Source organism: Thunnus albacares, chromosome 15 (genome assembly GCF_914725855.1).
Source record: "Thunnus albacares chromosome 15, fThuAlb1.1, whole genome shotgun sequence".
NCBI classification, from domain to species: Eukaryota; Metazoa; Chordata; class Actinopteri; order Scombriformes; family Scombridae; genus Thunnus; species Thunnus albacares.
The window spans coordinates 24818512-24962690 of NC_058120.1; the positions used below are offsets into that span (position 1 = coordinate 24818512).

Sequence of the window (144179 nt, forward strand, 5' to 3'; positions counted from 1 at the left end):
GATCAGGGGAGGGAAACGGCCTCTCAGCAGATGGAATATTTATCACGTCTGGCTCTGGATTCGCTACCCAGTCACAGCTGAGAAGCAGTGAGACGGCTGGGACAGATCTGGGCTGCACAACACACACCGAGCGGATTGGGACGTGCCGCAACTCGGGCTTTCTGTGCCCATGATGGTGATGAAGGCCTTGTCACCAACCTGTCACTCCCCAGCCGCACAGCCCAGCCCGACTGCCAGCCAGAGACTACACAAAATGACCCACTAATGAATACAAGACAACGCTTAGTGCTGTACTGGCTGCCGGGTACAAGTTGTTTTGGGTTTTTTTTTGCTTTGTTTTTTTTACAGATACACATTGCCCATATAGGAACCTATGGGCATTGCTACCAGTCTCTCTTGCTGCCTGTCAGCTAGTTTTAAGCTTTTTAGCGTGTTGTCGGTTGACAGCCAAAGCAAGAAAAACGTCAACGTTGACTCGTTTGATATCAAGACAACAAAAATGACCCACTATAGTGAACGAACAGGCAAAACATCCCACCAATAGTACGTCAAGATTATGTGACAAAGCTGCAAGATGTGGAAGTTTCCATTTTTCTTACAGGTGGATTTCCTCAGCACTGCCACCAGTATCTTGAGCTTTTGCACTGTAAAATGTAAAAATGTATGAAAACTTTTAATGTCACAATCTTTGAGAAGGTGACAATAATAAAAACCTCCCTATGTTATTGTTGACGCTTGCATTGTGACATTGACATTTGCATTGTGGAGCCTCTTAAAGATGGAGGTTATAACCTCAAGGCTGACCCCGTTGACACCGCTCACTGAAGCTTTTTCGAAGCATTGTTAGTCGACTTTCTTATTGAATAGATGAGGCTCTGGTTGAAAAACTGTCTGTCCATACTGACTCAGAGAGATGTGCGACCTCCTTCGAGATGATTTTTCTCTTTTGCACCAATTTTCAACCCTGTAATCACATAAATCACCTTCTTTCTATACATCCTGAACATCCACAAAGATTACTCAAGACCCACATTTTACCATAAGTACATAAGACGACTTTGATGGTTGGATGGGGGAAAAAAACTGTATTTTTCACAGGTTTTAGTATTTCTGAAAATATTCTGAAGGCTTAAGCCTTTGTCTGTAGATAGGTGAGACAATTCTAGTGAAAATTAGTGCAGTCTATGTGCTACTTTCAGCCCTTTTATCTTGGTGTCCCGGGGTCAGATCAGAGTCACAATGCCACAATGCTCTCATTGCCACTTGGGGCGCCAAAGCCAGAAATGTTACAATCCAACACATAGGGGCTTTAAGAGTCATTTGCCATCAGTGGTTTTTGTGATGAATCCAGCCTGCTGAAGACTGTTTGGCTCACGGCTGTTCTTTCAGTGTACAGCTCAACTCAGCTGCTGAAAAGAGATAAGGAAGTTTACCAGCTAATTTAAAGGTACCCTGTGGAGTTTTTGAGCACTAGTAGCGCTATGGAGCAATGTTTTTTACAAGTGGATCCCAATTTCATTTTTATTGTGCACGTATACAATGACATAGGTGGGGAGCACAAAGCAGTTTAGCTGCTAGAAAGCAAACATGGATGTACACAATGCACAATTTAGAATATTTTAAAAATCAGCTTTGCAGATGCTTTGAGGAAGGAAGTGCCTTGAACGTTTTTGGTAGACCTCAAGGATACACACTTTGCATTTCGGTGAGAAACACTGAATGTAAAAATAACTTGTAGCTACAGTGAAGTTCAGTCACCTAACTCCTTGGTTTACTTCTAAATAACAGGCAAACTCTATATCTGTAACAGGTAAAGTTGTAGCTGCCATAACTTTAGATTGAAGCGTGAAATCAAACATATAAAGCACTGTGTATATTTTGTTTTTACTGATACTTTACTTCTAGTCTAAACTTCAGATCACATCCGTCACAGAGTTTACAATGTTCCATCGACAATCAATAAAAATAACTTATTTTCTGTAGCTGTCTTGCAATAATGACATAGCAGCGATTTGTGTTTTACTGACTGTCTGATGTCAGTTTTAGACTAAAGTAGAGAATTTTAGAGACAGAAGGCTTGTCCAGATATCTGTGGACTTCTGAATAATATCCCCACTAGTGTCTGTTGACGCCTGTCAGCTTTATAGTTAGTAGTTCTTATCATTTTACAGTCTGTTGGCAGCAGAGACAGCAAAATACATAAAACTCGACATAGCTTCCATTGCAGCAGCCAAATAAAAATACAAAATGTGTTTAGACTTGACCTGAGGAAAAGTATTAAAACTGTTCAAACTCACTTCTCTGGACAAAATGTACAGAACCTACCTGATTTTTTTTTTTTACTGCAACATCACTGCAGTGTTTATTGCTTGGACCAGAGCTTCTATTATAGCACAGAATTGGCAATTTTGTTTGACATCACAGACTTTGTGCTAAAAGGGCCTCACAGTCATAACAACATTATTGTGAAACAAGATGTGACATTTCTCACACTTAGTATTTCAGCACCAGAAAAAAGTTACATTTTAACACTTTGTCACCACATTATGATCTTTCACCTTTGCTAAACAGGGAAATCAAATGTCCAGAAGAGAGATAACGTCTATGTCACTTTAGGACTTGTAGTCCGTGTAAAGGAAAATCAGAGATTTCTTTTGAAACACATTACACATGTTAGAAAATAATTGCTGAAAACATGAAAAGACTGTGAACTATGTAGTACTGAAACTGCTGTTAAACTGTTTTTCACCATTTCTGTGTTCAGGATTTTTTGGGCAGGCCTGAAACCACTAGCATGACCCTTCCCCTTACACTATATTAGAACTAGAGCACCTTAGCATCAGCTGGGTGTTGTTTGCTAATGGCAGCATGCAGTACTTTCATCGCAAGCTTAGCATTAGCATCTAGAGGGATGTATGCTGCAGTCACAACAGTAGATGTAAACTCTCTGGGCAGATAGAGAGGTCTACAGTTAATTATGAGGTATTCTAGCTTAGCAGAGCAGTTCCTCTTGATAATGGCACCATCCGTGCACCAAGCTTTGTTAACATAAATGCACCGGAGTTATTAGCTGTTGTATCCACACTGATGATGTAGCACCCCGGTAGCTCAGTGAGGCTATCAGGGACACAGTTGTTAATCCATGTTTCCATATAAACAATGACGTTGCAGTTCATAACCCTTTATGAGTGGTGATCAGCAGTCACAGTTTATCTATGTTGTTTACTTGAGACCATACATTGGCGAGGAAAATGCTGGGTAGGAATAGCCAATGAAGAGTTAGCCTTAGCTTAGCCCTTGGCCCTCCTCTCTTCCACCATTGGTTTACCCAATTTGTGAGCTGGGTTGATAGCCTCAGGCGTCATGGTATTGCTGTTACTGGTGAATGGGGCCATTTCCTGTCAATGGTAGCGCTCAAGGAGTTAGTACAAACCCAGCTGAAGCGTCCGTTGATGGGTAGAGTCGGTTCACCCAGAGGATATATCCATGTCCTTCTTCTGGTGCAGCATTTCAGATGCTACTCTGGTGTCTTCACTGTCACCACAGATATATTCCTACATCCAGCCCTTTGCCAGAGCTTTTCAACAAAAGTTGAACAAAGTGAGTAACATTACACTGAACTTCATTGAAAAAAATGACAATTTAATATAACAATGATTTGTGATGGATCGCTTGTTAACTAGTCATTTAAGTTACATGTTTACTGAAGTTAGTCCACATTTACCTACAAAATATGTGCTGAATTAAACAGTGGCTCCTAGCGTGAAATATCATCCGTGTTTCTTGTCTTACACCTACAAACAAGGCCTATTTTAAATAGTATATTTTTTTAAGGGAGTTCGGCATGAACGTTGTTAAGTTCAGAGGTTCAGAGGCTGTACAGTTGGGGTGGGGTGTCAGCGCCTTCAGCATTTCTGAGCTCAGATTTTGAAACCTAATTTTATCATCATCAATCATTCAAATTTGGCTAGGTGGTTAATAGCACATTTTTCTGTGGTGTGAAAAACTCAGAATACATTTACTACGGACTTTAAGGATAAAGCTGCACCATTCTTGAGACACATTCCTCATGTAGTGAATTCCTCCTCCAGAATCCGATTAAAACAAAAGAGTTTAGTGATCCATTTCCTGGTGTTAAGATAAGAAGAGCAGTTAAACAGGTTGGCAAACGGCTCTTGTAACTAGAGCTCATCTGCAGCCAGACAGCATCTCCTGCTCCTCCCTTCCCTCCATACTCTCCACCTCCTCCTTTTTCTTCCTCGCTGCCTTTCTTCTCATTCCTCCAGGGCTGCAGGCTGGCAGAGGCTGCGATGGTCAGCCAAATCAGTCCAATTAGAAGGGCTCATTTGAGGCTGTTGAAGGAGCTCAGGTGCTCTACTGGGGTGGTAAATCTCTGTTAAACCTGGACCTTACTGTTCTCCTCTTCACATTAATATCCTCTGTTCTCAGCCCCTACTGTTATCAAGATGATCACATCCAGGGCTTCCCTTTTTTGCTTCTGTTCCCTCTCATCCCTCCCCAACTGAAGCTATTTCCCGCAGAAATAGGGCATCGCTGTGCCGGCAGTCTACCTCCACTCGGAGGCGAGGAGCACTGGTTAGTGAACTGAGTCTGGGCCAGCCCGTGTATGTGGATTATCCATCATCCTGTCACTGTTTTTAATTCAACCCAATGCAGACGCCTTTAAGGGGACTTGACCTGAATAAGTTGTTTTGTATTATGATGTAAAGCTCAGTCCATTTACTAATGATGCATTGAGGGAATGTGATTGGTGCTAGCCTGGCTGTCCGGGGGGTTCAGAGGGCAGGTGTGCTCTGGAAGGGTGCCCTGCTTTCAGACAGCTGGGTTTAGCCAAACAGAAGAACAACAGAGCAGCAACCTGGTGCTCTTAAAACACGTATCTGTTTGGTGCAGCGTAAAGAACAGCGGGACCTGAAAGTGTGACTCCTTACAGTGATTTAACACTTTAAAATCAATACTTTAATCGAAACAAAAGAGCATCCAGCATTCATCTTGAGCACAAGATGAAAATAATGAGAACAGAATATAATATGAACATGTATGTGCATGCTTGTGCACATATGCACGTACTGTATGTTGTACTTGTGTGTGCTTTTGTGCATACGCAGTATGCATGAACATAAATCAGATCCTCTATATGCTGTGTGCATCAGTATATGTGTGTTTTCATGAATATTTTAATTGCTTTCATGATCGTGTGTGTAAGTAAGAATCCAAGGATTCCTATGTGCCTCCTGTGTAACGGCAGGCAAGATGAGCTAGTCTGATGGGACGGAAATTACAATGGAGGAGCTGAGGCGTCAGGTACAGCTAACAAGGCCAGTGCTACTAGATACGCAGAACGTGCACCATTACTCCTCCTCTGCAGGGAAGCTGCCCTTCTCACTATAAAACAACTGCAGAATGTTTAAAGCAGACAGACGGTCTATTATACCTGTAGCCATTTTCTCAAATGAACTCCAAAAAATGTCAGGTCGAGACATTGTCCGGAGTTACCCTTTCTCAGATGTCCTCTTGTCGTTCCTTTCATTTGTCTGACGGTTTCGTGTGTTGTGTTTTCATGTAAATTACTCTTCTTCTTCACCCTTGGATGTTTGTATTGTTCTGGTTTCGAGCCAGTTACATGATAGAAATGTCATCAACACGCCCCCTCGCTTTGCTGTGAATTCTCTGGACAATGACCTGCTCTCTTCACACATGGGCTCAATCGGACATTACACGGACTTTGTAGTAGGGAGCTGGCAGGTCCATCTAATGTCTGGTCCAACTGATTCAGACAGCTCCCTAGTACAAAGTCACACATTCAGCAGTGTATGTGTGAAAGAGACTTATGACAGACATCTTTTTCCCACACCTGTAGGCTCTCTGGCACAGTAGTTCAGGATTCAGTGTAATTCCAGTGACGGGAATTACAAGGTAGTCTTGTTTCTTGTGACTAAAACATATAAATGTATACTTTTCTATAAGCAAGGCTTCCAATTTTCACCAAAAAATATTTGGATTCCACATTAAAACTGCAAAATGTTTGTGCTGCAAATGGTATTGTTATAGACTTTTACCTGAACTTTTGCATCCATTTTTTTAAACAATATTTTAGTCCTGAAACATTCCTGGGCTGAAAACTAAAAAAATGTTACAGTATTTTACTGTAACAGTAACATAGATTAAATTTGAAAAACTTAATCTGTTACAGAATTTACAGATTACAGCTGTCATTATCAACCAGCTGTCACATATCTACATCATTGTGGAATCTTCCGCACAAGCAGTAAATTGATGAGAGTATTAAGATTGTCAATTTGAATATAAAATATCGTTTAGACCCCCCGTGATTAAGCCACACACTGACATCTACCATCTAAGTCGTGTGTGTGCTTCTGTCTCAAGCATATCTTCTGTACACGTTTTGGCAAGTCTCTGAAGTAGAAGATAACACCGAACAGGACTGTGCTAATCTAATTACAGAACAGGGGATATTCATCAAAACTGCAACCAACCTTTGCATTCTAACAAACTAAAAGTACTTCACATTGATGCAATTGCAAACAGTTTTATTTGTTGGAATATTTAGTTACATATATGACAGAAAACTTGCTTTATAATTTTTCTTGTAATAGTTCAGCTCTGCACAGTACACTGTTTTATAGCTACTCATACCCTACTGATTCATTTGCACTCTTCTCATTCACTAGAACCTTGAATACCGTGAAGTGTAGCAGTGAGTAATCTCACCTGAGGCTTTTCTCTTCATTCTTGTCTCACCACCTACTGTACAGACAAACCAAAAAAACATACTGTAAATAGTTATCAAAATGGGCATCTAAAGGTTTTCTGATTGTACTGTGGAAGCCTTGGCGTTCTTTACAGTTACTCTGCAGCATGATTGCATACAAAGTGCTTCATAAAGGTACAGAGACCAGTGGAAAAAGTTTAGAGACTAGAGTTTCTGGTGATTTCCGAGTTCAGACACTGACGCATTCCCACAGACATGTTAGCTTGTTAGCTAGCTTGCAGTTTAAGTACAGTTGGTACATGTACAGTTGGCTGTATGGGGTTAAAGGTGAATATTTGCTTCAGTTTCTGTCTGAACACACCTTTAGAGAGTATAAGATTTACACAGAAGACTACAGTACACCAAATCGTGCTGTATTCTGCAGAAAAATCTATCCTGGCTATTGAGTTTTTCCATTAACTTTTAATGCTACTGATATCCAACAGTTTCAGGTATAGGTTGAGAGTTTTGTTCTATATGATCCTCAGCCTTGATAATGCATCACAAAAGTTCAATATACACCTGTCAATGGTAAAATCCACCTTTTCTCTTGAGCTGTCTTTTAAGCAAGACAATGTAGCAATATCTTCCTTAATATTGGGTTCTTGTTCAGCATGTTCATGCAAGAGGTCCATACCAGTAACCCACTGCTGTGACATTCACAGGTTTTTGTGGTAACTGGAAATTTCCTGATGGCTCTGATTGAAAAGGTGTGATGTCAGGTGATGCTTTTAAAAATGGCAGACCCCATAAAGTTTTTCACCCTTTTTTGTCTGCTCTTTTCTTGTTTTCTAGAAGATTTTTTCAATTTTGGTTGTTCGTTGCTTAGTAACAGTCATGAGTTTAACCATGTTAACTCAAATCCTATTGTGTACCTGATGTGATATTTTTCCCGCTAGGACAGCAGTAAAAAAGGCAGTGGGGCCTCCTTCCATTACACTGATTTCCTGATGCCTGCTCTCCAGGAATTTGCTCTAATATACACTTCTTCCTTGTGTGATTTCGAATAAAGACAAGTAAAGAAATTGGGCTTGACTGTCATTTTGAGGCTTTGCTACTAGCAGGCATGCATTCTTAGTTGCATTTGCCAATAAGGGGCACACAGACATACTGTAGAAAACCAAGTCACATTTGTCTAGTATATCTGTTTGTATTGCTTTGATTGAAATCCAAGAAAAGAAAAAAGCCTCTTTCATTCTTTACATCCCATGTTGAAAATTTCCTTAAAAGGCAGCTTGCCACTTAGTGGGTTAGGGTTAGGGTTGGCCCTAGCAATCATGGCTAGGCTATATGCTAACCAACATCTTTCACTGCTTATAAGCTATAGTACATGGACCTGCACACTTTTGTTAATTTTATGTTGGCACATTTATTTTTTGACATCACATGTTGTCAGGAAGCTACAGTTTAAGGTAATGATTGCCTGATGGTACGATCCGTGCCTATCGTGACACCTGATTGGTCCAACGCACATAGTCTCCTGCATCAACAACATCATCACCTGAAAACTTTCCAGTCTGTGTGCAAAACACAGTTATGCAGGGTTTTCCCTAATTACAAAACTTAAGTGCAGCGCCTAAGTCGAATGAACAGAAAAAAACTATGCTGAGAGTTCTCTACCACATGTTTTAATGTCAATTATGGCCGTGCTAGCTTCTCTGTCCTCTCCTCTTCTCCCTGTGTTTGACCAAGCACAGGTCACACAAACACACACACACACACACACACACACAGAGCGGACAGCAGAGAGCTTGGCACAGTGAGCTAGGTGAAGTAAAGATAACGTGTAACTCAAGTTGACGATAACTCAACACTCGTTACTGTCAGTGCAATAAAACCTTTGCGAGTAAAAAGCCAATAAGTACTTAATTTCATCTGCTTTGCTTGCAGACTCCCATCCACCACTGGAATGTTTTATACAACCACAGCACACTGGTTACACTAATATTTAATTGTTATGAACAAGCTAAAACAAAAGCTATCTGTATGTAGCCAGATTGTTCAGTTTGTAACATAGCGTTATTATTATTAAAGTCAAATTCTTGTAAACTGAGCTACTGTCTGAAACAAACCAGCCTCCTCCTCCCTCTACCAGCGGTACCTGCAGGCAGTGAATCACATCAGCAGCAGAGGGAGGAGAACAGAGGACAGGAGGAATGTTCTTCATTCTTTTTAAACTTCACTGAGTATTTTGATGTCAGGAATGTTATTTATTATTATCTTTTGATGGTTTCAGTAATTGAGAGGTTACACTGTGATGTTTTTTTAAATAGAAACATACTACACACTGGTGTGAAAGTGTAGTTAAATTTCCATTTCTATCGAATCTTTTCATAGACTTAAAGGTCACATATTATGCAAAATGCACTTTTCATGTCTTTTCAACAGAAATATGTGTCCTGGTGTGTCTAGAGACCCCTAAACTATGAGAAAAGTCCATCCTCTCTCTCTTTTTCCCCTGCTCCATCTTTCAGCAAATGTGTGTGGAAAAATACCATTTTCACTAACAAAGACCACGCCGTTTGAACGGTATAAAAAGTAGTTTTATTTGGATTGTCGGGAGGGTTCAGGATTGGATGAAGGATAGTGTATGGTGGGCTGACTGGAGGTCAAGGAGAGGAATGAAGGGGGGTCAAATTGCCGGGGGATGAACGGGAGCCGAAGGTTTGTCCGGGTCGTGTACGGTGGGATGATGGGGTCGAGGAGAGGGATGAAGGGGGTCAATGGCATGGGGATGACCAAGGACCAAACGGAATCACAATGAGGCTGGAGCGTCTAGGAACCCAGGGGTCGAGAGTCAGGGTGGGGGGCATGTCTCGATGAGCTTTCAGCTTCGTCATCCCCCTGTGGTTCCTAAAATAGGACAAGAGGAATTACCTCTGCAGAAGTATTAACCCTAAAAAGCATGTCTTTGATGGTGGGAGGAAACCGGAGCACCCGGCGGAAACCTACACACACTCCACATAGAAACAACCTGGGATGCCCAGGACCCTCTTGCTGCGAGGCATAAGTGCTAACCACTGAGCCACCATGACGCCCATTTAGAGGGGAGAGAGGAGGAAAAAGGGGGTTTGGGGGGGGGGGGCTGTGACGAACGGGAGAGAAAGGGGTTAGACACCTATATAGGTATGCACAGGTGATTGAATTAGTGAGAGAAAGGGGCGTGGTCTTGTTCCTGAACCTTACTTATAATAATAACTTCATTAAATTTAATTCCTCTTATGACATCATGAAGGGATCTGTTGAACATAAGACCTCCAAACCCTAACCCTAACCCTAACCTTTGAGCAGCCCTTCAGTAGGCTGAATGTTGCTGCCTACTGAAACCTACTGAATCAAATTTAGAACTGAATCAAAGCTGTCTTTATGTCCCATCATATGAAGAAGTGAAGACCTGTTGGATTCACTATATTTTTGATGGAAATGTTCCCACAACGACTATGTATGCATGTGTGATGGATCAATACCGGCTGTCGGTGACCCGATCTCAACTTGGCAGCTGTAAGTTTTGTTATGATTTATACTGTTTTACTGTTTATTTGTGGACCTCAGAGACTTTAAACTAGTTGAAAAGTAGTATAATATATCATCTTTAAAGAAAGGAAGTTTTTTTTTTTAACTCAAATTCTGGCCTCACAAGTCGGGTCAGGCGTTCAGGCTCCACTGAGGTTAAACATAGCGGTGAATCGATGTTTCTAAGCGATCTCTTTTTTTTTCTGTATGTGATGATGCACTCCAGCTTATTTGGGATTATCATGATACCGTTGGAAAAGCAAGGACAATTAACACGGTCATAAAGAAAAGGACGAGCCATTCAATGCTTTTTTTATCTCACCGCAGCACTTAGGCACACTGGAGGGGATTAATGCACTGTGAGCCTTATTTTAAGGGTGTGATTACATTTTCAAGGGCGAAAATCACATTATGAGGAGTGACTCAGGGAAAAGCCTTGTCCCCGATGTACCAGGCGATGGTGCGGTGGAACTCGGTGAAAATTTCTGAGGCCTTTGGCTGTGTGGAGATTTGTAATGTTTTGTCAGGAAAACAGTTTATCGACAGCGAAACACCCGGCTGATCACACATCTTCCTGCCCGCTGGAATTGTATTTTTATCTCTTTCTGAGATCCTGCAGTGAAAAGCCCCTGTTATGTAAAGTGCAACCGTCCAGATCTATCCTGTGCCCACTCACCATCCATCTCCTATCCACACACCTACCCAGCCATGCCCATTTATCTACCCATCTGTCCATCCATCCATTTTACTCTCTCTTGGCTCGTCTGATCTGCTGCCCAGTCATAATCAGCCAGCCCTCAAAGGCAAGGCAGTCTTTTATCTCAATCAACCATTCTCCACTTCTCTATCACCAATAGCATCTCCGGACCTCCTCCGTAAAATTTGATACGGTATCTTTTCACCCCCCCTGCCTATGCAACCACCCGCCGACCCAAATTCAGACCCATCAGTCTCATCCACACCTTCGCTTTCAGCCACTGGGGCTTTGATGAGGACGCATACCTGTATTTGAAAACAACATGCAATTTCCTGGTTAGTCAAGGCAGAAGACGTTTCACGGCGTCCTGCTGAGTGAGTACTCATGCATTTTGACTTTGAGCCTTCAGGGTAATCACTGCATGGCTCGATGGTCCGGTTCAAGACACTTTCCAAAGTGAAAGGACACAGTTCATGTGTAAAATAAGTGCCTTCTTGGTTTTTTTGGCAGCGCATCCCACTCACGGAGATGTGAGAATTAATGGGTTTGAGGTCAGGTCACTGCAAGTGTATGCTGGCTGTATGTGTCTGTATTTATCTGTGTGTGTGTGTGTGTGTGTGTCCTTGTTGTACTATCCTCGTGAGAACAGATACTGTATGTCTTAGACCTCCAGAGAGAGGGTGTGTTAGCAGAGTGAGTAAATTGTACTGGTAATTACATCTTTGGAAAAGGACTTGAATTTAGGGTTAAAAGTAGAAAATTTAGTTAAGAAAGGGTTAATACGAAGGGAGGGCTGCGTTTGAGATGATTAATATTAGCATATTTATATGAAACAGGCAGCAATGTGTTAAAAGATGTGTCCCTGTGTGTTATAATAAAATGGCATAGCATTTAATGTCTGGCTCCTTATCTCACATTGCCACTGTTGGTATCCAGCTGTCTAGCAAGAGTAAAATGTCATGAGGAGGTAACCAGGTAACTTAAATGCAAACTTGTAATTTTCGGAGGTATCTTCAGCTAGAAAAGGAGAGACCTTCTTGATCAACATTTCCAAATAACGGAGTATGGATCTCCAATCAGAGTAAATCAGACAGTTTTAACGTTACTTCATCATACACATGAAATTTATCAACCAGTGAAAAATAATCAACCAGTTATGGTTAACATTAGCCTGTAATTTGAGGATAAGAGAACAGAAATTGGTGATGTATTATAAGATGTATTTAGCAGAAATAATAAAAGAAGGGGCTAATAATAATCCAGATCTGTCAAAGGTGCTTTCAAACTACTCCCTAACAAATGTAGATAAAGAAAGAGACATTGTGGTTTAATGAGCAATTAGCATGTTAGAGTACTGTATATATGTACTGTATTTATGTGTGTACACACGCTCAGCCTGTCTGTATCTGTATGTCTGTGTCTAATCCGAGGCTGTGGGAGAGCGACAGGGACACTGTACCTCTGAGAGTTTCAGGGAGATAATTGGGACCTTTTCCCAGGTGATTACCATTCAGAGGGAGTTAGGATCAAAGCGAGGATGCCCTGGCAGCCGAGGAGAGAGGGCATGGCTGCCTTCAGTAATCTTTTCAGATAAAACGCTCTCCCTGCCTGCCTTCCCGCAGGGCTCCGACCGTCCCATTCCTTACCTGACTGTTCCTTGCTGTCACCGAGAGGCAGACCTTGGTTACACTTGCCAATTCGATTAGATTTCGAAGATTAGATAAGAATCGCTTGATATGCGACCAAATTTAGGCTTGAATCTGAAACAATTATTGGCCAAGAACAATAAATGCAGTGCAGGGATTTTTTTTTTTCAGGGACGGGAGTTTTTCATGGGTACAGAGACATATCAGCTCATTACTGACCACAGTTACATGTACAAAAAAAACCCAGTTGTCATGAAATGAGTACAGTAGTGCAAGTAAGACTGAACTTATTAGGGTAAGTAATCACTAAGAAATGGTTTAAATATATGAAAAAAAATTAAATTTGGTGACTTTCATTGCTTATGAAAACCTTTAAAACAGTTAAAGTCAAAAACACATTTTCATCAAGCTCATAACTTTGCTTTTTTCTCAGTTCTATAAAAGCAGATTTTTTCTAGATACAAGATTTCCACCTGGCAGAGACACTGGATTTAGCACTGTAATTAAAGTCACATTAGCGGAGACTGGTAATAACATCGATACATGTTCATCACATCCCTATAAGCGAGATCAAGTTGTGAATGTGTTGCTGATGACTGAGATGTTGTCAGGGGCACCTCATAAAGACTGAACCTGCTATAATCACATAACATAACGAGATTATTAAGAGCGGTGGGATTTATAAAATCACTTAAGTGCTTAACCACGTTATCGTCTTAGTCATACAGCACTGTTTGCAATATTTTAAATATAATTGACATGTAAAAGTTTCCAACTACAGCTCTAATGGTGACCTGATTAAAAGGGATGCAGAAACAGCAGGATGTAAAGTGCGAGGAGACATTATGCTACAAAATATAATACATGAAAATATAATATTCTTATACAATAATTTGAATGAAATTTTCACCAGGGTTAAAATGTGCCACTGACAAATTAGTGTTTTGCTTTAAGTCAACTTCAAAGGACGTCAGATTTCATCTAGGTAAAACCAGCCCAATGCACTTTAACTTATGTTTAGTGAGATGATTGCTTCTGGGAGACCTAAAATTACTTAAAGGTCACAAACCCCTTTTCCACGAGTTAACACAGTTCCCCGGGGTCTTAATAAAATGTCTCTCCTGGTGCTCACCTCACCCCCCCTCTTCCACGGGATGTGCCAATGCGAGTGCGGCTTCACGCTACCGCGGCAACTGTTGAACGCGAACCCTGGAAGAAACATGGCTGCCAGAGAAAACACAGCGGTGCAACCAGTTTGAAGCAGCATCAGACCCTGAGCAAGAAGAGGCTCCCGAACAAGTTCAAGCATCAAGGATACAACAGTACGTTTCTGACTGGTCAGTTATTAACTTTATGTCACTTTTTTCTTTATGTCAACGTTTCTTTTTGTATGTGGGTACGTTGGCTAAAGTCATGCAGTGTTGCTGGCTGTGGTGCCAGTGACTCTGTTTATAAAGGATGTTTATGTACCAGTACTTGGTATAAAAGGACGCCAGGTTTAGAGGATTGTGGAACAATGAAGATGAGGCCCTACACGCTATCTATAATCAATGTTTATTCATCAAAAGCTAGGTTTCTGGCATGTAAATAAATGCAAGTAACGTAAACGCCATTAAGTTATTCATTACACTAAAGCTCAACTTCAAACGTTGTAGGTAAGAGCCAGCAATGATTTCTCAACAACAGTACCTGCCAATTGGCCAAGCAGGGGGTGTCGGATTGTCTGCCAACTCCTCATAACTCATAGTGTTGTATGTTTACCAGTTATTAGTGTTTAAACAGTATGCACTTATTAACATTAACAACGTTATTACATTTTTGTATTTGGCAACCTGTGTCCTTAATACTAACAAAACATTCAAATAAACTACACCTGCAATGTTGTCACTTTTTTAATCTCTTTCCTGGCACAGGTGTATTTGTAGGAATTGTGCAACAGTGCTTACATACACCAAGAATGTCTGCTGCAGGGAGACACCACAGGTAGTATGAATGCTTTCATTATCTTTTCTAAATTGCATGTCAGTTACCCTTTCAAATTCACTCGGTTACAAGAAGACTACAGCAGCTTCTGAACCAACCATCATGCATGGTGGATCATCCTGACCTCAAACCTGTGTGTTTGAATGTGTTCACACTACAGAATGTATTCGACATTGTGTCTAAAGGGGAATAAAGCAGTAAGTGTCTTTATGCATATAAATTGTCAGTTATTATTGTAATACAAATATGAGCAAGGTAGAAAATAGAATAAATTACTGTTTCCTCCATCTTACATTGCTTGCTGTTCATCTTTCATGTTTGTCACTTAACATGTTTCATATCAAACGCTGAAAGCACACAACACAGTTTATATAGAATTAACAACTTTTATCGTCATAAAGATTGTTACAGCAAATGCCACACAACTTTTGAAACAAGGTTATTCAGTGTACCACTTGGTACGCCAGTCCTGATTTTGTTTTTTAAATAAGAAAAAATTATTGTTTACAAAAAGAACAAAAATTGTGTCGTCAGTTAGGTTTCACAGAAGCCATACTAGAATAAAAACAAAGATGGACACACTGTAAATGGGTGTCACCATTTACCTGACTATCACATACACAATGCATAGCCATTACAGATACTTGGCCTACAGAGGCTTTGTTGAGGCTTTCTGTGTGGTATTGTCGCCTGCCTGCCTGCCTACCTGTCTGCCTGCCTGCCTGCCTGCCTGCCTGCCTGCCTGTGTGGTGCTACGGATACGGACAGTAGTTCCCTGACACTCAAGGGAGGTATGTGGGGTTCAGACCTGTCCTTGACTGAACCTCGACAAGTAGCTGTCTATCACTTCCAAACTGGGAAGAGAGATCCTCAGGGATGGGGATCTTCAGCACCTCATCCACATATGGGGCAGAGTCCTGAAAAACCTTCTCAAACATGAGGTCTAACAGTTCATCCACGTAATCTGTAATACAAAAAAGAAAAAGATTATGTATGCCTTTTTGAAACTGTCCAATAGCCCTGTTGCAGTGCTGCACATCTATTTTTTACTTGGTTTTCAGTATTTATATCATTTCATTATTAGATTTATTTATTATGAAAAACATTTATAAACTATGTTATTTATTTTTCACTTGTTGTATAATGGCTGGGATTTTCAATAAAAGCTTGTAAAATTTATTCTGCTTTCACTGGCTTTGCTGTGCGTTCTCTCTTCTTGGACTTTGGGAAATTGACCTTAAATAGCAGCTAACCAGTTTTTTGAATGCGGTGCCCTTCCTATCATACCAACTCAAATACCAGCCCATCAGTGGCTTGAGTCCCTAAAATAATTTAGATTGCTGCTTTTTATCCTTTTACTATGAATTAGTTTGACATTGGTGACTTATATTTAATTTATATTTAATTGTTTTAGCTGGATCACAAAAAAGGGGAAAATTGAGCATAAAACAGAATTTAAAAAAACCCTGGAAAAGACCAAAAATCATCTTCCAAAGATGTGTGTTACTGTTATTGTTCTTGTTGTTCTCTTGTATGTTTGACATAGTGATACTTGACATTCTGACAAGCTCACTAGCAGCACAGACAAAAATAATTTGGGAGGTTTTGGATGTAGATCATGAAATCCTGGCTCTGCCTTAGGCTAAGTTTTCCCGCAGGCTGTTTCCTCTCCTGTCCCTGTTATGTCTTCATGCACAACTCTACGCCCACACGTTTGTGAACGGGACAACTGTAACTTAAACTGCAGACTCGCTACTAGTGATGCACGGGTCAGGGTTTTTTAATACCCCCCACCAACCCAACCTGTTATGAGAGCCATATCTGCACCACCCAACCCTCAAAAATATGCATCAATCAGCCACCCGAACCTGACCCGACCTGCAAACTGCCAATTTTATGCATTATAGCAGCACAATTGTCAGGACTGAGCACCACAGCGCTCTCCAAGGTGCTGATCCGGCTGCAGAGTGCTCTCTTTCTCCCCCGCCTACAATAGTGGGAAGATCTAGGCTAAATAAACAGACGAATTGTTCCTTCATTATAGACATAAACTCTCTCTCTCTCTCTCTCTCTCTCTCTGTCTCTCTCTCTCTCTCTCTCTGTCACACACACACACACATACACACACACACACACACACATACACACACATACACACAAACAAACAAATGAAGCATCCTTCACATCTTAACAATGAACTTTTATTAAAATAGTAAACTGATGTGTAGATCTGTACTGTCTTTTTTAGCCTAGTGTTTGGCTGCACTATGTAGGACAAGAGTCCACAGTTCCAGGATTTAACCTATTTTGACGCACTTCCAGCACATGACCAGCTGAGCTGAAAGCATGCTCACTGGATGTGTTTGATGCTGGAATGCACAGCACCGCTCTAGCCAGCATGGAGAGGAGAGGGTGTGTGTAATGGTGATCCCTCCAAAAGACAAGGACATCCTCCTGGCACTCGTCAACAGTGAAGTGAGTCTGCAGATAACACTGTACTTCATCCGGCTTGATTACGTCCGGGGTGTCTTCCCACTCCATGAACAATCTCCATCTTTTCAATGAATGCTCTGGCATAAAAATGAATGAGTGGCGATCATCGCAAAGTCACTTAACTCATTGCCTTTTATGTCATTATCAACAATATGTAAGTTCAGTATGTGTACCTGGGGATGATTGATGCACTCGTCTCCCCCATTAGTGTTATAAAAGGTTACTCAAAATCAATTAGCATCTTGTATGTGCATAATTATTATATCTCAATTAGACCAACATCTCGCTCTTGTTTGCGAGAAAAAAATGGCGTACCTCCGGAAAGGTAGTTCTCTAGCCGTGGGTGGAGATACTCAGATGGGGTGAGGGTACAATTATAATGAGTCCCCACTTGACGTAGGAGGAGGGGGCAAATCTGAATGGCTTCTTGAATGTTTTCTTACTTATGCAGTCCACAAAAAACTGAACACTGTTTGCCTAATTTCACAGTTTGTGTGTTATTACGACATCAGAGACACAAATATATGTGCACAAGCACTGAAAAAGTTTTTCATAATATGGGACCTATAATAATTATTCTCAAAAATAATGATTACAATGAAAAATTTAATTATATTTAGTGATGAATGCCACATCGTTTTCCACTTAGGGTAATACTGACAAACTGCTGAAAAGTGATCTAATTGATTCTGTTGGTAGCTCTCAGTCTCCCCTTTAGCTGCTGAGTTACATTAGGTAACACTGTCTAATGTTATTAGTTTCACAGACGGACTGGACAAGCTGCTGTTAAGCCTTGAATGTCTAGAGTTTCTGATTAAGGTGACTAAAATATTGATGTGATATGTTTAAAAGTGTATCCGAGAATGATATCTACTAGAATTAGTTGTTACTACAATGTGCAGAGCTGGGAAATAATGTGCACAGTCAGTAAATTCTATCATTTATCAACTGACAGATTCATCGCTCTGTTGGTGTTTTTAATCAGCAAACAGATGCAATCTGCTAACTTACAGTATAGAGGCAATAGAAAGTGATATTTTCCTCTCCAATAATCCATCTTGTTCGAGCATACAGACACCAGCTTTTGATGTATGGTTACTAGATGTCAGCCAAAGGTTTTGTTTTATAATTTAGTTAACTCATCAAATTAACAAATAATTGGCTACAGCTTATAAAATCTCATTAAATGAGAAGTCTGCTTACAGCATTGATCCTGCCCTTGATTTTATTGGTGACAATTGGGCACAGGGAGGTTGTAGTGAAGTTGAGGTCAGTAGCTTTAGGGTCACTTGATATACTGTCAGAGTCCTAGGAGCTAAATGAGGTGATGTAGTGTTTTTTTAATATTTAGAAATGTTTATGAGATTCTAAGACAACCATAAAAACTTTCAAATATATTCTATCTCTTATATTTTTCTACTAGGAACTACAGTTTTGCAATAAAGTGATTTGAATTTTGAAAATCAAGTCAGTGACACTGCAAACAAATCTACTTTTCTCCTCCTGTCACATAACACTTAATTCTCTAATTTTCCATCTGGGCTCAAATGACTACAAGTGGTAACCAAGTGACAGATTTAAGCAGGATATTCATAGCAATGACCCAGAATTCAGTAATTAATCACAACCTCAACAGAGACAAGGACAAGCATCACTTCCTTAGCCTATTCCTGCACAGATGTCACAGATGGAAATAAAAGCAAAACGCGGCCCTGCCTCAAAGGCACTTTGTCCTTTTTCCTTTCAAAGATGAGTTGAGGGTTTTTTTTCACTAGCTGGTTACACAGAAGATAAGATGCATCCTGAACAAATAGCATCCCCATGGATGGCTCCCGGCAGCCCAGCTTAGCAATGAGCACAGTTTGCTTAGAAACGTAGTGATAGATCTGTGTGAAATGAAGATCCGATAAAGGCAAGCATGAGCAGTTCCTGAAATGTGTCGAGTGCCCTTGACGAGGTGAAGATTCCCCTTGTGAAGGACTGAACGTGAGATCTTACACATAGATAGTGTGCCAACAAATAACTTTTCCCATAAAGATTCTTACAGGGAGTGAAAAGCTTTTATTTTCATTACCACAAAACAAAACAACATAAAGACAAACAGATAGTGATTTATATTAATATTCATCATGTTATTTTTAGTGCGTGGAAAGATAGGCAGATATAGATTTTCAATTATGGCATTGTAACGCCAATAATGGCACAAGAAAACAGAAACCTGGCACAAGCTAAAGGAATGCATGCAAAATACAGTTGTGTGCTAAAATATTCTCTTATTATGTTATCAAGAGAGCTTAAAACAAATTTAAGCAGTAATAATTCCCCAAAACAAGATTTTAGAGTGTATTGCTACAGATCCCTAAGTTTTGAATGCAAGTTTTGTCAGCATGACAGATGTTTTGAGCCCGCAAGATGTTTTGTGTCATGAGATTTGAGCAAGCAGTCGGGCTATGAATGCAAACCTCAAGTGAAATTACAGTAAAATCCATTTGATTTGACCCAGAAGTGAAGTGACCCCAACTGCCAGAAATGTGCATATCCTGTTGGGACTCTATTCTTCAGCAGAAAATACTCTTGTCGCAATGAGAACTGGAAGGTCTGTGGGTTTCACGCACTATGATCAACTGGGATCAAGATACATGTGCAGTAACCCACTTTCATTAGTGTTTGAGGTGGCAAATGTTGCGGAGGCAGATGTCTCAAAATGTGGGTAAATAAAGCTGAAATTATCAGTGTGGTTAGAAACCACTAGAGATAATGGGGAAAAATAGGTTTGCTATTTGTTATTTTGTAATTTGGGTGAACCAACTCTTTAAAGCTTAACCTCTTTTTTTGCCTGCTCCCACTAGCAGAATAAAGCAACTGTGGTAGTCTGCAAGCCACTTAGTGAGTAACAAAGTGTGGGTTTAGTGAGCTTAAGCAAGTGAATGACCAAGCGAGTTAGTAAGTGAATGAATGAGATACTGCATGAACTGAGTCAGTGAGTGGGTGACTGAATGAGTGAGATACAGTAGTAAGTCAGCTACAAAGATATGTAGAAAGCCTTAAGAAGTGTTTCCTCTCTTTATATTCCTCCCAGCAGCGAGGCCACTGAGCCTCCAGGCTCTCGCCCTGGGCCAGGATATCCTGCTGCAGCGCGGCCCTCTGGGAGATGAGGGCAGCAGCTACAATCCTGATGTGAATGCAGAGCCAGGGCTTTAGTCAATAAATCACCAGCCGTGACTGATGTGCTTGAACATTGAACCTAAGTGTTTGAAAACGTGGCACAATTTCTATAGAGCCACATTCAGACAGTTCTGTCAGCGCTGATGGACTCAGAGACACACAGAGGCAGGGATATGAGGGGAGTGCGCACTTTAGGCCACACATTTTTAGAATATCATTGAAACAAATCTCAGCGTATTACGTATGGTTTTGATTGCCACTATCACATATAAAGACAAACACCTTGTAAACCCATTGTAGAGTGCTAATATGTGCTGTCACACAGGATTAGATCAACTGATTTGCCAGTGAACAGATATTGGATAGTGGCCAGACATGTCATCCACCAAAAATATGATTACCATATTAGACACAGTCTGCTACACCAGCAAAAAATATGTTTGCTGTTCATTTCACCCATTGATTAATTGTTCAATTATACTTTCTGCAAATTAATTCCTAATCAAAATACAGTAATGTATTCCAGAGTTTCTCTACCATTAAATACTCGAGGTAAGGTGGGTTACTCTGCCTTAAGGAGTTGCTACTTGTAAAATAATTTCTGGGTTTCAGTGATAGGTTTTATGTTCCCTGCTGCTGTTACAGAAGCTGTTACAAAAGCTTTTCCACCCCTATCATCAAATTTTATGCCAACACATTGGATATCTGCACAACATACAACCCTTAATCTCAGTTCTGACCAGAGGATCAACAATGTAACGCTACTTGACTTCCGGGTTCAATCATTCTCGAGTAAGACGGGAGTCACGTTGTTCACACAGTCGAATTTGATGAAGTTCGTCTGAAACAAAGTATCCCAGCCAATAATTAATGTAAGACCTAAAATAACTTCTTACACGACACGGTAAACGACCTCGTAAAGTTACTGAAGTGGGCCCAGTTACCTCCAACTGCCCTGAGGACGACCCAGATGGAAACGCCCAAGACCTTGGAAACAGCACAGTTCTGGAGGCTATTGCTTCCCTCCATACTTCATTTTGGAGATTGCTCCCTATTTCACTGATTATTAGGACTAACACAAATAAAATAATATTCCTTCCTGCTGCTGTACCTCTTCCAGTGCCTCCCCGTGTTCCTTACCAAATCCTTCTGTAGACATTTAGATTCTGTTACAGTCTCTTATATTTGGGGTCATAGAATTAAAAAAGCTTACCTCTGCAAACCAAAACAAGTTGGTGGGTTTCCTCTCCCTGACTTTTGTCTCTTATTATTGAGCTTCTGATATCAAAATAATTTCAATATGGTTAGATAACTCAGCCAAACCCCCTCATTAGCTGCAGCTGGAATGGGAGCAATGCCGCCCATATAATTTAGAAGCAGTGATCCTGTCTCCAGTGGCTTTAGATAAATCTGTTTACCATGGAAGCATCATTATAGTATGATCAGAATCTGGAAACAAATTAAGACGTATTTCGAGATTAGTTCGCTCTTTTTCCTGCTCACCATAGCTGGGAATCCTTCATTCCCACCATCCCAACTTGATAATGGATTCTCACAGTGGAGAGACTTGGGTACTCATACGATTGGTGACTTTTACCTGAGTGGAAAATGTACCTTGTTTGCTCAGTTGCAAGAAAAGTATGAACTTCCTAGGAGTAATTTTTTCAGGTTTGTGCAAATCAGAAACTGTGTGCACACCTACTTACCTTCTTTTGAAAGTGCTTCCCCCTCATTTCTAGATAGGTGCCTTTTACAAAATGTGGGTCCTGACAGAAAGGTGTCACACTTTTACAATTCATTACAATCTCTCAGTCTTCCCTCTACAGCAATCAAAACTGCATGGGGAAAATGAGCCGGGGATGCAGATTACCTACGAGACCTGGGAAGAGTGCCTTAATGAGATTAATGCTTGCTCTATCAATTCTAGGTATTGTCTCATTCAGTTTCAGTTTATCCACAGACTCCGCTATTAAAAACCCAGAGCTTCACAAGATGTTTCCAGACATCTCCTCACAGTGTGACAAATGCAATATAGCACAGGCAAATCTCTATAGCTTCGCTCTCTGTCCCAGGATAGAGAGATACTGGACAAAAATTTTTAAAACATTCTCTGATATTCTTAATATCCACATTCAACCTGATCCTGTCTTAATTGTACTGGGAATTTCAGATCCCACATCTGTATTAAAAAAAAAAGAGCACAGCACCAACTTCTTTCCTATGGTCTGATTTAAGCTTTAAAAAAAAAATCATTCTGACATTCTGGAAAAAAGAAGGAAGTCCCAACTTTTAAGCTGTGGCTCAATGAAATGACCAATACCCTTCACCTTGAAAAAATAAAGTTCTCTCTGAAGAATAGAGAGTCACAATTCAATAAGATTTGGCTGCCCCTCGTCTGTTACCTAAGGAACAACCCATAGTGGACACTCCTCATGTAGTCGACTGTCCATTATTACTCTTCACCTTTTGTTTTTTATTATTTTCCATCGCAACCTTTATTGTCATATACTACATACTGAGCAGAAAGGGAGGGAGGGAGGGAGGATGTCTCAAGAGTATTTTTGGTATTTATTTATGTTGGATATTATCTGTTGTGTTCTCTTCCTTTGTTTTTCTTAAATGAACATGTAGACTGCGTTCTTATGTCTTACATCTTGAAACCCTTCTTTAATAAAACATATTTGACAATGCATTGCTACCAAGCATGAATGGACACAACATGTGTTGTATGTTACATCTCCCATCTCAACATCTAGCTAACACTGACTTACAGCAATGTATCTGAGTAATATATGAGGCTCTTTTAATATTTAATCTACGTATTCATCAGCGCGTATGTTCAGCATGTGTCCAGATGTCTTGTGTGTGTCCACAGAATATAAACTCTCCCTCTTCAGTGTGTCTACAAAAAGATATGATCACATCAACCAAAAGAATACAGAATGTGAAAATCATGTGAGGGGGGGGAAAGGATTTGAATTGCAAAGAGGAAGGAATTTTAAATAAGAAGTGACAGTGACACTGACTGGGAATGGCTTGAATGCTGAAACTTTTGGATTTGTAATTACATCCTCTTTGCAATTCAAATCATTATTTCTTGCACAGCGTATGACTTTGTGCAACCTTTTGAGTGTGGAGACCCATTAATGGCTTTTTCTGGACTCTTTCTCCTGGCTGTTTGCCCCATTTTGGGTTCAGTGGAGTGAAGTCTAATATACTTCAACACTTTGAACTTATTGATTTATAACAACTACTAGCAACAAATTGAAACAGACCCAGCACTGCCTGCTAGTGCTAATTCCTCTCCCACTCACCTGAACTTGATTTTGACTGGAGCTCGGAGGAAAGTAGGTTGAGCACCAGAGTTGTCAGGCGGACCGAAAGATCTCAAGTTCAGTCTGCAACTGCCAGTGTAAAGAGTACAAAGCCGTAGGCCCAATATGACCCTCAGTATGCAGGCTATTACACAGTTTTTACGTTCAATATCTTTTTATATTAACAGTCTATCAAATTGCTACGTGTAACATGAAAAGAGGTTTCTTATTGCAAGAGAATTCACATCCAACTCTGCAGCTCTGTCATTGTTTTAGATTTACTATCCGCAAACTTGCTGTACGGTTCAGCAGCAGGTGACTGTTTTCAGCAAAAAGTTTGGATAAACCAACTCTACACTACCTGCACAGCACCTCCACATGACAACAGCATGACAGACGAAGATATAGCAACTAACTGTGAGGAAAGTCCAACACTTAGCAAGCTAAAAAAGCTACATTTTTCTCAGGAAGAGTTAATATTAAACCTCATCGAATATTGATTCATGAGGTGTCCAGAAACACAAATGATTGAAAATGATGTTTCGTGTCTGCTGGATGAGTAAATTACCTTTTTTACACTGAGGCCATAAGAATTTTGTAAAGAGTTAATATGTCTGGTTTGTTTTTTTAGTTTGTGAGTTTGTCTCCCTCCAATTTGCCAAAAATCAAGTAGCTTTAAAGCTGCACTTTTTTTTCAACATGAACAAATGACCATGTTTAATGTGAAAGATGTCGCCCGTAGTGACAAACCTTTTAGAAATACAGAATCTGCAGTGTCCCTCAGCTCTATGGAGCTTTTTAGCATCTTTCAGTCATTGTTTTGGTTTCACTGCCAGTAATTTCACAGTTTGGTTCAATGCCAATGCTGCTCCATGTCTGCTTGTTGGCTCTTTTGCCATAACAACTTTATAAAGGTGATAATATGTCAAAGCTCTGTTTATTACTTGTTCTGCTGACCCCAAGTGGCTAGAAAATCTATTAATGCAACTTTAACGAATAAACTTGTTTACAAGAATGCATAAAATTTTTTGGGCCATCACCCCTTGGCCCTCTCTTAGCCCTTTTAGCCCTCTATTATGCTGGGTGAGCACCGAAAGGCTCAATCTTCACTGAAGAACTTCCACAAATTCACTCTTGAGTAAGGAATTTAACTCACAGCTTTATGAGTTGTGATTGCAGCACCTGAGGCTTCAGCGTGTGCAGCTGTGTGAATATGAAGCAGGCTGTTGCAGATGAGCATGCTCAGCAAACTTGCCCTGGTAGAAAATAAAAAGATTGAACATTTTCAAAAAATAAATGGTTTACCCAGTTTTAGTCAGAAGCTGAGGATAATATATGACGGCACATGATGCCATTTATCATTGTTTACAAGACATGTCCTCCCCCCAAATCAAGATCTGATAAGTCGGTCCTGACCTGCAGAATACTTCATCACAGCCACTCGAGCTGGTTGATGTTTATGATGATACATGCCTGTGGGTATTTCTTATTCCTCATCATTACACTGGCTTTACAAGCCATCATTTATGAGATATTACCCTGTTTAAGCTGTAAGAAGCTGCCTGTAGTTGTGAGCCGGTGAAAGCCAACTCTCTGAATTCCTCTACATGCAATTTAAAACAGCTCACAAAGGCAGAACTTACTCATAATGACAGCGTGAGTAAGGAGCTGCATGTATTATAAACATACTGACATGGTACCTACATGCACACACACACACACACACACACACACACACACACACACACACACACATACTGTGCACCTACAAAAATTCACACATGTATAATCAACCAAACGGTAATCACAAACCCAAACACATGCATACAAAAGACCTTTCAGGCATTGTAATATACACACAGAAGGACAAATGCACCAATAAAAATGTTGACATGCAGACTCCAACACACATCTCACACACTAAAACACAAACAACGTATAAGTTTTACTTATTATAAATAAAGTAAACAGTAGTATACAGTATAAAAGTATTAGCAGTCAGTGATGAAGTAGTCAGGAAGGTAATCAATTAGTGGAGTGACAGAAATGTAAACGTCATCATTTTGATAATATAGTAGCCATTTATCAAGCAAAAATGCCAAACAATTAATAATACCAGCTTCTGCAAGAATTTGCTGTTTTTCCTGTTTTATATCAATATCCACTGAATATTTAATACAGTATAAGATGACGCTGTCAGCTTGGGCATTTGGTAAATTATGAGTAAAGTATTTCTTTATTATTTTTTTGAAATTGTATAAACTAAATGATTAATCAATTAATTGAAAATGAGATTCCTTGATTTTGTCATCTAGATTACAGTGCTTTCAGATGTGTTGAAAAATGTAAACAAGCAAATAAGGAATTACAAAAGGAAAGAAACAAGGGAGGGCAGAAGAAATGAAGTGAGAAAAATGAAATTAGGACAGAAAGAACGAAGGAAGAAGATGAGGAAAATAATCAGAGAAAGGAATAAAGACTAATCAGAGAACAATACAGAAAGAGAAGTAAAAGGATCAAGCAAATAAAAAATGAAAGAATAGAGGAAATACATTAGCAACGCCTATTGTGTTCATTTTACAGTATGTTGAATATAAAATCTGTGAAGTAACCAATAACTACAGCCAGATAAATACCAATACCTCAGTACCAGCACCTCAATTTGACCAAACGCACTTTGTTACCTTCCACCCTCAGAAACCTGCACATTCACGCACAAAAACACCCCAAATTTTCTCCCACAGACATTTCTCTTGTCCACACTCACACATTAGCTTCTATACACACACTTGCGTCTCTCTCCCTCTCTCTCTCTCTCTCTCTCACACACACACATACACACACGCTGTCACCCCGCAGCCGCCTGTGTCACTGTCATCATTGCAGCCCATGACAGGGCCACTTCACTGTGTGATGAGTATAAATCCTGCATCAGCACTGACTCCTCTTGCGGGCCTGCTGCTGCTGGCACACTGTGTCACTCCTCATCATCTCCTCATCATCTCCTCCAGACCAACAGCTCGCCACTTCTCCTCATCCCACCGCTCATCACCGACCTCCTGGCTGCTTCTAGGATGACCTCACTTTGTCGGTTTCCGGGGAAAGCGGCAAGTAACTAGCTCTAATTACTCTACTGGAATCACTTTTGTCTGCACGTTAATCCTCCTTGCCCACCTACACGAAACCACGCGTTTGACCTCATTCGTGTGGTATGGGAACAGACAAAACGACTTGATGGGTAAAAACAGCAATTTGAACATATTCATACTGATTTCAGGTCATTAGATACTGCTCAGCATCAAAATAGCATTGTTAATTTATGGAACTCAGAGAATCAACACTTTGACATTGCTTATGACTTATGGATTCACACCCATCTCAGTCAATTTAACACTTTTAGATAGTTTTGAATGTTCGCCCCAGAGCTGTATCAGTGGACAAACAACTCTCCAATCAACACCTGTCAACTCCAAATGATTTTCTCACCAAAACAAAACAACACTTGCTAACGCTGGAAAGTTTGCTGTGCGTCACTGTCATATTCTGCAAACTTTGGGTACTCATGATGGCATTCACTGAGTAAAAATGCATGTATACCATGCTGCAGTGTCAAGTTTTGTACAGACATTTATAGCCCACAGAAGATGAAGCCTGCTGACTTTGGTGAACCCCTTACTCTTCAACTAGCACCACCAGCATGTCAAATTGTCTTATAACCAGTGAAATATCAAGACGACAGGCACAAATTTTGTACACACTATGGTTCCCAGATCATGTATCTTAATGGCTTTGATGATCTTGTAACTTTTTTAGCATTTTTGTTGACAGCGGTTTGGTTTACCGTGAAATATTTTGACAACTATCGGATGGATTGTCACAAAATATGGTACAGACATCCATGTCTCCTTCAGGATGAATTGTAATAACTTTGGTGATGCATTAACTTTTTATCTAGCGCCATCATCATATGTCCTCAAAAGTAATAAAATTGATATCAGCCTCAATAGTACTTTATGCTCGATGCTAATTAGCAATTATTAGCATGCTAACCTGTTGAATTTAAGATCGTGGACATGGTAAACATTACCTGCTAATAAAAAACTGAGGGAAAACACTCTAGTGAAGTCCTGGCTTGTAGGCAGACATCAAAAAAATGGAAAAGCTGCAAATTCATAACTCTGATGCATTTATTTCAACAAATGAGGTTCAACGTTTCCGCTAACTGATTCTTAAGGATCAGAAGGCGGTTTGCCGAAATGTTGATGCAAAGCTTCTAACATTATTCATCTTATATGTTCATTTCGATATGAAGATTTCATTAGATGAAAATGCCGCTTGACTTTTTGTTGGTGATGATGCAGGAAGCTTTTATCCTCCATCTTTTCTATTCAACCTAAATGCAACATTAGTATCCACGATTACAGTAGGCGTAAATGCTCTTATTATTGTACACAGGCCATTTTGTTTTTATGTCTTTACATGTTTCATTACCTTTCCTGCCTCAGCTGCTGCTGTCTTAGCTTCCTCCTTCAGTCCATTCCCCAAAAGAGTCATCATGCAAACCATCTTTGTTTTATTGTGAGCTGATCGACTAAGATGGCGTCGATGCTCGGATGTTTTATGGAAACCAGGTCGCTGAATTCTCTATGGAATACGTTCACACACAGAGAGTTTGGGGGAGTCTATTTTAGTGAGAAATCATCAAGCACCTATTTTTAGTGCAGGACAGTCACTTGATTGGAACCAAACCTGTTCTGGTGGTGCTGAATACCAGCTGCCAACTCTGAATCTCAACAGATGGATTCCTTTATCATCATTTCAAAGCAGTTTTGTGAGCTGCTTTCAAAAGGTAATCCATAATTACACATGATTTATTACTGATTACTTCATTATCACAATAATCAGTAGTAATCCAGGATTGTAGTCTAGCTTCCCAGAATCATTGTAATATGAAGCTGAGCTAACATCAGTGTTTTTCAATTGTTTTTAGTTACAAATGAATGTAGTTTTCCTATCAGAACGTCACAGTGTAATCATACACAGCCATTCCACTTAAATAACACTGTTTTATTAAAAGGGTGTTTTTTCTGTTAACTGTGACATTTATTCAGTTTAATCACAGTTTTATAATGGCACAGTTGGGTCATAATTTCCTTTTCCTGTGTTTACAGGCACCTACATTGCTTAGGGACAGATGGATGATTGTTGCTCTGATGTGTACGATTCAATGCTATAACATAAATGTTACCACAATTTAGTGCAGGTGACGTGTCTCCAGTACATATCTCTTTGTTGTCATATTAGCAAAACCAATAACCTGTTAATTTATAGCTACAGCACAGCTAATATTATCCAGTTCTATATTTCTGTGTTGTATATACATATCTTTAATGGTTCGTCATGAGATACAGGGACCTGCATGATGTTCAGAATGATTCGTCCAACAAACGTGTCTCAGATGTTCCCATGGTTTGTTTAACTCCCCTTCTGATGGTGGGTTTGATCCCAATCGGGGCCTTTTTGTGTGGAGTTTCCTTGTTCTCTCTGTGTCTGCTTAGGTTTCCTCCAGTTGCTCCAGTTTCCTCCCACCTTCCAAAGACACTTTCAGGTCAGATGTACAGGAAACTCCCTAGAATGTTTGCCTGTTTTAGCTCTGTGATTATTCTGCCCTCACTATGCATGTAATTGTACAGCTATGCAGGGAGTTAGACACACAGACACACACACAGTTCCTATAGAAAGCTAAAGTGAAACCGAAACAAGGATCTGTTAGAAGAGAGTGTTGGTGAACATCATGGATATGGAAGAAACCAGGATAAGAAGTATGCACGTTTGCTGTGCTGGTAAATTTTCATGGAAACTGTAGTTTGTTTGTTTTTTAGCCTAATAAATGCCATTTAATTTAACTTTGTTTGTTCAGCCTGACATTGTATACATCTTAGCCATTTTTTGTTGGAGGGAGGAGTTTTTCTGTTTTGTTTTGCCTTAAAAATGTAAAAAAGTAAAAACAACTGACGGGACATATACGTCCCCTTGCTCCTGATTGACAACACAGAAGTAGTAGTAACAGTTGCTAGGAGCAGTTAACAAAGAAATAGGTTATAAAAGGGCCAGAACTCCCCATGCACAGCCCGTATTTTCAGACAGGTGCTGGTCGGTCGCAGGATCACATAAGGTGAAAATCAAAATATACCACCGCATACTGTAATGACTTTACTGTGACTTTATTAAGAGCGACCTAGAAAGAAATAGGTTAATTTAAGAGTTATCCAAAAGAGTCAAGAACAACTGGACTTGTTATAGATTCTAGAAGATGTCAATTTAAGAGTTTCTGTATGTACAACAACATGTACAGTTCCATTTGTACCATTTCTGGGCAAAAAAAAAATGTCAGTGGGCACAATATCAGGTGTATTAAAGTCCCTTAATGAATCTGAGATGTGGGAGGCAATTTATAGTTGTGGAACCAGGCTATAGTTTGATCGTATGCCAACAAATTAAATAAACCAAAATAATTGAAATCACAGAGGTTTCTACTTCTAATAACATCTAGCCCAGAGGCAACATCAGGACTTTAGCTCTCTATGGGAAGTCCAACCCAGTGATTAATGTGGTAAACATATAGTTTCCAAGAGTAAATAAAATACACCAACAATTAGCTCATCAGTTATACATATAATGTTGTGATGGAACAATAACAGTTAAACTACCATGGGACTTTACCAGTAGGGGTTGCCAATAGCAACAAAATGAAACCAACTGCTGGTGACAGAAGAGTGACAGACCTCTAAGGTGTTTTCTCGCCTTTCAGCTCATGACCCCAAACTAAATAAGCAGGTTTATACACTCAGCGGCCACTTCATTAGGTACACCTGTGCAATCTAATGCAATCCAATACAACAGCTCTGCCATGAATTCTACATTTATGAAGCTTATGCATTTTCAAGTTTTTGTTGACATTGTCAGAAAGGTGATAAATCTACTTTATGTTTATTATTGAGGTCGTAGTAGGTGGTGGTGCTATACTAGGGTGCATTATATTGAATGATGTTCCTGATATTTTGTTCACTCCATTAACATACATGAGGGGGGGCAAAATATTAAGAATACTTTTCAATATAATGCACTCCAGTACACCACCACCCACTATGACCTCAATAATAAACATAAAATAGAATTATAGCTTCATAAATGTAGAATTTATGGCAGAGCTGTTGTATTGGATCGCATTAGATTGCACAGGTGCACCTAATGAAGTGGCCGGTGAGTATATAATGAGTAAAAGGATGGAGGAGCCTCCTGTTCAGTGATTGTTTAGCACAATGAAAAGAGGAGCAAGCCTGCTATATGCTTCCACTTTCACCAATTAGATCACCTGTTGATTATCGTATCGTCACATACAATTTCTTAACAGACCAGGAAGTGGGCTTTAAAACCAGAATTTTCAGTACCCTAGAGCAGTGACTAATTGTGTCATTAGTTTTTATTTTGTAGATATATTATGAGCATCAAGTAAAAGTGAGTAAAACCTTTTTTGATTTACTTTATTTGATATTCCCACTGAGTTGAATTACACTAGGAAGGAAATGGCATAACAGCTTGCAACTGACTGTAACAACAAACAACAATGCAAAAGCAGCATGTTTGGTCTGCAACACCCTCTTATTGCACCATTGACCCAACTCTTCTCATGCTAAATCCCACTGATATGTACAAGGAAGCATTGATTACATTTCTTTTTTTTTTCATCTAATCCCACCGAGCACATGAGCCGTTAATGTTTAAATCAAAATCAATACATAACTTAATCATTCAAACTCGTCTCTAATTTGTGTGTCACAATCGATTGCCTTGGCCTGAGCATGCTGTCTGCCTTTCTCCCCGTCTATTAAGGTGTGATGTGAGCAGGCTGTAACTGCCAAAGAGGAGGGAGTGGAGGAGTTTATGACCAGCCCTGCTGACATTATGATCTATCAAATGTTATGACCTTGGGGATATTAGGTAGAACTAATATGGAGGCAATAGTTGAAATGAAACGACTGGAATGATTTCTCATTCCACACACAGTTGTGCATGTTCAGGGAGATGTAATTAGAGCATGGATATTGCTCATTTACACTGGTATCACTCATTTGTACATGAATATTATATACTTTAACATATTATCCCACATAGGCTTTCTGAACAGTACAGCAGCTGCTATAAATCCTGATTCTCACATACAGTATGTGCATTCTGTATGGGGGCATAACTGTAGATAGACTTAATCTGCTTTAATATAAAATGGAATGGCAATTTCTGAAATGCTTTAAACCTTTTATAAGAGCAATATTGAAACCATTGTTCAATAGTTTGAAGTCAAGAATGTTTTCATTTAATATCATTTCGCAGGAACATTTTGAAATCAGGTTGAGGAACTTGTTTTTGAAATCCCATTACATTTTAGGCATTTAATTTGCCCTTCAGTGAAGAGGAGCTTACAATGAGTGAATCTTTGTATAAGCCTCAATTCTTAGATTACCAGCATTATAAGCAGCCAACATTTAAGATCAAATAACTCAAAGCCACAGCATCTTGACAGTAGATTAAAAAAATATTATACAATAACAGCACGACTCTTCATACAAAAATCTATTTTTGTTATTGACAGCACAGATCCTTTCATCTTTGCTGTTCCCACATGAAAATCCTGTGTCAGCAGTGGCAAAGCAATGAGAACCTCAGGCAGTAATTATGGTTCACATAAAGCCATGGCATAAAACAACTTTTTTTTTCATACTCTACTGTATACATTGGCGCAATACTACCCGGAGGACACAGCAGTGGATTCTCATGCCACACACTTGCAACATCTAGAATAAGTCCTCGCTCAAGCCCATACTCATTTCAGACTCATCTCTTATTAGTCCCTTTGAAACAAATTAAATGGAAACCTGCCTACGCTGTTGAGATTTACAGGTATGGAGGTAGTCTCTCTTAACAGCCTGGGTAGTGAAAAGCCTTACGCAGTCTCAGTGTTTTTGAAGGCTTTAATGGATTTAAGTGTTCAGTTCTGAGCTGCTGTGGCAGAAACAAAGAGCCCATAGCTCAACGAGTGTGTCCAGTGGTGATTTTTGCTAGGAGATGGTTTGCAATCATACTAACAAATATGTTGTCATCATGGGACAACCATGCAACTCCAATTTAGGAGATTTTTGTGTTTTAATTGAAGGATTACGTTGTCTTCTACCATTTAAGAGAAGGCTACTACCCTTTGAGGTTATAAAAATCCATTTCAAAAGGCCCTGGATAAACCCAGAAATGCACTGTGGTCAACCTGAAAACAATGCTCTAGTTTAAAAAGCTGACATTACTGAGATTCAAGGTTATCACCCAACAGTGATGACATATACTACCCGTTGCACTCTGACCCCATAGCCCCCAACTTCATTTACCCTTCTACCAAATTCAAAGGCATGTAAAGGTCTCTTTGCCTACTGGGTGGAAATAATTTGCTTGAAATGTGGTCATAAATCCAGCCAAAGTGTTGAAGCTTTATTAGAACTGTTGGGTTTATCCGTTTAAGTCAAGAGTGATCTCTGTCTTTTATCTAGACTCCCACAATGCAGGCACAGCGCACTGTGATGGGGCTGATTGTGTTGGGACTCACTGTAAATTTAGTAGTGATAAAGGCGTTATCATCAGTGTGAAACCAGTAAAAATGTAATCTCAGAGCATTGCAGTTGATGATTTGTTACTTACCAACATTACTACCCACTGAGATCTGAGACCATGACGCCAACTGTGAACTTATAGGACCCAGACTTTGTTTAACCTGATGAAAAATTCATGTATCTTAAGCCTCTTTGATATACCTGTCTCCACGGAATTATCTGCATGAAAAAATAGTTATATCTTCTTATAGTACTATGTCAACTTAATACATTGGGTATAAAAGTACGGATGGGTGCATAAAATCCTGAGAATCATATTCTTTGAAGCAGGTGAAGAAATAATTTCCAAATGGTAATATCTTTTTGAAGGAAATCTTAAAGTATATTTACAAGGTTAGTACATTTTTTAACTGGTTTTGTCATACAAGGATTTCCTAATAAGCACCAGCTCTCTATGTCGAGAGTTCTTCTCATAGGATTGAATCACATCTCTGCTGTTATAAAAAGCATAGAAATATAAAGTGTGGCTGTATTTGTATGCTATTTTTCTTTTTATCTGCAACTACTGTAAAACAAAAGGCCTTAATGAAACATACCTCATTTTGCATTTTTAAGTCTATAACTACAAGCTGAGTTTACATCACCGGTGACCATTTCCATAGTATTCTATAGTTTTATAACTTATTTAAAATGAGTGTGCAAAACATACACACGTCTTTCTTGTCCAGGTACTAAATCCAAAGAACAGCAATGTTAGACATACCTGTGAAATATCTATTGTATGATTTGAAAAGTCAGTTTCAAACCCAAATTGGCACTTCATCAATTACATAGTTATCATTATATCGTACTGCAGTTGTGAGCAAGAACTGTCCTTGGCCATGTATTCAAGAATTCTTCAACATCTAAATATTGATTGTAAGTTGCCAATAAGAATTACATTCACAAGCTGTGCAAAAAAAAAAGGATGACTTGACTTCGGTTGTTTCTCAGTACATCAGATGACCGAGTGTTCTTGAACATACCAGAGTTTTCAAAAAAAAAAAAAATCCCAGCTTGCAACCGCATTACTTCATAGCAGGAGAGCAATAAACTGGATAGATCAGCATGAATAGATAATGTCTAGGTAATATACTGAAAGGTGCAGCCAACAGTTAGTTATTGACTCTTCTTTATGATGAAGAAAGTGAATGTATGAATCTAACAAAAAAAACGATCCACTCACAAGGTTACATCCACTACAGCATTGGAGACAAATCTTCTCAAGGGCTTTTACACTGATGTGTATTGCTCAGACCTTTACAGATGAAACATTTAGTCTCTCACTTTTCACTTCTAACAACCGCCCGTGCCCATCTGCATTCAGGAGGTGATGAAGAGATATGGCGAGTGAAGTTAGGAGAGGGCTGGCAGGGGGAATGTGCAGCACCCTTCGTCTTTGAGTGGAATCGATTGCTTGTACAAGTCGAGGGAAATGAGAGAGATCTGACCACCCTTGGATTGGCTGGAATCACTCACGGATGGAAACATAACAAGTGGGAGAGCTTACTGCCAGAGTGAGCGTTTGTTTGATTGGCGGGGGGAGCAGATGTACATGCGTGATAGTAATAGCCTTTTTGTATGTTTACAAAGTCTGTCTGTAGAGATGAAAATTACACATCATTCTTCTGGTCTGAGTCATTTAGCCTGTTTCAGTACAAACCTTTTTTTTTATCTGTGCATCTTTATTTGAGCCAAACAACTTCATCACAATTACAAGTCAGTGATCACTGCCTTTGACTATTAAGATAGTCCCTCACCAGAAAAATAAAAGCATTGGTGATTTATTCAAATGCATGAAACAACCTTAACCTTAACGTTATTTAAACAAGCCTGTGCACAGTCGTAGGTAATGTGATATGAAGTCATATAGCAATGCAAGGATGCCTTAAACTAGGCCTATATAGGCATTGTTGAAAAGGTTAATGGCTTTCTGAGTCACCTCTCCATATTCTGTTTTCATTATCAAGTAATGGTTGATTCTCTGGCTTTTACTGTCTTTCAGTAGGCTTTTAAACAGAGGGTAACATACTGTACATTATTGTTCAACTGACAGTTGGCAGGTCAGTAACACACACACCATTCTGCTTGTGATCTTGGTGCTGAAGACTCCTTTGTTCATGTACTTAACATCTGTATTATTTGCTCTTGACACTCTGCATGTTGCATACAACCGCTACACAGAAAACAGCTCTGCAGAAGAGTTTTAAAAATGCAGCCAGACGATCCTGCAGGTTCTGTGTGTCATCAGCAGTGAAAAGGAAGCTGCGGATGGTTGCAAAGATAGACTGTAATCTTCACTGGAGAGGGCAAAGCAATTGAATTGCACCTCTCTGAGTATTGAATTACTACCTGCAGGTGGATGAGTTACACAACGAAAGTCTCCGATTTTTCATTTTTAATGATGAGTGGAAAACTTAGAACGGTCGCAAGTGGTAGTTCGAACTAATTCTGAGTATCATTCAAACACAGCTAATGCTTGCAGAGCTCAATTTAAGGAACTATCAGAGCTGAAAGGACTTCCATCCCTGACCGGGTTAGTAAAGGGGCCAGAGATTTAACAGGAAGAGACGGAGGTGGGGGTAGAGGGGGCTGCTGGGGTGGCTTCACTGGAAATGGAGGCCATAGATCTGTTTGTTTGGGGATTAGGCCGGGATTAGGCCTCTAATTCCCTTCCCTCGTGTGCATAATTGAAAAATGTGTCTGCCCATCGAAGGAAGATGAGAGGCTGCAGAGCCTGAGCCCCTCGCAGCGCTCGATTTTTAGGCTGACGAGCTCCAGGGCAGAGAGAGGAGGAGGAACTTTTAAGAATGAGTTCAGTCGAACCAAAGGCGACAACTGAATTCTGCTCAGCTGCGCAGACGGTCTGTCCCTCCGTCTGTCCCTCCGTCTGTGTCTGTGAGGGATGGGCTCTCTGACTGCAGCAACACAATGACAGACAGCTGCATCCAACCGGCTTTTTGTTCCTCGGACGTGAGGAGAAAGTGCCTGTGTCCTTGGATTGTTTGTGTCTCTCCCCGCAATCCTGTGTGCTTCCCTCTTATTCCCTGCTGGCCTCCTCAAGACTAAGCACAGTTATCTGCTCGAAATTTCCACTATGTTTTTCCGATGCATGATACCTCACAACAAGGTATAGCCGTGTAATTATATTGCTAATGCAGAGATCTACATAAATCCAAGACCCTGAGTCCACTTGAGGTGTCGAAAATCCATTGTAATTGTATTTTATATCCCTCTGCTCTTTGCATACATCTGTCGCTGAATGATGACATCGCAGGGTGGATGATGAAGCAGCCAGAGGTGTATTACTATAAATCAGATCAGATAGTGTCGTAGAGCTGCATGAGACTTCAGTAGAAAGGGTATCTTTTATTTGTCAAACGCACATGTAAAGATCTCTCTGCATACTAGATGGGGGTAATATGTTTGAAATGCGGCCATAAATCCAACCAAACTGTCCAGACTTCTGTGAGAAATGTTGGGTTTATCCACGATTTCTCTCCTTTTATGTCAGTCCATGTCAAATGCGTCCTGGAATCATTTCTGTCTTTTATCTTAACTCTTGACAATACACGCTGAGCGCTTTGATGAGGCCCGGTCGTGTCGGAGCTCGCCACAGATTGAGCCGTCACATTTTATAGGCCGCTGAAAGCTCAGTGTAGTCTGATAACAGATACGATTACACTTTGACTCTGACATTAAAATGCTTCTCATCTCAGGGCCAAATAGACTCACTCATCTTTAGTCTGCCAAAGGAAAACTGAGGATGAGGGATAAACCACGAATTTATTCTTTGCAAATCTCTAGTTTTTAGAGTCATTTCACCAAGGCAAGAACCTGGAGTTCCTGGGAATATGTGTTTAATTTTGAAAATACTTGAGTTTAATAGTCAGCAGTATTTTAAAAGACAGAAAAATCTGTCTCGGTTAAATAATTAACGCTTTCCTCTCCTTCAACAACTATTTTCATGGTGCCTGTGAGCTGGCACTGCTTGGTGGCCAACAGTAAAAGCCTTTTTCAGCTCCCTGTTACGAATTTATGGCATGAAACTATATGAATATAAAGTAGCTTGTTGATGAAAAGAGTATGTCTGCCCGGCAAACTTTCCATGGATGAATAAAGATTAAAAAACACCTGAACAGAATCTGACTTGAACAGAATTAAAATGATCTTTCAATACTTTTGGAAATCCCAGAGAAAGAAGCAGTATTGATCTTATCATCTCCCCACTGGGGCAGCCGAGATAAGGAAGGTGTCGGTAAGACATTTGATCTCTTCTACAGTTAATTGTAAGTTAGGCTATTAAATTTTTGAATTTGTATTCACTCAGGCCTAATTAATTACATGCATTTGTCCACTGAACTGCAGGCATTTAATTGAAATGCAGATTTGTAAAAGTGAGTTTATCAGAATGGCAGGAATGTTTTCACCTTTTGAAAGAGTCTGAAAGGTTTGTGATTAGATGAGAGCGAGTGATGACCTTTTTTGAGTTCCCCCCATACACCCTAATTAAAATTCATCCTCCGAGGCCAAAAGACTTCTCTCATTTGGGTGATGTATTCACTTGACGCAAAGGCCGATTAAATGTGACCAATGCTACATTTAGCAAATGAACAGTGGGTGCTGTTTTACTTGGCTGGGGCTGTATGAAAGCCTGTGTGAACAGATTGAGAGTTATCAGGGAACTCAGACTGGTCAGGTTAGATACCAAGAACACAACTAAGTGAAACTGCAAAGAGTCCAGTTTTTATTTAATTTGTTTTAGAGAGGTGTTGATTCATTTCATGGTCATTTCGGAGGAAGCTCGTTTGTGCTGTTGAACTGTAGTTCTATACTTGACCCTGTAGTCAATGTTTAACCATTTTATTTGAAATTTTATCTACTTAATTGACTCTATTTTGTAATCACAATTTATAAGTGGGACTCATGATGCTTACCTCTAACTTTTTTCATAAAAAAGTGATGAAATGAAAAGCCAAGCAGTGCACAACTGGAGGCTAACGTGTAGATGTTTATTAGGTGTTCCTGGTGTTAGTCTGCTGTTAATCTGATTGTACAGGGTTGTTGCTCAGAACTATGGGTTCTCTGATAAAATGTCCCCATAGGAACATTGCACTTTAAACCATAAAAAAGGCTATTAACCTGGTCTATCTGCAGTCTCCTCCAGCTTGGGGCTTTGTCCGTCATTACAGCCATTTCCTCTCACCCGCTACTTCTCTTGATTGCCAGCGTGATAGTGAAACAGATAGTGTGACACACCACAGGAAGATTTTCTCCAGCCTCCACTTTTCCTCAACATTGTTTTTGTACAAAATTCTTCAGAGTTCAGTGTTTTCAATTTTAGATATTTCTACCATTTCTATATTACGCTTTATTTCCCAAACACTTTTAGCTATCTTTCTCCCAGCAGGGTGGTATATGGTGATGTTTCCACTTTTTTTTTAGTACTATTGATCAATTAGTCATGAAATTACTAGAGAAATATGAAATGCAATGAATGAATTACAACCATCCTTTCATTTCACATACTACAATATTCAAAGGATAAGTCTGGTGATATTCTGTATTTCTCATACAGTCAAAAACTCCCGGACCAAAACCAACAATGAGTTGTTGTGCTATAGAGCTCCATTGTTCAAAACCTAACACATCAGTGAGTCACACTGTTGCATTGGGTGACATGTTCCTTCATTACAATGAACACAAGCACTGTCGATTATCTTGACTTAATCCCACACACCATCCGTCTGCCGGATTTACTCTCTATTTGCTAGTGCCCATTCGGTTTAGAAAACTACTGAACCTTTTTTAATAATGAAATTATACATTTGTGACCTGTTGTTACTGATTTCTCTCTTCAGTAAGAACCAATGAGCTTGAGGCTGAGTGCCACAGACAGGGTGGGGAAGTTATTGAGAGACAGACTAACACATTGTTAGTTTTGGTCTTTTCATTGGATCCATTGACAATAACAGAAATATACAATACCAGCCTTATTATTTAATTTCAAAAAAGGTTGAACCTCCATTCCAGTATGGAATATCACATTCCATACAGTTTCAACCTAATTTTCAAAACACTGTATACCAAAATCTCACCCGTCTCTAAGAAAAACAAATGTAATCCACATAATTTAAAAACCTTAAAGGCTTTAAGTGCCAAATTTAGAAATCCTAAATGCCTCCCTTTCTAAGAAGCAGCTTATCTAAATCTTTCCTCTCTTTGATAAAGACAATTTTTCAATTCCTACATATTAAAGGGAACAGACTGAATGTTTAATTTACATAGAATGTGGAAAAAGTACTGATTTGTAACGCAGCTCTTCACATTAGATGAGAATGCAATAGTTGTGTGTGTGACTGTATGTATCCTATACTCCTGTCCACCCTGCAGCGTAGCTGCAGGTTTACACTGTGCACATTATGGGCTTATCAAGCCGATGACAATAGACACACTGCATGAAGGTGGCTGCAGGGCTGCTGTAATTGGAATGGACAAGGTCAAGTGCAGCACTCCCAGTTTTGAAGAGACCAGAGTGTGCTTTTCTCCTGCCCTAACTATGATGCCTACACAATCTGACATCTGTTGATATAACACTGGGGCCATGCTGCCAGGCAAGTATTGGGCGATAGCGGGTCAGTGGTGTATGAATCTTCACTCACCAAAAAATTAATCGGACTTGTTTACGTAGCAGGAAACTGAGGGGAAGTGTGAAGTGTCTTAGGTGAGAAAACATGTTTACCAGTGGTGGGAAATCAGGAGAGCATATTTCATCAGAGATCATAACTTTGTAAACATGTTTACTCAACAGAAGTGTTTGTGCTGGACTGATAAGGGTTTGTCCTGAAACATAATGGAAGGTATCAGGGACCCTGGGCGTGTTGGCAAGTTGGCATCAGAGGCCCCTTAGTGGCATTTTCAGAGCGCTGAGGGTGATGTGAAATTCACATAAACAGTTCATGTTTGCAGCCGTATGTTGCGCTGGGGTTAAGATAACAGTTCACACGAGACTCACAGGGATCTAATATTTCACTGTCAGGATGATTAGTATTCTAAGAAAAGGTAGTGTGACGCATAGGCTTAATGAATTTGCATTATTCATTAGGACTCTTCAAACTTGCTGTGGGAAGCCCCTGTGTTTGTTTGCAGCCCATGGGAAAGGCCTCCTGAGGAGTTCCTGTTGAGCGGTACTTGGAAAACTTTTTTGCTTGCAACCCCTAAAAACAAAGTGCTGTCTCTTCAAAACTCATCCAACATGGATGCACTTGTCTAAAATGGTGAATTTAAATGACGGCCAGTAGATCAGAGAGCCTGTCACATTACTAAAAGGTCAAAGAATTCCTGGAGCAAAATACCAAATCATCTACCTGCATGTCGCCATGAATAATAGCCTCACCTAATAATAAGAACGTCATTTTTCTTTTTCCAGCTATAACACTGTATTAATTAGGCTACACTGTATGTATTACCTGAGGAAAAACATTTCTTATGAATGTGGCAGCATCAAAAATGTTATCTTATGCATTTCATTAGACTTTTTCCCATTATTTAAAGCTGCATTCTATAACTTTCAAGCAAAGATGTATCTTGAGTGTTTGTAGAGCGAATTACATCAACATTTTCAACTGGACAAGAGTAACCCAACAAATCTGATTGATCTTCCTCAATTGGAGCTGGATGATAGCTGATGTGACTGTATATTTTGTATTTTAGACAGTAAATACAGAAGAATGCCTCTCCACCTGCTCAAAACAGCAGCATCCTGGTAAATACGCTATTTTTGTTTTGGCAGACTTGGTCTATTTAATCTGTTTAAATGAATTAGCATGCTGAAGTAGCAACACAACAAAACAAGGTGGTATCTCACCTCCAACATGAACTGTGTGGGGAAATATCTGTTTATATTTGTAATCTATTTATATTTAACTCAATGTCCACTTATGAGCTTCCCTCACCTCTTTTAAATACATCTCACAGCTCTCACCAGCGGATGAGTTTTGCTGATGAAGACTGTTAGATGCATTAGAAAAAAAGCTACAGTTGTAAATAAACCTTGTGTCATGTTTTTTTTTTTGTTTGTTTTTGTTTTCTTTTTTTATCAAACTACTACCTCATGAGTTCAAGAATGAACTTTCACACTCTATTATCTTTTCTAGTCATTAAAGCAATTTGAGATTGTATGTATGCAAAACCTGTTTCCTGCAGCAGTAGACAGTTGTTTTAAGTTAAAAAAAAAAAAAAAAAAAAAGCTCTAAAAATACTCTGGACTCTACCTGCCCTGCACCAACAAAGTTAGCAACCAGCTGATGAACACAGTGGAGCATTTAGCAGCTAGGAGAGAGAATAATGAACTTAAATTAATTAGTGACTGCTAATGTTGCTCTGTTTCTGTTAGATGTGTAGATAGAGAACAGTTTGCTAATACCTTCACCATAACAACCTTAAAGGGTGATAACATTTCAGTGTCGTGTTTGCAGTCATTCCGCATGCCCAAAAAAACAATTAACGCTACCTTAATTTTGAGAAAACATTTCAGGTTTAAATCTTACCCACCATTACTAACCACTTCCCCGGTGGTCCAAATCTCTAGCCTGACAACATGTCTAAACAATTGTCTGCTTTGTGAACAGACTGTAGGGCTACACATGTCATAATTTCATTAATACTGGGAGGAACACTAAGCACCAGATAGCTGTACCTACCCACCAAACTGTGTTCATTTATTGTGCAGTGAATGCATGATATAGGCCTACACTATTTCATGTCAGTGGTGATACAATTCCAACCTGAATCACAAAATCCTTCCGCTGTGCCTTATGATGCATTAAATCTGTACATTTCTGGAGGGTAAGATTTGGGCTCCTTTTTTGTCTGATTCTCCCGGATTGTGACTCAGTGGATCACGATGTGCTGGATACCATTGCAGAACACAATCTTCTCATTGTCATATCGTAAACAAATGGGAAAAGGGAATGAAACATGACAAGGCATCAATAAGCACAAAACAGCCTATTTTAGTCTTGCATTCCCGTGTCTCTGCTTGGTCCCCGCATTGCAGGACTCCATTGTGCTTTGGATGGGTAGAAATAAACAAGCAGGACCACGGTTCTTTATAATGACTTTTCTCTTAGGAGATTATGAATGGCGACACTCCACTGTGGTGCTATGTTAAGAAAAGATTTTCTACTGGAGAATTGGATATGCCTCTGTTGTTTTTTTTTTTAACCAAGGGGTATTAAAAGTAATTATACCAGCAAGATAAACATAATTAGCCCAGCATGAAACTCCACATTTTTTCCTGTGAATTTTCCATTACCAATTATCTTGGTATGGTTCAACAGTCTGTTGGCCCATTCTCAATAAAGATCCATGCGTTTGCGGTTATTGTCTATCTATTTCACTTAGTGATTCATTATTTACACTTAACACCTCCATCAGTTATCCCTGAGCTAACGTACCCTGAGAAAAATAGCCACAAGAAGGCCATTTAACTTTATCATTTATTCATTCGAGTGTGCATCAAAGTTTACTGCCAGTGACAAACTCTTTAGCCCTGAATCTTTGCTTATATTTTCTTCTCACCGCAGTGTCCCTGGATGCTGCAGGGATTTAAAGTAGCAGTGGACCTGAGATTGTTTTGTTGCTGCCTCTTAGGCTTTAGATAGTTATAGAAACTGTGTGGCTGGTTTCCAAACTTCCCTCTCTGGCTGCCTTCGGTGGTGACAGCCAACAATGTTCCTGCATGTTGGTGACTACCTCACAGAGTCGAGTCGAGTCAAATCTATTTATAAAGTGCTTTTAACAACCAGGTTTGTCACAAAGTGCATCACAGAGGGAGGGAAAACGACAGAGACTAAAAAAATGACAAGAAAAAGTACAAGTGCATCACAAAGAGGATGATCGGGCAAAAGGAGACGGTGGGTGATTGAGGGTGGCGCATGGTGACATCAACAAACATCGTCTTTTATATGTCTGTGTGTGTGTGTGTCGATCACTAGCAGAATGAGGGATAAAGTGACTGAAGGAAAGTCAGTATGGTGCATACAGAGGTTTTGCAGGTGCGTCACAAATCTCTTAGCAACCGCAGATGTCTCCATCTTGGAGGTCCATGGGGAAAGAAATTCAACATCATCCTCACCTGCAGCTCTGGTTGACTGCTGTTTATTTCTGTGCTTTGCAGATTAGCAGACGCAAGCAAACCAAACTGTACGATTCCTATTGTGAAATATTCTGAATCCATGAGAGTTCAGATTTTATATATTTATTATACCACACTGCACTATCCTGCACCAGCTTAGTACAGTGCAGACATTTTCTTTTAAATCAGGGGAATTTTCAAGCATAGCAAAAGTCAGTGACCTTTTCTTATTTTAATGATGACAATGCCAGAAAAAACACTGCAGCATTAAAAGTAGTATAAGAGATACAATCAGTTTACAATAGAGACAAAAATCCATTCACTGCCCTTGTTCCAAGCTTTCCTGTAAGTCTGTGAGATCAAACCAGCAGCTTTACATTCACCAAATGGTGAAAACAAATGAGTAGTATGTGAGTGTAATTTCTCTGAGACAGGGTTGTTTAGAGGGTTCATAGCGAAGCAGGCTTTCAACAGATGTTTTCACTGCCTACATTCAAACTATGAATGTGTGTTTTTATAATAATGTGGTGTTATATAAGGACACATATTTGTATTCTTGGATACAGGGGAATGGACACTGCAAGATGCAGACTCTTCCAGGGTCTTCCAAGACCTTCTCTTTTCTGCACCGCATTCATTTCAACAGCAGCTTTTACACTTACTGAACTCATTGTGAATACAGCTTCTAGTACAGATGAACCTCCCCAATCTTCCGAAGTGTGAAAATGCTCTGAACAAAATTGATACCAAGGCTTATATATTTGCCTTTTTGCCATTGTTTTTATATATTTTATGATTTTTGTCAAAAGCTCATGGCCCATCTTAGGCAAAGCTTAAAATTCTAATAATACCTGTGAGGAAAATTAATGGAAAAAGGGACTTTGGGTACTGAGGAGTAGTGAAACAAGAGAGAGAGGAGTGCAGGGGTTGTGCAGTACATGCTGACATCACCAACTAACAGCCTCTTCATTTGCTGGGGCTCACAGGCAGCCTGGGAGAATGAAAACAGGGGGACAGAAGAAGAAAAGGTGCAGTGGCGCCCCAGTGCTGTGATGCTGCTGCCTCAGCCCTGTGTGTCACTCTGAGTGTCAGCTTGATTAAAGAGCCCCTGGCTCCCATGAGTCCCTCTCACAGGGACAACACAGATCAATACACAATGAAAGCTCGCTCCGGAGCACCCTTTTCACGGCTGCTGTAGGTTTGTTGGAGATGTCAAGTGATTGAAACGTTCAAACAATAGTTCGGTGTTATTACAAAGGCTCATGCGTACTGTAAGCACCTTGAGACAGTCTAGAGTTGAAACAGCAATTTCTGCATCTTGAGAGTCAGCAGACATATGTTGTGGATTGTTTGACATGAAACACACTGCAATACTTCAGTACATGCTTTTAAACTGAAGTGCCCTACGGCACAAGCTCAGTCTGTTCTCAAGAAAATTTTGTGAGCTCCTGAAAAGCATATCAGCGTGTGATTCAGCCCCTTTACTCTTACTGTCTCACTGCATGTTTTTAATGAACTTTTTCTGCTGTTAGTGTTCATACCCACCCACCCCCCATGTAGAGACAAACCATCAATGGTTTTAATTGCTTGGCAGGAGCATAAGTCTGTCTCCTGCTCAGATTTGGGACCAGTCAGGGTCGATAGCTCATGGTCGATATTGCTTTGTGTCAAGGAGAGAATGGGGGGTGACGATGTCGGTATTTATGAGCCCATATTGGATAAAGGATTTTAAACGGCAGAAGGATTGTTGATATTGAACATCCGTGCATTCTAAATGGGGCAATTTTATTCCAGCTATTTCAGGGACAGAAAGCGATGCCAGTTGACTTCCTGCTTGCTGTAAAAGCCTGTTTGGCTGCTGACTATGGTCAACGGAATCTCCCAGCATTTATTTTGAGCCTTTCTACAAACCCACAGGAGTGAAACTGATCACATTTTCGGCATACAGTTCACCGACTATTATTAACTGTGCCATGCTCATACGAATTCAGGACACTTGCCTCAATCTTTTCCCCTAAAATTTGCAGAGTGACAAAAAAGACTTAAGGTTCTGAACTGTGAACCCTCAGGTATTTGAAATCATCATGAAACTCAAGCAGGCTGAAAATGTATCAGCTCAAGACGTCCCTGCCCGTATTTGTTCTTGTCTTGAAAAAATAAATCCATAGCCCTTATTTTGATTTCTTTTCCCAGCTCTTCTTCTCTCGGCAGCTGTATTTTAAGGCTGCTTACAGATGGTTGATGGAAACTTTGATCGTGTAGGAAGTGAAACCTATTCTTTTTTCAAAGTCACTTTAAGCCACGCAAACTGCATGTTTTCATTAACAATGTTTGTTTATCAACAGCTATAAATTTGAATGCTTGTCCTGCTTAGAGTTAATTAAGAGAAGAAAATAGATTACACAATATTCCCGTGATGCCATTGTGTATAAATTGATTAAAACCCTAAAAGGGACATGTTGACATGAGCCACATTGTACTAGTGTACTACAAAAACAGGGTGCCGGCACTGTTTCTGCTTCATTTTTGTGTTTGTTGAATCACTGTAGCTGTTACTATAATGCCTTTGTTCTAATCTTGATGCCTGTGGATAATTATTATTGTCAGCAGTTGTACTGTAGTAGCTGTTTAAGGCCCTGAAAATCTCTCAACAATAAGCGATGGGGTCTTACATGAAAACGACATTTTCTGCCAAAGCTTGAACATTTTTGCTTATTCCACTTGAAAGATTTCACTTTTCTCACTGGTTTGAAGTGAGCAGGGCCCAGTTGGGATGGGACTCAGTTGATATCACGTATTTATGAGCATCAATCAGAGTAAAGTAATATTTGAAAAAGAATCTGTTGACGGTTGTGGGGTCGTTTGCTTATGATACCAGTCCTGTCAATCAGTTATGACCAGACCAAACCCACACTGTCCTGATGAAGCTGAGTTTTTGATCGTTAAACTCTTAATTTTTTTGTACTTTATTTAGTCATTAATATTTAATTATCATACTGAGGATTTGAAGGCACGTTTCCAGAGGCTTTAAAGGTGATTACACTTAATGAATTCAAGTCATTTGCAAATTAAGAGCACTCTCAGCCAATGTTGTTTTGTTTTTTTTTATTTATTTAGAATAAAGTGAATTTAAATACCTGTGTCGACTGGATAATCTGTCTCATAATCTGTATGCTCTTTAGTGTAGTGTGTGACTGTTGATTTTGTCTGTATTGTATTTGTTTTATGCTGCCTTCTTGACAATATCTCTCTTTAAAATAGACGTTTTAATATAAACGAGACATTTAAACCTGCACTAAAATATTTTTTATATTGACAATGTATCAAAATCTGTGTAAAGTGAAAGGAACGCTTGTACTGACAAACCCACTGACTCTGTAGTTCTCCTCTTAAACTGCTTTAACTGATTTCATAGGGTTTCAAGGGAAAACAAGAAGAATAGTAGTAGTACAGTAGTACAATAGTTATAATAGTAGTAGTAATTGTTGTATTGTGTAACTTTTAAAAGAACTTTACAAAGTACAATCGAATTCATACGAGCAAATTAAAACTAAATTATAAGCATCTTACATATAAAAGGAGAAGAGTAAAAGGTAAAAACAATGTCTTCAGTCTTTCTAACTGTCCCTAATTGCATGTCACTGAACAATGAACATTACCTAAGGTGTTCTGAAAGTCTTGAGGATAATTTGAAGAAATAAGGCATGACTCCAGAACATTCCGTTCTACTTTTCCCTAAGTGAAAAAGCACAAAGTTATTTAAAAATGTCTCTCTCTATTACAAATTGCACAGACAGTTACAGCCAAACAAAACTGTACTGACAGAGAGTCCCCGGCGGCAATGAGCACGCATGACCCAATCATCTGGAATGGAAGCCTCCCTGACACAGACACCGACACACAAACCTGGCTGAAATTCCCCAACCTTGTCAATATTTCAACACTCGATTTATAATTATTCCAACTGCCTCACAGAATGCTACAGCAGTGCAGCTCATCCTTATTACAAGCACATTACATCATATATGACTTTGTATGAGTTGAATGCATATGTCAATTTAGGAGCTGTGATCACACACACACTCACACACATGCTTTTCAGTTCAGCGCTATCTGACCACAAAGTTTTCCTTTGCCCACTTACATCAAAGTTACATATCCCTGAATTATATAATCCTCTTGCTTGCCCCTGGGACGCCCTTGAATGAGCCCATGGCAAGGCCTCATAGTAAAAAATATTAACTTTCAGCTTTATCCAGGTCAACGGCACACAACATCCTTTTTTCAGGCTGGGGGTGAAGTATATAATGAAATAACCATGAAGCACATTTAAGAGCTTATTTCCGTAAAGTCTTTTGGGAATATTTTATCAAACTTCTCTACTAACTCTTCTAAATTGAGTGCATTAAATCGGTTATTTTCCTTTGGAGCTAAAAGTGCAAAGGTTCTAATATTCTTAGGAGAGAAAAAAAAGCATTATGTGCAGGCGTAAAGCCTTTTGTCTCCTCTTTTCCCCAGAAAGTTTGCCTCTGTTATTACGGAAAATGTTTTGTCAGCCTCAGAGATAAGCTTTTATGAAGAACCTCTGTTCTTCATATATTTCTTACAATAAATTGAGAACATTTGTCACACAGAACAGTCCAATATAGTAAAATCTTGATTTCACTTTCATGAAACACAACCAAATTCTAACACAACAGCTCACTTAGGCCTCAGTGTAGCAAGATAACAGTTCCCAGGAACCTTCTCAGTATGTTTTTATGCCTCCATGGGCGGCGGCATTATGTTTTTGGATTGTCTGTCTGTCCCATTTATTTCTTCAGTGTCGAGGTCACTATGACCTCACAAAGCACATTTTTGGGCATAACACATAACAAAGTTTCACAAAAATGTCTAATAGGATAAAATGATGAAGTGATGACATTTTATATCCAAAAGGTCAAAGGTCAACTTTTACCGTTACATCATAATGTTCTACAAAAACACTTTTCTGGCCATTATTCAGCACTGCAACTCAAGAACAGAAGGAGTGATTGTGACTATATTTCACATTTAGTCCGATTTGGTGTGAAGCATCCACGTTTTAGAATTTGTAGCTTCTTTGCAGCAACATCCATGTCTGAAGCTTTGTCTACTGTCATGGCTACAAGTTTGTGTTCTATCAGAATCAGTTTTATTGTCCAAACATGTGAACACATACAAGAAAAATACACTTAATACATCTTATTAAATCTCTTCAAAGTCTTCAATACAAATATGAGTCTGAACAGACATGGATGTAAACTGCAACTTGGCTGGTTGGCAGAAGCATACAAACGTGAGGCAGTATTTCTAGTTTATGTATGTATTAGGGATGTAACAAGATATGAATACATTATTTGGATTTTAACAGATAAAGCCCTCTGAACAAACGTGAACAACACCAGAATTTCAGCATATTTGTTTTTTTCCTCTAATTGACACAATTTGCATCACACCCTCTCTTCTCACAGTCATAATTCAGTAAAATCAGAACACGCCAGTGGACGCTGGTCCATAGAGGCAGAGGAGGTTGATCCTCCTCTATTTTTTGAGAGGCAAGAGGGAGATCAAAATATAAAAAAGAATATTTGGTTGAAAAAAAACAATTACCAAATCTCAGTATTATTTATAAAATATTTATTTCTCTCTTCTTTGGAAAAAATCCATTATTGAAATTCTGTTTAAAATGCTTCGATAGCGACACCTGCAGGGCAGGAGGAGAAAGAGCAGTCTGTGTGAAGTGTTGGTGGGGGGCAGTGGAAGGGGAGTGGGGGACAGAGGAGGATGTATTATTATACATCCATGATCCATGGTGCCTGCTGTCCCCCGCAGGGCAGGATCTCTTCCATCGATTTAATGTACTTCATTTTTTTTCATGCGAATCTATGATTGGCCAAGACACGTAAAATGACGCTCCAAGGGAGGACGTCCTTCCTAACCAATCAACAACCAGAATACAATATTGACATTGCGTTGGTCCAATGACAATAATGACTAGTAGATAGCTCCTTGCGTTAGCCAGTGCAACAGTTAGCTTGTAGCAGCCTGAAGGACTGTTTATACATCCATGGAAGGACTGTTAAGGACTGTTGTTAATCAAACGAGAGAATGGATCTGGACTATGCGGTGCAGCAGCAGCAGGACTGAGAGAGAGGCAACCAGAGAAACAACCAGGAGAGTTAGCTTGTTTATCATTGTTGCTAATGATATGAGACTGGTTAAGCAGCAGCCACAAAGTTCTGTTAACTAACAAACAAGATGACCAACAGCCACAAATGGGCATTATGACATGGATACTTTATCTCCATGATAGAAAGAAGAAGACATAGGATAACGTGAGTCAGATACAGCTTCTCACTCTTGGTCTCTTTGGACACTAATTTCATCTCTGATGGTTAAATGTCTCTGTGGTTGTTGTGTGAATTTATCTCCTCAACAAGAATGCAGCAGAGATCATATAATGTGCTGTAGGTAGTTTGCTCGTTGAAGTTACAGTGAGCTGTCTGGACTCACTCATTCATTTGGAATTGATCCAGTTTTTAATTGAGTGGTTGTTTAGTCACCTGTTGATGTTGTGTGATTAGTGAATGAGAACAATCCGTGACTCAAATCCATGATACGATCCGAACCGTGAGTTTTATGATCCGTTTCACCCCTAGTGTTAACATGTCAGCTTTGTAGACTATATTTTGTATGTCGTGCACATAGTAAGAATGTGTAAGTCATGTATTTGATACATGCATTAATACTTTCTGATGTGAACCTACACTTTTAGATCTGTGAATGTTTTTAGTGTTCAGTCTTTCTTGTATTCAGCACTGATCTGTACCTGTATCAGATTATAAGCTTTGTGGTACTTTATATATTTCTGTATACTAAGAAAATACATAGGAAACATGTGTAAATCATATGTTTTCTGTTTTTGATGAGAACATAAATTTGTTGTCACAATAAAACAATACTATAAATTTAAATTTCACTTTGTTGGTAAAATGAGACATTCTGAACCACTCCATGGCTAAAATGAGCACTTCTTTGTGTTCAGTGTGTTAAATCCATAAAAACCTGTCATTTTCTGAATCCATACTGACTTTGGTGATCTCATGACTTTTTCTCTAGTGACACCAGCAGATTGACATTTCTGGTATAGAGCAAAATGTCTCGACAACTCTCCATATAAAGCAGTATCATCTGATCGACTTTTCTTTTGTCCAATACTTTGGTTTATGACCTGCAAACTAATGTCATTCCCATCAGCCTCAGATGTACTCAGTGTCTAGTGCTAATAAGCAAATGTCAGATGCAAAATGTTAGTATGTTAATACGCTAAATTGAGAGGATAAATATGGTAAACATTCTACCTGCTAAACATCAGCATGCTAGTAATATCATTATGAGCACATTTGCATGCTGACATTAGCATTTCGCTTAGCATGGCAGTATTGAAGTCTTGTACCTTGAAAGTGTTGCATGACTTGACAGCAGACAGAAAGTGACTGAAGTTAAGGACTGTCTAAAAAAAATACATATATTTTTTGTCAATAGATATACAGATAGATAGATATGTCTATCTAAATAGACATATAGATAGACATACAGATTATATTACACCCATAGCATCTGTCCTTTACATAATATCTGATGCCATAAATCAATAAATGCAGAGAATGGAGGACAGATAAAGATCTTGGATGTTTACATCCCAACTGAACATGTATAACTATAGTAAAAACATCCAAATGCTGCAAGACTCTACAGAACTACAGAGTTTGTTGAATCAGATTAACACCTCATACAATCACAGCTTGACTCTTTGGGATTTGATCTCCTCGTGTCTCCTCTCCCTGCTACCACATGCAGAACACAAAGGAATAAGTGTAGAAAAGGGTAAGCAGGGTTCAATTTTCTTGCTTCATCTAACAACATGTTCAACAGGTGCTCGAATCAATCTCTAATTCCCAAAGGAACTTTGGCATTGTAATTCACCTTTTGGTCAAAATTGGCCTCTCAGTGTAATATGTCTTCTAAAACAGGCTCTTATTAGGCCAGAAATTTGAAATTTAAAGCCCTATTTTTTTTTCCTAGTTTTGTTTTCATGATTTGCTTCTGTTATTTGTTTCACCCCATGAAATAGTGATATTAAAAGCCAGGGTATATTTTCTTTTTGGGTTGAGTGGTTAGCCTTCTGTGGCTGTTGGCAAAAAACTAGCAAAAAGAAGCCCAGGTTGAAAATGACCAGTTATGAAAAAACGTGCACATTCAAAACTATTTTTTCCACTCTTGATAAGGGCAAAACTACTCTGCATGCAGATGGGATCTCATGGTTCCAAACTCATGAACTGGTTCCATGAGGCATCTGCATACATAAACTACACAATTATTAGGCAAATTGTATTCCTCAGGATTAATTTGTATTTTTGAACAAATACAGTGCTCTCAGTCAATCCAAAATGTTATTGAACCTCAAGCCTGAATGTTTAACAAAGGAAAAGTGATTTTTGTCTTTCTCAGGGGAATATATAAGCGTGCACAGTTAGGCAAATCAATTACAAAAATAATTTTTTCCCACTCACTTGTTTATTCTCAATTCTTAGAGTAAGCGTAACAAACTAGTAACACAAAATGACAATTAAATAACATTTTTGGCGTTTCAAAAATATTTAGTGACCAATATAGTCACTCTTCTTTTCAATAACTGCCAGGAGCCTTCCATCCATGGAATCTGGCAACTTTCGCTGAAGCAGCAACCACAGCCTCCCAAATGCTGTTCAAAGAGGTGTACTGTCTTCCCTCACTGTAAATCTCACATTTGAGAAGGTCTCATAAATAAAACGTTTGTCTGGTAGTTTAGCTTTTTCAGGAGTGTTGAATCCATCGGAAAGGCATTTTACAATTTTTGACTTTTCAGTATCAGTTAAATTTCTTTTTTGGCCCATTTTATCTGAGGTAATGAAGCTGCCAAATAATTATGCACACCTTAATATAAAGTGTTAATCACTTTAATGAAATGATTAAAACCAATAAGCATTCAAGTTTATATGGTTTGGTAGGGCATTTGCAGCCTTAGATGAATGTGAAAATCAGATGTGAATCAGAAAGAGTGAAAAGCAGACCCTGTGTTCCTGTGTAAATCTAGCCCAAATTGGTTATTTCATTACAGCCTTTTCCAGCCACCCTCAGCCAACAAATAACAGGTGTTTTCTCTTTTACCATTTGTCCAATTGCTTCCCATCTGTGCTGTATAGAGGGAATGTTTTGGTAAAAGGATTCTTGTCATCTCCACTTCAGCTCCAGTGCAATGTAGACACTAGGGCAGGGTATCGAACGTCAGTATTTTATATGCCAACCAAAATGTGTCCAATCCAATCACATATTGGAACATGTCTAGTATTGACAGTTCGTATCAAATGCAGATTCTTAGTTCTTGATTTGATATTTCCTAATCTATGTCAGGAAATGAGAACATCTTATACTTTTTTGAACCTTTTTGCACCTGTAAGAACAGAACAGTTTTCATCTTTGTCATTGGGTCCATCATTATTAATTGCACTTGGCCTCTGCCAATCCTCATCTAGGTTTGTGTAATCAGTACTTAATGAAAACAGGGTGCGCCATTGATAGCAAAGGATCAAGTGGTAATTAACGATTATCAGAGATCTGGACTGGATGAATCTGATGACTTTACCCTTAAGACGAAATCAAAATAGACTTGCAACTTGACTTTGACTTGACACCAGTGACTTGTGACTTCATTAGATCTTTAGCCTTTTAACTTTGAATGACTTGATACCCTCCTCAAGTCCAAAGATAATTAATACCGTATATGTTAATGTTGAACAAAACTCGATGACAGACAAAGGATGAAACCTTGGAATATCACATTCAGATGTAAAGACTGTGCATTGGTCAGCAGGTAATATGCAAAACATTCACCTCAAAGATTGCAAATGATGGTAATTGTGTCACAAGGCATATCTGATTATTTGTCTTTTACTGTACATTTACAAAGTTTATGTTAAAGGAAGAGGCATTATTTATTATGTGTAGAAAATAAGTTTAAGTTTTGTTAAGGTTGCATAATGACTTGATTAAGACTTGAAACACAAGTTCAGGGCTTGAATTTGACTTGAGACTTGGCATGGAACATGAATCTTATAGCCAAGACTTGTAACTTCCAGTGACTTTGTCTCACTTTTGATGATTATTGTTATAATATGTCCAAGCAAATTTGTTCTTCAGCTGCATGATAGATAGCTTTATGATTTTCTGTGTATCTCTGATTGTTGTAGAGCATGTGGTCTGCTGCCAACTGAAGTTTTGCTGCCTAAGTCAACCCTGAGCGCTCCAGCGTACATAATGAGCACGGTCAATCTGAGTACACAGAGTTTGGTGACCTCACATAACTCCCTGAATAACTAACTTCAACTTGAGCAGACGCTTAATCAGCCAGAACTTGAGAACACCTAAGTGGCTTTGCAGGACCTTTTAAATGAAAGCATAAAGACTCTGTAATGTGCAATCAACAGCTAGGTGGTAATTGGTTGATTAAAAGTGCTTCTTAGGTGAATGAAACAACACTTTGCATCAAGTGGATCAATGACTCAACCAGATCCTGACAAACACCAAACTTCAGACAGAGGAGTTGGGTGCGTCAATTACAGTGAAACCCATTTATGCACAGCTGCTGTATTTATTGTTTCTCAAGATCACTCTGTCTGGAGTGTTTCAGATCAACGTCATTAAAACAAATGAGAACAAAGTTTGTACCAATTTCACTGAACTTTAACACTAAGAGGACATGAGAGTACCACATTCCTAATTGTTACTGCTCCAAGATGATTCTGTTCAAGGTACTCTTGTGGCGAGCACCGTTTAGAAAATATGTTAATAGATGGAAAAGAAAGAGACAAACTGGTCATTTTACGCTGGATTCCCTGAAATGAAGTACCATCTAAGTTTGCACTTAGATGGTATTTCTACACTCCAGCTTTCACCCTGATTTTTGTGTCATGAATTTTTTAAAACCATTTATACGCTACTTCTACTGGGGTGTGCTGTTATCATGTTTATATGGTACACTTACTCTGGCCAAAAATATCAAGATATTCATCAATCTTTCCTGAAATACTACTATCAATGCCATGTTTTCCCTTTTGGATTTTATTAAACACTGTAGAATATATATACACCTACAGATGATAGTGTTATTCCAAGTTGATATACTTTGATATTGAAATTTTTTTTAAATAGTCAACTTTCATATGAAATGCAATTTTAATAGGGCTTTTTTTCCTAGCAGTTAGTTAAAAGTACTTCAGCATAACTTTTGCTGCTTTTTCTAAGAGTACAGATTGATTTTGAAACAAGGCTTCTCATACACACTCAGTAGCAGCAGCAGTAAGGTGGCACTGTGTGCTCTGCCCTTCCTGGCTTCAGCTGCAGCAGCAGCGGCTCTGCACCGCCTACACACTCACATCCACGCCAAGAGAGTACTCACTTCCAATTCCTCTCCTGTGCTGTGTGTCGAGTGAGTGTGGACTGGTTTTCCTCCTGCTAGTGGATAGTTAGAGTACGCCTCTCAGTCCAGTAGAGCTGTCACCTCGCCTGACAGAGTTTCATCATTATTGGATCCGTAAGAGTTTTTTTTTTTTTTTTTTTTTGCCACAACAGCCACGGCAAATGCTGCTTCAGTGAATATCGTTAGCATTGCTTTCAGTTTAGAGTCTCACTGTCATGTAGTTTCACAGTTGCTTTAGAAAATTTGGTTTGTTATTGCAGCAGATTTTAAAGTGCCATCACACTTGCAATCTAATTTCCTTCAGGCTACACTTTTTGAAGCCATAATTGAAAAGTTAACTTCTTTAAAAATCACACAAAGTGACAATTATATTTTTTAATGGGACGAAGCAGGTTCCTGGTAAAGTGTCATCCCGGTCAGTTTTAGTTTTTGGTTTAAATAAATCTGATTGCAGTTCCTGTACTGTAAATTGAGCAAACTATGATCGACCTGTCTGCACCTCTGATGTGATTTATCATTCCAGTTAAGAGCATAAAAAGTGGTACCTATTTTTGGTTAGTTACAATACCCGCTGGTTGTTGTTCTTCATACTCATTAGACTTTGCTTGTGGGGATCATTTTCTGAATTTGGGTTAATTTCTCAACCCTGACGGCTTGTGTGCCGATAACAAGCTAGACAATTTGATATTCAGTAATACCTGACTATGAAATGACACTGTATTACATATTTAATGACAAACTTGACATCAGTTACACATCTCCGGGATCTGATTATAAAAATGAAACACCTTGTCATAATGATGAAAAGTCCAACTGGTTTGAAGGTAAAAAGTGCTTTCCCTATTAATCTTAGACCAGTGCAGAGTAGTCTGCATGGGGTTGTAATTGTGATTACTGTCATATAATAACATATAACTGGCAGTGGTGAAAGTATTATTGAAAACCTTTACTTAAGTGAAAGCAACAATACTACTCAACAATACTACAATACTACTACTCTAATATGACTTGTTAGAAGTAAGTCCTGCATTGAAAAAGTATGTAAGTGCTATAAAAAGCAAAAATACATATGAATGTAAGTAGGAATGTATATGCAGCATTTTACTGAGTAATTATTCTATGCAATATTGAGTATATTGGTTATTGGTATGTTCTATATGTAACATCTGAATTTGCAAAGTAACCAGTAACAACAGCTGTCCCATACATGTAATGGGGTAAAAAGTACAAAATTTCCCTTAGAAATTTAATGGAATATAGATAGACTTTAGTATAAGGTAACATGAAGTATTCAAGTCAAGTATCTATTACCTACCAATAATTTTTAAAATAATTGTTGTCTGTAAAATACCACAATATAATGAAAAATATTGATCAGAATCTCCTTGAGCCCAAAGTCTTCAGATTGCTTGTATTTTTAAACTAACAACAAATCCCAATGATATTCAATTTACTATTATATAAAACAGAGAAAAGCAGAAAATACTCACATTTGTGAAGCTAGAAACAGCAAATGTTCGGCATTGTTGCTTGAGAAAGTACTTAAATGATTCACAATTATCAAAACTGCTTGATTAACATTTAAAGTATTTGACTGAATAATCTTTCTTTGTTACCTTGTAACAAGACAAAAGAAGGGAACATTTCTCCACCAGGATCACTAAACAGAGTACTTTTTATTAAATTGGTTTTTGTTTTCAGTGATGTAGTGTCATATAATTTATATTGTATAAGTACTGGGGGGTTTTCCATGTCCAGTGGTATAAATGCCCTTTCAAAGACTTTTCCATCTTGGCAACAAATGTTTTGTTGGCTTGTATCAGGTCAACTTGCCCCTGTCACAGTGTCCCTCTTGCTCATTAAAAAGATGCCTCTGGCTCCAAACTCATGACCAGAGAACTAAACTGAGAAAGCTCTCCTTGAAGTGACAAGGACCGCATTAGTACTGTGATGCCCTCTTCTCACTAGGCCATATTAGCAGGAGAATACTGACATAAACAGCACCAGCAGTGGCAAAAGAATAGAGTAGAAAATTGGCAAAATTCAATTTCAAAGTCCCTGTTGCACAGCAACATCAAACCCAGCCAAAGTGCAAACTTATTCCATTGGATGTAGCCAAGAGATTCAAAATGATAATGTACTCATGCAGAATGATATTGCTGTGAAAGTGTAACAGAGCATAAGGTAGCCGGAGAGAGAGATGGAAAGAGACAGGAGCGAATCTGTCAATACACATTATCATTTCATCCTGATCTCATATGGAGCATAACGCTCTCAGATAAGGGGACGCCAAAAACCATTGGTGCATCTTCTAATCTGTTGCCTTACATAATGAAACATCAACTCACCTCCTTGCTCATCACGGGTCATCTCCCAAGGAGTATGTGACCACAGAGCTTCGCCAAGCACTAACATCAAAGTCCGGTCTATTTTTATCTTTTGGAACGACGCCGTTAATTAGCATGCATCCACAATCAGTAATTAATGCGGAGTAGATTCTTGGCCAGTGAGGGCATCTACAGCGGAGAACAAAAACGATAATATAACTCTGTAATGATGCCTCCATCATGAAGGCTTGAAACCATCTCTCTGAACAAAGAGTTCCATTTGCCGTTTTCAAGGTTAGTTTTGCACTCTCATTTAAAAGTTTTTGTCCCCCCTCCATTCTAATTGTCTGCTGACCTGTGCCCTACAGGTTAAAACATACATTTGGAGAGCTCTTTGTAAAAGTTATAATTGAGGGTTGGTGATGCATTTACAGCCCACGCTTGCAATCATCGTGTTCTCGTCCCGTCACCTTATCTGACCTGGTCACATGTATGAGCAGAGTCAGACACATACTGTACAAAACAGACAGAAAGCTAAACACGAGCTGTTACATGGACACACTCTCACATACACAGGCAGTCACACTCTACTGTATATTAAGTCAGGGAGAGACATGGCCCTTATACATCCGTATCTCAATGCACTTGGCAGACTGGAGTATTAAAGCCATTTTGCACTCGACAAGAATGTCTGTGAGGACTTTTTGGATGTAACTTTATAGAAGTTTATTTCCTGGTGTGTGATGTAAAGTTGCCCATTAATATAGAAGTCTGGTGAAGCAAGTATCAAGCATCATAGTTTATATGCAGTGTTGATTTGATTACTGTTTAGTCTGTTTAATCACAGAATTACAATTTGAAATTCAGTAATTACATTACAGTGACAAGTAGCATTCCAATATATCAAAATCTGGGGGGTTGGCTTGTTTGCTGTCTTACTCGGAGTTTGATGGGAGGATCAGCTTCATATGTTTGGGGACAAACTAGTCTGGTACTTGTTAGTTTGGCACAGGAGCTGCAGGTGGGGAGGTGAAATTATGCTCTCTGCTACATCTAATTAGCTAGCTATCTAACAGTAGCTACTCGTAAGCCTGCCTTTGGGAATTAGCTGGTTTTGTTCAGAGTTGGAGAGTGTGTGAACCCTGCTGCTTCACTGTGAGGACTTATAGAGTGCTGCAGTCACAAAGGCAAAGTTAGCTATTGATGGTCAGTCACTACCTTCAAACTGTAGGCTGCACTATAATATCTTGTTGTATATTTCTACATGTGAATAATGCAGAGGATGTGAAGCGAGTGTGTCAGCTGTGGAGTTGTTAGAAGGCAATTTTGATGTAATTACTTACTTTCTAATGACATGTTTGTAAGGTAATGTACGGTACATGTTTTTTTTTCAATGAGTAATAACTAGTGAGTAATGGATAACATGTTTCCAGTAACTTGCCCAACTCAGTTCATATGTCCAACAAAACAATTTCTAAGCAGAGCTCCTGTCAGCTCCAGATTCAGCACCATGGACAGCACCATGGCTCACCGTCCTGACATAGAGAATTTGTTAGTGACTTTTTAAAAACTTATCAATACTCAATAATCAGTGCAGTCATTTTTTTTTGCAATTAAGTATGTATCACACTGGTGTCAGAGTCATCAGTCCAATAGCATTGTTTGTACAGCAAAGCATTTGATGAACTGTAGACCTTCGCAGACATACAGACATGAGCAAAGAGTACTAAGCCCACTTTAGTGGTGTTACAGTATACTGATAGGTAACATATTAGATGAAAATACCCACCTTAAGCAGACTGGTAGGTGTTGCTCAAGGCATGGGTCATGATTTTTACTACGCTGCCTCCTGAAGTGTGGGAGTAGCATTTCCAGTAGGGCCTCAAGCTTCGACTCTGACATTTGAAAATACTGCCTGAAATATTGTCATGATATAATTCCACCTCAAACCAAAAGGACATTCTCTCATTACTGCAACTTATTCATACACTAATTTTCATCAAAGGTGCCTTTCTTCACTGGTACTAAGCAACTCCAAATCTTACGATTGTATCGGGTGCACAGTTGTGATAAAGACTAAATAAACAAAACAAAACAACACCACTCACTAATCCATCTTCTTGTGTTTTTTAATTAACACAAGAAGATGGACTACTGAGTGCCGTTGACTTTCTTCACTGTCCAATACAATACAATAGTTATCAAAATTGCGATTCACTTTTTCAAATATTGGCACTATACTTTACACTGGTGTGAAATAACTTGGTGGAAAGGTTAGCAAAACTAACTGTGCATACCTACTATGTACAACTGTTGAGAAGTTAAAGGAAAACCAACATAAAGTGCCTCAGTAAGGTGTTAGGCCTCCATGAGCCTCTGGAACAGCGTCAGCGCTCCTTGGCATAGATTTTCCAAGTCCCTAGAGGCTATCTGAAGCTAATGTGAAGCTTCAGATGTCTGAGTTAGACAAATCAAGTGGATATCTTCCAGAGTTACAGACTTTTCAATACAAAATTCCCTCTTTGTGTTTCTCCAGACAATGTTTCCCCATTGAACTGAAGTGGAATGATAGCAGCAAAAAGAGGGAATGTTGTACTGAAAAGACTGTAACATTGGAAGATATCCACTTGATTTGACTAATCTGGACAGCTGAAACTTCCTATTAGTGTCAGATAAACGTTTGAATACATTTTTGCACCAAAGGACGACTGTGGATTTTGTCGCCCATCAGTTACATTGAAAACACATTAGGAAGGAATCTCTTGATGTTCACTATGAACAAGAGGAATGATTACAGTGAGTAAAATATCCTTCAATGTTCATTTGGGCACCTGACTGTTGTTTAAAGACAGACTTAAAAAAATGTTAACCTATCCTTTAAGTCCAAATTTTCCCTTGGGTATGCACAAGTGAGTTGAGATCTGACTGTGAAGGCCATAGAATATGATGCACATTGTTTTGATACTCATCACATCATTCAGTGACCCTTCATTCCCTCTATTGAAACATACCACTAATTTTCTCAGGTTTTTCCTTTAAGTTGTCTGTATATCAGAGGTGTCGTGAAATAACACAGGTAGAGACTTTCTGTCAAATCCACATTAAACTAAAAACATGCCCAGAGAACCAAAAGGTAATGGAGGAAGACGCTACTCATAGTGATGAAAATGAAAGGCTAAGTAAGCCTGTTAGCTAACCTGGTGACCTTACCTTAATAAATGACAACGTTATGATGAATGAAAAAAATAGTTTCAAAGTAGAAGTTCCTTGTTTGTCAGTCAAGTTTTCCAGTTGCAGGTGTTCAGAGAAGCTTTGTTTCTGTAGCGCTGCCCACATGGGATTAACTCAAACAATAAGATTATTTCTGCCTTCAGAAAAATGTTTGTACACAAATGTTTGTGTAAGAGTATGCTCACACACAAGTGCTGTAAATAGACAAATACCAGGATGCTGACAGGAAGACACACGCATTTACAGTTAAAAAATGTAATTCTCAGACAACACTAGTAAACACAGACAACTGGAAACTCACAATCGCACATGCACATACACACAGCTCTTTCTCTCTCAGTCACACACATAAACACACACAGCATGAAAGGGTACCCTGGGGAGGTGGAGTGATGAGGTGAGGCATCACCAGAGAACATGTTTGGGACATGTGCGGGAGAAAGGCAAAGTGATGTGTGTTTGAGTGTCTTCGTGTTTATATTCATACTGTTTGCAGAGAGAAAAAGCAAAACAAGGACAAGGCTATATGTGTTCAGAAGAGAGAAACAAGAGACTGTACATGTTTGTGCTGTGTCTGATATGCAATGCGGACATACAGACTGCCATACTATATTCATTCAACCTTTATTTAGACTCAAAAATATATTGAGGTAGAGACCTCATTTACATTATAGCCGAGCAAAGCACAAACAGCACATCCTAGGCGCAAATAAACACAGATAAGATACTTAGATAAAAAAGTTGATAAATTAAGCAAGTAATACAAAAACCCAAATTAGTAAAAAATACTAACATATTCAAAACCTTAGGATGAATAAAGCAATTCAAATTTACAGCAAATGAGTCAGTTTAACAAGAGCAGTTGAAACTGAAATAAGGTGAAATTAAAATTTAAATTGCCCTAAGGATAAAAATGAGTTAAGTTTTATATTGTTCTGCATGTTATTCCATGTTATTGTGTACTGCAAGTACATAAATTGTACCAATGTTCATTTTGGTCTCTTTGTATTCATACCTGCATGTGCTCCATGAGAGAGACCAGGGGAGATGGGAGATGATGCAGAAGGGAGCAGCAGAGTGTCGCTATTTTTGTATGTGCATTTAGAGATAGATAAACAGAAAACAAAGGGGGATCAAATCCTCAAACTATTGATAGAAGCTTGTCTTCAGACAATCAGTCTTTATTTCACCTTGTCTCCAGCAGACAATGAGGAAAAAAACAATGCAAACAGAATGAAAATTAGAGTAATATGGCGAACCACTATGCCAATAAATAATATAACACAGTAAAATGTGCCAAATGCCAGTAGGGACAATGGAGGAAACCTGGAGAAGTGGAGGCAAGGAAGAAAAAAGCCCCAGCAGGGTGCACACTTATACCTCTGCTTATGGAATACCATCTAGATTTTATATTTTTAGACTTTTGGTGAACCAAATCTAAAGTACAAGGCAGCTATTTCGTGTTCTTCCTGACAGAAGTTGGGGAGACAGTGTCACAATGAATCTTCTTTTCAACCTCTGCCACTGATACAGCTCCGGTCAGAAAAACTCAAGAACTTGGTGGTGAACAGCAGTTGTAAAGAGGCTTTCAAGCTGCAGAAGGATGTTTTCCAAGCCTAGTTTGCACAGGCAAGTCTGCACTCTTAACAGGAAGTCTATGTCTATAGGGGTTGCAGAGTTGAACACCTTGGCAGGAGTTCTAAGAGGCTATGGAGGTTGACTTTTAGGTGACACCAGAGATTTTCTTGAAAGCTATTTGTCATTTCAAAAGGAGGCAATACATAATGAAAGGTGGAAGGACCCTTTTGAGAAACACCTTAACCCATTAGACACAACCTGTGATAAGGGGTCAGAACTGGAAGAGTTGGAGGGTTCAGGATCATCTTTTTATAGTCACTAAGCTTCTTAGTGGAAGGTTGGGGTGGACAAAGTCTTCCCAATATGCTGAATGCTCTAGATATTTTTGAGCTCTCTTTGTCTAGAGGTCCCCTCATTGTCACATGGATTTTGGGAACAATGCCTGTGGAAGGTATGAGAGTGCCCATTTTCTAAAAAGGGGGACTGGAAGTAATGAAGCTAAGGTCCTGGAAATTACATTCAAGATGAGTATCAAACCACAGATTCAGTAGGAATCCGATTTTGACCAGAGTTGGGAACAGTACACTAGCTTTGATCAAGCTATCATTAGAATTAGCTCGTGTTAAGTGTCTAATAGACACTGGACTGGTATACTTAGTGAAGGGTTTTATGGGTAATCATAGGTTGCAGAAGCTCCTAAATAGTAGAGGCAGACACCTACTATATCTCAATCTCAACAATGCGTCATACAGACTGAGCGTCAAACAAGAAACATCTTTACTCAGAATTTGGTGCCCTGGTAGTCGAATGGTTAAGGTGGATAATACATAACCACAGCAGTCATGGCTGAATTCCTGGCCGGGGCCATTTGTTGCATGTCATACCCCTCTCTCCCGTTGTTTCCTGGCTCTACACTAGAACTATCCAATAAAGGCAAAAAACAATCTTAAAAAAAAACAAACAAACAAAAAAGCATTTTACTCAAAATCTGTGCACATACAAAAGAAAAAAGAAGCACATTCCAGACATCAAAGCTGTGCTATAACATGACACCACAGGTTTGGCTTGTTACCTCCTCTGTTTGATATATGAAGGGTGTGTTATGAGAATGACTGGCGGTTCGGCTCCTGCAGGGAGAGGACAAGGAGTCTGTCCAGAGAGGGTCGTCACAGGTGACATCTTTCCTATATGCTGATGATGTCGTCTTTCGGACTTATCATGCTACTGTACGATCTTCAATGTGTACTGGAGGGATTTTCAGCCAAGACCGACTACTGGTTGCCAGTACTGACTTCACTGATGTTGCATCAGAATGCAGTGGTTGAGAGCTCAGAGTTAAAAGTTTTACTTTTTTCACTTTCTTAGTTTCGGCACTCAACATTGTTACAAGCTTTGTCATTGAAGCCAAAAGAATGAGATCACGGCTACACAGTTTCAAGACGAGATTACTCTGCTGGGTAGCTGGCTTCATTTTCTGTGACTACATGAGTAGTTCAACAAAATCAGGAGGAGCGTTAAATTGATCTGCTGCTCCACCACATTGTGACATGCTAGCTGAGGTGATCAGGGTACTTGTAAAGTATGTCCCCTGGGCTACCTCCCTATCACGCTGTTCCAGGCATGACCTACTGGGAGTAGACCACTGTGCAGACCCAGGACCCGCTGGGGTGATTACTGTACATCTCCCAGTAGACCCAAGAGCACTTTGGGATGCCACAAGGAGAGCTGGAGGATTTTGCTGGAAAAAGGATGTCAGGGGAGTGTTTCACCAAACCTGCGACATGAAGCTGCCACCATTCACATCATTTAAAAGGTAGTCGGTTTTGTCAAAAGGTCCCTGGACTGCTCAGTTTGAAATGCTGTCATCACATCCCTGAACTAGACTGATGGATGGCTGCATGAGCGGGCTGTCCACTGCTCTTTAACTCTTCTTGTATTATTTAAAGCATAATGTTGAAAGCAACAATCATTAATGAACAGCATCCACTCAAACAAGTGAAAGTAAATGTCAGCTCACTGTTTATTTCAGTCCCAGTCATACATTTTAGTCGACACCCTTAACCAAAGGCTTGCAGTGAGAATGGTTCCAACACCCAAGACATTACAAGCAATCAACAGTAAAGACTGCAAGTGTCAAAGCCACTGTGTTCAAACAGGAGCAAGGATTTTAAAGGTCAGAATGACAGCACCCAGACAATAGATGAAATAAATGGCCTTGTTTCCCAGATTGTGCTCTAACTGAGAAAATTGGCAACAATTACATCTGGACTGACATTGTGCTCTTTTATCAAGTCCCAGTATTTACTGGTACAACAAAAAAATATCCAATTCAAGAAAACATCCTCTCCCTGGTATTCTGTCCTCCAAACAGCATTTTGCTCTCAAGCCCAGGTCATTTCAAGTGTATTTTTTTTGTCAACATTATGGTCTACAACTGTTATTACAACCTGTTTTGTCCCAGTTCATTTCAACTTTGACAAATAAGAGATGTAAACACCTGTTCTGCTTTGTGCTGCTGAGCAGTGCATTAATACATCTAAAGACAAAGATAACATAATGAGAACAAGGGAAAATACGAAGTCTTGTTGACAACCAGTTGTTCTGTGGTCAGGATCATTGTCATCTTGTACAACACCCTCCTCTTGCTTCTTGGCATTGTACAGCAGGGTGCAGCTGGTAGGGTGGATGTGGTTCAGTATGCTGTCAGCTATGCCCTCTAATGGGCTCTGTGACCAGGCTTTAGGACAGACGACTTGTTCAAGGCCAGATGGATCTCAGTTATTGTGAATGATCTCATATTAACTCTCAGTGAACATTGTAATATAATGCTGAAGGTACAGCTTTTTTATTTTCTCTGGGAAGATATAAAGCTGCAAATGAATGTAATTTTATTTGCAGTCTCTCAACTGTATTTGTTTCCTAAATTAATATTGTAAAGGTTTAATGTACTAGGCCTAATGTTACTCCACCTTAAAAATCTGCTAACCCTACACTAACTTGATTAGTTTGGGTTTCAGTGGAGAGGTTCGTGGTATCTCATAATGGTCTAAATCGAAAATAAAGTGTATATTATACACTACATTCTTTTTGCCCATTTTTGTTGACATTCATTTTATTGCCAACAACATAATAACCGTCCTCATAACAAGCATTATGTTCTTCAAGTCTCAAATACTGTTTCATCTTTGTACTAAAACCGCGGCTACTGCCACATTTTCATCCCGTGTGTGTTTGCAGGCACTTGTTACATGTACATTTTTGTTTACTGTAACAAGAGGCCAAATGCTGATTTAAAATCCTGAAGGAAATGGGAACAAAAGACTTTTTCAATCTGTTCTTTTTGCAGTGAAACAGTCTAAACTGCTTCCCTGATGTTAAAAGCTAGTTTTCATCACGGCAGACATTGGAAAGGTTATTCACCAGTCTCAGAGCTCTTTTGAAAAAGGCTTCATTTGCTGCCCTCTCCAGTGGCCAACCAGCCATTTCTGAGCAAACTTTCAGTAGCCTGAGAAATCACTATTATAGGATTTAGTGGCATCTAGCAGTGAGGTTGCAGATTGCAACCAACTGAATACCCCTCTCTCCCCTTCCAAGCATGTAGGAGAACCTATGCTGGCCATGAAACGTGCATAAGCCCGTGTTTGGTTTGTTCATTCTGGGCTACTGAAGAAACATGGCGGTGCAACATGGCTCTGTGGAAGATGCTCACTATGTAGATATAAAGGGCTCATTGTAAGGTAACAAAAACACAACAATTCTAATTTTCAGGTGATTATACACTAATTAAAACATACTTATGAATATTATATTCCATTTCTGCCAAGTCTGTTCCAGTAGATGCCACAAAAATCTACACACTGCAACTTTAACACTTTGAATCACTGTGTAGAAAACGAGGAGAAGTTCTTTGCTGGCCCCCAAAGACCTCAGTCGACTTGAAGGTGGATTTATTGTTGGCCCTTTCCACAGACTCCCAGTTCTGTGGAAAGGGCCTTTAATTCCACCATAACCCTTCACCTCTTTTTGGAGTCAGTTTAGAGTGTCCTTCCAAAAAGAAAGCTATAAAAGGTAGCGATGGAAATAATAGCCATTTTTGACCAAACACATCATCAGAGCCTGATGTTCTTTGTACATTGAATCCAAAGGGAACAATGTACAGAGAATGACATTAAGGGTGTGGGACTTATTCTTTTTCCTCTTCTGAACAGCTGATCACATCCAATCCATCTTAATGTTACATTATACAGCTTTTCATGCATCATCTTTTTAGCTACACTGGCAGCATGGCTCTAGGGATGGGAATGTTGGACAGTCTACTGCTTTGGTCCAGACTGAAATATCACAATTATTGAATGGATGGCCATGAAGATATGTATAGACAGCCATTGTCCCAAGAGGAGGAAGCCTTCTCACTTTGTTGATCCCCTGCTGTTTCCTCTAGCGCCACCAGCAGGTTTACTTGTGTTTCTAGTGAAATGTCAGGACTTCTGTTGGATGGATTGCCAAAAAATGTGGAAACGACATTCAGGTCCCACTCAGAATTAATTGTAATAACTTCAGTGATCCCTTAACTTTTCCTCTAGTGCGAGGAGGTCAGAATGTCAATTTGTATAATACTTTGATTTATGACCAAATACCTGCAAAACTACTGACTGATTCCCACCAGCATCGGCTGTACTTTGAGTTTAGTGCTAATTGGTAAATATTAGTGTGCTAACATGCTAAAGATGGTGCTATGCTAAATATCAGCATAGTACTGTAGTGTTGTCATTGTGAGCATGTCAGCTGTTAGCTTGTTGCTTTTAACAAGGTGTTTGGTAGCCCTCAATACCAGGTGTTTGTGATGAAAAATTTCAATTAAAGAGAATAAGGATGATGTATTTGACATTTTGGCATTTTCATAAGGAGGAGGGGGAATGGTAGAGGAAATGCTCATATACTTTTATTTAAGTAAAAGTAACAAGTAGTAGTAAATAATGGTGAGGTATTTCATTACAAGTTAAAGGCCTGCATTCAGATTCTTACTGTAAGAGTAACAGTAAAAATGTTAATATACTAATGAATCAACAGTGAATCTAGACCTAAAGTGGAACAGTTTATTTTTGTTGACTCAAAGCTCTTACTTTAGGGAATGTTTATGCCTTTAGAGAGGTTGATGAGGGAAGTGAATGTAAGACACTGAAGGAAAGACTAGAAGAAACATAAGAAGCAAAGAAAAGAGGAAGAAAAGAGAATTTGTTAAATTATGAAATTCTTTAGATTGTGTCATTGAACTGAAACAAGCCTTTGTTTTATTTGAGTCCCTGAAAATGCATGTTTATACATATTTACCTGCCAACGTCTATATTTATCTTTGGTTAAATGTAAAATCTGAATCTGTAAATTAACTACAGCCAAGAGATAAATACTGTATAGAGGAGTAAAAGGTACAATATTACCCTCTGAAATGTAGTTGAGGGAAAGTAGGAAGTCTCTGAAAATGGAAATGCTCTAAAAGTATCTCAAACTTGTATTAAAGTGAAGAACTGAAGTAAATATATCTAGTTTCTGGTCACATCATGATGCTGTGGGAAGATATGGCATTTCCACCAAAGGTGAAATGTTACTCTGCTGCTGTTGAATATGATTATACTCTCATGCAGTACCTCTGATTTATAGCCACACAAAAATCTCTAAAAGTACATTATCATAACATCCAATTTAGACTTTTTAGAGCTACTGATTGAAGTCTTGAGCCTTTGTCTTTTTATTCCTTCTCAAATACTGATCCAGTAATCTAATTTCAGTGTAATAATCATTGCTTCCCATATCATACCATTGAGGAACCAAGTCTAAAATCAATTTATTATTATACTGCAAAACATAAACGCGTCTGCAAAAAAAGATATATTCCTCATCAAAACAGAGTGGTCATTTTCTCACTGGCGAAATGTGTTTTTGAGATTGTAAAAATAGTTTTTCAATGAGCGTTCAGGTCTCAAAGATATACATGACCACACACACTTTCAATTCTAAGAAGACAAAGAAAAATGCCCGAATTGCAGTGGTGTGGTTATTCTGGTACAGCTACGGAATGATATTGACTTTCTACGGGATGGATTAGTCACTGAGGAATCCGGGAAGGAAATTAGTATTCTGCATCACGACCAGTGTGCTCTCTTGTTCTCTTCTAAATTTCATCATGTTTTGCTGAATCAATGATACAGACCAAAAGGACCCTATAACAGCGTATTTGGAAGACCAATTACTGTCCAAAGAAGTCTTTCTGCAAATTAAATTTATGTAAAAGTATCTCAACAGGGTTTTTTTTCACTAGTTTGTGTCTGTGTGCATGAGCTAATAAATGTCTACATGGGTGCGCGCGCATGTCTGTGCTTTTACATTGATATGTTTGTCTGTGTTTACATTTATGGGTAGAGTATTGTTTTTTTTTGTTCTTGCATCACAGCTGGAGAGGAGAGAGGGCATTATTAGTAGCTGTGAAAACAGAGACAACAGAACAGAAGAAATCCCAGCAGACTCACTGAGTCATCTTGGTTAAAAAGTGTTCGGGGAGGCACAGTTAGCTAATAAGGAACTACAATATACAGTAACAAAAGCACAGTCCCTTGGTAGTGCTGTCAAAGATTTACCAGACAATCCAAGAGCCTGTTATCTCTAATAGGATTCATCATACTGTCTATAGCAAGTCACTCAGCCGTACAAGTGCCGAAGAGAAAAATGTGTTTTTATTTGTGCGAGATCTAGTCAAGAAATCATCAACATAAAATGTTACAAACAACGACATAACAGCGCATCAGCTCAAACACAGAAAAACAAACTTCATTCATCGCTTATGAGCTTAGATCTGAGTCTCTTCAGTCAATATTGTGAACTTAAGAGTTGCAACTTGGAACTAAAACTTAAAGACTTGCTGCCTTTATGACTGACTGTTAACTGAATGGACTTTGTTAAATGATGCATTGTCAATGGCCATCACAGGAAAAGTCTCTGTAAAGTCTTTTTCCATCAACTGCCTTTCCTTAAATAAAGCCAAGTTTATTTATTTAGCTCAATATCACATGTGATGCCTCAATCTAGTTTACAGGCCCACAAAGGGCTGCAGGTAATCACTTAGTCGCTTCATCATTTAGTAACCCTGTCTCCTAGAAATGATGTTTATATACAGCTAATTGGCACCAGTAAATATGTTTGAAAGAAATGTAATGCCTGCTGGATTACTGGTTTTATCAACACAATAAGGAAATGTTTTTAATTAATGTATCTGCCAAGTTGCAAAATATTCACTCCATTGTCACCCAGTGTAACAATGTAGCAAGTATTTAATAATAATGTTTTAATGGTTTTTGGACAACAGAGGTCTGTAGCACAGGGGAATGAGATATATCAGGCTTTGGATACACACAGAATCTATATTTCTGCACATGAAAATCACCAGCCTTATCATTTAAGGGAGGATTGTAGTCTCCCCCTTAATATCCAAAGTGCTGTTGTCTAAACCACATGCAGGACTACAGGATTTGAATGCCAGTCTGTGGTGTCGAAGTCCTGCGCTTTGTACGCCCACCGTTCACCCTGACCACCGTCATGCAACCTGCGAGTGGTGCATACGGTAAATGGAGCACTTCCTACACTGGAACAAATGTTGCCAGGGAACAAAATCCAGGCAGCAATTACAGTACATTTCCTTTCAGAGTATATGTGTAAAAAGGAATTAGGAGCATATAAACACATTTCTGGGAGACTGAATTACATTTAGTCCCTGAGATGTCATGAAAATAGTGAACACAAATACTGAACCCAAGATGATGTTTTTAAAGTCCTTGTTTTGTCCAACCAACAGTTAGAAAAATAGTTACCAGTAAGTTACCAATGATAGAAAAATGTTTAAAAAGCAATACTCTACCCTTCCAAAAAAATGACCATGGACAAAGGAAACAAAGAAGAAGAAACACTGGGAGAGACAGTTCATTTCTACAGCGATCCACCTTCCTCAGACAGCCAGTGGTGCAACTGGAGCTGTCTGTGTGGAAAAAGACAGAAAATGCACAGGAAGTTGTAACAATTCATAGAAATTAAGAACACAAAGGGGTTTATAATCCAACAACGGGATTATAAGAAGTACAATATTTGAATTCTGTCTTTGGGTAAGTCTAAAAATGAATGAGAAGAGGAGTTGATGATGTTATTTTCTGGTTATACTGACTCTCCTGTATATAAAAAAGCTGAGTCAAGCTTACTGTGTGTGGACACATAATTCATTTTATTGTCATCAATATCATTGCCGTCCTCACAGTTTTATCATCATCATTCATTTTATGAACTCTTAATAGTGATGAATATCAGTTATTGAGGATTGAATTAATTCTTTTTAGCTTTCTTCGGATGCGACAGTGCAGCCAGTAGAACGGCTCTCATGGATTTATAAGAAGCTTTCCCTCGTTGGCTGATAGCTAGAGGCTCATGGCAGTGACTGATGGCCGGTGGCTATAGAAGAGCCCCGGGTTTAGGTGGGAGGCAGAGAGACGTGAGGCGCTTGAATTCTTTCACCATCTCTACACTTGTTTCCTTTGAGGAGGCAACTGAGCAGAGAAAGACTCAGCGCCCCCCCCCCCCCCCCCCCCCCCCCACATTGTTGGGAACAGTTATTCTTACTAGCTGCAGCTGTAAATCAACATTTGTTTATATTCTTTCAGTATCGTGTTGATTTCACCTCAGATCCCACCGAGCTGTCATTCAACAAGATCATTTTTTTCAGTTAATGCTAATTTGGATAGTCCCGTGTTTTGTCTTGGCCGTTTTTTGGGTTTTGTCTACAAAGAATGAAGCCCTCAGGTGAGTTTTTGTTTTTGCAGAACCCCCTTTTCCTTGAAAATATTTTCTTTTAATTTCAGATTCGGCTCCTTGAACCAAACCAGGTGTGTTTGTGTGCGAGTGAGGGGTGAGAGAATAAGAACAAAGAAAAAGGCAAGGGGAGAACAGAGAGATACGTGGAAAGGATTTCGCAGGGAGAGAGGAAACAGTGAGAGAAAACAGACACAAAGAAGGAAAAGAAACAAAAAAAATCAGAGAGAGAGCTCAAACAGATTATTTACCTCAGTGGGATAAACAGGGAGGCATATAGGATGGAACGAATTTGAATGACAAGGCAACTGATTTCTCCTAATTGGTTTTGACTGTCTCTCTTTGAACTGCCGGTGCGCTGCGGCTCTGTTTCCAGGCAAACAGTTATCTCATGCAATCTGGAGTGCTGCTTAATTTCTCAGACAAATATCAAACCTCTCTCCACACTGGATTAGCTGCAATTTAATAAGATTTGCACTGCCGCTGTTCACCAGGGGCTTTTTCTTTTGCCTTGAAGCCGAGGGAAGCCAAATCTGGCTTTAAGGTTCCTCTCTTCTCCACCTTCCACATCAGAACACCCACACACACCACCCACACATCTGTTTCCACCTGCAGTTCCACACACTTACATAAGAGAGGCAGAAGAAATTACTCAAAACATTTTTTTTTTTCTTTAGATATTGTTTCTCTTAAAGGTGCAGTGCACAGGACTTGTCAGAAATGGAATATGATATTCATACGTATGTTTTAATTGGTGTTTAATCACATGAAAATAATAATCATGTTTTCTTTACCTCAGAATGATCTCTTATATGTATATAGGGGGCGGGTCTTCTTCCACGGAGCCAACCATGTTGCACCGCCATGTTTCTACGGAAGCCCAGAGCAGACAAACCAAACACGTTTGCGTTTTTTGCGAGTTTCACGCCCACAGTAGGTGGAGGCGTGGTGGGAGGGGGGTATTCAGTTGGCTGCAATCTGAAACGTCACCACCGGATGCCGCTAAATCTTACACACTGGTCCTTTAAACCGAGTGACGAACGCTACCAAATTGGTTAGATAATATCAAGCATTTCCAATGCAAATCTGCATTTTAAGAGTTTTCTCAGAGCAGGTGAAGTATCTTGACATAAGGCTGAATCCTCCAGTTTTTTTCAAGGTACCGTCATTTGATCCAAGAGAACTCTCGAGTGGAGCTGATTTGCATCAGAAACGAATGACATTATCTCACCCTGCAGTTTCTTTACCCTCCTTTTGCTTTACATAAAATAAATCAGATTTTAAGACTATAGTGGAATAACTGATTTATTGAGGGGGATTTGTTTTTGGAAACACTAAATGCCGCCTGTCAAGACCTCAGCGAAGATGAGCTCTTTACTTGAGTGGCAGATGCTTTCTCTCAGTACTATCCACAAACATCCCAAACCCTTAGCAACAAGCTTCTCGCTTCACTGTCTGTCTAGACTTTTATTGACAGCTTGCTGCTAGATTAGCTGACTGGACACATGGCCCTTTTCTCTACCACAAGTACTTCAGACTTCAGCAAGAGATGTTGTACCCTTTTCTAATTTATAAGATCATCTCTAGAGTCTCGCCACCCAGGGAGAGTTCATGTAACACTGATTTACAGTTTGAGCAAATGAAGACAGCGAATCGTGGCAGTTTTTTCAGTCTGCCGGTGGAAAATGAGCGAATTTCTGCTTTTACTGCTTTCGCTCCTTATCACTTGATTGAGCTGAGATAGAATCAAATTTGATTAAGATTTAATTGCTGAACTAACCCGCCACCCAGAAAGTCTCACAGTGTAGTCGGTGACACAGAAATGCTTTTGGACATGATTTCTGGGAATCTGTCAGGCAGTAGATAACCAATTCTTCTCACCTCTTTAAAACTAATGTCTGTCATTTTGCATAGTTTCATAGAGAAGTAAGAGTGCAGTCGGAGTCGGTACTCTCAACATAGCTGCAGAAATTGCAATCCCTTAACATATAGTTTTCCCCTTTTCTTCTCGATTAGCTTTCAGGATGGAAATATAATCTTATTCCACACTTTCCTTCAGCGATGCTTAGAGTGAAAAACCCAAGACTCTGTTTTTATAGCTGCACCATTCCATCAAACAGAAAAAAAAATATTCTAGATATCTTGTGCATCATTTTATACACATTTCCCCAAAATTCAGTCTGACATATTTGGTATCTTGGGAAAATATGAGATCTCTACTCTGGAAAAAATAAAGATCTGTAGTTGTATCTGAAGTTTGTATTGACTGGTCCTCTGTCAGGTCAGTGAATATTAAGGAATGAACATTTTTTAATGAAGTGTTTAGAATCTTATTATTAAGTTTCAGGTAACATGGATGTGTCTGTTATCCCAAACCAGACCCTCGGATAGATTAAAATAAACTTCTTCTTTTTTGTAAAGAGAGTTTGTGTAAGAGCTGCTAGACAGTTGGGAGTAAACAAACATTCATTTTTCTTAAGGGAATTAAGTTTGCATGTGATTAGTGTCACATGAAACAAGACAACAGTTAATACGTTGTCCCCCCCACAAATGATGCAGCCCTTATCTGGGCCAATCTGTAACAAATATGACACTTTGTTTTGACTGGAGCGGAAACACCTCAGTGTAATTTTGAACATGTCAGGATCTATTGGCGAGATGCATCATCCCCTACCCCCCTCCCCACCCCTCCCACCATATACTGTATATTTCATTTGACAACTGTATGAATTCATGAATAATATAGCACCCCCCTCGGGTTTGTGAATGTAAATGCCGGAATACAGTAGCAGATGCATCGTTGACCGAGTCGGACTGCTACTGACAGGGAATGTTAAAATTTAATCCAATTATTAAAACCAATTCAGTTTTGATTGTCTTAGCGATAAATGCGGCGGATCATTAAATCTCACATTCATACACCGGTTTGTTTTGATTTGCTTTGATTTTTACACCTCAGAGTCAGTTTATTTGTCGAGGGGAGGGATGCTCAGCCTCTGAACAGTCGTGTAACGTTTTCTGTGGCTCTGAAGGAGCTTTCTGAAGTCCCACCAGATAGCATTGTTATCTCATCATGGTTATCTCAACTTGGGTTTGAAGATCACTCCTTTTTGTGGCCCACACTAGGGACTAAAATGTCAGGATATCTCTGCCTCTGTTGCATTGATTTTGACCATTGTTCACTGTCTCTCGAGTAGGCCTTTAAATTGAATTTAAAACATCCTTAGAAAAAGTCTGCAATAATTAAGCACATGTAAACCTGAAACCAAGGTACACATTTACCAGGATAGACTTTGGCCTCAAACAGGTCAAAGAAAATTTTAATGTGATATAAATAGATTAATTATTCTGTGCCAAACGTTCACATTAGTTCAGTCGATCACCCAAACTCATGTCCCTGCATCACTATTTTTTTAATGACCTAGTGCCCTTTTGGCCCGGTCAGTATGATTTCAAAAATCCCAGGCAAACCAATTATGAAGCAGAAAATAATTGCTTCTCTAGTTTAGCAACATAGCTTTGCTAATTTTTTCAAGCTCAAATTAACCATACTAGTCCAAAGCTAATATAGATAATCATGATTTTAAATAAAAGAAAAAAGAAGTCCTTGAAGTTTATAGTGTTTGATTAATTTTGTTTTATTTAATTAAGATTTGCATGTTCTCTCACTTGTTTGTTTGTTTGTTAATATAGGATTCTGTATATGGAGATATTACCCAACCAGTGATACTAAGATATCCATAACAGCCTCGATAATATTATACTTGAAGAAAACTAATCAACAGACCAGTCTCCTGCCTACAGCTCATCATTTGGGACCCCAACACACCATTAACCTGTCCTCTGTCTGTCTTTGTCTTGCAGGAGTTCCACGTATGGCTCTCTCAGCGGGTGGGAGGGACTGCCTGCGTGCCGGAGACACCTGCTCCAGCGATGACACCTGCAGCCCACGACTGCGCACCCTCAGGCAGTGTGTGGCAGGGGACGGCAGTGTGAAGCTGGGGCCCGGAGCACGAAACCAGTGTGAGAACGCCATGACGGCGCTGCTGTCCACCCCTCTGCATGGCTGCCAATGTAAACGAGGCATGAAGAAGGAGAAGAACTGCCTGAGTATCTACTGGAGTCTGCACCAGTCCGTGCTGCACGGTAAGACTGGCAGTAACACGCAGAATCTGATGGTTCTGTTCCGGAGAGGTGGGAGTGGGAGCAGGTACAGTACAATATGGGGGGTTTTTTTTGGGATTATCAAGTGTGTGCCGCCCATTACACATGAATTAGACTCCCGCCTCCAGACAGCTCAACAGTAAATTCCAGGTTGAAATGAAAAGAGTGATTATTGTGTCAAAAATAGTTAAAACTAAGGCTCTGATTACTTTTGTTCCACCCACAGTCATTGTATTTTATCATTTTTTTTGCTGATTTGAAATGTTTTGCACTGCTGTTGTCATTTCCTACATTTAACTACGTTCTCTGCTGCATTCAGATTTAGGCATTTAGCATATACAGTACCTTTATATCCAGAGTGTAACAGTATAACAAGCTTAAGTTTCAAACCGGCAATATTAAAAACATCCTCCAGTGCAAATGCAAAAGACAAGACTTGTGGATAATAAACTGATAAAGCAAACCATAAATCTCCGCCACTTGAGTTTAATATATCAACCATCACTGCTCGAGAATGAGGTACAATGTATATATGGCTGTGGCTGTATGTACCTGCGGTTTGGGCACAGATGATTTCACCACATTCCTTTACTTTCCAGCTCCTTCAGTTAGCTCATGCTGTGTTAAAGACCTACATATTAAAGGGCTGATTGTCAGACCTGTTTTAAAAATGAAAGCGCTGCTAATTGGTTTTTAACCTCATATGATCTGCTTTTGTTGCCGCGTATGTAATTGCAATTAATTTACTTTAGAGTTTAACTGCTTTTTCAGTAAGTCAAGGCTGGATTACCAACCGGAAAAAAAGCTGGCAACTGCCCTGGGCCCCAGACCCCCCAGTGGTCCCAAATGTCCCAGGTTCACTGCATGTTATCTGATAACTTGATTAAATACTCATTTGTTTGGCAATTCGCAACGGTGAAGTAGAATATCAACTAACAAAAGTTGTGCATTATGAGATGATTTTATGGCTCTGTCTTTGTAGAACTCAGGGACAGGTAGTATTATTCCAGCATTTTATTTTTTTATTTATATTATATTTATTTATATTTGTTACAGGGACCATGCACAAAATGTTTCCATTAAATGTATGGTACCAGCGTAAAGCTAATTTTAGCTAAATAGTAGTGCTTAGTCTTATAGTCATATGTCATGTGTAGTCTGTTGTGTGTTGTGTGATGAGTAATGATGACAGGAAGCATTCACAATGCACAGGGTGTTCGGGGGGTCAAGGAGTCAATATGGGGTCCAACAGCTGATTTTTACCGTTAAGTTAATCCGGCCATGCATGGCGTGTTATTCTGTCTACCCATGGTCACTTTGAATATAACTTTTATGATATATATACTGATCCTACTGTGTGTTTGTTTCTTCTGGTGCATGATGTTTATTCTTTTCTCTTCTTTTCTCTCTCCGATGTGTCGGTAGGACTCAGCCTGGTGGAGAGCTACCCGTATGAACCAGAGGAGAGGGGCTCCGATTACGTTCGTCTGGCCTCCATTGCTGCAGGTGACTGGGCGAGCTGCCACTGCTACAAGTGTTTCTATGTTTCTCAGTTGTTCTAACTGGGTGGGGGGGGGGGGGAAGTTATTTAGATAATCAAAAGTATCAATTTTGCACACAAAAACAAGCGAGTCTCAACTAAGTTATGTGTCAAAGAAAGAGGAAATCGAGATGTTATTCTGCATCATTTTGACGGCGTAGACAGGTGGATTTGCAAAGTGTTTGATGAGTAACAGCCCATACTTTGTTTCTGTCTTGCCTTTGAGCCTGTAGGAAAGCTGCAGGGCCGTTCTGTGCTGCTGTTAGCCCCCAAGGCACATATTAATTACCTATTTACTTTCTTACAGCTGGAAGCAGTAAAACTGGGGGGAGAGGAAAGAGAGAGAAAGACAGAGAATGTAAAGAAATGGAAAGAAAAAGGTCACAGTAGGTAGGTGAGAGGGAGAACGAGAGGGAGGTAGCCGAAAAAAAAAAGATGCAAAAAGAAAATGGAAGCGGAACGGAGCTGGGTGTTTTTAAATTAAAACAACACTGCATTTTTTCCTGTTGGAGGTTTGAAAAAGAGAGAGGCTACACACAAATGAGTAGTTAGTTTTCTTTTCACTGGAGAGGACAGAAAGTCAAGTGTTTTGTTTTCTCTGATGGCAGTTATGCTCTGGATGAGTGAAGCTGAGCTGGAGAGTCTGTGAAACTTAAATAAAGACTTAAATGAAGTGATTAGTATGGAAGGCATGTATGCATGCCTTACAATATAATGATAAATGTCCTACAATCACAAAAAAAAAATACTGTAGCAGCACGAAGGGAGGATACCGGATAATTTAAACATTAAAATAATAGATAAAGTATATTTTCCCAATATAAAACAGCCAAGTCGGTGTTTATGAAAATGAACAGTCGTGGCCTCAAACAATGTGAGAAACAAAAGTCAAACTGGTTTGGTTCAGAAAGTACACATTCCCATTTCCATACTGGAAAATGACACCTTTGCAAAAATGATACTTACATGATAAGATTAAACATATTGATTAGATTAGCTGTTGTAATACTTTTATATTGGACATGCTAATGTTTTGCTAATGAAATCATCTATATTTTTAAACTACTGGGTAATGAATTGCATGTTTTTATTTTTTTTAATTGATTCAGATCTGTGATATATCGTGCCATTTTAATGTACAATAATGATCTGTTCAAGAGAATGTATATAAGCAATTAGAAACTAGAAAGCAAATATATAAGTGGTCGTGTTTATTTATATTTATCACAGGATTGATGTGTTATCTCTGTGATATTAAAGTTGCACTTGGTACTTGTACACTAGTAGCATGTTGGCAGCAAATAGTGTCAAAAAGGGTTTAATGACAATTACAAATTTTATGGTTTTAATACCTGATATAATGCAAGGTAACATTAGTAAAAAAAAACACATGTTTTTATACCAAATGGATGAGAAAGGCAAGATAATTAACACTGTAATGAGGCCAGTTCAGGGGACAGTTTGCATAAAACCCCTAAAGGTCATTTCGGGCTATGCAACGGTTCTGAAACAATAACAGTTCTCATGTGTCAGTAGTCTTATTTAACAGTATTCTAATTAATTAGTTTCAGATATGAGAGTGATATTAATCCTCTCATCTAGAAAGCAAGTAAATAAAACAAAGCAAGTAAAATGTCTCCACCATTAAGCTGTGTTAAAGACATATAATGCTTTTTGGGATTTTCTTTTATTTTTATACTATTGTTTGTTTACATAGCCTCCAGAACCGCTGGAGGTCTGCTGATGGGGAACACAAACAGAACACAGTGGGCTCATCAGGAGGGGGGCCCTAAAACAGCCTGTTTCAGACAGGGGCTGAGCTGAAGGGGCTGCATAAAGAGCCAGTATAAGATAAATAAGGAGTTTCTTTTAACTGTAAATCATGCAAAGATATTCCAGTAGAGCCCTAGAATAAAAATATAGACCTGGAAATGTGCATGAAATGTTCTCTTTGAGTAGTGTCACTGTGTCCTCTGATCTCTGCTAGAAATTGAAAGGCTGTAGATAAACAGGGATTTGACTTCTTGTGAGTGTAAAAGTGTTCATACTTGAATGTTATTTAAATTTTTAACCACTCTTCTATATTTATTTTATATTTGGAAGTGCAGATGGTGAAACAGTGGTACCATAGAGATGTATGTTATAGAAATCTTGAGCTTGTCAATTCAGGAACTCCAGGAGATTAAGCAAAAGGATTTATTGACAAACACAAACTTGATCGATCAAGGAGACACCAGTTACATATCAAAGTGTCGGTGTTGACACAGTGAAATGCCACATCGAGTCTGAAGGAAAAGCACCACTCTCAGTTATTCAGGCAACATTGTCCCTATCACAACATCGCTATAAGATTGTTTACTTCAGTGTTGTCTCTATGGCAACAATAATAAAGCCAGGTTGGCTCGAGGAAGGAAGAAGACAGCTGTCCGTCCCTAACTGTCTGCTTGTCTAAGGAACATTTCATACACTGCACATATATGAAAATAGGAGCGTTTGACACATTTATGACATTTCCTTCACGATTTCCCTCCTTTTTGATCCAAAAAGATCAATAAAAATGACCTATCATACTATCCTTCAGAGTGGAAGTAACACATACCTGCCTTAATCAATCAATTATTTGTCAAACATCATGTGAATCAAAATATACAATGATTAATATGAATAGATTATATAACAATTAAGAAAGAAAGTAATGTAATAATGTGATGAATGTACTGTAGTGTAATGTAATAGTGAATCTCAAATATTTAACCTTTACACATGTTAACACCAGTCCATACACGTCCAATCACAGACACGAAGATATTTTCTTAATTCACTAAACCAAGACAGAAGAAAAATGAGTCTCAATAAAACACCATAGAAATAAAATTAAACATCTCAATTCACCCATTTTACGTAACAAAAACAGCCAGTTAAAGCTAAAATAATTCACATAAATCAAATATGTAGCAATGAATGATCAATCAAAATATCCATATGGAAAAATGTACACTTAGCATATAAGACATATCATATAAATACTTAATGATTCTAGTGATTGGAATATGTAGTGATCCTCTGAAATGTATACTATGTACTCTAATGGAATATATAGTAAAGATCAAAAATAAAAACAAAGAATATGCATTCCCAGGACTTCCTGCAGTCTAGTAAAACATATGATTAAGTAAATGATTATTGCACTAGCAAGCAAAATTAACCATAAGAATAATTCATTATCAAACCCATATTCTGCAGTTAGTATGAGGTATGAGTATACCTCTTAGTCCACATATGCAAGGATACACTTATGAATCACCATCCATCTATTAGGTTTTTTCCCCAACATGTCACAGTTTTTTAAACCTTTTCATCTTCAATCATCATTTCATTAAAGATATTATCGAGTGGAACCCAATCAGAGGTCATCATACATCAAACCCAAACTGTTATCACCTTAACCTATTTTCTGGCTCCTGGAGTTATTCTAAGAATAACAAAAGTGTTGGCACAATTAATGTGGTGATCAAGAAGAATACACACTGTGTAGTTCTAACGCTACCCTCTAATGCTGTCCTACCTTTTCTTTCCATTTTCAATCAATCGAGTGCTAGCTCAGTCTTTGTAAATTTAAACGTGTGGCCACCGTGTGAGGGTGATTTCTCTATTCTCTCACCCACCTGGATAATTCTATAAGCAACAACCAATCAGTGAAGAGTCCTACTCTAACTTACTTTAACAACTATTTCCTACCTTCTCTTTTGAAAAGTCTGTTCAGGGTTGTCAGTTACATGTAACCCATGTAACCCTTCTTCACATCTACGGAAGGCTAGGTTTATGGATGCCTGACCTGTATATTCAAATATATGGCTTATAACTGTGACTCCTGTCCTATCTCTGTGAGCAGTCTCAGTATGTGACAGGTAAGGGTCAGTTAGTCCTTTCAATTCTCCACTAACACTACAGACCTGAAATCCCCCCTGTACATCTACACATGAATTGTTCAGTCACAAGTTCTGTGGGGAATTGAAACACAGTTCTTTGAAGAGTCAGTGGTAATGACCCCATCAGCTGTTATGTTTTCAGTGTTAGTGGGACCCCAGGGTCAGCAGACACAAAAGTAAAAATACCTAGTATGCCCTGGACTCTCAAACCTCTGTGTTTCAATTCCTCAAGGAACTTGTGACTCTTTTCCTCCCACACTTTGTGATTAAGACTTAAAAGTGAGTGAAAGTGTGTTTTATAACAGGCAATACTGTGCCATCTGGTACATTTTTCAATTAGAATTAGAAAAAAAATGGATTGCATATGAAATAGGTGGCAGGAGATGGTGTCTATTTTATATTAAATTATAATTTTTGAATGTGGGCACATAATTCACAACAGTACATACTGGCATGCCACTTCTCATATATCCAATCTCTACCATAAGCACATTCACTCAGTCACTCACAGCGGAGGTACTGTGCGCTACACCTCCTCTCAAGCTTTCAACCTCATGGATGTTCCCACAACATCTCAGTCAGCTATTTTCAAACCCACCATGAATCTTAGCAGTATATTGTGTTGGTGATATCAGCTCAGCACCATTCATGATTCCTAGAAAATCATCCTGCATGCTGTAACATTCACCCTTGTCTCCTTCACCAATTGATTTTCTATAGGCTTGTTGTGCATAATTGAGTTAGATCACAGATTAGGGAAATTGGATAAACTGTCCTCACCTGCTGCGGAAGACAGTAGGTGTATATGAGTGGGGGAAATACAAAAACCATAAGAACAACTAAGCAATTCACATTTAGTGGAGCATCATATGTCTTTTGACCTCATACATAAGCTGCTTATTAAAATGACACGACTGGTTTTCGGCTGCTTTGAAATACAGCAGCACCTGCCTGCGCTGTAGAACCTTCTCGTAAATTTCACTTCAGTGACTCCGCAGGAGGTCAAAGTTGACATCCATGCCATGCATCTTGACAAGTTGACTGCCAAAACAACAAAGGTGTGATTAATGGATGTTTTTCTGCCCTTATAACATCTCTACCTCAAACAGAGTAATGACCCTTTTCAAAGACACTAGCCAGAGTCACAGCTCATCATATTTTAAGGAATATTCACACAATAAAGTACTGTACTTCACCCCTTACCAATTAATCAGTTAAATAAAGTCAAGTTAGTGCTATTAAGATGGTGCCTCTATTTAAAAACAGTCAATGTTCTGCACCGAGGAAGAAGCTTTTTAATGCATCATTGAGCTCCCGGAGTGGTTAAAATTGCTTGTCCTTTCAAGCATTTTCTAGTTCATGCGCCTTTGTTGAAAGGCAAATACCAGCAGTTTTGTTTTCTTTGGGCTCTGTGGTGCAACAGGTTGGCCACAAGCTGTGTAAAACAGTAATAACACAAACACAGAAAATAGAATACCCTGCAGTCATAATAATTGTGCAGTGACAAATTTTTGATTGTTGTGGCTCTGTACTCCAGCACTTTGGATATGAAATGCAACTATGACTTTGAGAGTGAAGTGTTGGGTTTCAACTTTAATTTGAAGGTGTTCTTGCCTCGTCATCCTACTGTGATGTTCAAAGTTTGGGGGTACAATTCTGAATTGTTCATCCAGTATGGATGCAACCACCCTTGAAGACTCCACTCAAATACTCAACTGACAGTCTATCTGTTAAAGGAACAGTGTGTAGGATCTAGTGGCATCCAGCAGTGTCTGAATACCCCTCCCCTTCCTCTCCAAGTGTGTAGGAGAACCAACGGTGGCCACAAAACTCGCAAAAAAACAAGAAAGGCCCTTTCTAGAGCCAGTGCTTGGTTTGTCCTCTCGAGGCTACTGTAGAAACATGGCGATGCAACATAGCAGGCCCTGTGGAAGAGGAAACATGCTCTAAGTAGGTATAAAGGGCTCATTCTAAGGTAACGAAAACACAACGATTCTTGGTTTCAGGTGATTTTACACTAATGAAAACATATGAATATTATACTCCATTTCCGCCAAGTCCGTTCCACTGGATGCCACTAAATTCTACACACTTCACCTTTAAGTATGAAAAATTACCTGTAGACATGATTCATGGCAGATGGCAGGTTTGATTCACAGCAGTTACAATGGCTTCTAATGTTGAGTCACAGCAAAATGTATGCATGCATGCATGTCTACTGCTGTTTAGTATGTTCCATACAACCCTCGCTTTGCCAATGAAAAGCAATGCTATATGCTTCTTCTAGCTGGGGTTTGGAATTATTGGAGGAGATGTTAGCTTGACACAGCTGTAGTGTGTGTAGCTACATTGTAGAGACACTATGAGTTTTGAGAGGTTGTATGACAGTTTTTATACACTGTATTTCTAACATATTTTGGGTGGGTCAGCTTGCTGGCTGACCTAACTACCTGTCATAGTGCATCCACTATGGTATGCAGTTCACAACAGTAGTTACAGAAATTTCCTAGGGACTACTTTGACTTGAACTCAAAGACAAGTGTCAGATATTTCCAGCATTTCCAAAACCTCAACAATACAGGTATTGAGTAAAATGTTATCACAGGAATGTCCTTTGAGAAACATGAAGCGCGGTCAAAATGGGGGTTATGTCATAAAATCATTGGAGCCTATAATTCGCAGTCATCTTCTCTTGGGTATGTCATTGCCATGACCAGCACATAGTCCTTGGCATACATTCACCAGATAACTCTTGCTGATTCTAAAATGTTATCACAACCAATAGTCATCATGGACAAAAAATATGAGGATAACATGAGCTTTGAGTAGACCGATTTCTCTTTAAAGTAAGAACTCAGTACTTCAACCTCAGTCACTGTTTAATTTCAAATCCACTGTGAGTCTGGAAGCAAAACAACAGAATGTGTCACTGTCCAAATACTCACAGACTGCACTGTAGATTTAAAATTTAGATATGCAATGCTGAATATTACAAGACCAAGCCTGCCACTGGAAAACAAGCTTGAGCATCAATGCACTCGGCCTCCAGTGACTCCACTGAGTTGAGCAGCTCAGGACTGTGGTTGTACTGGGCAGGACTGAGGTGTAAATATGAGTAAGGCATGAATCTGAAGCAGGATGTTCCTGGATACGAGCTTGCATGCTCAGCAAGTCTCTTCTGAATAAATAATGGCTTAAAAAACACAATGACAAGGATTTCACATGAAAACTTATGTGCATATTCCATTTCCCTGTGCATGTGGCCACTGGATGCAATTTGTCATCCTACCCTGCCGTTCCATCAGGTCCTCCCATCCTCCCCCTACCTTCCCCTCTCGGCTGTTTAGCAGTTAAGTTGGGAATAACCTATGCTTTGTGATGGGTTGTTAGCTTGCTCTCCAAGGCCATTCATATTTTATATGACAGCTTGGTGAGAGCTGAGCTCACCAGGAGACACAACTACAGGCAGTTTACAAACTAATGAGCAGCGCTATCTGCCAGGGGAGCTGAGCGTCATCATGGTCGTATTGACTGGGAGGTCGCTTGGGAAAAAAAACACACATGATGATAGATTGGGAAATAATGCTGCCAAAAAAAGAAGGGTCTTTCCAGGGCCTCCACAGAGGTGGCTCATTACCGGGGAAGTCAGAAGGAGCATGGGCACTGAGGGAGGCAGAAACAGACAGAGTTGAAGAAGAATGGATGGAGGATAAGAGAGAGATAGCTGAGTGAAGAAGGGAAGAGACAGATGGAGTGGGGGTGAAGTGGCAACGCTGAGACTGGCAGGCACACAGCAAGGGAGGAAGACGGTGAGGGAAGGAGGGATTCAGGTGAGTTTGGGATGAACCCAGATGTAGGAAGAGTGTGTTGGAAAGATGGATAGATGGATGAAGGAGAAGGAGCAGTAATTACAGGCCTTGTTGTGCAGTTGGAGAGATGGAGGAGCCACTTTTTCAGCGCTGCCACTCTGCATTAACCCAGCAGAATGAAATATTCAGCCATTAGGCCTCAGCTGAAACACATCCAGTGCCCAGACTCATGCAACATTTAAACACCATTCATGTTCTATTCATTACAAGAAGGCCTATTACATATAATCATCATTTTGGTTTAGTTTTTACTTTAAGACACACATTTTTTTTCATCTGTAAATGCAACACTACATCTAAGTCTAGAAGTGAGAGTGGCGAGTCAATACTGACTCCAATTAAGCCTTGAAATCATTGGTAAACATTGCCTGGGATTTGATTTTCTCAAACCACACAGAAGGATGAAATGCTTTCTGCTTCCCATTTGTGTCTCCTTCTAGAGTCTGAAGTAACAACGGTGAACCGCTGCCTGGATGCTGCCAAGGCGTGTAACATCGATGAGACGTGTCAGAAGCTTCGTACAGAATACGTCTCGGCCTGCATCCAGCCGTCGGCCCGCTCAGGGCCATGTAACCGACCAAAGTGCAACAAGGCACTGAGGAAGTTCTTTGACCGTGTTCCCCCTGACTACACCCACGAGCTGCTGTTCTGTCCCTGCACCGACACGGCCTGCGCAGAACGCCGCAGGCAAACCATCGTACCGTCCTGCTCCTACGAAGACAAGGAGAAGCCCAACTGCCTGGCTCAGCTGCGGATCTGCAAAGCAGACTACGTGTGCAGGTAGAAATTAGAAATGCTTAAATGTCTTACATGCTGCCAAGAATTTTTACACTTAATTTACTGAGTTGGCATCAGACAACTCACTGAACTGATAATTGCTGCATCTGTGGCTTCTATTAAAAGATCACAAAGGTGTTATTGCATTTTTTAATTCAGTTAATGCAAATCATGTACATATTACATTACTGCTTAATCTTTTTCAAAGCACATTAGATATTGTTTGGACATTTTTGTGTTCTTATTTTTGTGTTTATGTTTATTTTACAGCATAATATAGAATTTGCAGGGACTTGACACTTGAGATAAGTAATCCATGACAGCAAGCATTGATTTAAAGCTCAGTTATATAATTTTGGATGGTAAAGGGGTACAAAGCAGACTCCAACATAAACAGAGAAACAAGCTGTGATATACTATAACAGCTCACTGAGTTTTTTTGTTTAACCTGTTAGGAAATACCTGCCTGAAGTTATTCACACTGCCAGCATCTTGTTTGATCTGCCAACTCCAGAGAAAACTAGAGTCTCTTTGGTTTGCTAGATGTTTGACCAGGGTCACCAGCCACTTGCTTGCGTGCTTTGGCGCTATGCTGTTTTACCCTGAACAGGTACTCTAATAATTGACTCGTGCAAGCTAAAGGGGAGGTCAGTGAGAGCTTGAGCAACTCAACCATACAGACTGAAAAACCAAGAACTTGAACACAAACCTTTTACATTGCAGGAATCGTTGCATTAAAGTATCTAAAATAATGCTAAATGGTGCACAATTGAGCATGAATAACATTGCAATCACAAAGTAAGTAAACAAGGACATGAGGATAATGTGACTGGTAGCTTCTTACATTAAAGCTGCCCTGGCATATAATCGTCAAGGCCAACCTGTTCTACAACTAAAAACTACTACTACTTACTCTGCTCTGACATCCAGCAGACACAGAGCACAGAGGTTAAAGTTCTCAGGCACCATGCTTGATTTCAGGCAGTTTTAAATTCATATAATAACTTAATTCAATACATTGTACACATTTCCCCCTGGACAACTTTTCAAGCTCACAAATCATTTCTTGTTTTAATCCCTGCAGAGCAACATTAGCATATGTTTGAAGTAGTGTTTGTTTCCACCTGATGAATCTGTGTCCAATATTCAGTCTCCTTTTGGCTCTGCTCTGGTCTCCACCCACTCCTGAGACAAATATGTGGCTCCTTAGCTACTAGATGTTCCCTTTTTTCACCACAGCTAGTTGCTAACTTTAGCTGTCCTTTTTTGGTAGCAGGCAGGTAGAATACATTCGTTTTTGGTTTTGTTTTTTCTGAAAACAGCTGTCTTCTGCTGGAAACAGGGTCGATGAGAGCACTGAGACTGAACTAATAACCGTAAAGTGCCTTAAAACCAAAAGAATTGGCCAAAGGCAGCTACATCTCTCTTTTTAGCTATAGATTTGGGTAATAATTCTCTGTACGCGTATTCACTTTATACATAAACAGTTGATTAAATTTTAATATAAAAATAAATGTTTTAATGCAGCTTTAATAAGGCTTTTGCTCTGCAACCTAAGGCTCATTTACACAATCATTTAAAACAGCAACATTTCATGGCAAACTCTGTCCACGAGGGCAAAGTGAACCCATGCAAATCTTTTGTTCAATGGATTACCCATCCAAGCAAGTTGCTGCAAGTTGATTTTCATAACTGAATACAACATGTTGTGGTGTCGTCACCACTGTTTTATCTAATATGAAGTGCCTTGTTGCTGTGGTGGCCTTGTACACTGACTTTCCCTCAGGACAATAAATGTCATTGTGTATCTTGGAAGATAGGCCTGGCTGGTATGATATGTTCATTTAGATTTAATTAGTCAGCTGTGTTTAATTAATTCAATTGTTATACTCATTAACTGTGTTTAATTAGTTCAATTAAATTCTGCATTCATTTTCTTGGGGAAGCAGCCAGGCATCAAGCAGCCATGTGAAATAGTCATTATTAGAACGGCCATTATCACTTGGGATTCACACATGACTTTCCTGCCAAACTGATGAGAAAATAATTATCGATGCAGAGCTGAGACATCATCAGAATCAGTAAGGAGTTTGCAAAAAAAACTGACCCTCGGTACATATTCAAGATAAGTTATCTGAATAAGCATATTTATTCTGCGTTAAGCCCCTGTGTATGTGAGACACTGATGAAAAACAAAGATTTCATTCAAATTTAAATTGATTGTAAACGGCCAATTAGAAAACTAACAATGTCTTATGAAGGCATTAAAATTCAGCGGGTGTATTCCTCTCTATCACTGGAGACTGAAAACATGAAGACCCATCCAGTCAGCCTCCTCTCTCTGACAGCAAATGGTCGCCAGCGTTTAATCTAGTTCCTCTTCAAATGTCAGAAAGACAAAGGGCTTCATCTGTCACGGCTATCGATCAGGCATTATTCTCCACCGCTGCCGCGATGGATAGAGCATCTCAAGGCCGTGGCATGGGCCACCAATCCTGCACCAGTCAGTTGGCATTAACCGGCAGCCTGCAGAGGATGCCTTCACTAAACGCACAGACTATGAGTTTTACGCACATCATTACAATGACATGACAAACGAGGGGAGAGCGTGGAGTTGTGATGCCCTGAGGGGATCCCGTTGCAAATGCCAGTCGACGGGGGCCGATGATGCGATATGATGGCCGCAATAGCCTTGTAAGATGATGATGATGAGGCTAGATGGCTGGAAGGCTGGCAGGAAAGGTGAAGGAGGGATGGCAGGGTGGCTTTGGGAAGAAGCATTTATATGGAAGATCCATATTTGTCTAATCTCCTCGCGGTCAGGCCTGCCAGACAGCACCCACAGTATTTAGAGAGCAGAGCCAAGGCCTATCTTTGCCCCTCATTGACTCTTTACAGCCTGGCAGCCTTCCAGAAAATGACTGGCTGGGGAAAGTGGGGAGAAAGGGAAAAAGAAGGATGAATGTTACCAAGGGTGACTGGAGTCGGGTTGAAGTGCTGCGTAGCAGGAGATCTTGAACGGTGGAGGGAGTTGATGTAGGAGTATAGGTAGGTAGATGAGCATTGTGTGTTTCACATCCTGTCGCTGAGAGAAAGCACCAGTGCCGGCCACCCCTCAGCGTCACGATGTGTGCAGCAGCCAGGCACGAGTAAATGATGGATGGCATGTTATTGCTGAGTTGAACAGAGAGATCCGCACACCAAATAGCTCCCATTTAAAGGACTTTTTATTTTCTGCTGTGACGTTTTCCAACACAAGGCATTTCAAGCACAATAACTCTGCAAGGTATTTTTTGATCCAGCACCCATCCTATTGGGTATTGGGATGTGCGTGTCTTTCTTATTGTTTCTTACTGGCATGTTATTGCTCCCACAGGTCTCGCTGGGCACAGTTCCAATATGATTGCCAACCTACCGAGCAGAGCGCCAGTGGTTGCAAGCAGGAGAACTACGGAGCATGTCTACTTGCGTACACCGGCCTGATAGGTAAGAACTAAATCTCTCCGTGCCAGCACTGGCTCACCCACCTTCTGTGATGGATCGGGAACAAAAAGGTTTTAGAGGGAGGAAGGCGGAGAGCAGACAAGTGCACTGAACAGGACTCAAAAGAATAAATCAAGGATTGTGAGGAGAAGTGTGGTTCAATGATCGATGGAGTGCTGATTAATGTGACTGCAACGTGCCCGGCCAAGTCATTGGCATTATAAGTAGTGCAATTACAACTATTGACCACTGTTTTGAGAGCATTATCCCTGGCGTGACGATGAGTGGGAGCAGGCAGAGGAATAGAATATGGCTTATTGTACTTTAGATAAAAACTTAACAAAAGATCACATAATGCACAAAAGGCTGTTAAAAATCACTCAGTCTAAACATGTCGCTCAAGCACAATACAGAAAGAGGTGGAAAAAAACATTGTTTGGTGTGTGAGGGACTGAAGGAGACAGATTGGTAGAAAGGGGCAGAAAGCAGTGCAACAGTGATTTGCCATTCTAGACAACTGAGGTGAGACTCTGAGCCGTCGTTGCTTAGAAGTCTTAGACCCAGAGGATCGATGGAGCTAAATCAGAACTTTTTCACCACACTGCCTCAAAGTGCAGCAATTTTATTTCCCACCTCCTTTAAAAAATACAAGCTACAAGGCTATATTACCCTTTCCAGAGAATGACTTCCCCATCATTTCCTGCTGAAAAGCTCCAAAGGCAGAGAAGAATAAAAAGAATACATGTGAAAAACCTCCGTGATAGCACCTGAACTTTGCACTGCAGGCCGCTGCATTTATCAAAGTCCACTAAGCTGCCTGCCCCAGTGGATATGCACGTTAGAAAAAGAAAAGCTAAACAACTGCTACTGTACTTGTTGTTTGGACTTGATCTGTTGTAGCTTCAAATAAGACTCGCTGAGAGATCAGGAGGGCAATGCTGCATAAGCAAGCAGCTCTGTGTCTCTCTTTTTCTGCATGTATATGATAAATACATCCACGAAGCTAATCACATTTCGAATAATTGCTTCTCGTGATAGATCACAGTATTTTTAGCTAATGTTAGCTGGTTTCCAATACCCATGCCTTTTGAAATAGGATATACACATACAGTTCAGCTGTGTCGAGCCCTGTCAGCAACTGGAATTGAAAAAGTCAACCGACATTTCATCACCCGGCTGCCTGCTTAACTAACCTGCTAATCTGTGTCTCTGTCTTTATACACCCCGCCTTCATCTATCTCTCTCTTTAAATTCCTCTCACTTTCTCTCTCAATGAATAAATTTACATACACACTAATAACTCAGTCTTAACCTGATTAAGGCAATGCTGCGATGATAGAAATTGCCATGTAAACGCCTTTATTTGATTATCGTAATCAGGGTAAGGTCATAATCAGGCTAAGCATAACAAGATTAAATCAGCCAGAATTCTGCTCAAACATTCAGTTTATTGGAACATTAAACGCCTCAGTCAGACAGTCTTCTGCCTCTATTTAAAAATTATACAAAATTATACATTTCTTGAGATGTTTACAGAGAGAGCGTAGCTTAAAATGGCACTGACCAGCAGGTTAAATAGCTTCAAAAACAAAAAAAACAGCAAGAAATGTTGAACTAAATATCTATGTGATTTTATGGTCAAATTCAATAATTGTATTAAACCAGGTAATTTTAGAAATTGTGTCAGTTCATTATGCCTGTAAAGATGCAGTACTTTATTGTTTCCCTCTCTCCTCCCTTCGACAGGAAGCACAATAACTCCGAACTACCTTGACAATTCCACATCCAACGTGGGACCTTGGTGCTCCTGTGCAGCAAGTGGCAACCACAGGGAACAATGCAACGACTTCCTCTCTTTTTTCCATGACAACATCTGCCTGAGTGAGTAACAGCTTCAGAGAGACCTCTAACAGCACAGTCACAATAACAACCCCCAACAAAAAAAAAATGTGTGTGAAGTAACAAGGTCTGTACTTGTGAACAGAACATTCAATGATAAGTTTTATTCAAAGTCTGTTGATATGACACAAATGTGATTTAACGTAAACCCACTTCATGAAAGTTTTTACATTTGCTGCTCTCAATGCTACTACTTGAGAAGCTAATCTTCAAGCATGGATGAAGATAAGAACACCCCCCCCCCCCCCCATACAGAAACCTCAACTCCATCAACAGAGCCGTAGCTGCAGTTGAGGACACACACATAATTTCCTGTGTGGAGTTTCTGGGAATGACCTTAAGTGGAGTTTATATCATTTTAAGGCTTTTTAGAGGCTTTAAAAGATCATATACTGTGGATGGATCACATTTAAAGAAAATGTAATGGAATAGTGAAAAGAAGATTATTATTAATCGCTTTAAAAATACATTTCCATACATTTATGACCTTAGATAAATGAGTGATGGCACCGATGACACATTGGTGACACAGTTAAGACTACACAGTCACTGTTCATGTGTTTACTTAAGTCAACGTTATTATATTTCCTTGCACAAATAAGACTCGCAGACAAACAACCCCCTGAGTGATGGCAGCAATGACAGGCCAGTAACATTAATGAAACACTACAGCTGGTGGCACATAGTAATGGATTACCACATATAATATGTATTTGTTTACACTGTGCAGGGAATATATCACTGCAGAAAAAATGCTATTTATGACAGATAATAGAAACATGTCGTCTTTTGTAGCAGCACAGATGATAAATACAAAGACATCAATATATGCATTTCCATGCCATATTTTCAATCTGTGAAAAAAGAAAAACATAAATGGAAATGCCAGTAGTCAGGGGAAAAGTCAAATATTGCAAAAATGTATTTACAATAGGTTGAAGTAGACTAGTTGGTGAAGTCAAGCTTTCACTCCTCTGAAAAGATGAAAAATGGTGGAAGACAAAAACATCAGATCTGTGTGGACCGATGAAGAGACTGTAATGCTCCTCAAATGAATACATATAACAAACATAAATGCCCATATTTCTATCACATTTCCAACATTTGCAGTTTGACTGGCACTCTTTTAATTACATCATCTCGTTGCACCCTCTTCTTCTGCAAAAATTTAATAGCACCAGACTGGAGAATTGGAGTTTATCTTGATGAGCCCAAAAATCCTAATATTTGCATATCAGTAGTGGATGGAAATGTGCATTAATTTGCATTTGTTGTTGGCGGTTATCTGGAAATTTGGTAAAAATTTGCTCTAATTAAGATTGCCAAAGATAAAATACAGCTGATGTCATAGAAGGATTAGACACCAAACCCCTGTTATTCTTTTACCTTTTTTGTTGTACTGTCTCTGTATTCATCCAACAACAACAATAATGCTGAGATGACAGGAGATCATCCCTCTATATGAGTGATTGCACCAGTGACAGAAGAATGACACCAGTGACGGAGTAACACAAACTGTAGCTGCTGGTGTCACAGCCGACACTGTAGTTTATTTTGGGTTATTATGGTTTTTTTTTTTTTTAACAACAGAAGACAACGTCTTACAAAGATGTTGGCATGAGTAACAACACCAATGACACCAGCGACTGTACAAAGAAAACTGCAGCTGCTGTCATGTGGTGAAAAAAACAGAATGTCAGTGTTCGTTAACTTTACAGAAGGCTTTTTCTTGATTCAATTATGACAGAAAGAAACAAAGGACCAACTTCACGCCAGACATCATGCAAGAGTCGTTTTTACCCCAATGTCCACTGGACACAGCTTCCTTATGTTCCAGCTCTGCCACTATTCTATATAATTAGTGTGCAAATGTCCATCAGACACATAACTGGAGCTTCTCTCTCACAGCTCACACACAGCTTTTTTTATCCACTCGTCTGTCTTTACAATCCGGGTCTATTTTTGTCAGACCAATTACAGAATAATTTTAGATTACAGCTCCACAAATTCCATTACTCATTTATAAGCAACTAGCTCGGTGTTCTATTATCATTTTAAAAACATACACATATTGTTATTGTTTTATAGCTGTAGCTATAAAGATTCACCCTTCCTCTCAAATGTTTACACCATATTACTACTATTAGCTACTCTGTATCTATAACTTTTGTTATAGATACAGATTGTAATACAGATACAAATAGTAATTTACAATTGTAAATACAATCTGTATAGTATTACAATCTGTATCTGTAACTTTTTCAATGTAATTGTAAAGTACATCATTTTAAAATAAATACCATACCTAATTACACTGTAATATCAGCGCCTATTTTCTCAAATTTTCCTTACCAATTACTGAACCCTATAATTATTAATATCAACATTTGATTTTTTAAAACAACGCTTACACTGAAATTTAGTCCCTCTTAAACAAAAAGTTGCTTGTTCCCTAATCTTTTGTCTTGCACCATGTACTTACATATTTGCCCAGTAAGTGTTGTTTTATTGATACCTTGTATTGAACTACTGAATAATTACACTGTAATTTGTGGGTTGTAAATCTAAAATGTTGCCAAATTCACCTGTAATTGCATATTAATTGTAATATTTATTGACATGAATTTAATATTTAATTATGCAGTTATTGACTTCAACATACAATTTGCAAAACTAGTTTGCTTCTTTGTTTAAGTCACTTCTTCTCCAAAGTCTGTGAAGCAGAATCCAAAATGCAACAGTTTTCTTTTACTTATATGCTCTATTCAGGACATGCTGATGTGAAATAACACTTAAAAGCCTTGCTGCATAAAGTAATTACAAGAGTAAAGACCAGCTATACTGTACTTTATGCTTCTACTGTATTTAATTTTCTTTTATCTGTTACTGCATCAGTCCTAAATGCGCTGAAAATATTTAATGTGCTTCTAAAATACAAAAAATGTAGCCAAAACAACTCTAAACAATATTGGAAATGTGGCTGCTGAAGAACAGATGTTTCTTAAATACTTCCAGTGGACATTTGGACATTAGATGTGACAGCAGTAGCGCAACTGGAATGTGATGCAGCCACATCCAGTGTACATTTGAGATTACAGTGCGTGAGCAAAAATAGCCACACGTTTTAAAAATTTAAATATTCCAGTGTCAAAGACATCCTGGTCACATGATCAATGAGATGTTCAGTGCAAAAACACCACAGCAGGAACCCCTCAGCATCAAAAATTGAGACAAAAGAATAAAAACAATATATACCACCAATACAAGAGATGATGTAAAGGAGAGGAAATAAGAAGGAATAAAGACCCTTGCAAAACAAACTGGTTCAAATGTAGATATTACTCATTATAAGTATTTTTTTTTTCTCCAGTGACAAAACTCTTTGTAAATCACTTCTATTAACTGTGCTCCAAAAAAGGGGTCACCACTTAAAGTGCTGTAATGGGTTTTAATGAGTTAGCCAGTGCTTTAAACTTGTAGCTGCAGATTCCCAACAACAGAAGAAAATCATTTACAAAAAGTTTTGCCGGAAACCTTTTGCAGTGAGACAGCCGGCTAATTTTTTCCTCATGTAAGATTAAAGCCTGCCAGCTTCTTTTCTTGGTGAGCAGGTGTATGCTACTCTTAAGAAGGATATGTCATGTAGTAGCATAGAATATGTCTTTTTCAGAATTGAGCTTTAATTCATACCTTATTTGAAAAAGTCATAATCATAACCCGGTTGACATTGATCTGGCAAATGTAGGTTACAACTGGGCTGACTTTGGTTGAAAAGTGCAAGTTATTTTTGATCTATGTATATATATATATATATATATATATATATATATATATATATATATATACATATATATATTGTAATTGCTATTTCAGCATAATTCCTAGTGGCTATGCAGTGTTTCAATGTGAAGCGGGTCTAAATACAATTTGAAATACAATGAAATGTTGTTGATTATCTTTGCTTAGCATAAAGACTGGAAGCAGTTCTAGTGGTCTCGAGCTTCTCATCTCACTCTCTGCAACAAAACAAATAAGCATACCTTCCAACATAATAGCTTTTGGTTGCAATGGGATCTACCAGTTGGAAGCCTCATTCACTGTTTATCACTTTATTATGGACGGCAGCAGCCAGGCAAATATCCACTGAAGGGACAGAAAACATGTAGGACATACATATATTGATATGTAAAATTAACAATGTTGCTGTTCTCTAAATACCAACCACATAGCGAATAAAATGTAAACTATCCCATTGTGATTTAAACTTCCCAGAGTAGTCACATATGTTTTTCAGCTAGTTGATGGATGTCTTGTTTTTCAATGAAACTCCTCATGTGCATCCTGCAGCCAGGACTCAGACTTGCTAAGGCAGCTCCTGTGTGCTGTTTACTGTAAGCTCCTTAGAGACCCAGAAAAACAAACCTCAGACTGACTGGCCTCATTTCCCTGCATCTGAGCGAAAAAAAAAAAAAAAACGCTCCTCTCCTCCTGCCTGAACAAATGGCTGAAGCCAAACAGCGCATACGTGATAATAAGGATGAACAAGTTTCTAATGGGAAAGGCGATTCTTGGACCAGCGGAGCATGTCGCGTTCTCATCTCAATTGGAGTTCATACTCGTTTGCAAGGCACAGGCAGGCCACACTTCTATTTTGGGGAGAAAGTGTACGTAATGATTTGGCAAGGAGAGTTTGGATACGAGCCAATAATTGGGAAAATGAATCTGTCCCGGGAGAGCTCCTGAATGTTTTTTCCTTTCCCCCACGTTCTTCATATAATCACAGTGTATAGAGGATGAAAAGTTATTCATTTTGACTGGAAACAAAAGACTAGTCTCCTTCGGTGGACAGCACCGTTATCAATTGGCACTTGTGTCTTTTTGAAACTGAATTCAGTGTTATTTTGCATGCTGGGCCCCCCCAGTGCTGTTGTGCTGGGGCCTGCTTGCTGAGACGGGACTTCAGATGGCCTTTGATGACTTTGTAATTGAGCGTAATTTGGTTTCCTGCCTCCGAACTAATGAGGTGGACAGAGACAATAGTGCCGGGGAAGAATAAAGTCGTTTGCAGACAGGGGAGGGGAAAAACTACTTACTACTACTAAAAAAAAAAAAAGTCTCTCGATTGAGCATGCTCAGGTTTAAAAAACAGCTGTCACCCTGCTTTACCTCCTCATCACATCGATAATAACCACATCACTATGCAGAACAGCAGCTCCGGACTTCTTTATTCTCTGAAAGCTGAGTGTGTCAGGGAAAAATGAGAGGACAGATGGAGGTGAGGCTCATTTGTTTCTGCAATTATTTTAATTTTTTCTGGAACTTGAAATTGGTAGTGTAACTGGAAAAAGTGAGGGTAACCAGCAGTATGTCAGAATGGTTGGGGACAGGAAGGGGGCATGCACAGGATGTATTCTGCAGTGTTGCTTCAAGGGAGGTTGTGAAGTTAGTTTTTTTAAAAAAAAAAAAAAAAAAAAAAAGCTCTTAGGAAGAAACTTAAAAGTCAAAGAGACGCACAATGGCGATGCTTAAACGGCCGTGTCCAAACATTTACAAAGGAACTGTCACAACAGCTTACCACTGAAGATATCAATTGACACTTCATCTCTGTGTGACGGCGGGTGGCGAGGCACGGTGGCGAGCAGCTAGTGTTGCACCCCTTTGCTTCTCTCATCCGTCAGCCTGCCAGGGGATGGCTGCACACTGCAGAGCACTAACTGCACACTTTGAGCGGGGCAGCACACTTTTCCACCTGTCCTACAGACACTAATGACCCACAGCACCATTAGCACGCTGGTCCGCAGCTTTTTTTTTCGCAAGGTGCTGATGTATACACACCCTCAGCTGGGCTCAATCTGTTTTCCTCGCTATCGACTCACTGCTGTTGTGTTGCAACTTGCAGATTTGCTAATTAGCTGCAGAGCTGGCATCCGGAGCGCGCAGGTCACCCGTCTACCACCTCCGTCTACGTCTAGTAGTTGATGCTCAGTGTTGCACCAGTGAAGGTCTTCGTCTGACGTTTAAGAGTTGGCCTAAAACTTTCCTTTTTGATAAAGCTTATAGTCAGTCCCTAGTTATGTTGCTATAAGCCTAGACTGCTTGGGGACTTCCCATGATGCACTGAGCTCGTTTCTCCTCATCTCCATCTCCATCTCCACATTCAGGTCCCATTACTAACTCGACATCTTCTCTCTTCTAGTTTTGTGCTTTCTCGTCTCCCTTTCTGCAGATATTTCTGCCTCCGGAGTTGTAGAATCTGGATCTGTGGTTGCAAGACACCCACTGACCCTGTGATCCTGCTAGACACCCACTGCTACAATTATTATTATTATTGTTATTGTTATTACTATTACCAGACATCTCTATGTGGAACTGCTCTCTCTCTCTTTCTCTCTCAACCTAACTGGTCGAGGCAGACGGCCACCCACCTAGAGAGTTTTTGCCGCTGTCGCCGAGTGCTTGCTCATGGGAGAATTGTTGGGTCTCTGTAAATAATATTGTTAAGATTACAGTCTAGACCTGCTCTATATGAAAAGTGCCCCGAGATAACTTCTATTATGATTTGGCACTATATAACTAAAATTGACTTGACTTGAAGGGAGACGAATCAAAGCTCTGCATTGATTGCTGCAGAATTTTGTTTGCAAAGGCAAACTACTTCAGATAATGGGTCAATTTGTTATGATCCTGCGAGAAATCAATGTTTGTTTGTCACACCCTGATACTCTACTGAAGGCTTTGAAATCCCCATCACTAATAACCAGTGACTTGCCCCTGAAATCTGAGGGTTTTTTTTGCTGGGAACAGATGGAATAATGGTGTGATTTTCAGGTCTAAGCACTCACATCCATCTTACAGTATAAGCAGGGGATATTAATTGATGAATCTCTCATTCATCTCTTCATGAGCATATTTTAATTGAAGTGACTTTCATGCAAACGTAATTGCTGCAGAATAGCCCATTAGCTGAATGAAAATGAATGCTTATATAATTCATCATATGATCATAAGTCATTTTGTGTTGTGGTAAATTGAAGAACTTGATGTAATGGGTTTCCTTTGGGGTGCATAAAGCCATAGAAATTCACCAGAATTGTAAATTATAACATATATATATATATATAATATGTAAATTATACATATATTATCATATATATATACTGTAATATTACTCCCAGTCAAAACCTACTTACTATGAGTGGCCCATTTAGATATATATCACATTATATCATACCATTACAGACAACTAAAAATGAACATTTGGAAGGCTGACTGCTATTTTGAATCCATTTTGCAGGAACTCATCCAACTCCAACATCACTTTTCTTTTTGGGAAGTTGAGGTTACACATTGTATGACTTTTTCTAGAGAATCATATGTTTGTTTGTTAACACTTCAAAAAGTTAAACAAAAAAAAAGAAAAATTGTATTTGGCTTTCCAGAGAATCACACTCTCACACTCCCTAAATTATCCTTGTTTGCAGTGCTGACAGCAAAGGTGTGAAAAAACATTATGTGTTTCAGTCAAGTGAGGATTCAAACCCAAAACACTTAAAGCATCTGTTTATTTAATTGAATTGCAATTCAAACTTGAACATCTGTTCTTTTTACACCTGTGAAAGCAGGAAACGGATCTCTAAAGATTCACGTTCCTCCAGTCATCATTGTAAACATGCACGTGTTTCAACGACTACAGTAGCAACAATGATTGACAGTAATTTGAAACACCTTAGAACATGTAGATATATTGTGAAGATTTTGGAGCAATAGACTGAACCCTGGTTGGCATATGTGAGTGGTGATAGAATGTGGTGCAATGTAAACATACAAGTGAAAGTCTTGCATTGACACTTTTACTTAAATCTGCATTAATAGTTTTTGTTTGGCAACTTGGGGCAGCAGAACAAGCTGAATACACAACATTATGGATGTATAAATAGGTAACTGTATGCTTATATATTTGCTATATCAACTTAAAAGGTTATAATATGTCAACGTTGTGTTCAAAAAGGCCAAAAAAATCAGTCGTTGCAGGTTTAAAGGTGTTAAAAGTGCTCTGTAGAGATGATGCAACTACTACCAGTCACCCCTCTAACACTGCAGATAGTGATTTGAGCCATTGTTTATATAAAAATATTGATTAGTGCAGCTTTAAGTAAAAGTCATTAGTGAGCCTAATGGCCCTTATCATTGTGAACTTATTACATTACTGAATTATTGTTCCTGATATATTAAAACATTTTAACATTGTAGCTGGATGCAGTGGAACAAATTTTTTAGCTATTTTATATTTTGTTGGTTAATTTAATTTATAATAATCTGTCATATTTTATATACTCAGGATATGTTTTCTATGTAAAATCTTACAACTGTTAAGTATGTGCTGTCACACAAATGCAACGAGGTAAAAAGTAGTATAAACTGAATTCTCAAGTAAAGTACAAGTACTCCTAAAAGTACTTAAGTACTATACTTAAAGTAAATGCACTGGGTTACGTTCCACCACTGTGAGATTGTAGCTTGATTGTAGCTTGAGAGAGTAAAAAAAAAAAACATGTTCATGAAGGAGCAACTTGGAAACATTCCTTTTATCCATGACTCTTTTTGTTACATAAAAAATGAACATGATGAGCGAAGAAAGAAAGGACAAAAAAAAATTGATGTTTGGATTCCACCTGCTGCACAGCACTTCACATAACCATCCATCAAGCGAGCTCTAAAAGTTTCAAACTCTAACATTATGGTGAAGGTAGAATTTAAATCAGCTCTGCAAGGTGTTTTGAACTGACAGCAAGAGACAGGTTGTGATTTCATAAAAAGCAGCAGGTAGCGGCAGCAGCGGGAGATGACATAGCTTTAATTTCGGTGCTTTTGTTGAACATGATTGTTCGGTTCTGTCGCTGTGTGGCAAATCAAAATCTATCTAACATCGTCATTGTTTGGTGATCGGATGTTATGACTCAGCAGCTATACCGCTGTGACCAGCTGAGTGTTTTTGTGTTCGGTCTTTACTTCTCATTTCCTGTTGGCAGGACTAGATATTAATCACCTGTGATGAATGATGTCAGCCATAAACACAATTATATGCATCATTTTTTCAGCGGACAATGAGTTTTATCCAAGTAACAGAGAAATTGGACAGGATGTTGGCACTCCTTTTTCTTCTCAAGTAGAAATTCAGTAAATTCCCTCACTCTGTCCAATTAGTAACCACCTTCCTACTGTTTCATAACTATTTCATATATCATAATAGATGTGTCCTTATATTCAGTTAATAAAAGTTTTACAGTTTGTATCATACAATCCAATTCACACCTTCTAGTGTGCTCATTCATCTGAACATATATTTCAATTAGCATCTCATAATGATATGATTGATTTCTGCTTTTCACTTCTATTACCGCAAAAGAGGACTTTCAGCAAATATCGGTGGTTTGTGTGCGGCGATGCTCTGCTGCCCGTGACCCTGTGTGGAGCTCATATTTTTTATGAAAGAGAGAATGTTTGCCAGGTTGAGAGGGTCTGAAGTGTATGTCCTTGGTTTTCAGTGAGTGAATGAAAGCATTGAATAATATGAAAATTCCACAACATAATTCATTTAATTTTAACCTTACTTTAAAATCAATCATCGCACATAACGCCACATAACTTCAAACATTGTGCATATAACTTTCACCTAGATTATAAATTTGCACAAGGCGTGAATTTAAACATAAATAGGAAGAACCTTCAGTTGCAGGACTAACTCCATCATTAAGTTCAGATGTTGTGGTTTGAACAAATGAAGCCTAAAAGGATTCTGGCTTTTTCAACTCATTGTCCTCCTTAGTTAAAGATATACTATGCAGGATTTTCCTAAAAAAAAAAAAAATACAAAAGTAATTCCTCTCAATCATCACTTATGACCCACTAGAAGTGTGTGGTGGTGTATTTATCTACAGAGATTCTGCTCTTTGCTGTGTTTGGGACGTTTCTGGGTGTCAAAATTTTGGGCAGTGGGTGTGACGTCCCCAGCCAATAACAGCGCGCAGGGTGTGAGGTCAGGACTTGTAGCGTAGCGACCGGGACTCTGCTCTCTGTCTCCATGTCATGGATGTATAAAGAGCTGCAGGTCTGTGTGTCTGCTTGCCTGGGGGCGGGGCTACACACACGCAGAGCAGAGAGGCCACAGCGGACAGGATGAAACTCTGCATTCACACAAAAACCCGGCAAGGCGGCACCGTCCCACAGGGTCGTGCGGAGGATGAGGCTGTGTTTGTTTGTGCTTCAGAATGTAACCACCGTGAAACAATCAGAAAATAATGTTTTATTTATCTGATTCTTAGCTTTGTTCTCACCAGCGTCGCTCGTTCTCTTCATTCACTTTCTAGCTGCTCTCTCTCTCACTCTCTTGCTCTCTCTCGCTCTTTCTTGCTTGTTGAGTCGGGGAGGAGGGGCCAACTTTGAATGCTGTGTGTTTACAAACACCAACCAATGAATCCTGCATAGTATATCTTTAAGTCTACTCACTTATTATTATTGTAGCTGATTGGTCCGTGGGTTGTTTTTTTATAGCAGGACACAGGAATGACTGAGAGCAATAGGTTTTTATGCGAGTGTGTGTCTAAAAAGTAAAATCAATACCCACACTACAAAAAACTGAAAAGGCTCACAAGATTTCAAATAGTGTGTGTAGTTCAAATACAACAAAACATGAAGCCCAGATGACAAAAAAAACCCAAACTTTTTCTAAATTGTCTCTCAATAACGTCAGCTCACACACACACCTGTGTTAATAAAGTTTAGCTCCAGACATGATGTGATTGTCATCATAATCTCACACATACTCCACTATAATCTCCCATACGCATCACTATCTCACATGTATTTGGGCCATAAATATAACTGAGTCATACCGTTCTTACTCACACACACACGTATACTCTCTTACACACTCCATTACACTCTTTATTGACAGTAGAATGCATTGAAAGGAGAGAATAGTAATATCTGAGAAAGAATAGTGTATAATGAGAGAAAAGTAGTACAGTATATGTGGAAAGAATGATAGTATATTCGTGAAAATGACACTGTAAGGGGAAAAATGGTATGTGCAAATAAAAAAAAGCAAGAAAAGAATAGTAATGTGGGAAAGAATGATGTATAGTGAGGTAATGTAATGATTTAAAAAGTAATGCATATATGCAAAAGAGAAAAGAAGTATTTTTGAAATATTAGTGAAAGTATAATGTACTACCATTCTCACATTCACTATTATATCTCATATATTATGAGAAAGAATGATAGCGTATCCAGACAGAATATAACCTTTTTTTAAAGGATGCGTATGTGTGAGACAAAAGATTTTTTAAATTTAGTGACTGAGAAAAAAAATAGTAGTATAATACACTACTATTTTCTCTTCCATTCAAACTCTATGTTAGAAAGTGATAGTGTATTAAGAAAGAATAGTAGTATGTATGAAATAATGATATAGAATTAGCAGAAACAAAGATTATTTGAGAGAAAGAATGGAAGTGACTGATAGAGAATAGTAGTGTGTGCAAGAAAGAACACCAGTATGAGAGAAAATAGTGAAGCAGAAACAGGAACAGGAATAGACATATTTGAAAAAGAGTTAAACATACCTGAGTATGAGGAAGAAATATATATTTGAGAATGATAGTAAATGTGAAAATATAGTATTTAAGAAAGTAAGAAGGTTACTGCATTAAGAGAGAACATAAGTATATCACAAAAGTGTGCATGAGTGGGAGAGAATAGTATGCATTAATATTTTTCAGTTATCTATATTCTCTATGAATACGCTATAGGTGTGAAAGAGTAGTAGTTTATATAGGAAGAATATTGTAAAGAGAGAACAGCATTATGTGTAATTGTCAGAGACAATAAATAGTTTGTGATATGAGAATGATAGCGTATAAATGAGTGATGCATGTGCGTGGGAGAAAATAGTATATGTTTGGAAGAAAAAAAAAAGAAGTGACAAGCGTGAGAAGAATAGCATTGTGTAGTGCTATATGTGAGAGGGAGTACAACCTTTTGTGTGACAAAAAAAATTCAATGCATGTATTTGAGAAAAAGTGTGAAAGAGGGTTTAATTGAAAAGAAAGGCAGCTTCTCTAAAAAAGAAAAAGACTGTAACTACCCTGCAGCAATGCTAACAAGGCTACTACTGTACATGAAGCATGTAAGTGTTCAGAACATGTTAAGGAACGATTAAAAATTCAACAAGTTTTGTTATAATGATAGCACAGCTTTTTGATGTATGAGCAGTACACCACCATTCTGTTTCTCACACTATATATTATTATTTTCCATCACAGACTATAACTCTTTCTCATACATGCGACTACACTCTATAATTTCTTTCTTGGATGTCAATCTCATTCACACACACCACAATTCTCTTACAAACAATATAATTTTCTCTTAGACATACTGCTCTTCAGTCTCATATAAGCAACTTCAGACATAATGCTAGTGTTTGTTAGATTAGGATGGTGTGTGTGTGAGTATAAACAAAACAATTTCTCATACCCTGCTCAGCCCTATTGTTTTCGACAAACTGACAACAACACACTATACTATCTTTTGCATTGAAGTGCCCGTGTAGTGAATAGTGAATGAGAGAGTGATTTTGGATGCAACCTTAAGAGTTGATTAACAGCAGGAAGGTCAGAAACAAGTCAAATTGACTCAGTGTCTGGGAAAATTTCACCTCTATCTTTTAATGCTACCCTACAGCTATTTAGGTAAGCCAGCCAGCAACCCTGCTGACCAGGAATGGATTCAAAAAAAATGACTCTCTGAAGTTCATTATTGTTCATTATTTTATATTATGACCAGAGTTCCTCCTTTTTGCCATTCAAATTTTGCCATTTATGCATTATATCAGATGTGCAGCAGCTCTTGCCTCTGAGATTTCTGTAATTAAAACTAAAGCCTCAATCTTCCACTGAGTGAGGTATTCTTCTATTTGGCCAAAATGACGGGCTTTTCATTTTTTCCATTTTATTCAAAGGAATTCATTGGAAAAATTCATGCTCACACAAGAGCTCTTTTCTCTCGTCTTCAAGATTGTGGACTGCAATATTTTTTGCTTTAGAAATAACATGTTTAAAACGTATTCCCCAGGCCTATCAATAACATATGTGTGAGGAAGAGTGTGACAAGAGTGGCTAGGGAGGTGGTAGGAGCATTGGTGCCTTAATGCATGGGCTTACCAGGGCTTAAGCCCCAGGCCTCGGGCCTCCAGGGGCCTAACGAGATATGAGGTTAAAAAAAAAAAAAAAAACCACACACACACATAGTAAACACGATGTAGGAGAGTAAGCTACCTGTGATGTAGGGCAGATGTGATGAGGAGTAAATCCTCCTGCTGTGCATCAACACTCTTTGTAAAAACATGACTTACATCGTGTTTGAACATGGGGTCGTGGTGCAACGGCAAAAAAATTTCATGCAGCTCGATGGCTAGCTGTGTGTCCTTGTCAAAGTAAAGACGTCGGAAAGGACAACAAAAATAACGCATAGACTTGGAGGAGGACTTTACGGCAGAATTGATTTAATTTCGGCAGTTTGTGCGCAATGATATGAACACTGAGTGCGTCATGGTTGCTCGTAGTGATGGTAGCTGTTTAAAACACCAAGAGAAAACAGAGCTGTCCTCACAAATTCATTATTAAATGTACTTTAATTACAAGTTTACTCATCAGAATATTTTTTACTAATTACTAAGTTTGTAAATGAAACTGTGTCACCAGCAGGAAGCATTCACCTTTCTTAAAGTCTGTCTGAGTGTGTTTCATGAAGGATTTTACTGTCAGTAGTAAATGTGGCCCAACCACTAACCTGCTTTGATTATGGATGTATTATTATTAATTATACATCCTCGGCTTTGATACTTTAGAATCAAATGTTGTGGGAGCTGTTGACATTGTTAAAATGTTTAGGATATAATCTGCTATGGAGTCAGTCAGCCTGTATTTAATACACAATTTGTCAAACTGCATTATTGTGTTATCAGCATCTTTTATATGTTGCATTAAGGCAACGTTTGGGGAGGGAGGGGGGCGCTCCAAAATGTCCATAGCTCCAGGGCCTATAGTAATGTTAAGGCGCCTCTGGGTATGAGGCAGACTCAGACTCTTGTTGAATGAGTAAAAACTGATTTATTCTGTCCAGTGTAACAAAAAAAAGGTATCTGAGAAAAAAAAAAGAAGAAATGAAATGAATACAAGCAGCAAATCAAATTAAACTGGCTTGACAGTACATGATTATGTGCACACAACTACACTGTCATCCTCTTATGTCTGCTCTCCTAAACCAACATCTCTCCCCTTAAATAGGCCCGCCAATCTAATAGGCAGAACCACATTTCTTACAGGGGTATCCTTTCCCTTATACTAACTGGCATATAAGTACAAATCATATAGATAATAAACCAACATTTAACTGAGTAAAATAAACGCCCCCATACTTGGTCTAACCCATGACATCACTGGTGATGTCAGTGAGTTTAAAGGCGGGGAAGTCGTTGGGTGACTTCCATTTGTCTCCTGGAAAGCATGGCGAGTATAAAAAACACAAGCTAGTCTACAACTCAAGAAACTCAGGACTTTGTGTGAATGTAAACACAATGCTAAACACAAACAAAACCCGGGATAATATGTGAAAGCAATGCTACATATACTGGCATCGAAAGAAGCACAAAATGTAATGTGGACAAATGGCCTCACCCACTTTTTCATAGTATGTTACACATTTATAAGCAGTTTTATAGACTGGTGGCCCAGAAAGGCGACAAAGATGTATAAATTTGAAGAATCTGAACTTCCATTATCCAGAAATCTGCTTTCTGTGGATGGAGCACTTGCTGCTGTTTCTGGGACAGTTTGTATTTTTTCTCTTAAAGTATTGATGCATCACCCTCTGTGAGCACAAAAGTGTCCATACTTAAATTTTCATTTATGGTAAATAAATCAAATCTCGGTGGTCTCTTGTCTGTCGCAGTCCCTCTTAGTGATAACAACTAATGACATAGATGTATTTGTATATAAGACAAATTAAATTGCAGTTTAAAATTAATGTTTCAGACCAGAGATTAGTCATTCAGCAGACTGATGACTCACTCTGAAAGACTGAAGACCTCACAAGCAATGACCACATTGTAATTATAGTCCCCCAGCACATAATTATAAAGTGGCCAATCATATTACAAAGATCCGTTCAGGGGTAAAAAGCAAACTAGAGGTGATGGCTGATGTGAAAATGAGCAAAGTTTTCCCATTTACCACCCAATGAAAGACGATTCTCAGTGCGTACTATTAAACTGCCGCTCATGTCCCTCTAAACACAACATCTCTGCTGCTCTCGTGTTCTAGAAAATGCCATCCTGGCCTTTGGGAACGGATCGGATGTGAAAACGGGCGCCAGCCAGCCCGGGATGCCCAGTCCAGCGACGGACAACCAGAGCCCGCACCTGGCAACCACCGCCCCGGGCGTTTCCATGGAAACAGAGCAGAACATTCTGAGAGCACAGATACCTACTCAGGTGAGACGAAATGGAAGACTGAGGATGTGATGTACAACCTTTTTCAAACAGAGAGGCACTAATGGAGATGGCCTCACTCTGAATTGGGTCACACGGCTGCAGATAACTCCGGGTGTTTGTTTTAACCTGCAGGGAGCAGCGGACGGGTGGGATTTACAAAATCTGCATATTTCAGATAGAGTCAGATACATGGTCAGTCATATGAAAGTTGAGATGAAGAAAGCTGTGTCCACTCGCTAGCTTGTGCACAATGTACACTTTTCACCATCCCGTTTGTCCAAATTCTAGGTGTATGTAATGTAATGCTTTGCTGCTAACATAAAAAGCATGTAAATCTACTTCTACCACTCTACATTTGGCAGTCAGGACACAAAATGATGATTAATTAGTGATCCAAGCTCAGTTTTCTGCTCAGTAAAGCCAGAGCCATGTGGGATTTTTAAAGCCAATATTGATATTTGAGAGTTAAAGAAATATCAGCCCGTATTACTTTTTACACAAACACTTAATAAAAGCTACAGATTTTGGAAATGATGTCTCAGATTTGGTTAAGTAGGACACTTACACACTCTTAAGCAGTAAAGAGTGTGATAAAGGTATTTAGAGGCAGAATTTTTGATAGTAAACTTTATTATCAAAGTTGACAGCAGCTTGGGAAATAAGGTGTCAGACTTACATAAATGCATCCTATAAAACATTATGACATTCAAGATACTGATTGAAAACCTGATATACAGGCTGGGCTTCACAGCTCACTATAGACTAGTGAGTGTTCATCATGTAAGACATTTTAAACGAGTGAATAAAGGAGCAATCTCAGAGAAAGCCTTCGGATTGGAAGTAACACTTATTGATCCGAGATCTGAGGTCATCAGATCTCTGCAGCAGTAAAAGGATTCAGCTCACAAAATAGAGAACAAAGCAAGTAACGTCATCAAAATAAATATAAATAATACAATTAAAACATGCTGTGAAACAGAACATAAATGTCATACTGTTATAAGCTTATTCTGCTGACAGTTTAAAGGCTCTACACAAAGCCATCTATGACATAGTTCCATATTCTTTGCACCATGATTGCAAATGTGAACAAAGCCTTCTCGATTAAATATTTAATACACTATATACATAAATGTATATATATTTAAACATGTCATCAAAAAAACATTAAAAGTATCTGTGTTTGATAGTGGAACCATTATTAAAGTGTCTATCAGCAGCCAGTGAGGAAACATCAGAGTTGGAGTTATGTTAGAGGTGTTTGGTGTCTTCAGGGATGTTTAGTTCTTGTCACACATCTCTCAACGTGCACAATCAGTGTGAACATACGAAACATTTAAACTGTTTCATATCCATAACTGCTTCATCAACAGTATAAACAGGTTCTGTAAACATCATTAATGTAGCCTATACAATGAAGTAGTAAAGTAAACAACGATTGAACCCCGTTGAACATAAATTTTAATGCGGAGAGCCTGTTTTACTTGAAACACACAGTTCAGGCCGAAGAAATTTGTTGCATGCATTTGGTTCCTAATTGGAACCAGAAAATGCTGTAGATAACATAATTGACAATCCGCCAGCAGATATAAATAAACTTCCCAAGCTAAATGTACAACTAGGCCACTTACTTATTTCCAGAGGGAGAGCTGAAGAAAAGGGCCAAAAGCCCAAATTATACATTTCGCCTCCGGTCCTCTGAACACCTCGTCCCACGCATGATTGTTTCATCAGTCTGTATCATCCTCTGACTGCATTACAGACATAAGGTAAACAAGGAAGTGACACTTTGTGGAACATGTACATTTTGTCACCTGATAGTCGAGTATCCAGACTGGATTAAATAAAGTGTTACAAGGTTGACATAAATCAGACTTCGTTAAAGCTGTTAATTAGTTCTGGACATCTGGACAACTGTCTCAGAGTCATATGATCAGACTTCAGGAAGTCAACAGTTAATAGACATTGACAGGAGCACCGATCTGTAGATACAAAGAGACGTGACGCATCCGTTTTACCAGGCTGCACGGTGGCTAGCAGCTAGTTAGCATGGCTAGCATCGTTAGCATAGCCATGATGGTATATAATGAGGTATAATGATGGTATATAAATATGGACGTCATGACAGCTCCTGAAAAGTGAAGCCAAAATATCTTGATCGCCCCCTGGTGGCCATCTCCATGTTAGCAGATGGGACAGCAGCCAAACTAAAAAAAAATCAAAGTACACGTCAAATAAATTTTTCCCAAAAATGGTTTCTGTCATTTTAGGTCAATGTTATCACACCAATGTTTGTCCAAGTGTTCATTTTTCTGAACACATTTTCTGATTACAGTTGTATTTCTCTTTTTCTATTTTCTTATAAATGTTAGTTTTTCTCTTCTCGCTTTATCTTATATTTCAGGTTTTTCAATTTCACAGTATTAGACACAGTGTCATTTCGATATACTATTTAAAGATCCCCTCCAGACGTGTTTGACAACACATAAGAATCATCTGCTTGGAGTAATAAATGGTCTGATAGTCCTCAGTAATACAGTAAAATAATGATTAACATTTTCCCTTTTCCTTCCCTTATTTATTTTCATTTTATTTCTGATATGGCATTCTTTTTTTTGATTTTCGCATGTTTTTAATATTCAAAATACACACAGATTATTATCATTCACTTTTTTTTCTAAAATCATAAAAACAAAAAGCAACAAGCCCTTCATTAAAATCTATGATTATGAGTCATCAGGTTTGGGTAAATCAAAATATGTGAACTCAACCTTTAAGATCTCCAACAGGTTGAAGAGCAGACATTCACGTCTCAGTTCTGTGATGTATGGCTGCTTTAAAGGTACCCTGTGGAGTTTTAGCAGCTCTAACAGAGCTATGTTTTTACCGGTACATAGGTCGCACAAGGACGTGGGCGGCATGATTCATGCCTTCCCATCGGTTTCACGCTATTCTGCTGATCAACAGTTGGTCGTGGTAACAAAAACACCAACAAATGTAGCAATACACCAAAAAAAAGGCAGTGAAAAGAAGAAGTACTAGCAAGCAAACATGGATGTAAACAATGCATGATTTAAAATATTTGTAAAATCGACTTTGCAAATGTTTTATGAAGATTCAAACATAATGCGTTTGGTGAGAAAAACTCACCAACCTTTAATGTTCAGTGACCAGACGATGTTAAAGTAAGATATTTTCCACCATGAACAATAAAACCCACCACCACAAACCTCTGAGAGAGAGGAAGAGCGGAATCAACATCTGATGAGTTTTAGTGTAGAAGATGGGAATAGGGAAGAAGAAGGGAATAATCTAGAGATAGGTTTCCACTGATTGAAGAGTTTATTCTGAATATGTTCGCAGTGAAAAGCATCTCTCACTGTGAAATTGCGTCGCGCTGATAAGTGGCAATGTCCTCGCCATCGCTCATCTTATTTTTCAACTCTAGATGTGTAAAATTTGTCCATTATAGCCACATAGTCACTCATAAAATCTCTCCTCCTGGATCAGTTTTTTTGCAGCTGAAAAGATGTTTTCCGGTGTGGAATCTGAAGACAGATAACAGAGTTGTTTTGTTCTTGTACGAAAAAATGGATGACAAATCGTCACGTCTGTTTTCTTTAGGGAAACGAAAACGACAGATTGTGGGGTGATGAGGAAGACTCCACTCTTCCCTCTCCGAGCCTGTCGGACCACGGAGCCCAGCCCGTCCGCCTGTCCCTGCCGCTGGGCCTCGGCTGGCTGCTGCCCACCCTGCTACTGCTCTCCGACCAATAAGAGGCCGCGCTCACCTGGCCTCCACGGACAAAACTGCAGACTACGGGGGAGGGTGGGGGTGAGAGAGAGAGAGAGAGAGAGAGAAAGAAAGAGAGAAAGAGCCATTCCTATGTGTCAAATGACGGTGGGGGTAAAAGGGTCAACTCTGTCCTGCCCCGCTCCCCTCTCCCTCACAAAATCACACTTAATCTCTTTTTGTGAATCATGACTCAGAGCAGATGTGTTGTTTGCCCACGCCCTTCAGATGACCGCCAGAGAGAGAGCGTGCCACTCCGGCGGTGGCACTGTCGGGGTGGCATAGAGGGGGGAGGGAGGGAGGGAGGACCCTGAAGTACACACCCCATTTCTCGCTTCACACCTGCCCAAACACAAACTGTTGCATACGACACACACGCTGACTTCGCTCATCCAAAAATAAACGTTACAGGTTACATTTAAAGGGCCGATCGGGTTTGGAAGGTGTACAGTGAAGTGACACTGAAGATGCAGTGTTGGAAAACTCTAAAAAATATAAAACAAAACAACAAAAAAAAAAAAAAAAAGTTTTTTTTTTCCTTGAACATTCCTTGATGTGAAAGAAAAATATTAAATGTTAAGACTTTTCTCTCAGATGAACTGTGATGAAGTGTTACACAAGATTTAAGGTGTGTGTGCGTGTGTGAGTGTTGGTCCACATGCAGCACTCTCATTCAGCTTTCCTCGTTATTTTGATGCCACAATTTTTAAAATTAGACCTAATTTTGTTACCCAAATGTTAGATGGAAGCACATGTTATTATTAAGTCAAATCACAATGAAATTCTTTGACTGTTTGTTGTTGTTGTGTTTTAAGTTGCAGATATGAAGAGTTCATTTCCAAATAAAGAATATATCTAGAAAAATTTAAGTTGTTAATTAAAAATTTAAACATTCAGACAAAATCAAGACCTCTCAAAGTCTGTAGAAGTGTTTCATTTTGTCAGATAAGGACCAACATTACTTATTAGCCTTTAACATGTTGTAATTTGTTTTAATTTTAATGCTATAAGTCATTTTGTATGAGTATATGTCACTTTTTTGCAAATGGTAGATACCTCACTTTGGAAGGGGACTCTTCATATATTCATTCATTAAGCTTTAAGTGTGAGGACCTGACAAACACTTTAGGTCCTTCTCAGAAATGTAAAAATATCATGTGGTCTTGGTGAAGTGACAAGAGATGGAGACAAGTTTATATTTTTTAAACGTATATATATGGACTTTGTTGCAGAGAAAACAGATATCTATCGACAAGTTTGTGACCAACCATGCTTTGCCCTCACTAGAGAACTGGTGGGAAACAGATGGCGCAGGTTTTGATGCATGAACGGATGCATCTGTCTCACGAGAAGCTAGTGAGATGAAGGTGGTGACCCATGTTGGCTAGCTACCTGCCGGGACTCTTCGCTCAATGTGGGACGATGGAGGATTTTCGATATGAACTGTAAAAGCCCGTCTCTGCTTCGTGAAGGCAGGCATGTCTATGAAAAGTGTTGGAATTTGTGAACGTGGGCGAGACAGAAGTTGGTTAGGAGCAAATGCTCTTAATGAGGAATGTGTCATCTTCAATACTGCCATTGAAATCAGTTATCTGAAGAAACACCCTTTTGTTTCACAGCATTATTAAACGGCACAACTGATTTTAACACAAAGAAAATGTGTTGCCCCTAAGCTATAAGCAGACCTGATGAAAATGACGCATTCTAGTTCAAGTTGGACCTGAAAAAGCTAACACATTTATTTGCTTATAATCTTGTCATAACAGCACAATTGTTGTCGGATTTTGCCTGCCAAGTTCTACAAGAAGGGAAAAAAAACTGTTTATTCTTCAACATTGATGTCCATTCTGATATTAGACTCCAAATGGGTTTTGAACATGATGTAAGGTTAAGATAAAATGTCACTTAAAACATAAATGGGTGTCTTAAAGGGCTTGTTCACTCAAATCACAAACAAATGTTTTCTTACTTACCTCTAGTGGTATCTAGTCATGCAGAGTTTTATTTAAGCTTTGAGGTCGCTGCTGCCATCCAAATACAATGAAGGTAATTTTTTTCCTTTGGGAACTACAGTCTAGTGATATTACTTTCTATATTAAAGCTCAGAGGCATCTGCAAAGTACACACTGCAGTTTTCACTGAAGCTTCGTGTCGAGGCTTGTACTACTTTTAGAAAATCACATGATTGATGACAAACAAGCCATGAGTTTCTCTCGGATCATATGATTGTTTTGTGTTCATTTTGGGGGTGTTTGGGGTTATAGAACATAGTCACATTAGCACTTTCACAGCACATCTGAACCCTCCACACAAATGTTGCCCTTTAATATTCCTGTTTTTTAGCAATTTTACTTAAATCTCAAAAAGTTGTACTATTTAACCATTTTCCAACCTGTCTTAATCAGTTTTTATTGATTTTTTTGGCCACTTGAGAGCAGTGGAACAAGCTGAAAATACAGCATTGAAATGAGTATCATCACATAATATAATTGTTCTGTAGCAGCAGCAGCCACATTGTGGCAAAATTAGCATTTATCTGGAGTCATGTTTCTCAACATCTGACCAACGTAAATCCAGTGTTTACTCGCCTTTTAGCTCTGTTTTTGTTCTCCACCAACTGAGAGAAACATCTGGCTCTTTAGCTGCTAAATGCTCCATTATGTTCACCACCTAGTTGCTAACTTTGCATGTCTGCTGTTTGGTGGTGGGTTTATCAGAGCTTTTTCACTGAAAAACATCTGTTTAAAAAGTTAAAAGTTGCTAAAGTCGCACTGTAAAACCAAAACAAAGAGCTGCAGAGGCTAAAAAACTCCATAGAGCTGAGGGGAGTCTAGTGGATTCGTCACTACAAGTAATCCCTTTCATATTATAGACATTATTTTGGCCCACTCTTAATAAAAAAATATTGATTAGTGCAGCTTTAATTATACCATATACTGTATATTGTATTTTATATTTGAAAATGAATTAATTAAAACGTCAAACCTAATCTGAGGATAATGATAACTTGAGTTCATAAGAGTTTCTTATTGGTTACAGTATTAGAACATTGTGCTATTATGTGAGTAATAATTGTGCTACAGCAGCAACACATGATCATGTTTTATGATTCAGTTGCTCTAAATGATCACAAATAGGTGTCATGAGTGTACACTGTGTTAAATGAGGCCTTGTGTAATGAATCTATTGGCAAATAATTTGGTTGAAAGTTCTCATTTTGCTATCACTACAACTTTCTAATGATGACATAATGATATATTGAGGTTTGTAGATTTTCCACAGGGACGAGGACATTGCTACTGGAAAGACATTTCCCTGTTGAGTTTTTCAATTGTACACTGTTTATATGTTTTAGGGTGGCAGCAGAAGTTGCACATAAACCAAAACCCAGAGTGGCTAGATACAGTGCTGCTAGAGCTAACTGATATGTTTTTTTTTTTGTAATTTGGGTGAGCTGACCCTTTAACTTTCAAATAAGAGAATCACTAAATCTGCAGTTATGTGGTCTCCTGGCGATAAGAATGTCTGAGTGATACCTCTGGTTTTCACAAAGCCTCTCTGTCTCTTATCATGATGTGACACCAGCCAAGCTCTGTCGCCCCGTTTTGATTTGTCCTGTTATTTATCAGTCAGCAGGCGTCTCGTCGCGTCGACTGGCGCCGTGAGGTGACTGACCAACCAGCTCCCTGTTCATGTGCGCTGGCAGAAAGATGTGACGTGTCACTTCCTGCAAATAAAGACAACACTGTAAATGGAGGATGAATTCTGACCAATTTTCTTGTGCAGAGGAAAGGGACTTTTTTTTTTTTTTTTACCTACACCCATCCAGACGTCAGCATCACCTCTCTATGTTACAGAAGAAGTACTCGCTAACCCTCTAGCAGCATCCCTCTCATTAAGTTAAGAATCCATTTTTTATTACACACAGGCCCTGATTTGTCAAGATGTTATAGTATAGTGTATATACTACACAGTGTATACCATATACAATATATGATGTCTATATCAGTCATACCTTGGGTAATAATAAAAACGATTTTATCCAGATTTTTGCTTTTGATATGTCAGGCAGAGGAAATCACTAAGAGGCTGATTCTGGCATTAAAACTTTACAAAGCACAACTTTTAGCACAAACAGAAACTTTGCTCCAGAAAAAAAAGTGCTTCAGAGACTTTAATAAATGGGACCCCTGGTGTAAACAAACCTGGAGCAAATTTGTGTTTCTTCTAACCTACTATATACCCTGAGGCCATGATGCAGGGGCACATTTGTGAGGCAGCTGAGGTGAAGCATATTGCAGCTGCAAAATATGGCTAGACATAGAGGACACAAAAACTATGGAAGCCACAAAAATACTTAAAAACTACTCAAAAAAAAAGTTCCTGTAAATACTGCCAACTCGCCATTATGAAATGCAAATCCACAGAGAGAAACTTGATTTAAAAACACTTAATATAAAAACCACTGTGTCATCGTCCCACACGCGTTGCTTGTTTTGGCAAAAGAAAACAGTCATCCTTTAACAAAGTGAGGCTCCAGCTGCCTGTTTGACACCTGCGCTTTGCATATGGCAGCTGTAATTGGTTCCAGTCTCCATGTTTTGGGTCAACAGCTATGTGGGACAGACCTCCTGATGTCCCATATACTGTAGCTGTAGGACTACAGCTACTGCTGCTGCAGGCTGATAAAAAGCTTGAAATCTGACTAGCAACATGAAGCGGAGGACTGCATGAGGTCTGAAACTAGCCAGCTGAGTTTTAAACATCTATAACAGGGTTTCTTAACCTTTTCTGTCCTGAGACTTCATTAGTTCAAAGTTGAGCTGGAGTTGTGCATCATATATACATAAATAGTCCTAATCTGTAACCTATCTCTCTATCAAACATATCAATATATAAGTCTAAGAAGGCTTTCATGACCCTGTGTAGACGTCCTGTAGACACAAACAGTGATTTCATGGGCTAATGAGATATACAGTACCTGCTGTCACTTTCTAATTGACCTTTAACACAGACTAATGAGGCAACAGCAAGATTTTAAGGTTATTAATTATTTAACTAAAGTTTGTGTTTTCTGAAGTTTGTTTACATCAGTAATGTCTGCAAACAGGAGTGAAACAGTTCTAATCGATAGGGAAATCACAAAATGCTGATTTTTTATCTAATAGGCAAAGAATATACTTATGAATATGATATTATGGGATATGATATTTGTGAATATATTTGTAATATACATCATCTAAAACATAAGTGATTGGGGTTTTCAACTAACTGGATGATGATCAATAGAAGATATTGTATACTAAAAGCTAAACTTAACCAAAACGTATCTTGTTTCATGAGGATTCATGAATTGCTGGACATTAAAATAGATATAAAATGTACCAATCAGATGTATACTTGCTATATTTCTTACAATGGATTTTAAATTGTGATCCATGATCACTGATATGATGTGAAATCTGCTGAAATACTTTATGGAAAGGCAAAAGATATACTTCATTCTAGCTATAGTGTCCATGGTAGCTTACCTTATTAATATGCATATTTGCTATTTCTGGTTCATGTCCTTCTTGCTCTTTAAATCACACGTAAAGGGGAGACCACTGAGGCAAAGCAAGCAGTAATGTCCGTTGTGGAGCTTCAGGGGTCATGAGCTGGTGGGATGCTGGCTGTAAATATGACCATATATGACCAATAGAGTAGTAGTACCAATAGACAAAGATTCAGATTTTTATTTTATTTTATCAGAACTGTTTTCTTAGCGGCATGAAAAATATAATCTGAAAAATTATTATAAGGCAACAAAACACTTACCGTTCATGCCGGTCAAGCTGATGGTTCCTTTCTCTACAAAACAAGATTGCTTTCAAATAATGTATATCTGAGGAAGAGGGGATGGGACACCTGTAGAGATGCTCTGATCTGATACTATTCAGTGTGATACTCACCAAAAACACTAGACATAATAGTTTGTTTTCTAATTACATTGACTAAAATATCCTGAAATGCAAATACTCAAATAATACTACAGTATCTACATGTCATATGATAACAACAGTAGACACTGCAACATACAAAGCAGAATAATTGGCTGTTGTGTGGAGCTATTTTACCCAAAAGCCAAAAAGCTAACTTCAAAGTACATGTTTCTAGGGGCAAAGTGAGCATTGAGGCTTCAGCATCATAAATTTGATAAAACACTTGCAGGAGGAAGCAGCTGGAAGCAGTGGTGGAGAATGAGAGACTTGAGTCTAGAAAGCAACAAAGCAAAGCTGATAACTGTGGAAACTATTGTGCTGGATGACAAACCACTTTTCTTAGTGGAAAACTCAGGGTGTCAGTGTTTAACTAAACATCTTGAGCCTTGCTCCACAAAGCCAGACTGACAGTTAATCTCTCAAATCTCAAAAACTTCTATAAAAAAAGACTTGGATAAAGCTTTGCAGCTGACATATGGAGCTCAACATACGAGTGTGGATTATTATGGCTTTCATAGCTAAGGACAAAGGACATGTTGAGTTTGGTGAGCAGACAATCACAGTTTGATGAACTGTTCCTTTAAAGCAAGTCTCACTGTAGGTTTTACAGACAGCCGCTCTGAAGCTCGTTTAGTTAATTATTCCAACACAACAATGAGCTAAATTATCCAAGCAGCAATCTGGAAAAAAAAACACTAATAATATTTTTTCAAGCTGCAGTCTGGAGGGAACTTCAACTACTTCTGCGACAATGAAAACAGATGATTAGGTTAAGATTTTTAATTAAAGGCCAATATCAAATCAGAACACTGGTCTAACCTCAAGTATTAAGCAGGGTCAGAATTAGTTTTGTCATTGGTATTACATAATACACAAAGGCATCACACTGCTGAGACGACAATCTCCAGCAATAAACAACTACTAAAAAAAGAAAGCTGTTTAAAGCAAGTGGCAACTACCATGGCTAGAAACTGATGTCAAAGTGGAACTACTTCAAAGTGCAACACCACCAACAACCACTAGATGCTGATTCCAATTGATTCCCATTCAAAAAGTGTCAACTTCTCTGTAGAAATACTAAGTCAATCATTTTTTCAGTCATTATGGTCTCAATCACAAAATTCAGATCCTCTAATAAGTGTGCTGGTGGTCATTTTGGAAATTATTGTCCTGTTAGTAAGATTAAAGACTTATAGTGGCTTTGATGTGGCGTTCTATGACAGCTGTGTTTGTCAGTTGGCTCACCTGCTGCTCTCCCCGACTCTGGGACTCGCACTGAGTTGGAGTATTGTTGCAAGATTTCACTAAGTTTAATGTTACTTTACAGATACCTGCCCTGTTAGCACATTTTAGCTAAAGTAGCTAATGGTAGCCCCGGTGATCCCAGTAAGCTAGTGTTTGCTTGAGTCTGAGGTAGTGGGGCGTGTTTTCAGAGCATGAAAGGCAACACCCTGCACAATTGGAATTCCGGCTCCAAATGGAAAAGATGGCGGCAACCACAAGCTGCAACTTTGGGCTTCAAATCAGCTCCAATGTAAACCAATGGGTCATGGCTTTACATAGTCTATGGTTTAAAACTATGAAGCTGTAGAGGTGTCAGAGCAGTTATATGTGTACAGTATGCCAAAGTTGGATTTCAGTCTAGTCACTGATAAGCCAACGGATGGTAAATGAGGAACTCACTAATAACATTGTCCAGCTGGTAACTGAACACAGTTGTAATTACGACTGAGAAACTCAGAGTCTTCTGAAAACTAAGATATATCTATCTTGGCATTTAATAATGAGGAAGTGCCTAAAAACAGAACAAACTTGGAAGCCTTACATCCTCCAAGTCCTGTCACTTAATGCAATTAAAACAATTTTATGGATACTGCATTATATTGTAAATTCACAGGATTCTAACCATCACATGACCAACTCTGTAATGGGAAAGATTTGGGGAAGATGACAACTCAAGACAGTCATTATCTTTCCCAAATGTTTACCAGTTCTACCATCCATCCCATATGAGTCTGCATGAGGTTCAGAGTGATGTGGAGTCTAATACAGCGCACCCTGGATCAGGGTTTTGGCATGGTAAGATATAGGTGTGAGGTGAAAGGCCAGTGATGAATCTCAGTCTTCTCAGTTACTAGTTGGCAGCTGGCCTCTCAGTAGTCCTATTTTTGGTATTTCTCCTAAGAGGGAATGTTGAATTTAGTGCTGCCAAAATTGGACGCTACAACACTTTTTCAAATTCAATTTGTGAGTAAGGTTGGTGGTGGTAAATTTTTACTGCAAAACAAAGGGCGTGAGTTCAGATTGTACATTTATTTTGTCCTCAGGAACAGTTGTTGACTCACTACAAGGTCCATTTACAGTGGTAACTCCTCTGGAGGTTTCAACCATATCACATGATCTTCTTTAGTAGATGAAGTAGATAGTAGATAAATAGACCTTGTGGTGGGATTGTTTTGTCAACTGATAAAGAGAGAGTTAGAAAGTAATTTAATCCCTGAAACAACAATTACCAAATCTTGTAGACATATTACAACCGTGTTGTGCTATTTGCAACATTTCAGATGGTGCTTGTAATTTTAGAAGACAGAAGACAGTTTTTGTTTTAGACTACCTACTGTACATCCGCTAACAGGTTTTCTTTCCCCAATATGGATTTGCTGCAGATTATTTATGAGTGAAAGCCTTCAACATAACAAGTACTGAGGGGGAAAACATCATCATAAGTCAGAATCTGACAGCTCAGTATATAGGATGAAGCGTGGGCGGGTAGATCGAAGCAACTCCTCTGAGAAATGTTTATTAATTGTGATCTAATGCCGTCTAATGCTGTCAGCAAGATGTGAGAGAGAGAAAAACAAACGTCTGCGACGAGAAAACATGAATGCAGCATTTCTGAGAATTACATTTCACCGTGTAACCTTTGTTCAGCAAATTTGAAATATGATGGGAATTTTTTTTTTTTTGTTACAGACGTTATTGTCCCCGACAGCTGTGCTGAAAAACCGAACGAATCAAAGCTGAGGAGAGATAATTATAGCAGACTGTTTGGTGAAAGTAATAAAGACGATATGACCTGAAAACGGGCAGACGCATGTTAATTCTGCAAACAATCTCTGCTTACCAGGAATTAGACTCGGAGGACGAAGGAGGGTGGGGGGGGGGGGGTTCATAAACAGCTTCACCATAAGGTGAAAAAAAAAGTAAAAGATAAGGGCCTCATTATCAGCCAACTGCTACAGAGTAGCGGTGTGGAGGCCGTCAAATGATCAGAATGGATTTAGTCAAAGACTTGGAATCAAAGGGCAGCACCTAATCATCTGTTTACACCATACAGGAGCTCCTGAGGCGGGGAGAGAAAGAAAACAGGGTCGGACAAGGTAGTTGAGATAGTAAAAGAAGAAGAAGAAGCAAAAAGGAAAGGTAGGAGATGGAGAGAGAGAGGGACGGGGCAGCGACAGAGGAGAAAGCAAGAAGGAGATGAGAAGAAAAAGGGGAAAGAGAGTTGAGAAGTGTCACTAGAAAAGGAAAGAAAGAAGAGGAAAGGAAAGGAAATGAAAGGAAAGAAAGAAAGAAAGAAAGAAGGAAGGAGGGTCGGACAAGGTAATGCAACAGAGAGCAGACAGAGTGAAGGTGAGAGATGGCAGGAGGAAAAAAGGAGAGAAAAAGACAGAGGAGAGAGCAAGAATAATGGAAGAAGAATAGAAAGGAAGAGCAAGGGAAGGAAAGGAGGGAGAGAATGGATAGAGAATATAGAGGAGGGAGGGATGGAGTGAATGAGTTTGGAAAGTAGGAGAAAAGAAAGAGTGGAGGGAAGACGGTGGATAGGGAGGAAGGAGAGGTGGGAGATGGAGACGGTAAGAAACGGGTAAGGACATGAAGAGAGAAGGAAGGATGGAGGAGGAGGAGAGAAGATACAAAGGGGTAAAATCATGATTAGATTAGGAGAGAGACGGATGGATGGAGCAAGTGGTCAGGTGATCAGGAATGAAGAGAGAGAGGGATCAGGAGAAAAGGAAGAGTTGGCAACAGAACAAGAAAAAACGGGAAAGAAAAGGGGATGGAGAGAAACGGAGAGAGGAAGAGGGTCGGACTAGGCAGTGGGATCGGGAGGATAAAGAGAGGATGAAAAAAGAGGTGGAAGGAGATGGAGAAAGAAGGGAAGGAGATGGAGGGATGGGTGGATGGAGTGGAAAAGATGAGAGATTAGAGAAGTGGGAGAAAAGAAAGAAGTTAAAAAAGTTACAAAGGAAGAAAGGGAGACAAAGTGACAGTTGGAGAAAGAAGAGAGGGAGGAGAGGAAGGAAGTAAGAGTTTTTGGAGGAGGAGAAGTGAGCGATAGAAGTAGGAAAAGTGAAAGCGAGGGAGATGAAAAGATAGAAGAAAGGGAGAGAATAGGGTGAGATGTGAGAAAAAGACGGAGGAGATGAAAGAAGATGGAAAGTTGGATGGGTGGAGTGGTGGATAATGACAGAAGAAGAGAGTGAGTGGTAGAAGTGTGAGAAGAGGGGGATGCAAGACAGAAGAAGGGGAAAAAGAAAAAGAGGTGTCAGACGGAGGGGAGGGAGAGGGAGAAAGCGAAAGAATAGAAGAGGGGAAGGTGAGCTAGGAGGCAAAGATAAAAGATCAGGAGCAAAAGTGGAAGACGGAGAGAGAGAGGGAGAGGGAGAAGCAAAAAAAAAGACATGGGGGGGAGGAAGGAGGGAGCGGTGGGAGACGGAGAGATTAAAGGGAGAAAAAGAGTGAAAGAGAGATGCGGGATGACTGGTGATGAATAATTGCTGGTGAGAACACAGCAGCTCAGCGACACTCAGCCTCTCCTGCCGCCGCTTAGCTCGAGGGCTCTGAAACATCAACAGCAGCATTAAAAATAGCAGCGATTATTTGAAAAACAGGCCGCCGAAAAGTGTATTTACAAATAATACTCCTCAACGTTTGTTTCATCCTACGTGGAGCAGCAGGTGGTTGCGGCGTGTCACAATATGACAAACAAACATGAGAAAAACTTCTTTCACTTTTGATCTATAGTGAGACATTACGGCACCTACTGAACAGACGGATGCAAAATTTGGGGTGAGATATCTATGATCCCCTGATGATGATTTCTACTTATGTTGTGACCTCCGTGACCTTTCAAGCTTGTAGCGCCACCTTCAGGTCAACATTTTCAAAAAAATCCCTTTCGGTGACCTCCCTGATCCTTCCTCTAGCCCCTTTTCTTTCCATTGTCAGGTCGAATTTTTCAATTTTGTGTCACTATTGTGATGAAAAAATATCAATGGCACAGTATCTTATGAGCCAGCTGCTGAAACCTCATAGCTTGCATTGTCTTTGCATTGTGTAGTTATCTGAGCTTGCGTTCGGATTCGGATAGTTGTGATTGCGGCCTACCGGCGGCGATTTGAAATGGAATGAAGCCCACCCACGGCAGACAACCAAGAACAGGAGTTGAACACACAAGAAAAATAAATAACACCATAAAAAGCCATTTGAGACATGATTAACAGCTGAAAGGTGCTATGGATCTAGACCACATCTAAAAGTGTTCATTAAAAATCTGACTGCTGCTGGAACAAAAGACCTTCTGAGTCGATCAGTAGAACTCTGAGGCATCAAAAGTCGCTCACCATTAAAAAAACACTGTGTAATAGATGGCCTTCAAAATACAGAGCTGCTTTTAGTTTGGCCCTTATTCTTTTTTCTACAGTGACCTCAAGTGAGCCAGCCTTTCTGATCATCTTATTGATGCTGTTTTTATCTTCCGCAGTGAAGCTGCCTCCCCAGCAGAGCACAGCATAAAAGAGGACACTGGCTAAGATTCCCTGATAAAAAAACATGAAGAAGCTTCTCGCTGATATCAAAGGATCTAAGCTTCATCAAGAAGAATAGTCTTGACTGAACCGTCTTGAATACAAACCTCTGGGTTCTTTTTCCAGTTTAATTTACCGTGCAGGTAGACACCAAGATATTTGTGAGACTGGACAATTTCTATCTGCTGACCCTTAATTATCACTGGGAAGACCTCCTCCTTCTTCCTCCTGAAATCAATAATTAAACTCTTTGGTCTTCCCAACATTCAATTTTTTAAAAAACATTGCATCACACCCGCTGATGAACCTTTCTTTTGTTGGCCAGCTCATTGCTTTGGTTAAGTGGATCCTCTAGGGCAGTGTCATCTGGATTTGACAAGACACCTGACTGTGCCTATTGTCAGTGGCATAGAGTGTGAATAAAGAGGGGGATAAAACCGTGTCCTGTGGGGCTCCTGTATTAGTGAAGATAGTGTCAGACAGTTTTGTTAAGCTATGCCTGGGCAAAGTCGTGTCAATGAAATGTAAAAATTAAAACTTTGTAGGACTAAACCAAATACATCGTTGGAAAGGTCTCAACCTGGAGAGTAACATCATGTCAGTCTGAAGATGATACATGGCTCCTGCTTTAAATTATTGAACTCTGAACCTGGTGCATGTTTGAAGGCTTATCATTAAGCAACAGGGGGGGTTACAGACATAGGACCACCAGCTGTTATAGAAAGCTCTTGACCTTAGTTGTCATGTGGGTATGGTCACTGTTGGGCACCAACTGGGGGTGCTGTCAAACATGGAAAGCCCCCTGGGGTACCCACAGTTTAACACTGCCAACTTTTAACTATGGGGAATATATCAATATATTTAAAAACTACAATTCCCATTAGAGATGCGCCACAGAACCTGTTACAAAGTGTATAAATCAGCCGGCATACTTGTACTTCTTCTGGTTTCCAGAGTAGGGTTGTAATTATAGTTGTAAAAAATGTATCTTTACTAAATATATCAACGATCCACTACAGCTAAAACATACATTATACTGCATCTAGATAGTCAGGGTGAAAAAAAACACATGGATGTCGGTTCATCTGGGATAGTTTAGCTAGTATTGTAGAAATGAGTTTTCGAGTTGTGTTCACTGTCTGCAGGAGTTATGCAACCCTTCAAAGAGCGATTAAGGATCTTTTTTTATATATAATTATGGACTCCTCATGTTTGTTTAGCCCCCTCAGCAATGTAATAAACTGTGCAGAAATAATTCAGGTTTGTTGTAAAAAGTGTGGGGGACTGTGTACATGAAAATGCTTGGAGACAGCCCAAGTCAACTACGAGTCCCAAACTGTATTGCCTCAAGAAATCAGCCAGTTGCAAAACTTCAGATTCTGGATTTCAAATTAAATTCATCCCTGAGGAAATAAGTTTTTACTGAAAGAACATCATCAAACAGTTACATAAAATAACAGCTCGGGTAAACTACACAATGCAAAGACGATGATTCAAACATGTAAGCTGCGTGGTTTCAGCGATAGCAGCGTCCATAGCAACCACTATAGCAACAATAGAAAGGCCTGAAAGAATCTTCATAATAACTAACAAACTAAACATCAAATACATTCACTGAACAAAGATTATTAAAATAAAATGCACATGTCCCACTAGAAATGTTATCAAAATGATTTTTAATGCTGAAACTATCTTAAAATATTGCATTTTTCCATTGAGAATAAAAGGGATGTCAGACTTTTTTTTTGGTTTTCGCCAAGAGAAACTTGACGGTCACATGATGGCACATGCCTGATTAACAGGCCTTCTGCACCTACTGGGCTCCACCAACACTGGCTCACTGAAATAAATGGGTGATAACAGCCTACTGGTAGGTTTAGGAGGCCCCTACTAGCCAATATATTTGGATGACAGATGTCTGACGCCTATTCAATAGGCTAATAACAGTCAAATCAGGTGGCTCACAAGATTGCCATTGATACTTTTTCATCACCATAGTGACATAAAATTGGAAAATCTGACCTGACAATAGAAAGAAAAGGGGCTAGATGAAAGTTCGGAGGTTCGAGTTTGCACTTATTATCCATTGTGTTTTATAACGACTCCCTTGACCTTTTACTGTAACATTACCATCAGGCAAAAATATCCACTCCTATACAAGAAATATTTAAAGTCTAATTACCAGATTGCCTTGGAAACACATGGAGCCCTTCCCATTTTGAATATTTTGGACTTCCCTCTGGTGTTCAAAGCGTAAAGACAAATTCACTCACTCAAAAATCAACAAGGCAGATCGCCACGAAATTCTGTGAGGATCTCCTAAGAGGATTGACCCACTTGATTTTAAAGAATCCATGGTCTTTCCTAGAGCTATCGAGACAAGCTTTAGGATAAAGAAAATGTAAATAATCTGAGTGTTAAAGCCATCCAACATAAAGAATGCTAGAGGCATTTGTTTTGAAGTCACACCATCAAAGGAAATCATTTAAAATGTAATGTACTTACTTGAAAGACATCTTACCAGTAATTGTGCACCACCCCTCTGGCACTGCAAGAAGATTCAGACAAGCACTACAGGAGAAGTTTAAAATCAGTAAAAAAAAAAAAAAGTAGTTATCAAGACAAACAACGATGGGTGGATTTTCACATTTAATAATAGACAAAAATGTTCTGTCATTCTTTTATGTACATCAGTAATTACAAGTTCAGTAAGCTATTATCCTCAAGTTTTACACGTAGTTTCATCAGCTTCTAGTAATGCTTGTTCATCTTTACATTGCTGTCTTACATACAAAATATGCTATGTACTGTAGTCACATTTTTAAAAGCCTGGAGAGGTTTGCCATAAATGATTTTTTTTTTTTTTTTTAAAACCATTCAACAAAATGTCATTCACAATACTTTCTCATTATTTACAAAAAAAACAGAGCAACTGCTAAATTATACATATTAACAAACTACTTCCTCAGTATATATAATGCCGCTATACAGAGACAGAAAGAAACAAAGAAGATAATGCCTGATTTTACAATGACCTTATTCTGATGCTTTAACCTGTGTATTAAAACATTTTAAATATATATATTAATGCGGCCAGTGTTTGACAAATAAAAAAACCTCTATTTGTATTGTGAATATTGGGAACATTTCCGGTAACTAATCACACATTATAAGTATGTATTTGCTGTACATTTCTATCAGTTAATACAGAGATTAATGGGCTGAAACAAGGCCACTGTAAAGTTTAAGCATTACCCAATAAAGTTTGAGGCTTGGAAAGCGGGGAGAGATGGAGGAAGTTGCTCATCTCTTTGAACCGAGACACGTTCGACGGGTACGTTGCAAGTGCGATGGCACGATGGCAGACGGTGTACAGGGTTCCTACACATTTTCCCCTCGGCTAAGTTCCACTCCTTCTCAAAATATTTTTGAGCAGCCTCGAGGCTACTTCACACTCAGGCAGCTCCAAATGGTGGTGAGAGGTAACCATCTGGAAAATCTGAACTTTAAGACCCAGGAATCCTGTAATGCAACATCAGTATAGTGCACACAGTAAAAGTTCATGTTTACCAACAGGAATGGGCTTTTGGTGCTTTAGACTAAAAAGGGACAAAGTCAAAAGATTGAATCTCGGTGAGTCTAGCTTTCTCTGGACAAGAGAAAAGCTTTGAATTGTGCTCTTAAGTTTTGATTTGTCACGTCTACGGGGACAGTTAGGCAGGCTGGGACACTCCTCTCTACTGTGGCTGTAACTTGTGATTCAGGGGGAGAAAAAAAAGCACATTTTTACATAAAAAAAGTGTAATTTTTACACCCACACAGGATTTTCCAGTTTTGCTAGTTTTTTTTTTTTTGATAGGGCTGGGGATATTTGCAACAAACTAAGCTGTGTGCAGCTGCAACCACTTAAGTTCTGCTGCCAAAATGATTTTTTTTTTCTCACGGCACAACACGACAAGGTAAAAGCTGTGTTGGAGGTGTGTTGATTTGTGCAAATTGCAGTAAGAGCATGTCGTAGATGTATCCAATTAAACAACACATTTCAATACGATTTCTGCATTAGTTAAACTGAGAATAGCTACGACAATTTGACATCTAATCCGAAGTTTAACCAACAACCAGCAAACAAACAAATTAGGAAAAAGCCAATAAAAAAAACACCATATCATACATTTATCACTATCAAGATAAATGTTTTGTGATTTTGATTTTAGCTCATATTGTCCAGCCCTAACAGGTGCAACACATCTAAGAGAAGAGTGAGGGAGATGTCAGTCAAACAAAACCTGTAAAAAGCCCACACAGCCCTGAGAAGATGTTTAATCAGCTAAAAATAAATGAAAATGCCTGTGTGGGTGGTCTGGAATTTCTGGAATAAAATGTTGAAACTGCAATATTTCTTCTAAATTTCCCTAATCACTCATGATGCTTTGAGACCTTCCAGACCTTCCTGTGTAGGAACCCAGTGTGTGGCCGCTGACAACAGATCTGGGTCAAATAGTATTTACAGAGTTTGTTTCACATCATTCTGCTAATAATGCAATTCCAAATGGGTGAAACTGGCCACACGGGACAACAAAATATCATCTGGAAAGTTTAGACTGTCAAAGAAAAGTGTTTTACAATCATTCGCTTATATATCTTCCATCTTGCACTCCGCAGAAGTAAAAGACAAACATCTAAAATTCATTCGTAAACACTATCAGACCCAGGATCTGTTCGTCTGAACCACCGAGCGGGAAGATGATCGTGGTTTGCGAAGCGCCGGGCAGGCAGCAGACCTTACATCTTCATTACAAGTTCAGTGTCTTTCTCAATTACAACTTCAACATGACAGACAGGCTCTTACATGGACCGAACCCGTGACGACGTTTTAAGTTTACAGGATTTACCTTGGCTGCACAGGCGATTTTTCATTTTACATTCATTTACAAAAGAAAAGAAAAAAAAAAACGGACAATCTTCATTCTTGGTGAAATTATTACTACAGTACATTTGAATCAGCTGTAGAACAGATTCATATATGAGATCTCTGCTTTGCGGGAACAAAATAAAGATGACTGCGGTTATAAACGTTCTCACCGAATATTGTTAGCGGAGAATGCAGTGAAATGATTTTACATGAACGGTGAGATTCATAAACAGGTAGTGTTTTTTTTTGTTTGTTTGTTTTTTTTTTTTAAAGGAAAATAGCTTTTCAGAAAGAAAGACAGGAAATGAAATATAAAGTCTGATGCTGTAGAGAACTTGAAGCATTTCACTGTCATCAAGCATATCATGGTGGGTCATGTGACTTTTGCAGGTTACGTTTGCTCACTTCTCTCCTCCCTCCGTCAGCTCTGGGTCACAATTGCACTCCAAATAAATTCAGCTAAACATAATATTGTTGTGTGTGTGTGTGTGTGTGTGTGTGTGTGTGTAGGTCTGATGTGACCAGCGCATTTGTTTTAAGCTGCTTGGAGCACAATGATGAGTTTTAACAACATCTGGTCATTTCAGATAACGCTTTGTTGCCAATTATAAAAATGTCATTAAGTCACATTAAAGTTCTGATACAGTTCTGCATCCCATGATTTAAACCCTACCGATTTCCCAAACAGGTTTAAACAAACTGAAACCACTATTAACAAAAACTGCAGACTGAATGTTATAGTTTCTGTCTCAGAAGATGAAGAACCTCAACTTCTTAGAGCCACAGAGTCTTGTACTGTACATCCCAAATTGTTCCTGCTATTGTTGGCATCTTACAACCCAAATAGATTTTTGGAATTGAATAGCACCTCCAAACAATGGTTGGTTACCTGCCAAACAGACCGGAAGTGTAAACACACAAAGTCAAAAAACTTTTGCACACCTGAGAACAACTGACAAGTGTGTGGGAGAAAAAAAACGGTGGTACAAACTGTAAGAATAAAACTCCCACACCCGTCCCCCTCGCTCCGCTTTCACATAGACTGAGACTGTGTTTAATAAAATGTTTTATTCAACCAAGGAGTACTTTTTTTGTGGGAGGTTTTTCTTTTAATTTGTACTCAGATGGACAAACTTACCAACCACAGTCCAAATGTTCTCACATTTGGTCGATAACTGGTTATTTTCCCACCACTAAGTCTCAGTAGGTTGAAAGAAATAAACATCAAAACTTAAACCAGCCTTGACCGCTTAAAAAGATTGTCTAGTGGAGGAAAAAGAGCACAAAAACAGCTGATAATAAAAAAAAGTGCAAGTGAAGTGCTTTGATTCCTCAATGCACATACGAACAGAGCTGACTCCTTAATGATGTGATGCTCTTTGGGGTCGCTGAGTGGAGTTCTGAGCACATCCAGCTCTCTATAATTACAGAATGTCAACTTTGTTCATGCTTTCTGCTCTGACCTTTTCCCAGTACTAAAAGTGTGCCCTTTAACCAGACGGTGAGCAGTTCTAGTATGCTGAACACATGTGAGAGCCTGGAACTAAATACAACAAGCTCTTTAGGGCAGAATGCGAGTCATTAAATTGTTCTATTACCATTCTTCTCTGAGGGCGGGGAAGTTAATAACTTTGTGAGGCAGGAGGATACATGCCTTCTATATTGGCCTGTGCATTCAGTCAAAAACTTGCAGGTGTTGTAGTATGCGACTTATATTCTGCAAAAGACGACCACGGAGATCTGACACCCTGATGCCCTTACGAAACGGGAAAATGGGATTCCAAAGAAACAGCTCTGTTTTACGCTAGCAGCCGGAGTTTTTCTATTTTTGTGTCTTGTGTTTACCTTGTGTTTTTCATTCTGTATCTTCCCTCATTTTCCCCCTGTTGACAAAAAGAAGTAATGTTTCTTTAAAAATGGACCAGTGATTTTAGATAAGGACTGTGGAGGGAGCAGGTACAGCAGGTAAAAAAAAAAAAAAAACACAAGAAAAAAGGGAACAGGCTTGGCGAAACTTCACACACAAGCCCAAGAGACCAAGCAACAAAAAAAGGACCAGTACCCGACGTCCTCCATGAGATGTGGTCTATTTAAAAATCCAATTTAACAAAAGGTGCATGTGAGGAAACAGATGCCAACATTTGCACTGCGGCTGCTTACTCTGCTGACGTACGTATGCACTTCTCGTTCAGACTTTAGGCCTGTTGCCGGTTGAGTTCCGCTGTAGCTGCGTCAATATGAACGCAGACGTCACTGCTGCAGGGGTTAATTGGGCAGCTGTTGATCGCCTAGGGGACATGGAAGAAGCGCCATTGGACGGCAGGGTGAGGGGGTTTCTGGGGGAGACATGCATTGCATTAGGGGACACGGGAGCAGCAATTAGAGGCTATGGATTTCTTAGGCAACGATCACAAAGGATGCTGAACCTTTGCCCTGGCTACACTCACACAGATCAGCCTAATCACTTCAGTCATTTGGAGTCAAGACGATCTATAGGAAGCCTGTTTCACATGAGCTCGAGGCGCAGCACTGCCAAAGGGACAATCGTTAAACACCAGAGGGTTTTCTCACCACCAACACTTTTGCTCTGTGTGTGTATGTGTGTATGTGTGTGTGTGAGAGAGAGAGAGAGAGAGAGAGAGCCCTGCATGAGTACCTGTGTGTGCAGAGCCAATGGCTTTCATTGAAACTGGAGGAGTAATTGCCTGGAAAAGTTTCAATTGACACTGGCTTATGGATCCAGCCAGTGTAGATGAGATGATGCTGTGGTCTTGTTTTGTGCAAAGCTACGCTGCCAGAGAAGCTGGGAAGGCAGTTGCTCCTAGTAGCCAGATGGCCAAAAAGACAGGGAGAGGAGCGGGCGGAGACGAAGCTCCAGACAGAGAAGAAAGCGGCAGAAGACACAGAGGCCGATTAGAAATGTCACAGACGCTTTAGATGGGCTTTGGCTGCGCAGTCAGCCTCCTACAGTGGATCCTCATTAAAGGAAGACTGAACATGCTGTTAGCTTGCTCGGAGGCCAAACTGTACAGGACTCTGGTGACACCTGCCCTCACTGCTGAGTCGAACACGACAGCAGGCGACAATGGGCTACAAATGAGAACAAGGGCCAGGAAAGTTGGTTTTTGGTAGTGTGTGTGTGTGTGTGTTTGTTTGTGTGTGCATGTGCAGCTGAACATATCCAGTTAGTTCCTGCCTTCAAAACAAAACGATACAAAACAAAAAAAATAATAACTTAAGTAAAATGTGAACATAGAGGGTTGCAAAGTCTCTGGATTTTTCAAAATCTACGAGACGAGGATCTCTTCTAGCAGCAAGCCGTGGCCGCCTCGACTCTGACGAGGCGGTGTCGGACGAATGTAAAATGTTTTTTTTTTTTCGGGGGGGAGGGTGGGGGGGGGGGTTGGGGTTAGGGTGGAGTCAGCACCCGCTCTGTCCTTCCCTCCCTCCCCTGCTCCCCCTTCTGTGTCCAGTTTCTGTCATTCAGTTCAAGGGGACCACAAGTTCCCGTAGGAGTAAAGGGAGGGGAAGCCCACTGAGGCCTCAGTTCGCCAGATGACTCGTCCCCTCCCCGAACTGTTCCAGTCCTGCGTCCCAGCATGCACCTCTCCCTGCCAGAGCAGAGCTGGCGGAAGTCTCTGAAGGAGGGAGCAGAGGCAGGGGGCTGATGGGAAAGCGTTAGGTGGCGGGGTGGTACGGGAGGACAGGGGGCGTGGTCAGATACAGGTGGATGGCTGTGCGCTGGGCTGCTGTTTGCGGTTCCTCAGGCCTCCAGACTTCTCCTTGTAGCCCACGCACATCTGCTGAGAGACGTCGACCAGTGCGCTGGCCACGGCAAGACCTACACACACACACAAATATTATGTTTAGTTAAAAGAGATGTGATGCAGTCACAGTCATACCTAGCTTTGTGTTACTGTAATTCAAAATGTTTTCAGGTTCAAATGAATGAGAACTAATACAAATGTGATGGCAGGATGGCAGATAGACACTGCTTTGTTTGAAGTGGTTACAAAACAATAAACTTGGGAACTACTGGTCAAAATCAATGTCTGCATACACATAAGCTGGATCCCAATATGATACAAACTAAAAGTACACAGTTTATACCATATACTAATTATCATAGTGCTTTTTGTTCAGTAAATGGAGAAGAGATCTCTTTACAGTTTTGTATTAAGTAATGATGCATCAGGTGTAGACAGACAAGAATGTGAATTTGTGAAGTTTGTCAGTAGCAAAGCAAAATGTTTTTCTAAAGATTAAACACTATTTTCTGAACAGCAGAATATTTAAACTTTTACCTGCCAACAATAATGTAAAGGAGAACCTGTCCTGTTCTGTTTTCCTGTGTCTTTGAGTGATTGGGTTACGCGTTTGTATTTTAAAAAATTGGCCAATGCATTGTTTAAAAACTAAATTATCAATATCAATAATGCCTCAAAAACAAAGGAGGGCTATACTTTAGATTCTGGCCAACTACATATGTCTTGTCTATTGTTTTTTTGTTTGAATGTATTTTTATTATTTTTTTTTATTCTTTATTGTGTTTTTAAAGGGGACTTATTATACTCATTTCCAGCTCTGTATTTTTATTCTGGGAATCCACTAGAATAATTTTGCATGATTCACAGCTAAAAAAACCCTTATTTATCTTATACTGGTTCTTTATGCAGCCCCTCAGTTCAGTCTGCGCCTGAAACAGTCTGTTTTTGCTCCTGTCTCTTTAAGGCCCTGCTCCCAGTGAGCCCGCTCTGATTGGTCGGCTTCCGGAAGCTGCGTCACAGCTGACTTCCGGCCACTCGGGAGGCAACAAACTATAGTAGCAGGATTTCACATCTTTTACTTGTTCTTTACTTGAAATTGTCAACTTGTCAAATACATCATCCGTACATGTTTGAGCTGGAATGAGATCCGAAATATGTGAGTGAACGATGCAAACAATACATGGAAACAACCTTAGAAACCAAGGCTACAGAGTGGACGGTTGTTTAAGGGCATGTGCAACGATCTGACATCAGCTCGTTGGCAATGTAGAAAAAAACCAGCACAAACAAAGTGTAACTTTGACCATGTTTGATATAGATATCTGACATCATAAACAACAAAAAGCATAAAAGGCCGCATTTGAATGTTGTTCTGATGCATTTCTTTGTCATAAAAAGCACGTTGAATTATCTCTACGTCTGAAAGGTGCTGTATAAATTAACATGTCTTTCCTTTGTGCAAGGCATCGAAGGACACTAATGTGCATCACCAGCAAACTCAAGCAAGCTTACTTTGTCACTTTTCCGGTGTGAACGCAACATTCACAAAATCTGCTTAGAATGTGTGTAAAATTGGGACACAACTTAACAGCTACAGTTACACACACACACACACACACACACACACACACACACACACACACACACACACACACACACACACACTCCCAACCACATATACAGGTGGTAAGATCATAGACTGGCTGCGCAGGCAATCATTAACTTACACCACACTCCATTAACATTTATTAATACTCTCTCAGCCATGAAATTCCAATAAACTTCATTTATCTCCAATGATGGATGCATTTACCCCGATCAAATACACATAGCCAACGGCAAAATATAAATTCCACGGGGAGAAGCTGCGGTTGGGATCCCATCCTCTGAAATCATACAGTCTGCTGCATGCTGCAACCATTAACTTGTTTCTTCATCTAAAAGTGGGTGTGGGATGCTTCAAAGCACCCGAATTACACTAAGATACAAATCAGTGATATCAGTGATATCAGTGGCTGTTCAGAGAGTTACAAGGGCGGACATTCTGGACTGGAGTAAAACTGTAAACAGATGTCTGGTGAGGTTGTGGTGCTGACGACATACAGCAGCCTGAGGATTCGTGAATGAACACGGGCGGATGGGAAATAAGTTAAAAGAGGAGTTAAACAGGAGACCCTCGGGGGCACAGGAATACGGTAGGAACACGGCTAACATGGTCTCAACAAAAGCCGCCTGAGGGAAAGCTCCACAGAGATTTGAGGCGGTTTTGTTATGACAAAAGGACTAAGTGGTAATTAATAAGGGCCTGGGGCATGCTGATGGTCTGGGGACTGCAACTATGGGAGGCAAAGAGGATATAAAACACAGAACAAAAGAAAAAAACAACAAAAAAAAATTAAAAAGGAATGGAGTTCTTGTTTGAGTACTTGAAGGAGACAGTGAAAAAAAGTAGTAAAGAAAAAAAGAACGTTTAAGAAAAGGCAAGTGAAGTGCTCAGTCCTGGTTTCTATCAGACCGCCTTGGAAAGAAAGATAAGGAAAATAGATGAAGAACGGATGGAAATGTAAAGAGAACCAAGTGACAGAGCAGAGTATGAAAGGAAGTAATGGGCTCAATTCTCAGCGCTATCAGACTGTCCGGAATAGAAAGAAGGAGGAAAAGAAAGCAGAGGGAGCAGGGGGAAATGGAAAAGCTACTCGACTTTAAAACCCCAGACCTCACAGAAGGAAAAGAGGAGACAGAAAAAGAAAAAGGAAAAAACGGAGAAAAACCAAGGAGAGAAATAAAACTCGAGAGTGAGCAAGGAGAGAGAAGCTGCAGCATGCTTCTCTGTGTAAGGAAAGAAGACAACATGCGGAGAGAAAGATGATGAAGGGAGGAAGCAGAGAGGAGATGGAGAGCAACAAGCAGCCTACTACTGTAGCTGCAGCATCAAAATCAATACATCCTCATCAAATTAATAATGCTACCATATTATAATTACTGTGAGCAAATGAGAGCACGGTCAAGATGATCGGTAGCCTCTGCTGTGCGTACATGGGTTTGTCATTGGCAGTGGCAGTGTTTCACACCTGGACCACATTTCCCATAATCCCTGATGTTCACTCCAAGGTGTTATTTTAACTCCTTTTACATAAAAGGAAAGAATTATGGAGGTGATTGTTTTCATCTGTCCTTCCACTGTGCCTCCGCCAACCAGTCAAGTTGTATTTTACATCCATGTCTGTCCAGACTCATAATATTTGTAGTGAAGACTTTGAAGGAATTTCATAAAAGGTATTAAGTGTATTTTCCTTGTATGCGTTCACATGCTCGGCCAATAAAACTGATTCTGATAGAACACAAAGTTGTAGCCATGACAGTAGACGATGCTTCAGATATGAATGTTGCTGCAAAGAAGCTGCAAATTATAAAAGGTGGATGCTTCACATACATCTTCAACCCGGCAGCACAGAACATCTATACACCGCAGTTTCAAGGTGGGCACCCACGATTACTGTCACCAGTATAGTATCTGATCAAATGTAAAATATGGTCACAATCTCTCCTTCTTATGACGGTTATGGCGTTGAATAATGGCAAGAAAAGTGTTTTTGCAGAACATTATGATGTCATGGCAAAGTTGACCTTTGACCTTTTGGATATAAAATGTCATCACTTCATCATTTAATCCTATTAGACACTTGTCTGAAACTTTGTCATAATGAAACGTATGAATTCTTGAGTTATAGCCAAAAAGGTCAAGAGGTCAAAGAGGTCACAGCGACCTTTGACCACCAAATTCTAATCAGTTCATTCTTGAGTCCGAGTGGATGTTTGTGCCAAACTTGAAGAAATTCCCTCAAGGCGTTCCTGAGATAACGCGCTCACAAGAATGGGATGTACGTACGTATGGACAGACATCCGGCCACGGCTGTTGTCAGCGCAGAGGCATAAATATGGAAGCTTTGTTTACGAATATGCATCATGTAAGCACAAAATAAATCAAAATAACTGTCCTAACCAGCTAAAAGTTTTTTGGGTTTTTTTTTTCTGAATAACTCTCCAGAGTAGATAAATCTGAAAATGTTAGTCTTGTATTGTGGCACAAATAGAAAAAAATGTAATTTTTTCCACAACAATGACAACACCAGCACAAACAAGCACGGGTGATGTGCAGTGAATTGTAAAGAAGCCAACTTTCTGTCATCTTCAATTCTCTCTGAGATCCCTCATTGTTAATGGCAAAATATCTGATCACACAATACAAGTGTTGATTTTTATTTATGGTTCTGCTGTCAGATGACTTTGTGAGCGTAAATAGTGATTTGATTAATGGACCGCTGCCACAGCCCAGGAATTACTGTTGAACGTTAACAGGTAGCATTTACGAGCCACAATCAATATTTTATACTTGTTTGCTTGACAACAGCAACGACTAAATTGTGTGTTCAAGGGGACCTATTATGCTTTTCCTTATTTTCAGTCATATATATAATGTTACAATGTTGGATGTTCATATTAAACGTGGCAGAAGTGTCAAATAATGAGGTAAATGTATGTCGAAGTAATCCCTGTTAGCAAAAAGCTAACTTTTTCTACTTTCAGCACGAGCCAATGTCGGCTTGTGACGGATTTCTTTGTATGGTCATCTGCTCCACACGAGTTCACTGCTCCGCTCCGCTAACGTTGTGGCATTTTTCCATTGTTTCGGGTGTAGTCACACTGAGCTATGACTTGAGTTGAGCTGGCATGCTGTGAGTGTTTTTCCATTACACAGCACAGCAAAGTAAAATAAGTTGTTTACCTGATGGAGGTGTGCTGGTTGTCTGCAGCTCTTCATCAAACATCATCATCACTGTGGTTGTTTCTGCTTGTACTATTCCTCCCTGCGTTATTTCTAACTGATCCGCTGAACAAAGAGCTACAAATATCTACATATCTTGTTGTGTCAACCGTTTTTTAGCACTGCTAACAAGCTAATTCAGTAAGGAATACGTTTCATTTCCTGCAAATTCTTCACAATAAAAGCCTCCCGTTATTTAGTCATTTAAAAGATTTTAATATGAAGCGTCAAAAGCAGGAAATGTTGGGTTTTCATCAGCAGTAACTTAATACAATTCTGAATATGGCTGCCCCTTGGCAGGCTTCTGGAAGCTGGCCAATCAGAACAATCAATTTCAATCAGCTTATCAGGAATGGGAGCCTTAAAGAGACAGGAGCTAAGACTGCCTGTTAGAGACAGAGGCTGAACTGAGAGGCTGCAGTGAGGGCCAACTGTGAATCATGCAAAGCTACTCTAGTGGAGTCCCAGAATAAAAATATAGAGCTGGAAATGAATAATAGGTCCCCTTTAAACAGACTGTGTGTCTCTCTGTCCTCCCCTGGCTGTAAAGCACATATTTATTTTTGCCAAATGCAAGAGGAGGAAGGAAAGACTTAGCTGCTTTCTTATTGCTTTGGAGACTCGGTGCAGATAGAAAAGTTTTCAAAAGAGACCTTATAATGATAGTGTGGATTGAAGTAGTTTCCAGGTATAATGTGAGCCAGGCCTAAAGCTGTGCAGTAAGAACATATGGAAGACAACAAGGCATAACACAGGAAAAGGAAGTAAAACAAGATAAAAGAGCAAAATAAAGGGCTTGAAACTGTGTCTTTCTCTAACAATACCTAAAGCTACATTAGGCAGAGAGAGTCAAATCAAGGTAAGACAGTGGAGAAAGCTATAGAACAAGTACAGATGAAGTGAAGAAACAAAACAAGTGACGGATTTAGCTGCTGCATCTTACCAGACTGTCCTGGAGGAGGGATGCCACCGGTACCCCTGGGTAACCGCACAAAGATGGAGAGCACGGCGGCTTTGTTGCCAAAGCAAGGCTCGAGGGCGATGGGTTTTGGAACGGACTGTGGAAAGAAAAGAAAAAAAAAAAGTATTACACATCACAAGCCTCCCAAATCCTGGTGAACACACGCCATTTTCAAAGCCACGGATAACGGAGGCTTTGCTGTTACTGTTCTTGTTTGTGTCAGCAACATGCACAGAAACCAGAAAAAAACATTTCTATCCCCTGTTGAGATACACATACTGATCTGTGGGCACAAATTGGATCCCCCCCCCCCTCCCTCCCTCCCTCCCAAAATCCCCCACAGTGCACAATTTCATGACAATGCCGCCTGTGTGTAGCGCGGGCTGCGACTGGATATCAAGTGGCGGCACTGGGAGCGGAGATTTGTGTCAGCGGTGCTGGCGGTGCACTCCTGCAGCCGCAGGCAGCCTGACACACCTGACTTTCTAATACCAATATCTCCTGTTTATCAGCAACTCATCCATATGTGGGGATGAGTTTCCCCCCCTGTAAACACTGGCCGGATCTGCTGCTGCTCGCCTCGTACAATATTCATGGGTTTAGCTCGACGGAGGATATGGATATGGAGAGAGCCGCCACCTTGCCCGCATACAGATAACTTCCTATCTCTTCCTCGCCATCTCTCTCTCTTCCCTCTGTATTTCCAATTCCTGAGCCGGACAGGAAAGTGGGCCCTGGCATGGTTTCACACACTCCTGACACTGCCTCTCAATGTGCAGTCACACACACGCACACAGACCTCCAAACACACAAGTTCAATCCCTTCCCACGCTGGTCTTTATACTCTGGAGAGGTGAGCTTAACTCCCCGAGTGGCAACGCTGCCGGAGTGTGACACACACACACACACACAAATATAAATTCCTCACACTGAAACATGGTTTTCACACCTATATGCAACTGTATACACACACACACACACTTTTCGCCTTTTCACACACAAATTCATCACAGCTTGTCTCTCTCTCTCTCACATACACACACACTCAGAGTGTAAGTGTACACACGGGAAGCGGGGCAGTAATGATATTCAGGCTCTGACCCATTTTACACATTTATTCTGTGCTCTGTCTCTCTGAGGCTTACCTTTCATACCAGCAGGATACACAGGCTGTCACACAGGTAGCTGGGGAAGTGGCACAAAGACCTGGATGCCTCTGGGTGTGTGTGTGTGTGTGTGTGTGGGTTCAGTGTAACTGATGCTGTACCAGAAGGGAATTCTGTATTTGTTTATACAGATGTGTGTGCCCGCTTATAGCACGTGTGGTTCACATGTTTATCTGTGCGACTGGCTGTGTTCATATACAATCTGACAGAGACAGGAATTTTATTCTGTAGTATTTGTAGTAACACTGCTAATGTGTTGTGCATAATGTACCCTTTCAGATCTAATTTTACATGTCGGCCTCAAGTTTAAATAAAGGCCCCAAAGCCAGAACTGCAATCTTACTGGCTCGGACAGTGTAAAATTTCTATAACACGTCCATCATGGCTGTGTCTTATTTGCCCTGAAATTATGCTTCATAAAGGTTACTGCAGGTCTACTCAGAGAAGGGTGTTATGGGTAACTGTAGGCTGCAGAGGAGACAATGCTCACACCTTATTGTTGTCAACAACATGTGCAGACTTGACTGTCATGCAAGCTGACTTATCCAATATAGTTATTAGATTAAAAAGGAAAAAATAAAGTATTAAAAAAAACAGCTGTGCAAAAGCTTTCAGGAAAGCCATGTGCATATTCACCAACATGCAGGCCAGAGAAGCATGTTCCAGCCTTGAAGAACACTTGAACAATAAATTCACCATTTAATTATCATCTCTTAAGCACAAGGACATAAAAACGGTTAACGAGGGGTTGATTAGCAGGTGTTTCCAGACAGAAAACTGTGCTTAAACAGCAAGGGGCTGCGTTGGTGTGTGTGTGGGGGGGGGGGCATGTTGCTTCAGGTACCTGTGAGATAATGAAACAGGATCCAGGAAGGTCTGTTTATTAACAGATCTATGAGTTTGAAGGCTTATCAGAGTGCACAGTGATTTATAATGCTATACGACAGGACTTAGTTATCACAGTAGCATTTATTATCTATTTTATCTGTTATCATGATGTATGCATTACAAAGTAATTCGCCATGAATGCATGCTTGCATGTATTTGAGCCTTGCTGGATGATGTTGTATCGCGCTGAGGTGGAAGTCGAGCCGCGTCTGTCTTTTTTTTGCCGGACGACGCTGCGTTATTTTGTTTTTCTTGCTGAAACCCTCTCCAGGAAATTACAGAAGACTTTTTTTGTGTGTGTTTCTTCCTCCAAATAACGGCCTCAGAAAACCTCGATATGCATTCGACCATCACTCTCTGAATTTTAAACTTTCAATCAAAGTCTGACTATCCGCTAACTATGCTCGGGTGCTGTCAGACTGTATATAACAAGCTGCATCATTTCATGCTCCGTCTCAGTAGTGATTAAACTGATGTGAAACTGAAGGGATCTGTAGCTTGCTTAGATTAGTGAAGCGGGGGCTCGCTGCTTTATCTGTCTTGCCATTTAGAATAAAGCCATTTATAATTGCAATTACATTCAAGTACATAAGAAGATCTATGTATAAAAGCCAATAAGCCATTATAATAACAGAGAAATAAAAACCAGCGATGTTATAGATTGCCTGTATGAAAGGGGCTTATATGTATGTATGATTGTTCTATGCAGCTGAGAACTTCCCATGTTCATGCATCTTTGAACAGAGAAGGTTATTAGGAGGTTGAGTGTATGTGTGTGTATGCCTCTGAGCTTGCAGCAATTTTCAGCTGTGTTGATCCTGCACTCACACACATGCAGAGTTACAGCCCCCCTAAGAACTGACAGGGGGAATAGTTCAGATACAGACAAATGGGCTCATAGCGGGACAGACTCGCCTGCTGGAAACACTGCAGTCAAACCAGCGGCAGCAGTGTCAACAAACACACAGAAAATAACAAATACTCATACGCACGTTTAGATACCGCCACTATGTACAGCTTCTCCGCTCTGAATTTTAAACTATAAATTATTAATACAGTGCAGCGACTTTGAGGAATGAGCGTGATTACTATAAACAAACAAGACCGCGGGAAAGAAAAGACGGGTCACTGCTTTGTTTTATATTCTATCCTTGATTATCTGTCCCGTCTTTTGTCGAGTTACGTTTATTTTAAAAAGGACAAAATTAAGACAAGTTTGTCCCGGAGGGGTTTACAGTCTGTACAGCGTAAGACACATGTGACATTATGATCTTTAGACCTTCGCCTCAAATAACAAAAAACCTCATTTCCTTTCTCTTTTCTACTCCTTCATTTTCATATATATATATATATTTTTTTATCCTATAGTGTTTTGGAGGTCCTACCTGTCGCAGTTAAACTTCAGAATTAATTCTAAAACACAATTTAATTACATATATCCCCAGAAATAACAATTTAAATGACCATAAATAAACAAAACCATTGCCGAGAAGATCGGCAGTCATTTTATCTTAGATTTAAGAAATCAGTTTAAATGATTTAGGACACAGAAACAGCTGACGCCTTCTCTCTGACACATGAGCTCAAACTTTCTCACGATGGCAGACGGTTACAATAAGATGAAAATCGCTCCTGTCATATTTATACTCATAAGCAAAGCACAAAGAAAACAAGAAGAGGAAATGAGGACGAGGAGCAACGATCTTTGCAACAGGAAGGAAGTGAGGATTTATGGGAAATGTGGATTTAATCATCGGTTGGTTGGTTGGCGTGAGAGAGGAGCTACAAATCATCAGCTTTGGAAACCTTGAGTTTGGAATATTTTATCTTGTCTTAACATTAGTCTAAGTTGTTGCCAGTAATTATACAGTATGAAGGTATCAACTGTGACATCATCTACACAAATGATTAACACGGCACTTTTGTCTCATCATTTGCATGTGTTAATGTGAGCAATAAAGGGTTAATGGCTCTTTAGAAAGAAACAGTAACACTATGAAGTTTACAAGCTTCATAGTTCTACATGCTACATTATGTGACAAACACTTAAATGTTATAATCTGAAAGATTTCAGTTCTTGTTGATTTGGTGACTCCTGCGGTTATTTGAGGACACAGTAAGCATGTATTAATGTATCACTCAGCTACTCTAGAGAGAGATGAGAACTCCAGCAACACTTGTAGTATGAAGTTGACCGATGAGTTTCGGCTTGCGGCCTTCATCAGGGTTGTTCTTCATATTACAAGTGTTGCTGGAGTTCTCGTCTCTCTAGACTTCTCTCCCTTCTCCGTGCACCTCGGAAGTAGGTGCAGCTCCTCTGTCAGAAATGCGACAGATGAACAACTCGTGTAACTAATTTATCTCCACCTGTTTCATTTTAGAGCAGGAGAGTCTCAGACACGCTCATGTCAAGAACCCCCAGTTAGAGCCACACACTCTCTGCTAAGATTTTAATTGCTAGACATGTCAAGACTGCAGAGAGTATAAAAAAACCCTAACTGGATAAGAATTATTTGAAAATCCTTTTTCTTTAATTTGGTCAACTTTCAGAGACTAAAATAACAGTAAAATGAAACTTCTACTCATGTGGTTGAGGACCCTGTGGGACCCCGTCAAAGAGGCTGCGATCCTGCTCTGGAAGCACTTTGGAGAAACTTTCCTTAAAAACTCACAAGAGAGGTGGAAATGATCCAGATAATAAAATAGTAGACCAAATTGCCATTTTGTTTTTTCAGTTGATTGCATTAAAAGCCAATACTATCCCTCAGAGCACTGAAACATTAATATCACTTACAGCTTCGTGTGATAAATGAGTGATGACTCAATAACTAGAGAAGACAACCGAGCACTCAGTGTAAAAATAATTTCTTTCCATTTACAAAATCATGTGCTATAACATCATTATACACCACTGACATGAATTTGCTAAGAAATGGGAATAAAAATTCTGAAAACTGTTCCAATAGAGCATCAGGAGGTACAATATCACACTTGGCTAATTTTCCTCCTCAATCCCTTGGTACAAAAAAAGATGAAACAATTATTTTGGCCTTGCCACGAGCAATCCAACCAGGCTTAGTTTGCTCCAGTCCACAGGTCTGTTGTTGCCTCGGGCGAAATGTATTTCTCATCCAGTGTGTTTACAATTGGAAAAATGATGGCTACCCGTGATAACCTGAACACATCTGTACTCTATGTGTAAAAAAAAAAAATAAATAAAAAAAATATAAGAAGACTGGCAGCTTTTAATTTCACAGCTTTAGGCTGTTGTAAGACTCGTCTGCCAAGTCCAATTTCCACTGCAGCAGCTGCGAGCTGCTCTTAGGTTCTTGCTTGTTAACGTGCTTGTTTCTCATTTTCTACCACCAACGTCTCATATTCAAATTGGAGAGGGAATAGGCATAGCAAATAAAGTTGAAATTGGGGAAAGACTTGATGTCAGACTGATGCGATGTGACAGTGGGGATCATTTTGATTTCGAGAGGCCACGTTTTTTTTTGTAATCGATTGAATTGTGAGTGTTCAGTCGGTATGGTTATTGTATCCGATGTACAACCTCAATTTCAACCTGAGGGTACAAGCCAGGTGCTTCACTTTCCATTTCTGACAAAAACAAAACAGAGTGCACTTAAAAAAACATGATTTATCTCTTTCAACAGACATGTCCACTTTATTTTGTCCTGAGCAAAAATTAATGGGGAAAACAAAACACCTTGAAAAATTCAATTATATATCCTTTTAAACTGCTTGTGCATGTCTTTTTTTTTTTTTTTTTTTGCCTAAGATGTTCCCCAAAGGTAGCGTCTCTTCCTGTGGTCTTCTTCAGAGGCTGTATGTTAATAACATTCCCCAGCAGAAGCCTTTGTTTTATAGTGCTGAAGACCTCCTCTCAACTCCCCCCACCCACCCCACCCCCCGCCCGCCCAGCCTCCCCCACCAGCACCACTCCGGAGAGTTATCTAGACTGGCCAGGCGGAGCGGCGAAAGGTTTTGTTAAATTACCTCCAGTAATTAGCCCAGCACGTAGGATCACTGCTGAGCCCACACAAACACTCACAAACACACGCTGATGTGGACGTACACTGCAGCGGCGTGCTGCTCCGCTTTCATCCGCTGCATTCATCTCTACTTTAGCAGCAACCGGGATGAGTTTCCCCCTACCAGCGACGAGAGCGAGTCAAACTCCCCGTTGCTATGACTCACCGGGTACAGCCACTTCCACTGAGCCAACTTTGATGAGTTTTTTTTTTATTCAGTTGGCTTCTGTTTGCAAAGAAAATGTTAGACTGCAATAATAACACCTGTTTAAACTAAACACTACAGAAAATAACAAGATAGGTTTAAGTGAGTTTTATTACTAAAATAGACTTTTTGTTTCCACAATGTGAAACACCACTCGGCAATCTGAAGTGAACCGGACCTTCTGACCTGGACTGTAAACAATATACGACTTTTTACGTCCATATAATGTTGTGCAAATAAATTGAAGCCTAGTAAACAATCACCACCTCCAAAATCTTTAAAGAATTTCAGCAGCTGGTGAAAATCAACACTACACAGTAGGCTCAGTAGACAAGGATACTTTGCTAAACTGTGTTGTGTAACGATGTCTGTGATTACTGCAAACAAACTAACCTTTTGTCTTAAGCGCTGAATGATGTTCTTCTCACCTTGTTTCTTTCTGTACTTTATTCATAAAACTTGAGTCAGCAGTGGCTACTTGCAACATCTCGAGTGTTCGTGCATTCTCTACACAATCGCTGCAAAAGTTGCGGCTTTTTTTGCTTCAGGAGACGCTGCAGAAATACATTCTAGAAAACACAATTCTTGCTATGAAATACACTATAAACAACGTCAATGACAATGCACTTATAGATTCAGCTATTTAGGATATAACTGTACAGCTTGTTGAAGTAAAAGGCCCGACCCCGCCTCCTCTCATCGCAACATAATGGGAAAACATCTGCCGACTGCTGTCACCTTGAGTTTTCTGCGTGCCTCCTCTTATGCATCTCAACGAATAGTGAGTCAATCTGCTTTTCATTTACGACACACTAGTCTTTACAGTGCACTTATCTATGCTAAACTATCATAATTTAGCATTTCTCTGGTGCGCTGATCTTTGACCATTTTACTTTTGGCTGTCTGTGCACCAACAATCATGAAATTTAAGGTTATCACACGCACAATTTTTTTTTAAATAAAGCAGCCAAATGTGTATAATTGAATGTAATACGCAACGAGTGCAGGTGATAACGGTGCAGCACAATCATGTTAGATAAACCGCAACTCTTTCTTCATCCCTCCTGCCCCTCGTTTTTGTATCATATGTCCTGATTTTCTCTATTCTCATGGTATCTATAAATAAAAGCGGAACAAGAAGCGTCACAAAGGTAATCATCTACCCGTGATGCCGGGGCCACAAGCTCCATTTGGCAGAGTGAATATATCTCATCGACAAAGCAAGTTTGGACTTCCCACCGAGGCTATAAACAACTTTAATGATCTTCAGCTCACTGTGCGGGCACCCGGCCCCCCCATATACTCAGATCGCGGGTCTTAATACACTACTGTAGCGTCCTGATAAAACGGCATGGAAACAAGGGGAAGAACCTGCTCCCAGTCGCTCAATCTGAGGCGGGAGGAGATAGGATAGTGTGCGCTCGCCGTCTGAGCCGGTGAAGGCAGAGAAAGCTGAGGAGGAAGATCTAAATTGGATCTCTGCTCCTGGGCTGCTCCTGCCCTGACGGTGAGGAGGAGAGCAGGGCCGGGAAGAATGAAAGAAAAAGAAGAGTAGAGGTGGGTAGAAGAAAAGGTAAAGCGGAGATGAGGAAGAGGCGGAGGGCGCCTGATTTCCACAGCATGCTGCATCTTTTCTTTCTACTCAGCAGTACGACGTGTGCGCGCGC

At 39.5% G+C, this 144179-nt stretch overlaps 2 protein-coding genes across 2 annotated transcripts in view; one reads left to right on the forward strand and one right to left on the reverse strand.

Annotated features, from left to right (window-relative positions):
* Window positions 1-17431: 17431 nt before the first annotated feature.
* On the forward strand, window positions 17432-112622 carry gfra4a (GDNF family receptor alpha 4a). Its single transcript, XM_044375499.1, has 10 exons — window positions 17432-17450; window positions 20205-20302; window positions 26616-26715; window positions 74758-75099; window positions 76543-76623; window positions 84896-85235; window positions 88609-88718; window positions 90462-90596; window positions 105998-106167; window positions 109792-112622. Exons 1-10 carry the CDS (start codon window positions 17432-17434, stop codon window positions 109942-109944), a joined length of 1548 nt encoding a protein of 515 aa, XP_044231434.1. The 3' UTR covers window positions 109945-112622.
* An 11765-nt stretch (window positions 112623-124387) lies between these two features.
* Window positions 124388-144179, reverse strand: part of atrn (attractin) — a 146137-nt gene continuing 126345 nt past the window's right edge. The window contains exons 28-29 of the mRNA XM_044374473.1: window positions 136199-136313; window positions 124388-130504 (exon numbers count right to left, since the gene is read on the reverse strand). Of these exons, the coding sequence (XP_044230408.1) occupies window positions 130380-130504; window positions 136199-136313 (240 nt within the window). The 3' untranslated portion in view covers window positions 124388-130379. The remainder of the gene's footprint in view (window positions 130505-136198; window positions 136314-144179) is intronic.

Bases quoted from the DNA above. Each gene is read 5' to 3' on its own strand.
- gfra4a (XM_044375499.1), top strand. The intron at 85,236-88,608 runs GTAGAAATTAGA...TTGCTCCCACAG, and splicing joins AAAGCAGACTACGTGTGCAG to GTCTCGCTGGGCACAGTTCC. The intron at 106,168-109,791 runs GTGAGACGAAAT...TGTTTTCTTTAG, and splicing joins GAGCACAGATACCTACTCAG to GGAAACGAAAACGACAGATT.